Source organism: Globicephala melas, chromosome 1 (assembly GCF_963455315.2).
Source record: "Globicephala melas chromosome 1, mGloMel1.2, whole genome shotgun sequence".
NCBI classification, from domain to species: Eukaryota; Metazoa; Chordata; class Mammalia; order Artiodactyla; family Delphinidae; genus Globicephala; species Globicephala melas.
The window spans coordinates 127,214,734-127,358,912 of NC_083314.1; the positions used below are offsets into that span (position 1 = coordinate 127,214,734).

The 144,179-nt window shown below is 37.2% G+C and overlaps 1 pseudogene; it reads left to right on the forward strand.

Annotated features, from left to right (window-relative positions):
• Positions 1–20,702: 20,702 nt before the first annotated feature.
• Positions 20,703–103,886, forward strand: LOC115858348 (histone H2A.V-like; annotated as a pseudogene).
• The last annotated feature ends 40,293 nt before the right edge of the window (positions 103,887–144,179 follow it).

The following is a 144,179-nucleotide window of genomic DNA, read 5'->3' on the forward strand; positions in this document are numbered from 1 at the left end:
AAGGTAAGGATGAAATTAGCTGTGCTTTGTAGGAGAGATAGGACATTTAATTTCAAGTTCTAACCTTCTTCTACAACTGGTACACCTTGGAGTGTGAAGGCAATTTAGACAAGTTCTTGGCACTGATCCTTCTCCCTGTGTTTGTACAGAGCTATAATGAGTCACAATACCACCCAAGATAATTGGAAAACCCCTTTGGCACCCAAATAACAAAATATAGCTCTTTGTGGTCAGAAACATTGGTAAGTGTCTTCTTCCAAATCTGTCTGGTAATACCCACAAGACAGATTACACAACACCACTATTAAATTTAGAGAACATTAACAAAGAAGGATGAAGGACTGATGAGTAAAGCCCTCTGATTCTATTTGTACAGCAAACTAATCAAAGTCAGATGTAGTTAAGTCTCAATTCACATATAATTTCACAGGCAGAAAATAATGGTGTCTTTCTATAATATCAAGAAAGATATCTTTTCAGCAACTTTCCCATTATGTGCCAACCACGCTTATTATATTAAAAAAAATCAAGAGTTTATATAAAAATATTTTTGCACAAAAAAATCTCATAAACAAGCACTTATCTTTTTCCATTTTCCATCTCTCCCTCTCTTTTACAGTTTGATTCCTTCCTACCAATTCATTGCCATCCCCTCACTCTTCCCTTCCTATGGACACATACCACAAATGAGCACAGTCATCAAGGAGGGTTATTTATTTTTAAACCTAAAATATTTGGTTCCCAGACATCTAATCACCAAAAAATACAAAACTATTTGTTATTAATTACTGCATCTTAAGTGTGATTAAACTATGTACACATTCAGATATATAATCAAGTCGTGAATATATATTCATTAATCAATGTGGCAAATACTAATTACATGTCTAACATATGCCAGACACTAAGAATACAGAAATTAAATATACAACCCTGCCGTTATTGTGCCCAGAGTCTAATAGTTGAGACAAGGAGATAAAGAACCGTTATAATAGAGTATAATATGCAATAAAATAGGGAGAGTATTTCCCAGTGTGTTGTGTCGGCACACAGAAGGATCACTCAACCCAGACTGAGTTAGTAAAATCTCTAAGGGAGATAATCTTTGAGCTACATCTTAAAAAGGTAAGTAGAAGGAAGCCAGATGATGAAACCAACAGGAAAGGAGTGTCTTAGAGAATACAGCACATAAGAAAAAATGTTTCTATTGAACTGCAAATGGTTTTATAAGGTTGGCAAGTATGTTGCATTTGTAGAGCTTCTATAGTAAACCTAAATTCACATTTTTAGTTTATCAGATTCCCAACTTTTCAGTCATGACATGTCTCTTCCCTTCCTACAAGTGTTTTTAAATGAATATGGAATTAGAATTAATTTAATTTGTCTGTTGGATTAAATTTGCACACATACCCTCTCTGCAGGTCCTGGCCTTGCTGCATGGTGACAGTCAGGGAGCTCTCCCCCAGGAGGCCTTCTACAGCAGAGCCTGCCTGTGCTCACCAACACGACTTCTCTCCTCTTCTTCCTAAGCACACAGCTAAATCGCCTTTCCTGGCCTCATTCCTGATAGGCTGGCATCAAGTCTGAGAAACCAAGTCTGAGAAAACAGAATGTGGACAAAATGTATTCTGTTTCCAAATCTGGCCTATAAAAATCTTCCACGCTCACAGCTCTGTTCTCACTCTTCCCATTCTACAGTAATCTGAGATATTGAAGGTAGCAGTACCATGAGATGGAAGGAACCTGTATTCCAGAACAGCTGCTCGTACCAGGGTCCCTTCACCAACCTATACTAGATTGTGACATGAACACAAAATAAACCTGAACTGTGTTAAGCCACTGAGATTTAGGATTGTGTCAATAGAGCAGTTAACCTGAGCTCAAAGTGTTTGTTCCATTCTCTAACCCTATATTCTCCAGTGTATGTATTTTTGACTTGGTTTTTTATCATTATACTGGACATGATTAGTGTGTATCAGTATACTAAGCAACATGACTAATTTTTACAACCTTCTTGGTAGAAGCCTGCCACACCTACAGTTCTCTACTGACTGATCTGAACTGAACTTTTGTCCTGCTGTACATGTACCCTAAACAAGAAAATCTCTTACTTTTAGGGCCTTTCAGAAAGAAAAAAATCTCCAAAGATGAGATTTATTATTTATTCAGACTGCCAGAGACTTCTTCTTGGATATTGTTTATTATTTTCCTTAGTCATTGGGTATTTTTTCATCTTTCTTCTACTTTTTATTTCTCTATGATAATCTTTTTTTTTGGAATTTTTGAATTTTATTTCATCTATTTTTTATACAGCAAGTTCTTAATAGTTATTCATTTTCTACATATTAGTGTATACATGTGAATCCAATCTCCCACTTCATCACAACATCCCCCCCACGCCACTTTCTCACCTTTGTGTCCATACGTTTGTTCTCTACATCTGTGTCTCAAATTATACCTTGCAAAACAGATCAGCTGTACCGTTTTTCTAAGTTCCACATATATGTGTTAATATACGATATTTCTTTTTCTCTTTCTGACTTATTTCATTCTGTGTGACAGTCCCTAGATCCATCCATGTCTCTACAAATGACCCAATTTCATTCCTTTTTATGGCTGAGTAATATTCCATCGTATACATGTACCACATCTTCTTTATCCATTCGTCTGTCAATGGGCATTTAGATTGCTTCCATGACCTGGCTATTGTAAATATGCTGCAATGAACATTGGGGTATATGTGTTTTTTCATATATGGTTTTCTCCAGGTATATGCCCAGTAGTGGGATAGCTGGATTATATGGTAATTCTATTTTTAGATTTTTAAGGAACCTCCATACTGTTCTCCATAGTGGCCATATCAATTTACATTCCCACCAACAGTGCAAGAGGGTTCCCTTTTCTCCACACCCTCTCCAGCATCTGTTGTTTGTAGATTTTCTGATGATGCCAATTCTAACTGGTGTGAGGTAATATCTTATTGTGGCTTAGATTTGCATTTCTCTAATAATTAGTGATGTTGAGCAGCTTGTCATGTGTTTCTTGGTCATCTGTATGTCTTCTTTGGACAAATGTCTATTTAGGTCTTCTGCCAATTTTTGGATTGGGTTGTTTGTTTTTTTAGTACTGAGCTGCATGAGCTGTTTATATATTTTGGAGATTAATCCTTTGTCTGTTGATTCATTTGCAAAAATTTTCTCCCATTGTGAGGGTTGTCTTTTCGTCTTGCTTGTGGTTTCCTTTGCTGTGCAAAAGCTTTTAAGGTACATTAGGTCTTATTGGTTTATTTTTGTTTTTATTTCCATTACTCTAGGAGGTGGATCAAAAAAGATCTTGCTGTGATTTATGTCAAAGAGTGTTCTTCCTATGTTTTCCTCTAAGAGTTTTATAGTGGCTGGGCTTACATTTAGGCTTTTTATCCATTTGGAGTTTATTTTTGTGTATGGTGAAAGGGAATGTTCTAATTACATTCTTTTACATGTAGTGGTCCAGATTTCATAGCACCACTTATTGAAGAGACTGTCTTTTATCCATTGTATATCCTTGCATCCTTTGTCATACCTTAGTTGACCATAGGTACGTGGGTTTATCTCTGGGTTTTCTATCCTGTTCCATTAATCTATATTTCTGTTTTGGTGCCAGTACCATAATGTCTTGGTCACTGCAGCTTTGTAGTATAGTCTGAAGTCAGGGAGTCTGATTCCTCCAGCTCCGTCTTTCTCCCTCAATACTGCTTTGACTATTTGGAGTCTTCTGTGTCTCCATACAAATTTTAGGATGTTTGTTCTAGCTTTGTAAAAAATGCCATTGGTAACTTGATAGGGATTGCATTGTATCTGTAGAATGCTTTGGGTAGTATAGTTATTTTCACAATATTGATTCCTCCAATCCAAGAATTAAGTATGTCTCTCCATCTGCTTGTGTCATCATTAATTTCTTACAACAGTGTCTTATAGTTTCCTGCAGACAGACCTTTTGTCTCCCTACGTCGGTTTATTCTTAGGTAGTTTATTCTTTTTGTTGCAATGGTAAATGGGAGTGTTTCCTTAATTTATCTTTCAGATTTTTCATCATTAGTGTATAGGAATGCAAGAGATTTCTGTGCATAATTTTGTATCCTGCAACTTTACCAAATTCATTGATTACCTCTAGTAGTTTTCTGGTGGCATCTTTAAGATTCTCTATGTATAGTATCATGTCATCTGCAAACAGTGACAGTTTTACTTCTTCTTTTCCAATCTGGATTCAGTTTATTCCTTTTTCTTCTCTGATTGCTGTGGCTAGGACTTCCAAAGCTATGTTGAATAATAGTGGTGAGAGTGGACATCCTTGTCTTGTTGCTGATCTTAGAGGAAATGCTTTCAATTTTTCGTCATTGAGAATAATGTTTGCTGTAGGTCTGTCATATATATGGCCTTTATTATGTTGAAGTAGGTTCTCTCTATGCCCACTTTCTGGAGAGTTTTTATCATAAATGGGTGTTGAATTTTGTGAAAACCTTTTTCTGCATCTATTGAGATGATCATATGGTTTTTCTTCTTCAATTTGTTAATATGGTGTATCACATTGACTGATTTGCATATATTGAAGAATTGTAGCATCTCTGGGATAAAAAACACTTGATAATGGTGTATGATCCTTTTAATGTGTTGTTGGTTTCTGTTTGCTAGTATTTTGTTGAGGATTTTTGCATCTATACTCATCAGTGATATTGATCTGTATTTTTCTTTTATTGTAGCATCTTTGTCTGGTTTTGGTATCAGGGTGACGATGGTCTCATAGAATGAGTTTGGGAGTGTTTCTTCCTCTGCAATTTTTTGGAAGCAGTTGAGAAAGATGGGTGTTAGCTCTTCTCTAAATGTTCGACAGATTTCACATGTGAAGCCATCTGGTCCTGGACTTTTGTTTGTTGGAAGATTTTTAATCACAGCTTCAATTTCTTACTTCTGATTGGTCTTTTCATATTTTCTATTTCTTCCTGGATCAGTCTTGGAAGGCTATACCTTTCTAAGAATTTGTCCATTTCTTCCTGGTTGTCCATTTTATTGCCATAGAGTTGCTAGTAGTCTCTTAGAAAGCTTGGTATTTCTGTGGTGTCTGTTGTAACTTCTCCTTTTCCATTTCTAATTCTATCTATTTGAGTCCTCTCCCTCTTTTTCTTGATGAGTCTGGCTAATGGTTTATCAATTTTGTTTATCTTCTCATCCACTAGAGGGCAGACATCAGAAGCAAGAACTACAATCCTGCAACCTGTGGAACAAACACCACATTCACAGAAAGAGAGACAAGATGAAAAGGTAGAGGGCTATGTACCAGATGAAGGAACAAGATAAAACCCCAGAAAAACAGCTAAATGAAGTGGGGGTAGGCAAATTTCCAGAAAAAGAATTCAGAATAATGATAGTGAAAATCCAGGAAAATCCAGGAACTCAGAAAAAGAATGGAGGCAAAGGTCGAGAAGATGCAAGAAATGTTTATCAAAGACCAAGAAGAATTAAAGAACAAACAAACAGATATGAACAACACAATAACTGAAATGAAAAATAAATGAGAAGGAATCAATAGCAGAATAACTGAGGCACAGTAATAGATAAGTGACCTGGAAGACAGAATGGTGGAATTCACTGCTGCAGAACAGAATAAAGAAAAAAGAATGAAAATAAGTGAAGACTGCCTCAGAGACCTCTGGGACAACATTAAACATAACAATCTTCATAATATAGGGGTCCAAAAAGGAGAAGAGAGAGAGAAAGGACCCGAGAAAATATCTGAAGAGTTTATAGTCAAAAACGTCCCTGACATGGGAAAGGAAACAGCCACCCAAGTCCAAGAAGTGCAGAGAGTCCCATACAGGATAAACCCAAGGAGAAACATGCCAAGACACATAGTAATTAAATTGGCAAAAATTAAAGACAAAAAACAATTATTGAGAGCAGCAAGGGAAAAATGACAAATAACATACAAGGGAACTCCCATAAGGTTAACAGCTGATTTCTCAGCAGAAACTCTACAAGCCAGAAGGGAGTGGCATGACATACTTAAAGTGATGGAAGGGAAGAACCGACAACCAAGATTACTCTATCTGGAAAGGATCTCATTCAGATTCGATGGAGAAATCAAAAGCTTTACAGACAAGCAAAAGCTAAGAGAATTCAGCACCACCGCCCCAGCTCTACAACAAATGCTAAACAAACTTCTCTAAGTGGAAAACACAAGAGAAGAAAAGGACCTACAAAAACACACCCAAAACAATTAAGAAAATAGTAATAGGAACATACATATTGATAATTACCTTAAACGTGAATGGATTAAATGCTCCGACCAAAAGACACAGGCTCGTTGAATAGATACAAAAACAAGACCCATATGCACACTGTCTACAAGAGACCCACTTCAGACATAAGGACACATTCAGACTGAAAGTGAGGGGATGGAAAAAGATATTCCATGCAAATGGAAATCAAAAGAAAGCTGGAGTGGCAATACTCATATCAGATAAAACAGACTTTAAATAAAGAATGTTACAAGAGACAAGGAAGGACACTACATAATGATAAAAGGATCCATCCAAGAAAAAGATATAACAACTATAAATATATATGCACCAAAGACAGGAGCACCTCAATACATAAGGCAACTGCTAACAGCTCTAAAAGAGAAAATCGACAGTAACACAAAAAGAGTGGTGGACTTTGACAACTCACATACACCAATGGACAGATCATCCAAATAGAAAATTAATAAGGAAAAATAAGGTTTAAATGACACAATAGACCAGATAGATTTAATTGATATTTGTAGGACACTCCATCCAAGAAAAGCAGATTACACTTTCTCCTCAAGTGCGCATGGGACATCTCCAGGACAGATCACATTTTGGGTTACAAATCAAGCCTCTGTAAATTTAAGAAAATTGAAATCATATCAAGCATCTTTTCTGACCACAATGTTATGAGATTAGAAATCAATTTCAGGGAAAAAAGGTAAAAGTTACAAACACATGGAGACTAAACAATACATTAATAAATAACGAAGAGATCACTGAAGAAATCAAAGAGGAAATAAAAAAATACCTACAGACAAATGACAATGAAAACACGACAATTCAAAACCTATGCTATGCAACAAAAGTAGTTCTCAGAGGGAAGTTTAGAGCTATACAAGCCTACCTCAAGAAACAAGAAAAATCTCAAATAAACAATCTAACATTACACCTAAAGGAACTAGAGAAAGAAGAACAAACAAAACCCAAAGTTAGCAGAAGGAAAGAAATCATAAAGATCAGAGCAGAGATAAATGAAAAAGAAACAAAGAAAACAATAGCAAAGATCAATAAACTAAAAGCTGGTTCTTTGAGAAGATAAACAAAATTGATAGACCATTAGTCAGACTCATCAAGAAAAAGAGGGAGAGGACTCAACTCAATAAAATTAGAAATGAAAAAGGAGAAATCACAACTGATATTGCAGAAATACAAGGATTATAAGAGATTACTACAAACAACTCTATGCTAATAAAATGGACAACCTCGAAGAAATGGATAAATTCTTAGAAAGGTATAGCTGTCCAAGACAAACCAGGAAAAAATAGAAAATATGAACAGACCAATCACAAGTAATGAAATTGAAACTGTGATTAAAAATCTTCCAACAAACAGAAGTTCAGGACCAGATGGCTTCACAGGTGAATTCTATCTAACATTTAGAGAAGAGCTAAAACCCATCCTTCTCAAACTCTTCCAAAAATTGCAGAGGAAGAAAAACTCTCAAACTCATTCTATGAGGCCACCATAACCCTGATACCAAAACCAAAGATACTACAAAAAAAGAAAATTACAGACCAACATCACTGATAAATACTTATGTGAAAATCCTCAACAAAATACTAGCAAACAGAATCCAACAACACATTAAAAGAATCATACACCATTATCAAGTGGGTTTTATCCCAGAGATGCTACAGTTCTTCAATATATGCAAATCAATCAATGTGATACACCATATTAACAAATTGAAGAAGAAAAAACATATGATCATCTCAGTAGATGCAGAAAAAGGTTTTCACAAAATTCAACACCGATTTATGATAAAAAACTCTCCAGAAAGTGGGCATAGAGGGAACCTACCTCAGCTTAATAAAGGCCATACACCTCAAACACAAACATTATTCTCAATGTTGAAAAACTTAAAGCATTTCTTCTAAAATCAGGAACAAGACAAGGATGTCCATTCTCACCACTATTATTCAACATAGTTTTGGAAATTCTAGCCACGGCAATCAGAGAAGAAAAAATAAAATAAAATGAATCCAAATTGGAAAAGAAGAAGTAAAACTGTCACTGTTTGCAGACAACATGATACTATACATAGAGAATCCTAAAGATGCCACTAGAAAACTACTAGAGGTAATCAATGAATTTGGTAAAGTTGCAAGATACAAAATTAATGCACAGAAATCTCTTGCAATCCTATACGCTAATGATGAAAAATCTGAAAGATAAATTAAGGAAACACTCCCATGTACCATTGCAACATAAAGAGTAAAATATCTAGGAATAAACCTACCTAGGGATACAAAAGACCTGTATGTAGAAAATTATAAGACACTGCTGAAAGAAATTAAAGATGATACCAACAGATGGAGAGATATACCATGTTCTTGGATTGGAAGAATCAATATTGTGAAAATGACTGTACTACCCAAAGCAATCTACAGATGCAATGCTATCCCTATCAAATGACCAATGGCACTTTTTATGGAAGTAGAATAAAAAATCTTAAAATTTGTATGGAGACACAAAAGACCCCGAATAGCCAAAGCAGTCTTGAGGGAAAAAAACAGAGCTGGAGGAATCAGACTCCCTGACTTCAGAATATACTACAAATCTACAGTAATCAAGACAATATGGTACTGGCACAAAAACAGAAATACAGATCAATGGAACAAGACAGAAAGCCCAGAGATAAACCCACGCACCTATGGTCAACTAATCTATGACAAAGGAGACAAGGATATACAATGGATATACAGAGTGAAGTAAGTCAGAAAGAGAAAAACAAATATCGTATAGTAACGCATATATGTGGAACCTAGACAAATGGTACAGGTGAACCGGTTTGCAGGGCCGAAATAGAGATACAGATGTATAGAACAAATGATTGGGACACCAAGGGGGTAAAGCAGAAGGGGGTGGGGTTGGGGGTGTGCTGAATTGGATGATTGGGTGACACGTATACACTGATGTGTATATAATGGATGACTAATAAGAACCTGCTGTATAAAAAAAATAAATAAAATTCAAAAAAAGTAACTAAACAGGGAGATCTGATGAACTTCAGAATTGGCAAACACATCCACGTGCTGGGAGTGTGGCACACCCAACTCTATGAGGACAGAAGCTCCTGTGGTTGGGACTCTTCCAGATCTCACCCTATGTACCTCTTCATCAGATGTTCATTTTTATCATTTATAATAAACCAGTAAGCCTAAGTAGAGTGAAAAAAATGAATAAATAAAAAACTAATAGTGACCAGATCTATAGAGTTTAGAAAATGCAACCTTCTCAAAGCTCCATTTACAAGTTAGAGCATTGACTCCATGACTGGAAAAGCATTAAAAGTCCTTGTAGTCTCTCATAGGTGGTGCTGTATATAGATTTGAAAACAAGAGTTTTCTCACTACCTTGCTGCTGTTGTTTAGTTAGTTTCTCAACAGTCTCTGACCTATCCTCCCAATCAATCTTTTCTATGCTCTTGTTCCTTCCTCTTTGAACAAAGGAAGAAAAGATTAACGGCAAGTCCATTTTACTTTCTAGAAATTTGTTAAGACCTGCTAAATCTAATCACTATTCAAGTAGCCAATTATTACGAGAATGTGAATAAAAAAGAAATGGATTCTTTCATAATTCTGATTGTGCACTTAAAAAATTGCTGCTCTAAGGTTAACTAAACATTCTAGGCATAGTCAAAGAATATTCCATTGCAGTTTAACATGTCTCATAATACTATGGACTTTTAGAGCTGTGTAACTCTAGGAGGAGCTGAAGCTAAAGCCTTGGGGAAATTCTGAGCTTACTCTATTTTTAAAGTCCATCATGTGCTAGTATTACCAACAGTTCAAAGAGAATATCATATGTACTATTCAAATATTTGTGAATCATTAAGTTTTGTATAAAGATGTCTATTAAGCAAAAAAAAAAAACTTTTTGTTTATCTTCTCAAAGATTAAGATTTTAGTTTTATTGATCTTTGCTATTGTTTTCTTTCTTTCTATTTATTTCTGCTCTGATCTTTATGATTTCTTTCCTTCTGCTAACTTTGGATTTTGTTTGTTCTTCTTTCTCTAGTTCCTTTAGGTGTAACATTAGATTATTTATTTGAGATTTTTCTTGTTTCTTGAGGTAGGCTTGTATAGCTCTAAACTTCCCTCTTAGAACTGCTTTTGCTGCATCGCATAGGTTTTGGATCATCGTGTTTTCACTGTCATTTGTCTCTAGGTATTTTTTTATTTCCTCTTTGATTTCTTCAGTGATCTCTTGGTTATTTAGTAATGTAGTGTTTAGCCTCCATGTGTTTGTGTTTTTTACGTTTTTTTCCCTATAATTGATTTCTAATCTCATAGCATTGTGGTCAAAAAAGATGCTTGATATGATTTCAATTTTCTTAAATTTATTGAGGCTTGATTTGTGACCCAAGATGTGACGTATCCTGGAGAATGTTCTGTGCGCACTTGAGAAGAAAGTGTAATCTGCTGTTTTTGGAAGGAATGTCTTATAAATATCAATTAAATCTATCTGGTCTATTGTGTCATTTAAAGCTTCTGTTTCCTTATTAATTTTCTTTTTGGATGATCTGTCCATTGGTGTAAGTGAGGTGTTAAAGTCCCCCACTATTATTGTGTTACTGTTGAGTTCCTCTTTTAGAGCTGTTAGCAGTTGCCTTATGTATTGAGGTGCTCCTATGTTGGGTGCATATATATTTATAATTGTTATATCTTCTTCTTGGATTGATCACTTTGTAGTATCCTTCCTTGTCTCTTGTAACATTCTTTATTTAAAGTCTATTTTATCTGATATGAGTATTGCCACTCCAGCTTTCTTTTGATTTCCATTTGCATGGAATATCTTTTTCCATCCCCTCACTTTCAGTCTCTATGTGTCCCTAGGTCTGAAGTGGGTGTCTTGTAGACAGCATATATATGGGTCCTGTTTTTGTACTCATTCAGCGAGCCTGTGTCTTTTGGTCGGAGCATTTAATCCATTCGCGTTTAAGGTAATTATCAATATGTATGTTCCTATTACTATTTTCTTAATTGTTTTGGGTTTGTTTTTATAGGTCCTTTTCTTCTCTTGTGTTTCCCACTTAGAGAAGTTCCTTTAGCATTTGTTATAGAGCAGGTTTGGTGGTGCTGAATTCTCTTAGCTTTTGCTTATCTGTAAAGCTTTTGATTTCTCCATTGAATCTGAATGAGATCCTTTCCAGATAGAGTAATCTTGGTTGTCGGTTCTTCCCTTCCATCACTTTAAGTATGTCATGCCACTCCCTTCTGGCTTGTAGAGTTTCTGCTGAGAAATCAGCTGTTAACCTTATGGGAGTTCCCTTGTGTGTTATTTGTCATTTTTCCCTTGTTGCTTTCAATAATTTTTCTTTGTCTTTAATTTTTGTCAGTTTGATTACTATGTGTCTCAGCGTGTTTCTCCTTGGGTTTATCCTGTATGGGACTCTCTGCACTTCCTGGACTTGTGTGGCTTTTTCTTGTCCCATGTTAGGGACGTTTTTGACTATAATCTCTTCAAATATTTTCTTGGGTCCTTTCTCTCTCTCTCTTCTTTCTCTCTCTCTTCTCCTTCTCAGACCCTTATAATGCGAATGTTGTTGCATTTAATGTTGTCCCAGAGGTCTCTTAGGCTGTCTTCATTTCTTTTCATTCTTTTTTCTTTATTCTGTTCTGCAGCTGTGAATTCCACCATTCTGTCTTCCAGGTCACTTATCTGTTCTTCTGCCTCAGTTATTCTGCTATTGATTCCTTCTAGTGTATTTTTCATTTCAGTTGTTGTATTGTTCATCTCTGTTTGTTTGTTCTTTAATTCTTCTAGGTCTTTGTTAAACATTTCTTGCATCTTCTTGATCTTTGCCTCCAATCTTTTTCTGAAGTCCTGGATCATCTTCACTATCATTATTCTGAATTTATTTTTCTGGAAGTTTGCCTATCTCCACTTCATTTTGTTGTTTTTCTGGGGTTTTATCTTGTTCCTTCACCTGGTACATAGCCCTCTGCCTTTTCATTTTGTCTATCTTTCTGTGAATGTGTTTTTTTGTTCCACAGGCTGCAGGATTGTAGTTCTTCTTGCTTCTGCTGTCTGCCCTCTGGTGGATGAGGCTAAGAGGCTTCAGCAAGTTTCCTGATCAGAGGGACTGGTTGTGGGTAGAGCTGGCTGTTGCTCTGGTGAGCAGAGCTCAGTAAAACTTTAATCTGCTTGTGTGCTGATGGGTAGGGCTGGGTTCCCTCCCTGTTGGTTGTTTGGCCTGAGGAATCCCAGCACTGGAACCTACCCGGTCTCTTTGGTGGGGCTAATGGCAGACTCTTGGAGGGCTCACACCAAGCAGTACTTCCCAGAACTTCTGCTGCTAGTTTCCTTGCCCTCACGGTGAGACAGAGCCACCTCCCACCTCTGCAGGAGACCTTCCAACCCTAGCAGGTAGGTCTGGTTTAGTCTCCTATGGGGTCACTGCTTCTTCCCCTGGGTCCTGGTGCACACACTACTTTGTGTGTGCCATCCAAGAGTGGAGTCTCTATTTCCCCTAGTCCTGTTGAAGTCCTGAAATCAAATCCTGCTAGCCTTCAAAGTCTGATTCTCTAGGAATTCCTCCTCCCGTTGTCAGAACCCCAGGTTGGGAAGCCTGACGTGGGGCTCAGAACCTTCACTCCAGTGGGTGGACTTCTGTGGTGCAAGTGTTCTCCAGTTTGAGGGTCACCCACCCAGCAGTTACGGGATTTGATTTTATTGTAATTGTGCCCCTCCTACCATCTCATTGTGGCTTCTCCTTTGTCTTTGGATGTGGGGTATCTTTTTTGTGAGTTCCAGTGTCTTCCTGTCAATGATTGTTCAGCAGTTAGTTGTGATTCAGGTGCTCTTGCAAGAGGGAGTGAGAGCACATCCTTCTACTCCACCATCTTGAACCAGGGCTCTATGATAATCTTATATTGTGGTTTCCTTCTATCAGAAAGCAACTTTTCATTGGGCATTTAGCATAACAACCAGTCACAATTTATCAGTCTATGGTTTGAAATAGGTTAGTCATTTTTAATAAAAAAAAATCATCTTAAGTTTTTATATTCAACTTGTTTTTATAAGAATATAATTAATAATAAAAGTACCAAAGCTCGTTGTAAACGATGAAACAAATACATTTTAAAATTAAATAAATCATCTCTTTCCTACTCTCCTTAATTCTACCCAGGCAACAATCAACTTGAATTTATTGCTTTTTACCTTGAGAATTAACTTTATTAGGTTTTTTATTACAAAAGCCTTGCCAAAACAATGCAACAATATATAAAGATATTAATCTTCCTTTTATCCTTCTTCCAATCTTACCTCCTGGGATTAACCATGTTACCAGTGTAGTGTATATCCTCCCAAACTTCTCCATGTTCAAACAGTAGAATACAAACATATACATATATATATATATATATATATATATATATATATATATCATGGTCCATATTTTCATCTATAATTTACTTTTCTTACTTAACACTGGATCCTGGATATCTCTCAAGGACAATAGCTATAGATCTAATTCATTCATTTAAATAGTGATCTGATATTCCAGAGTATGAATGAAACAAATGTTTTTAGTCATTCCCCTATCAATATTCACCTTTTTTTCCCCTCTCTCTCTCTCTCTCTCTCTGTGTGTGTGTGTGTGTGTGTGTGTGTGTGTGTGTGTGTAGCAGGGAGTGTAGGGAAAAGGGTCACCACTACAAACAACACTGCCATAAACTTACTATATGTAGGAAATATACTCAAAATATTCAATGGCCAGCACGGCAAAGAAACTGAATAATCAGAACTGATATCCAATCAATCTGCTGCTACACCATGCCCATACATAATTCGATTATCAGCTCTAATTTTGCTTTCTTTCTTTTATATTGCCACTTGTATTTCTAGAGCATAAGTTTTCCCATAGATTATTGTCTAGGTTCCAGTTGTCTACTGTTGCATAATAAATCACCCCAAAACTTAGTTGCTTAACATTACAGCAATTATCTTACTGCCTCTCACTGTGTTCTGGAATTCAGGAAGGGTTGAGCTGGCAAAGCCTGACTCATGATTACTCATGCAGTTGTAGGTAGATGGTGAATGGTGCCAGAACGACAAGGGGCCAGAAATGCTGAAGCCTGGTCAGCCTCTTCTCCCTCTTCATGTAGTCTCAGAGCCTCTCCATGTGGTCTCTAGCATGGACTAGTTTAGGCTTACTCACAGTATGATGGTCTTAAAACAGTTGGGTGTTTTATGTGGGCAGCTGAAGGCTTCAAGAGAAAGTATCTTAGCAAACAAAGAAAAAGATGCATGGCCCTCTATGACCAAGACATGAAAGTCACACAGCCTCTGCCATATTCTGTTCAATATAGGTGAGTCATAAGCCAGCCTAGTTCAAAGGGAAATGCCATGTCTTCATGAGGGAGTGGCAAGGTTCTAAAAAGACTATTTTGGATTAGAAAATATTTCACAGCCATCTCTGGAAAATAAAATGTGCCACAGTTTGCCTTCTGGCACAACTTATATCCCTCCCACTTGCAAAATATGCTCACTCTCTCCAAAAACTCTTCAAAAGTTTCATCCCATTATGTGTCAGGCTCAAAATCTAAGATCTTACCATCTAAATTAAACCCAGGTCCAAATGAGGTTACTTGTGTGTGGTTCTTCAGATACAGATGGCTGAGTATTCTTCTTCTTTATCTGAAGACCTATGACCTAAAAAGACAAGCTACCTGCACCACATGCACCCAACATAAAAAGGTGGGACAGTAATAGGATAACCACTATACATGGCTCATTCAAAAAGGAAAAAATGAGAAGCACACAGCAGGCACTGGTGTACTCAACTTGGAAAAGCTTTACAGGCACTCTGTTGCCAGTTTACTGATTAAGGCCCAGTACTCTTCCCTGAGACTAATTTTCCGGAGCTCTGGGCTGTATCCTCTGGGGTCTTAGTTCTGCCCTCTGAGTTATCTTTTTGGTTTTCTTCTCATAAAATGTAGTCTATATTTTTAGCTAAGTTGAGTAGTTTTCCTAGCCTGTATAAGTTCTTGCCTATAGAAGATCAAGGAGTCCAAAGCTCTCTTCACTTTGTACTGCTTCTACCATTTCAGTTCAAGCTGAAGCTAATACAATTCTTTTAAAATTTTGTGGAGTTTTTGTATGCCAATTTATAATCTAGTGTATTATATGAAAATCATATCCAAAATCTCTTTAAGATAATTCCTCTCCACCTTGAGTTCCCTGTGAAGTTCCTGTAAAACACCCTTAAAATTCTTGAAAGCCCTGTTTTTGAATAGGGAGGATCTGTGAGGCAGTTCCTTAGGTCCTTAGAAAGCTTTTGTCTGTTTAAAAGGGTCTATGGGGGTTTCCCTGGTGGCGCAGTGGTTGAGAGTCCGCCTGCCGATGCAGGGGACACGGGTTCGTGCCCCGGTCCGGGAAGATCCCATATGCTGCAGAGCAGCTGGGCCTGTGAGCCATGGCCACTGAGCCTGCGCGTCCGGAGCCTGTGCTCCACAACAGGAGAGGCCACAGCAGTGAGAGGCCCGCGTATTGCCAAAAAAAAAGGGTCTATGAAGCACCTTTATCATAGTAGTGGCCCCAGATGCTCACTTAGAGCCTTTATACTTAAACTTGTTACAAATCTAATAAACATGGCTGTCCAATTTGCCAGATTCCTGAAGATCTAATCGGAAAAGTAGAAGAGGTAAGTAAGAGTGGCACAGCTACAGTCAGGCAAAGTGACAGTAATGAGATATTACAGATGAAGTCAGACACAGATGAGGATGCAGAGAAAGAGATAAAGAGGAAAAAGAAAAACTCAAACTGTGCAGTAATCTGAGTTATTTAATTTTGTTGTAAATAATACTATACTCCTCGGTAGTAATGAGATCAGGAAAGCTTCAAGAGATCACAGAGACGTTAGTTGACAATCATTCTGGCACTGTGGTTTAGAGCACAGTTCTGGAGCTAGACCCTGGGTTTTAATCCCAGCTCCAATACTGCCCTGATGGTACAATCTTAGGTAAATTATTTTATGACTGTGCCTCAATTTTTTTATATTTGAAATGGGCATGATACTCAGACCTATCTTGTGGGGTGATTGTTAGGGTTAAGTGATATAATACATATAAAATGCTTAAAAAGTGTCTGGGACACAGTAAGTATTCAATAAATGTTAACCATTGTTACCATTATTATAATTTTGTTTAGTTGGCTTTAGAAGATAAAATATTTAGAAAGAATTTCATCACAAGTGGGTAAAATATACATCATCTGGTGCTGAAAGAACTATGCTCCAGTTATCTGAAAAAAATCTCCTTATGTGGAATTTCTCATTCTAGTGAAGCCAGACTGATTATACATGAGTATCCCAATTTCACAGATAAGAGAACAAACAGCTGAAATGAGGAGCTAAACATCCCTCACAAGATCAATCCTGAGCTCCAGAACTCCTACTCAGTAGTTCAGGGAAGGATTTTACTGTTTCATTTTGTTGTCCCCCCACCGCCGCCTCCACCCCGGCACCATTCTTTCTTGAACGGTGTCTTTGAGTACTGCTTACCAATCTGGTCTTCCTAGTGCCGTTTTCTTACATACCAGGGACAGGCAAAATTTCCCTAAATTTGTGATTCAAGATGTTCTAACATTTCTTCCAGTTACATTTGGAGGATATTAAAATCAAAGAGCATCCCTTACAATCCAAAGATCAGAACAACTTTCCAAATAATCATTTGGAGGAGCTTCTTGAATTTTGAAGGATCATAAAACTCTTTAACGATCTACCAAAACTATTGATCTTTTCTCCATTAAAAAAATGCATAAGTACATTTGAGTATAATTTCGGGGCATTCATGTGGGTTTCCCCTAAACTACTGATATATCAGTTAGAGCATCCATGAACAACAGTTTCAGAACCTTTGATTTAAAGGCATTAGTAAGGTATGACTTCCTAGAGGAGCAGAGTATATTTTTTCTGATAGGGTTATTTGTCTTCTTTATAAAAATCATAAGCAGAAACAATTGCTAATACAACATATTGAAATTATCTCCTCCAGAGCTGAGCCAGAATCCTTTTAATTTGTGTCTATTTTTCCCTAATCTATCTGTTTCTATAACTATTCTTGAATTGTCAAGGCATTCTTAAATTTGACCCTCATGTAATAGCAGAATCTGTCTTCCAGGATTATTTCCCAAAATTTAGTTTCTGTTTGGGATTTTGTTTTAAGCCAACAATTCAAATATTCAAAATATAATATTCTGAAGAAATATTCTCAAATTATTTCAGTCCTGCTGTTAGCTTTTCCTTCTCCGCAATGTTCCTAAGGAATGAAATGCCCTTGGCTTAAATCTAATTCTTCTTTTTTGTCTGCTTAGTAGTCTATGGTTGTTTACCATATATCAGAAAAGGAAATGCAAGATGTCTTATAAATTGTTAGATTTTGATTTATTCTTTAAAAAAAATGTCAGTTATACATTTGCACATAAATTGAATTTATATTCCCCGTCCTTCAGTTTTCAGAATTTGCCAAGAAATATCTTCAAATTATTTATTTAATATATTCTATTTTATTTATTTGTTTTACTTTCTATTTAAAAATTGAAGAAATGCCCTAGGAGATGGAAATGGAGAAAAATATTATCTAAGGAGGGCACATAAAAGTTAGAGCTGGGCTTCCCTGGTGGCGCAGTGGTTGAGAGTCCGCCTGCCGATGCAGGGGACACAGGTTCGTGCCCCGGTCCGGGAAGATCCCATGTGCCGCGGAGCGGCTGGGCCCGTGAGCCATGGCCGCTGAGCCTGCGCGTCCGGAGCCTGTGCTCCGCAACGGGAGAGGCCACAACAGTGAGAGGCCCGCGTAACGCAAAAAAAAAAAAAAAAAAAAAAGTTAGAGCTAAAAGAGATATTACAGGTTGTCAGTCAAACACCCTCATTTTAAGGATAAGGAAACTGCACCTAAGGACTTTCAACACCTTACTTAAGGTAAAGACCTGGTGGGGAAATGGTGATGGACCGAATTGGTGCAAAGAAGGATGCAGTGAAATGCTTGGTTTACAGTTCTTTTGCAAAAATGAATACAAAATAAGTTTTTCACATCTAAACGTTTAGAGTGGCAAAGAGTTACTTCCTAAATTCAATGTCTCAAAATCCACTTAGTTATTCTACCTTTGGGAGAGGGTGGGGAAAATGTGATTAAAATTTCCCCACCTATACAAGCATTATTGCGTTCTTTATTAACATCTCTAAGTCTCTTACTATGTTAGTACTACAACCTTAAAATAGAAATAAGTACAGTCACTCACTGGGGAAAACCAAAAAGCTTTTTTTTCTCTGTGTAGTCTACAAAAATTCAGTTTTCCCAAGTGATCTGCAAACAGAGATAGAGATGGGAGTTTTGCACTCCAGTAGGACAAAAATTTCTCCTGATTTAAGCCTTAACCCTTATTTTTTACCTCCTCTCTTTTCAATCATCCCGTGAATTCCTGAAGAAGTCAATGAAATGCTTCCCTCTTGCCTAAGCTTGTATCAACTGCTGCTTTGATAATGATGCAGCATGCTAAGTAATGAGTACGACTTGGCAAAAGTTGTTTTAGTAGGAAGTTGTTTTATTGGAACATAAAGTTGTTTTACTAGAAAGTTGTTTTTGTCCAGCACAATAAACTACCCCAGTGTCTAGAACAGCTAGGTCCCTAACACTTTAAATTACTACAAACATCCAGACCTCCCATCCCATGCCTTTAATATACAGCCATATAGAAATATATTTATTTTCTTGAAAGTAGACATAGAGTAGTAAATTTTTATCAGAATTGTTTTTATTTTTTTCCATTATTTGAAGATTTATTTTATTTTTTTAACATCTTTATTGGAGTATAATTGTACAATGTTGTGTTACTTTCTGCTGTATGACAAAGTGAATCAGCTATATGTATACATATATCCCCATATCCCCTCCCTCTTGCATCTCCCTCTCACCTTCCCTATCCCACCCCTCTAGGTGGTCACAAAGCACTGAGCTGATCTCCCTGTGCTATGCGGCTGCTTCCCACTAGCTATCTATTTTACATTTGGTAGTGTATATATGTCAATGCTACTCTCTCACTTCATCCCAGCTTACCTTCCCCCTCCCTGTGTCCTCAAGTCCATTCTCTATGTCTGCATCTTTATTCCTGTCCTGCCTCCTCTAGGTTCATTAGAACCTTTTTTTTTTTTTTTTTTAGATTCCATATATATGTGTTAGCATACGGTATTTTGGTTTTCTTCTTCTGACTTACTTCACTCTGCATGACAGACTCTAGGTCCATCCACCTCACTACAAATAACTCAATTTTGTTTCTTTTTATGGCTGAGTAATATTCCATTGTATACATGTGGCACATCTTTATCCATTCATCTGTTGATGGACACTTAGGTTGCTTCTATGTCCTGGTTATTGTAAATAGTGCTGCAGTGAACATTGGGGTGTATGTATCTTTTTGAATTATGGTTTTCTCAGGGTTTATGCCCAGTAGTGGGATTGCTGGGTCATATGGTAGTTCTATTTTTTAGTTTTTTAAGGAACCTCCATACTGTTCTCCATAGTGGCAGTATCAATTCACATTCCCACCAACAGTGCAAGAGGGTTCCCTTTTCTCCACACCCTCTCTAGCATTTATTGTTTGTAGATTTTTTGATGATGGCCATTCTGACCGGTGTGAGGTGATACCTCATTCAGAATTGTTTTTAATTCAAATTGTGCACGTTGCAGGTTAAACAGCTTAGATGCAAATAGGGCTAGCGTTAGACTTTACACTGTGGTGTTAAGTGTTATTCAGCAGTTTCTCACCCAGGAAGATAGGAATGGTGCTGCTTCTGTTCTAATGTTGACAACCTCTAAGTGTCATTATTGCTTTCTCCTAGAGTATCTATGTTTTTACCTTTCCTACAGCACCAAGGACAAATGAATAGCCTTCTCTAATGACAGCAGCTTGTTAACACTGAGTTGCTGTGAACTTGAAGGTCCACTATCCAAAGGTTGCACTCCTATTATAGCCTACCATCAGCCTCCAAAAAAAATCCATAATATTGATAATAACTTTAATGCATATCATCTATCTCCCTATAATAATTTCCAAGAAACCCTGCTAAGATACTTCATAATTAGCACATTTATCACCTTTTCTTAGGACACACACAAAAAAAACCCATGTAGTATTTGCCTCCATCCATACATGATAATCTTAGATAAGGCCATTTAACACCTGGTTGATGGTGGAGGCTGAAATATACTGCCTGGCATCAGGTTGTAATGAAAAACCATTACAAGTTATCAGGCATATGATTAACTGGAGAACAGCTATCAGACCTTAGGTAAATGACAGGGAGCCTTCAATTGCACAGCAACAAATTAGGGTTAGCAAGGCAGGGACCAGAAATGAGGAATATTGAGGCGCAATGGCAGCCTCCCTTGGCTTGGAACTTAGCCAGATGAAAAATCAATCCTCCAAGGATCATTTGTCACATGCCAGGAGTGCAAATTACCGACTCTTATCAACAGCAAAAGAGGACATTTTTGAAGGTCAGCCATCATGGCAGCTCTAAAAATCTTAGACTACAGAAGGGTTGCACATGAAGCATGGCTCTCCCTGAGGCTGCAGAGTGTTTTCAGCTTTTTTTTTTTTTTTTTTTTTTAACTTTGGTGGGAAACTGGTCATTTGAATGTCTTCAGCAAGATATGTGCCCTACCTCAGGACAAAGAAGATATTTACTTATTTTCCAACTGGTAATGTGGTTGTTTTAAGAAAATGATTCAATAACTTAAAAAAAAAAAGGGAGAATAAGAATAAGAATTTGGTTCAAGAAAGTCTTTCCATGTCATAATTTATACATAAATACAATGAATGAATAGACTAAGGCATCAGTTTGTTGGATCTGTAAATCCCAACCATTGATCATGGATGGTCCAGAAGATAGCTGTGCAAACCTCAGGCAATAAATACTGTGCAACTAGGAACAAGCCTAGATTCATTTAAGGAGGAGGCACAATACTTGCCTTGCCTTTCTGAGCGCTGTTGGCATTGCATCTGAATGCCTGTTGCTGCCCCCTGGTGGCCCAGAGATTCCCACACCAAAGCCCCTTTTCTTCCCCCAATAAACACTCACCTGACCCTTGTCCCCAAGGCCTTGCTTTCTTCTTTACAAAGTTACAAGAGAAGATTTTTAAGTTTTAAAAATAATTTTTATATGACACTCCTTTTCAGGCCAAAAAAACAATTACAACAAATGTTTACAGAACAGAATGTGATCATTTTAAGTAACAAAATCATATTTACAGACTATATTCATATTTCATTTCATTTTGGGAGTATGTATGTGTATAAGTGTGTGTATATATGTGTGTGTGTGTGTGTGTGTGTGTGTGTATATATATAAAATATCATAATAGGAGCTGCTATTTGTTGAGCACTTACTAGGTGCTAGGTGTACCTTCTGCATCATTTAATCGCGAGGATTCCATAAGGTTATTTTACAGATGAAGATACAGGCTAAAGGACATGCTTCTGGTTCTGGAGCCCTACAAACAAGAATATATGGGGTACAGAAAGATGAAAGAAGGAAGAGAATGCAAAGAAATAAGAGGAGTGCAAGAATGAAGGATGATTTTCTCTACAAGATCTAGACAACCTTCTTAAATAGAAATTTTCTTTATCTACTTAACTTCCAGAGAGGTCAAGTTCAAGGTCACACAATAAGTGCAAAACCCAGCGTTGAATCCAGATTTGCCTAAATGCAAAGCTTCTCAATTGTTACAATGGTGATTATAATGGAATTTGGCCAGAGGACTCAAGAACCTACAAATCCTGTCCTCAATAAGCCACCTCCTCTCCCATGGGATCCCTTAGGGAATATTATACATAGACAAAAATGGCTGTCAAAAGAACTACTGAACGCAAACTGAAGTTTACTAGTTTCCTAAGCAAGTCTAGATGACAGGGAGGATTTTTGTGCTTAGGCTGAAGGTAACCTAAGTTTAGACACAAAAGACTACAGAATATCCTAGATCCTAAGGAAAAGGGAAATGTGAGGTGCAGGAGGAGCAAAGATGGAAAAGATGGCAAAGAAATAAGAGTTGCTACAGGAAAAAGAGCAATTCTCTACAACGTGGATGCAAGATCTAAACAACTTTTAAAATAGTTTCTTTGCCTACTTCTGCCTCTTCTTTTTTCCTTCATTTGGCACCTCTGTTCTTGGGTCCTCAAGGTTCCTATCTACTGTTTCTAAGACCTTGATTATACATCTGATTCAAATTTTAATCCCCACACTTCCTCCCATCTGAGGGTCGATGCTCCAAAATTACCTAACTCCTTCCCACTCTCTAATTAGAACCTAAGACTTTGGTTTTGCCTGTTTGTTCAAAGCTGGAGGAAAGCATCCTGATTGAGAGAGGCTGTGCAGTGTGGTGATTGAGAGTGTGTCCTCTGAGCTGAAGTCAAAGCTCTGTAACTTACTAGACATCTAAATTTGGACAAAGTCTCAAACATCTCTGGGCTTCAGGTTCAATACCTGTGGGGATGATAATTATAGCATCAATCTCATTTATTTATTACAAGGATTAAATGAGTTCATATGTAAAATGGATTTACAACAGTAGTTGGCACAAAGCAAATCTATATAAGTATTTGATATAATTTACTTCTAAGGAGGTTAAAACAAATATCTTCTTTAACAGTCCAAGAGTCATCTAAATTTATGTTCAAAGAGGATACATAATAACTCCAATTAATGTTATTATATATATATAATAACATAATAACATTATATACATAATAACATAACTCCAATTAATCATAAGTAGTAACAAATTTTAGTTGCTGTAATAAATGAAGCAGAAAAAGTCAGGTCCTGTGTAGGGGAAATATTCCTTGTGTAAGTGATGGTGGAAGGGGGGATATGGAAGCAGACACTTTAAAGATGAAAGATAACATATGATAGGCAATGTAAGGTAAATGCTTAATCTGTGAAATGCAGAAACACCTCTAAATATTTTTTTTCATTTTTCAGACAATATTTATTTTCTACTTCTTATTTTTTCTAAAAATTCCTTAGTATTTTTTCCCAACAGCTTCCAAGGAAACTGAGGACTATGTTGCCAGTTGCAGCAGGATGGAGAATCTGTGGAGGCTTTTTACACCCTCTATCTTGTAAAAGTGGAGCCCAAGAGAAGAGAGGTCAAGGGATTTACACTACTCAGCTACTTCAGTTTTTGTTCAGTGGTAAGTAAAGCAATTCTAATACCAACAAAGGAAACCAAAATGATGGTTTCTGTAAATAATGACCACCCACGAGAGAACGGGAAGAGAGGGGTCATACACAGAGAGAAGGGCAACCAGGAGCGAATGTCTAGAGCAGGGATCATACAGCCAGCCTGAAATGACATTTTATAGCAATGCAGTGAAGAATACTCAGTAAGTTAACAATAACCTAAATAAAATAACAAGCTTCAACAATGAACATAACTTGCCACATTTCACTTAAATTAGGTTTAGCCATTTATCTTCACCTTGAAAAGAAAATCTCTACAATTCCTGTGATGTTTCCTGAGAAGGAAGCAAATGAAAAGAATCTTACATACTCTTAAACTAGGTTAAGATTATAATCATCACTTCCCTCATGCACAAGAAACACAAATGATTTTTCCTCTCCACAATCATGGGTCTCTCCTTTACAAAGGATTCTGTGTGTCCCTCCATTTCTGAATAATTTTTATTTAATTTGACTCAATAAGGAGCCAAATCAATTTGAGCCATTTTTACTACACAAAAGATTCTAGATCTCTCACTCAAACATTTTCTTCATTTTCTTGAAAATGTAGGCCATCTATAACACTAGTCTGAATTACTTTAGGAGAAATAGTATGAGATTTTCTATTAAAGTCCAGAAAAAAATAGATTTAATGGGACCAAAAGATAAATTTTAGCATTAAATTAATATTTTATCAATCCCAATGTAAGTATAATCAAAATATCTACCTTCATTGTATGTTCATCTTAGTTTCTGTCCTTGGATTTTGCATACCAATTAGTAAGTGATGAATAATGGTGGTGGTGATATTTACAATAGCATTAAAATTCCATCAAAAGGAAGAGGAACACAATTCAATTATAACTATAATTATACTTATAACAGCATTTATAAGTATAAAAGCAGTTCGTCTCACAACTCTAAGTGTTACCAAATCTAGCAAAAATCTTAAGTCTGTAGCTAATTAGCACAAAGCAAACTGAGATCTGGTACTAGATACTTACATAAATTAAAAAGTCAAATCCAAATAAAATTTCCAAAATCTATCTTGACTTTGGCTTCAGTTATCCTGTTGTCTGTCTATATTGATCAAATTAACAGGACCCATGCTAAATTTCCACTTGACTTAGCGCTATGTACACATAGCCTATGAGTCTGGAAACATAGCTTTATTGTAGATAAAGTCATCTTTTGGTGAAAGTTGCCCTGGTCAGCAATGCTGGAGACATGGCCAGGAAATCAAAAGGCCCCCATTGTGAATCCAGAGAGCTTACTCTCATCACTGATGATTCAAGTTCTAGAAACTGGAACTGTGATTGGATCAGGACTCAGAAGAATCCCAAAGTTCCATTAATCATTTCAAGGACACTCAGAAGACCCTCGGAAAATTCCTCTTCCGGTGCTTCTATAAGTTTGGCTACAAAATTTTCTCTGTTGGGAAAGAGGTGGGATTGCTTATAAAACTTGTTTTAAGAGCATGATTCCGTAAGATTCTTGTGGAAATAGATGAAGACCAACCAAATGAAAATAACCAATAGCTATTTGTTCAGAGCTTGCTATAGCAAAGGAGTCAGCCACTGTCATCTGGGTTTTGGTAGATGCTTAAAGGCAGGCAGAGTTGGATAGCTTTATAGTAGAAGAAAAGGGAAGTCTTCAGGTATGTCCTGATTGTATAATAGTTCTGTTGGCTTGGGAAGCTGTAGGTGGGCTAACTAGAAGCATGGCATCCCTATGTGATTGGCTAGGGGAGCATATTTAGCTTTCTCTGGTTGATTCCAAGTTGGAAGTGGGGACAAAAATCAGAGAAGCTGTCAGTTATTAATCAAGTCCTGGCCAATTTGGGCTGATTGTTAAAGAATTTATTGTGTAGCTTCCTGGATTATTACTAGAGATAGAAGTCTGACTTCCTACAAGTCTGACTTACAGCAGGCTGACTCCCTAGGCTGTTTATTGTAGATAAGGGGCATAACCTGGGAAGTTTGCTGCAGGTTGTGGGTCATTTTATAAATGGTCTGGCCATCGTTCTCTTTGTACACTCATTCTCTCATTCCAAACATTATTTCCCCAAAAGGAATATAACTAGACATATTGCAACAAAGTAAAAGAAGGTAAGGAAACATGTAATACAACAAAATTTAATGAAAGTTCCTTGTCCAAAATTTTACTTGCTTGTCATTTTAATGTTTTTTATTAGAGAATAAGGAAGGGCATGGGAAAGAATCTGTTCCCTGGAATCTCAAGTGATGTAAAGAAATTTCAATGATGTTTGTATTAGTTGTATTACTGCTAAACTGCAGCAAAGAGACCCAAAAATACAATAGCTCAAACAAAATAAAGTATCTCATAACAATCCAGATATGTACACATGATCCAAGATAGAACATCACCATCATCATCATCATCATTATCATGTTTATCATCATCATCTATCTTTCTGTGGGTCTATCTATAATGGGAATTCTGCTTTCAAAGCCATTCATGACTCAGGTTCATTCATTCTCATTGTCTTTCACTTATTGTTCTTATACATTCTTGTGTGTTGTTTCCCTCACCTGCATGGTCATGACTGGCTCACCATCCCATATGTGTTCCAGCCCACAGAATCAGGGAAAGAGAAGTAGAGGGAAAGCAACTTTCTTTAAAAATATGGTGCGGGGAATTCCCTGGTGGGCCAGTGGTTAGGACTCTGTGTTCTCACTGCTGAGGGTCCAGGTTCAATCCCTTGTTGGGGAACTAAGATCCCAAAAGCCGCATGGCATGGCCAAAACATTTTAAAAATTAAAAAAATAAAAATATGGTGTGGCTACAATGGAATACAACTCAGCCATAAAAAAGAATGAAATTTCGCCATTTGCAGTAACAATGGATGGACTTGGAAGGCATTATGCTAAGTGAAATAAGTCAGAGAATGATAAATACTGTATGGTATCACTTAGATGTGGAATCTAAAAAATACAACACACTAGTGAATATAACATAAAAGGAAGCAGACTCACAGATATAGAGAACACACTAGTGGTTACTGGGGGGGAGGAGCAAAACAAAGGTGGGGGAGTGAGAGGTACAAACTACTGGGTGTAAGATAGGCTCAAGAATGTATTGTACAACACAGGTAATATAGCCAATATTTTGTAATAACCATAAATGGAAAGTACCCTTTAAAATTGTATGACATTTTAGGGCTTCCCTGGTGGCGCAGTGGTTGAGAGTCTGCCTGCCGATGCAGGGGATGTGGGTTCATGCCCCTTTCCGGGAAGATCCCACATGCTATGGAGCGGCTGGGCCCGTGAGCCATGGCCGCTGAGCCCGCGCGTCCAGAGCCTGTGCTCCGCAATGGGAGAGGCCACAGCAGTGAGAGGCCCGCATACCTCAAAAAAAATAAATTTAAAAAAAATTGTATGACATTTTAATTTTAATAAAATTTTTAAAATATGGTGTGGAAGTTCTACTCGTACTCATATACCACTGGACACGGCCTGGTCACGTGGTCAAATGTAGGTAAAGGAAAGCTTGAGAAATGTAGTGTCTAGCTGTACTGTCAAACTGACTAAGAAGAATTCATCACCAAAAGGAAGAAGAAAATAAAAACGAGGAAAATGAGTGTTCTCTGCCAGAGATATCATAATGGCTATGCATTCAAACAATGAGAAAGTTATGAAAGAGCACAGAACACCTCACTCTCTTTGGAGCATTGTCCTGTCAAGCCCATGAGGCTTGGTGATGGGTTGCAGGCAAATCCACAGCTATCTGCTTCTTCGTCTTAGGGATTCCAAAGTTTCTCAGGCATTGATATAAAAAGCTTGCTCCCAGAGGGCTGAGAAGTGTAGATGATATCTAAATATTATTTAATGCTTTATTGGGTTGTAGAAAGAAAACAGTAGAAAAATCTTTACTTGTTGTCTGTCCCTTGGTGTCCTGAAAATTATTTCAGACCTAGCAAAGAGAAGGGAGGAATGCCAGATTTGACTTTTCTTAGGTATTTTATTTTTTCTTTCTTTTTAAAGATTTTTTTGATGTGGACCACTTGTAAAGTCGTTATTGAATTTGTCACAATATTGCTTCTGCTTTATGTTTCGGTTTTTTGGCCATGAGGCATCTGGGATCTTAGCTCCCTGACCAGGGATCGAACCCACACCCCCTGCATTAGAAGGCGAAATCTTAACCACTGGACCACCAGGGAAGTCCCTCTTAAGTATTTTAGCTTCTTTTCTCCTTGATAGCTAGAAATCAAATAATAATAATATGTCTAATAAATTTTGGAGTACTCTGAAAAATGCAAATATAAAAGATACAAAGCACTATTTATAATTATGTCAAAGAAATTGAATAGTTTCAATCTGACTAATAAATCAAGTACCAGACCTCTGTAATTATGGCTGTTCCAGGATTAAGAATGTTATACCTATCAAGTGTAACCTGCCCCACATGTATTGTCCTAGAATGGTTTTCACCTGTTAGGCGACAGAGTATGTCTCATTTTAGTGTGCATGTGGACACAGGTGAGAGATCCAAGTGCCAATGTATAGAGTAAAACACTGATTCCTCATGCTTTAGAAAAGAATCTGTTATGGGGTGACAGCTACAAGAGGGTCAGCACTCTGGGCCTCATATGTATAAAAGGCCTCAAATTTAGACTTTTAAAATTATCTCCAAATGAAGTCATGCATAAGGATGTTTTATCTGTATATGTCTTCCAGGCATGTAAATTTTTTCAAGTAAAATAAAATTTGTACAATTTTGACTTTTTAAAGATTTTTCAACACACTGGGAGCCACAAATGTTTATGGGTGGAAGATCATAAGATCCTATCAGGATAATGAAACCCCTCAGAACAGAGTGAAGTTTACAGTGGCAGTGCGATTTACCCTGTCTCTTCTAAAATGTTCTCTAAACCACGGCCAAAAAATATAGGTAACAATTGTATTGTTTTCAGAGAAAGTTAAAGATAGGAAAATATCTTGTCATGCTATACATGGAAGGGAAGAGGTTTATTTGAAAATTTTTAAATTTTTTTTATATGTATGCCTTTGACACAGGTTTAAAACATCACATTGTCCTTATCCTATGCAGCTCTTGCAAAATACATTAATTTTTGTCTTCTTTCAAATTACTCTGGAAATTGAGATGGCCATAAATATTGGCATCAATAAGAATATTCTGAACTAAGGCCAGAGATTTAAAATCTTTGAAAAGAAGATTTGTTGACCTGGAGGATGCCAGATGGGAGAATCCATCATCTACCACATACAGTGAGCAAATTCCAAGGGCAAATGTGTTTCAGGAACATATCATTTTCCTGATCTAACTCTTTCTTCTCTGTTTATACTCAGACATGTCAACCTTGTTTTGGGAACCAAAACCTCACTCTTTTTTTTTGTACACTTTATTTTTTTAACTTTTTATTTTATATGGGAGTATAGCCGATTAACAATGTTGTGATAGTTTCAGGTGCACAGCAAAGCAACTCAGCCATACATATACATGTATCCATTCTCCCCCAAACTCCCCTCCCAGCCAGGCTGCCACATAACATTGAGCAGAGTTCCCTGTACTATATAGTAGCAAAATCTCACTCTTACATCCCTTTTCTCAAGAATAGAGTATTTCCTATTCCAATTTAAGACTATGGATTCCTAAGGTAGTCATTCCTACAAGAATAAACAATATAATCAAGGAAATCTGAAATCAGGACTGCTATTTCAAGCTCTTGTGTAGCTAACAGGACTTCTGACTAATCCACAGGAATAAGCTCAGGGTAACTACATAACAGAGGGAAGGAAAGATTTTATGTTTAAGATTAGAAGTTCTGGAAACCAGATCAGGAGCATGACAAAATACGTGGTACACATGAGAGATAGATACAGGATTTTTAAAAGTAAAAAGAAAGAATTAAAGAAAGCAACGAGGAAGGCAGGGAGGGAAGAACAAAAGCAAGGAAGCAAAGAAAAGGAAGGAAGGTGCATAAAGTAACAACACTTTCAAATAATACTGGAAGCATATACACTCTGGATCAACAGCTTTCATATTTTCAGGGCTTCATGTGTATTTACAGGTAGATTAAAAACTCTGTTTTCTAGGCACAATTTTTGTTTATTCTGAAAGTGACAAATAGAAATCATCCACCTCTACCTGAGTTGTTATGTTGAATAATATTTTAAAGTTGTATTTCAGTTTAGTACAAAACAGTGAGGGTGGAGGAAGAGCTGGTGATGATACGCATGCCATGTGTATTCTACCACCTTTTGGTTCGTCTTGTGATGGGCACATATGCAAGATGGCTGACCTAGGTGAGAAATGCAGTCTATGATCATTCATGATTGGGAGATTCTGTGTGAAGATAAATGATCCCTATAGGTATCTGTCCCTTTGTCCTCATATTCTGACACTGAACTGGTGGTTTTCTTCCTATAATAAAAGTAATGATTGATGAGGTAGGTTTAGAGAAATACTAAGCCACCATTTCAGAAACAAACTCCTCTTTCTTATGTGCACCAGGACAATGATTCCCAACTTGGGGTGACACAGGGGAGAGAGGTCTAGGAGAATTACCTGGAGAGCTATTTAAAATTGTACATTATCTCCATCACCTACAGTTGAGAAATTGCTTCTAATCCCCTAAACTCTTAGACATCAAAGCTCTTCCGTGTGCAGGACTGCATTAAGGCAGAGTGCACTAAAGAAAACTGCAAAACAAAAGACTCAAAGCAAGAATTCTTCCTCTTTTTGTTTTAAAAATACCAAAAAAAAAGGAAGAATATGCATTAGCTCTACTAGCTATTATACAAAATCCTGTAATTTAGTCAAGGGGCTGTCTACCCAGCCACACATTAGAATCTCCTAGGGAGCTATTAAAATACACTCATGCCCTGACCCATCCCAAACCAATTTAATCAAATCTTTGGGGATGAGTTCAGCCCTCTATAGTTTTTTTAAAGTCCCGGGTTATTATAATAACCTGTCAATAATAGGCAATACTGAGAACCACTGAATTAGACCAATTAAATAGCATAAGGATCATAAATTGGATATAAATTCTAGTCCCAGCTCTGCTATGGATTTGATTTGCAGTCGTTAGTAAGTTACCTAAACTCTTGGATTCTTACTTTTCTCAAAGTTAAAGCAAGAGAATTGAATTAGATCATTTAACAAACACTTTTTTTCCAAAGGTACATCAGATACATCTTTAACATGCCTTAAAGACTCCCTATCCCCTTCACTGATTTGGGCCAAGTCTGCTACTCTCGGCTTCCTCTTCAGCCCTAGTGAACCTATTTTAGCTCCTGAACACCTGTAAGCTCTCCTTTGCTCCCCAGTCTTCACACATTGTAGCCTAACTAGGAAACACTCTGGGCCCGCTCCCTCCTCACTCAATGCAGTCAGTAGTATCTGTCTAATCACATACACTTTTGACTTAAGGCTGTTCTTGTGATCATAGGGTCCTTAAAAAGGCAGAAGATGAACATTGATGGACCCCGGTGCAATAAAGTAATACAATTATGTAATAAATAAAACTCTGAGCTAGACATTCCAAAATGTGGGTCTTACCATCACATTCTGCTCTAATTAGAAAGCTGACCAAACATAATCCAGTAACTTCAACAACTTAACCTAAGTCTCAGTTACCCCCTTATGTGACTTGTAAAGTCATTTCCAGTATAAGCATATCACAGATGAGAAAGCACTTTAAAATATTTTTTAAATATGAACTAAAATATCATTAACACATACTGGAGGAGATGAAATAGAATGCAGCCATGAATTTCCCTAGGGGGATGAACCTGTCATAAATAGAGTCTCTTGAGCAATGACCATGAGGTCACTTTTGAAACAGAATATGGTAAAAAGTTTGACTTGTCCACATTATTTCTCATTCCCAACAACTACTGCTTCTAAAAGATCATTTTTGGAAACGTCAGGAAATGGAAATATATGCATCAGAAGAGACTGAAAAAGAGGATCTTCTTTCCCATAAACTCTACAAATGAGTACTCAAGGTCCCAGTGAGGAAAGACCTTTAAACTCTCCCCATCTTCTACATCAGGATAATAACTGTGGGAAGGAGTGGAAGTACAGATCATATTTTAAGAAACAATGGGGGCCATAGGAGCAAGGAGAAGAATTTTGTAATACTTTCCCAGAAATGCTAGACAATTATATTAGGGAAAGCATGTTGTATAATCATAATTTAGATGCAGGGCCGGTTCTCAGAACATTTAAGAAGTAGAGTGTATTCTTATTCCCCTTCTATCCTTTACCATCTATTTTTCACTTTCTGGAGCCTCAATAGGCACAGAATGATATTGGGTTACTCCTAGCAGCTCAAGGCAACATATTGTGATGCCCCCCCTCATAAGCCCCAACCCCAGCTTTCCCAATTTACTCATTCCTTTATGCTATTACAGGAAGCATGAAGAACAACAACAAAAAGCCCCAAATCAAAAGCAAAATAAGCAGTATCTGTCCCAGCTAGAATATTATAATCTGTTTGTGACTTAAAAAAAAACAAAGAAATGAAAGGCAAGTATGGGGAATTCACAGGGGATACAACAGGTGGCAAGTGGGAGGTTCGGTTTTAGGTAACAGTGGGAGCAGTCTATTGTCACAGGAGAAAAAAAAGAGCATGTGGGTAAGAATGAAAGGGTGGTGGAAATTTGATAGTGGACAGATGACCTAGCTGTATTATGATGCTTCTTATTTGCTTGGGAAAGAGGGATACTGAAGGTTAATGGAGAGAGAAGCTGTGAAGACACCTCAGAGTTGGAAAGCAGATTTATTAAGGAACTCCAGAAAGATGGCTGGATAATTCTAAAGCCTCACTTGAGATTTGTGATCATAAATGCAAAGTGAGACCAGTTCACAGAAGTTTGTCTCCAAAACTGCACCCACATTCCAGGCTTATCACATACAGTATGCAGTCAGCAGATAAATAGTTTTGCCAGTTGAGTGAGATGGAAGGAAAGCCGTGACAAGGGAACTGAGGCTGATTATAATGAATGTGATGGACCATGGAGTCTAACCTGAGCAAGGAGAAAAGTGAGAAGGAGGAAACACTGCAGAGTAAAAAAGTGTTGGAGTCAATGAATTGGGAGCCTGGCTGGGATAATAAAATGTTCAGGTGGACCTACTGGAGTAAAGGAGCTAGGAAGGAAAGCAGTAGTGAACAAAAAGTAGGCTGCTTAAAACTGAGGTTTCAGAGGCACTGCAATTACTGATGATGATGATGCCTAGGGCAGTATTTTACAAATTTTTTTGAGCACAATCCTTAGAAAGAAAGGAATTTTACATGATAGTATACATATACAAATTTTTACAAAACAATGCCAATCCTTAAACATACTCAGTTTTCAATTCTATTCCATTCCTTTTAAAAATTCTACTTAGTAAATTATTTTCCAGCCCTACTGAGGCATCAGAATCTATAGTGTGAAAAGAAGTGGTCTAGGGTAAGTTCCACAGGGGTAACTAAGGTGGGATAGAATAGGACAATAGAATTAAGGAAATCATGGACCTCAGGGGCCAGAGTGTTGAACTCAGCATTGTCATTTCTGTTGTAGTCGCCAAGAATAATGACAGAAGTAGTAGTAAAAGAGAAAACAATTAGCCAGATGTAAAAACTTTATATTAATTAACATTTCCAATAAAAATAAAACCATAATAAATGAGTAAATGAATGGATAATACATTACCCTTTACACATTTCAAATCCCTTTTGTAAGCTGACATGAGTAAATAGATTATAATTAATTAATTCACTAATTAATTAGACGTGTATTCATCTAACAAATATTTGAGAGCCTTCTGTGAGCCAAGGACTGTGCTAGTCTCTGGGAGGTTATATATTATGGGGAGGAAAATACCTGGTTTCTACCCTCAGGTAGTTTGTAATCTAGTGTGGAACAAAGACATTGAATAAATAATCACGTAAATAATTAAATAGAGTTACAACTTGTGATAAGAACAATAGAGTGCTGGGGGGGAGAACGTGGATTAGAAGAAGTGCTATCTGAGGAGTCCTCTTTGAAGTAATGATGTCTTAGCTGAATCCCAAAAGATGAGTAAGAGATGGCCATATGGTAAATTTTTTATCCTTCTGTACTTTACCTTCATTATCTTTGAAATAAAAGAGATAAAATAATACAATCTCATTTTAAGGACGGAGACTTAAAATCCGTATAGTTCAACAACTCTTCTGAGTCTTTGATCCTTTCTAAAATGTCTCTGCCCAAATGTCAATATCGTGGCAAACTTGCTCTCTTTCAAGGGCAATTAGTGAAAACTTTCTAATTATTATTTTAGATACTTTCTCACACATTAATGCATTCAATCCTCACAACTACCCTATAAGAAGTAATGTTCTCTAATTTACAGAGGAGAAAACAGATGGAGTTGACCTTGATACAATGGTGATAGTAACCACCATTTCTAGGACTCATTCTCTGTTAATAGTGGCAAGATTTTTCTCTAATGCACCAATATATGCAAAGCAGCTGCCTAGATTTAAGGGACAGTTACAAGGTCATGGGACAATTTCTTTGAGTAACCATCTGGCCCTGATCCAGCATTAAACCCACATCTGTGACCTCATTTGCAACATGCTCTTGCTAAATCTAGACAAACGATTTAGCAAGAGCTAAATCATTCCTTATTGGCTCTCACTCTTTCTAATCAATCAACCAACACCTATAGACTGTAAATAGGCACTAAATCTGGGAAATCTGGGAATAAAGAGATAGATTTATAATCCTGCTTCCCTTCAAACACTTACAAATTAAGGGGGGGAATAGAAAACTAAGCAGAAGTTTCCAAACCAAGCATACTGAGAAGTGCAGATAAAAGATAAGTAGAAACTGCGACAGGAGCACAAAGGAGCACATACATATTTACTCTAACTCTAGGGGCAAAGACAAAGTTTTATAATCTTTTAAACATTGTTGTCTTTTGATAAACATTCACATTTCAAGTCTCTTCCACACACACAAAAAAAACAGTTCTAAGAAACCCCAAAGGAGCATGCCTCTACTGAGAACTGCAGTATTTTGTTTTTTTACCAGCATTTAATTTTCATAAGTTAAATTACACAAACAATAATTTTTTTTCTTTTTCAAAATTAAAAAAGTTGAGCATATTGAATTTTTTTTAATTGAAGTATGGTTGATTTACAATGTTGTGTTAGTGTCAGGTGTACAGCAAAGTGATTCACTGATATTTTTTCAGATTCTTTTCCCTTATAGGTTATTACAAAATATTGAGTATAGTTCCTGGTGCTACACAGTAGGTCCTTGTTGGTCACCTATTTTATATATAGTAGTGGGTATATGTTAACCCCAAACTCCTCATTTATCCCTCCCCATCTTCCCCCTTTGGTAACCATAAGTTTGTTTTCTATGTCCGTGAGTATATTTCTGTTTTGTATATAAGTTCATTTGTATCATTTTTTAAATTCCATATATAAGTGACATCATATGATATTTGTCTTTCTCTCTGTGGCTTACTTCATTTGCTATGATAATCTCTAGGTCCATCTGTGTTGCTGCAAATGGCATTCATTCCTTTTTATGGCTGAGTAATATTCTTTATCTATTCATCTGCTGACGGACATTTAGGTTACTTCCATGTCTTGACTATTGTAAATAGTGCTGCAGTGAACACTGGAGTGCATGTATCTTTTCAAATTATGGTTTTCTCTGGATATATGCCCAGGAGTGGGATTGCAGGATCATATGGTAGCTCTATTTTTAGTTTTTTAAGGAAACTCCATACTGTTCATCATAGTAGCTGTACCAATTTACATTCCTACCAACAGAGTAGGAGGATTCCTTTTTCTCCACACCTTCTCCAGCATTTATTATCTGTAGACTTTTTGATGATGGCCATTCTGACCAGTGTGAGGTGATAACCCACTGTAGTTCTGATTTGCATTTCTCTAGTAATTAGCAATGTTGAATATCTTTTCATGTGCCTTTTCGCCATCTGTATGTCTTCTTTGGAGAAATGTTTATTTAGATCTTCTGCCCATTTTTTGATTGGGTTGTTTGTTTTTTTGATGTTGAACTATATAAGCTGTTTGTATATTTTGGAGATTAATCCCTTGCTGGTCACATCATTTGCAAATATTTTTTCCCATTCTGTAGGCTGTCTTTTCATTTTGTTTATGGTTTCCTTTACTGTGCCAAAGCTTTTAAGTTTAATTAGGCTCCATTTGTTTATTTTTGTTTTTATTTCATTACTCTAGGAGACAGATCCCAAAACATATTGCTGCCATTTATGTCAAACAGTGTTCTGCCTATGTTTTCCTCTAAAAGTTTTAAGGTATCCAGGCTTACGTTTAGGTCTTTAATCCATTTTGGGTTTATTTTTGTGAGTGGTGTTAGAGAATGTTCTAATTTGATTCTTTTACATGTAGCTGTCCAGTTTTCCCAGCACCACTTATTGAAGAGACTGTCTTTTCTCCATTGTATATTCTTGCCTCCTCTGTCATAGATTAAGCGAGAGGAATCAGGCTCCCTGACTTCATGCTATACTACAAAGCTACAATAATCAAAACAGTATGGTACTGGCACAGAAACAAATATATATCAATGGAACAGGATAGAAAGCCCAGAAATAAACCCACAAACTTATGAACATATTTTTTAAACTACCAAACCATCACTCCATGTCTTCCTCACAAAATTCTGCTAAGCTTCTCTGGCAGAAGGATCTCACCTGTCCTCTTACTAACTACACCTCCTGGAGAATCACTGGGCTTAGAGTATGTCAAAGAAATAAAAATAAATAGCAATACTGAGCATTTAGACCAATGCTTCCCAACTTTAACTGCTTCTTAGAGGCTTCAGTATCATATTTAAAATATTCTAATGTCCTGCCTCATGACAGACCAAATTAAATCAGAGTGGTGGGGTGACAGTAGCACTCAGGAGAAGGCACTGGATTTTTTTTAAAAAATACTTGCTTATTTCAATATACAGCCAGGGTTGAAAACCACTTAAAGAAATATGACTGCTTTTTCTCTTCAATTGGTCCTTGGAATTTTCCCAATGGTACTTGGACTTTCCTAATTTGATTCATCTTGGGAGGGGCTACTCACTTCTATTCACCAGTACTCATTACCTCATTAATAAACTTGCAGTCACCTTTTTGCTGATCTCCTTATGGTAAGTCTCTCTACCTGCACTTGGTAGAGTGCAGCTCCTCATTTATTCATTCATTCAGTACAGCAGTCAGTAAGTCAACATCACTGAGCACCCACTCTATGTTTAAGGCAGCGTTAAGAGCATACAATGATAAAGTCATGGTGACTGCCCTTAGGGACTCCCAGTCTAACAGCAGGATTGCACTCTGACAGAGTATGGAAGTATGTATAAGGAGGTAAGGGGCACAAGAGGGGAGCACTAACTGTTCCTGGGCAAGGAACTAAAGAGGACATCTCAAACTTACCAAGGCAAATGATGCTTCAGCGGATTATTATAAAAAGTAGGCATGAAATGTCAATTGTCAGGTCCCTGAAAGTCCATCAGAAAAACCTGAAGATCAAACAAAGCTACACTTATTAGACAGTTCAGTAAGGGATAACACCACCTTGACAAAAGTTTACTAGTATCTTAGAAGAGTGAAGGCAGGGAAAGATAAAGGATTTTGAGACCTGGGCTCAGTGCCTTTAAGGTGGGTCTAGGAAGGCAGGGAACTAGATGGGAATAGGCAGAGTTTATGACATAATTGTGGATTGGCTTTGAAGCCAGTCTAGATGATGAAGCTGTTTGTCTTGGTAAATAAATTAATTAGCTAGTTCATCATCTTACCTTCCAGGAGCATGTATTTCATGGAACAAGTAGCCGTTATTTTTGCTTGTCCTCAGTATTATTTAATATAGAGACAAGAAAATATGTCCAGTCCCAGAAATGTTTACCACAGGAATATGAAATGTTAGTTTCAGTACTCAATAAAGGAGATGAAGAAGTAGGCAGAAGGGAACTGGGCAATGAGTCAGTATGTGCAAATCAAAGCAATAAAAGCAGAGCATGCTCTAAAAATCTCTTTTGCTTTCTGAATCAAGTCCAAACTCTTCAATTTGGTGTTTAAGACCTTCTAGTATGTGAAACAACTTACATTTTAAGCATTTATTTCCTATTTGTCACTTATAACACAACCAAAAAGAATTAGTCACCATTTCTAACCTTTTGCACCTTTGCAGCACTATTTATGCATCTTCACATAACAGGGATCAAATCTCCACTCTAACATTTTACCAGCCATGTGACTTTGAACTAATAATTTAAATACTTTGTGCCTATTTTTCAATTGTAAAAAGGCAAAAGTAAAAATAACTACCTCATAGATAGATACCGGTAAAATCATCTATCAACAAACAGGTATCTATTGAGTACCATCTAGTGCCAGGCACTGTTCTAGGGGAAAAGACTGCCCACATTCAAGGAACTTATATATTTTCAGATATGTTATGAAGAGAAATACTGAGTAATGTGATAGAGGGCAAATGTGTTGAGGAGGCAGTCTACTCCAGTGTGGAGATTTAAAAAGATCTCCATGTTCCTTGAGAAAAGAAACCATAATTATGCACTTTTCTGTGACACTTGCAACATTCTTCCACATTGTTGACACCAAAAATCAGTGAGTGAATAAATGAACAAATAAGATACTCATATTGTTACTGTAGAGAATGTACCTTGAGTGGTTTTTATACAAAAGCTTTTACATGACTTTTAAAAGTCATCTTGGTAGAAATTTTACAAGGGTAAGTTAGAATCAGAATAAATTGTTAAATTATAAATATAATTGTTAATATAATTATGTAATTAATATAGTTAGTATAATTATATATTATATAATTGAATACAATTGTTAATAAAAATACACATAACTTTTTAGTCAAAATTTAGATGCAAGAGTGATGTTTTGTGTCTGAAATGTCATTGTTAGGGCCTTTTAGAGGAGGCTTATCCTGCTGATAGAGAAGCAAGATAAATTGTTCCTAAAATCAATTATAATTATACAATACTTAATATATTCCCCCCAAATTGATGCAACTTATATCCTTTCTCTCAGGCTTACAGTAAGAATTAATAATCTCTTCTTCACAGAGCAATAAGCTCATTACTCCAGCCGCTTTTTCTAGCCAAAGGGAAGAATAATAGAAAAATCACATTTTCCCAACAAATAATACACAGTGAAAAATATGTCCTTGGGTTCACATGCAGAAGTAACAGAACCTAGCTTCAATTATCTGAATGCTAACAATTTTCCAACCGTTGCAAAAAAAAATTAACTTAACTCTGCTGATTCTTTAACTCCATCCTTATACAGGCTTTTAAAGAAAAAAATATATATATATATGTATAATTACTGAATAATAACTATGTACCAGGTACTACACTAAACATTTTATGTTCATTATCTCATTTCATTCCCAAAATACCCATAAGGAGTAGGTACTATTTTATTTCCCTATTACATGTAAGACAACTATAGCTCAATGAAATTACCACATATGCCTGCCTGAATATAATTCAACCCAGAATATCAGAAGATAAGATAATCTTTCATTATCCAAATTAGAATACAAACACAATAAAAAGGAGAATAAAAGCCTGATTGAATATATGTATACTAATAAGAATATAAACTTTAAAAGTAAATATGTGCATATTTGATTTATTTGGTTACATATTTATTTTAAATCACATGCCCTGTAAATTAACACATTATATTTAAAATATTACTTTTTTCCACCTTCAGATTTCATGAAATAAGTTTATTTAACCTCTTCACATGCCTCTTAACATCAAATTCTTATTGACCACTGGAACCACTTTTCTGAGACAGATAACATTTTTCCAAGAATAGCATTTGTATTAAAGTTCTCCAGAGAACCAACAGGAGATTGATAAATAGATGATAACTAGATAGACAGACAGACAGACAGATAGAGATTTACTATAAGGAATTGGCTCATATGATTATGAAGGCTGATAAATCCAAAATCTTCAGGGCAGGTCTATGGTATGGGAGACCTAGTGAGAGCAGATGATCCAGTTGCAAGGCCATCAGGCAGGAAGAGGCGATGTCGCAGATGAAGTCAGGGCAGTTGGCTGTAGAATTCTCTCTTACCTAGAGAAAGATCAGCCTTTTTGTTCTAGTCAGCCTTTCAACTGATTGGATGAGGCCACCCACATTATGAGGGGTAATCTGCCTTACTCTACTGATTAAAATGTTAATGTAATAGAATGTTAAAGTCTACTAAATTAAATGTTCATCTCACCCAAAAACACCCTTGCAGAAACACCCAAAAAATTGTTTAACCAAATATCTGGGAAGCCTATGGCCCAGTCAAGTTGGCAGACAAAATTAACCATCCCACCATTTTAACGTCTAATTTTTCTCTTTCTGACTGGTTTTAAGCAACTTGATTATGATTATCCATGGAGTACTTTTCTTCATGTTCTTTGTGATTTAGTTTCGTTGAGCTTCTTGGACCAGTAGGAATTTGGAAATAATTACAACCATTATTTTTTAAAATACTTTTTGTGCTACACCCCCCACTGCCTATCAGTTCTAAGATTCCAAATATTACATGCATGTCAGATGGTTTAGTATTATCCTCTAGGCAGCAAAAGCTAAATAATTTGCAGGGCCCAGTGCAAAATTAAAATGAGGGATCCCTCATTCAAAAATTGTTTAAAAATTTCAAGAGGCAACAGCAGAACATTAAACCAAGTGATAACCCCTTCTTAATGTAGAATCTATGTGTCAGGAAAGGTTGCACACCTGTGAAGCCTGCCCCGCTCATTGGTAATTGAGATGTTTTTCATGTTATTTCAGTCTTTTTTGTCATCCTTCATCTTTGATAATTTCTGTTGCTATGTTTTTTAAAAATCACATATCTTTTCTTCTGCAATGTCTAATCTGCTCTTAATCCCATCCAATGAATTTTTCATTTGGGGTATTGTATTCTTAGCTCTGTGAGTACCATTCAGTTCTTTGGTATTTCTAGCATTTTTCATTATGTTCATGTAGTCCTTAGTCAGGGATTTATAAGAATACATGAACATAATAAGGAAATATATATATATATATATGTGTGTATACATATATACTGTTTTTAAATCCTTGTCTAATAATTTTATTACCTCTATCATTTCTTGCCCTGTTTTTATTAAGCGATTTTTCTATTTGTCACAGGTCACATTTCCCTGCTTCTTTACATGTTAATGATTATTTTAGTGGATGCTGGACACTGTGAATGTTATGTTGTTCAGTGACTGGATTATATTGTCTTCCTATAAAGGATGTTGAGTTTTGCTTTGGAAACCAGTCAATTTACTGCCAAGTTCACTTGACCCTGTTGGGCTTTGTTAGAGCAGATCTAGATTAACCCTCATTCTAGGTTACAGTAAACCTACTCCTAAAGTATGGCCATTCTGAAGTTTCAACTAAATGTTTAGGGTATTCTAGCTGGTCAGAAAAACAATATCTCTCAACACTGTGCAAGCTCCAGAATCTCTGTTCATCTCAGAAAGCCTTGCATATGTTCTTTGTAAGACCTCATAGTCATCCTGCACATGTATAGCTTAGCATTCAGCCAAAACTCAAGGAAACCCTATGAAGATTCTCAGAGCTCCTTCTCTGTACAGAGAAACACCCTTCCCTGGGACACTTCTCTACAAATTCTAAACACATCAGCCTTCCCATACTGGGATCTCTGTTTCCTGTGCCCAACAAGATCTTTGCTTTTTAGGCTCCACTCCTTTGTTCCATGCCTTGGAAAGGCAAAAAGGCAGAAAACCTGGATGAATGCCAAGTTCACCTCCAGTGTTTCCCTTCTCTCAAGGACGGCTACTCTGCTCTGCAGGTTGCTCAACACCTGAAAACAATCACTTTGTATGTTTTGTCAATTTTATAGTTATTTGTTATAGGACAGTAAATCCCCTCCCATTACTCCCCCTAAGTCAGACTATTCCATCTTTTATGTGCCGTCCTCCAGCCTGAGATCACCTTCCCAGTCCTTTCCTCTTCAACTGCATAGCCCAACTCTACTCCTTTCTGTTCCTTGACATAAATGTGTCCTTGCTCCCCAGCTCATTTTGCTCTCTCCATGAACACCTGTAGATTTATTATCCCACTGACATTTATTATATGTGCTGGAGACAGGAATCTGGGAGAAGGTACAATGGTTTATAGTACTACAGTTTTTTAGAATAGCTTTCTCCAAAACTTTTCCTCAAATTATCTGCATCTTATTTATAATAAATATCATTTCCTGGCAAAGAAAACACATGCTATAATACTTATGAAAATTGTCATTCAAATAAGATGCAATGTATATAATAATTTCCATCTTCAGAGAGTATATAAATGTTTGATTAGATTTAATTTTTCATATACAGTATATGCATGTATTTTTAAGCTATATTACGCACTAAAATAAACTCCAACATACTTACTCAAACGTGTTTTGCAACAAATTTCCAACATATTGGAGGATACCACTTAATAAGGGCTGCCAAACTAACGTGCCTTTGTTTAGTGTCAGAATACAGATCTTCTTGCCAATGCTAAGCACATACTTAACCTTCTTTTAAGTGTGCAATTGATTAGTCTTTGTCCTGTTCTTTTTACGAATTGCATATGTTTGCTTCTATAAAGCTTTACAAGCATGTCACTTTTTCACTGGGATCAGTCAGAAGTTTCTTCATATACTACAGCCAAAATAAAGCTAAAGAAATAAAATGGAAGCTGAGACTAACAAAAGATGGCAACTGTCATCCATAAAACCCAATGTCAGGTTGTTGAATCCATCAAAACTGTCTCAATGATCTCATTAACTGACTTATTTTAAGTACAATAAGTGCTAAAAATTTGAATTTTTCAAATCAAATCATTATTAATAAAATATTGATTTCATATATTTATAAGTTTTATATATTGTATGTCCACAGACAATACCATTTTTATTAAAGATATTTCCCTTCCAAAAATTATTTTTGAAAACCACTATTTAAGATGAGCAAAAAGCTTCAATGTTCAGGAAAACCTTAGACTGATTCTGGCTTAAATACTTTGCTTTTTCCTGGGTCTTCTTGTCTTTTTCTTGCCCCTCTGTAGTCTCCTCCCCCCATTTCTACCTCCTGTGACAGGCAGAAAGGTTACTCTTCATGCCATTTTCATAACCATTATTTCTAATAATAGCATAAGTATAACCAAATCTAACTAACATTTCCTCTATTAGTAAATATTTACTTTGTCTTCAATATTTCATTACAGTGAACACTATACTAAAGATATTCAAGACTATAAATTATTTTTCTTTTTTTAGACTCATTTTTTAAATTAATTTATTTATTTTTGTCTGCATTGGGTCTTTGTTGCTGCACGTGGGCTTTCTTTAGTTGTGGCGAGCAGGGGCTACTCTTCGTTGCAGTGTGCGGGCTTCTATGGTTGTGGAAGCATGGGCACACGGGCTTTAGTAGTTGTGGCACACAGGCTCAGTAGTTGTGACTCGCAGGCTCTAGAGCGCAGGCTCAGTAGTTGTGGCGCACAGCCTTAGCTGCTCCGCGGCGTGTGGGATCTTCCCGGACCAGAGCTCGAACCCGTGTCCCCGGCATTGGCAGGCGGATTCTTTTTTTTTTTTTTTTCTTCCAGTACGCAGGCCTCTCACTGTTGTGGCCTCTCCCGTTGCGGAGCACAGGCTCCAGACGCGCAGGCTCAGCGGCCACGGCTCACGGGCCCAGCCGCTCCACGGCATGTGGGATCCTCCCGGACCGGGGCACGAACCTGTGTCCCCTGCATCAGCAGGCGGACTCTCAACCACTGCGCCACCAGGGAAGCCCGGCAGGCGGATTCTTAACCACTGCACCGACCAGGGAAGCCCTTTAGATTATTTTCTTATGACAGACTCAAAGTAGTGGAGTATTAGATTAAAACTACTATTTTCCATTTCTTAAAAGACTTTTAGCAAATCATTTCAGTAGACAGTGAGAACCACTTCAAACTGGAAAGCAAATACTATCCTATGTCATCTGCTCAAATTTAATTTCACAGAAAAACCTCTGCCTTTTAAGACATAGATATTAACCTGTTAGACATTTGTTTTGCATTCCTTGCTCCAGGGAACTTCCCTTACCTCCCCACCACTCCAAAGCTGGGGTTATGTTCCTTTTGGGGGGCCCTCAGGGGCCTCTTTGCTTTATCCTTTTACAGCACTAACTGTTTCATAATTGCTCATTCATTTTTGCTTCATCCCCAGATTTTATGTACCTGCCACCAGAGGCTTTACCTTGTTCACAGGTATATTCCCCAGAACCTAGAACAGTGTCTGGCACACAGCAAGGATGCTATAATTTTTGCTGAATTAATTAGTTATCTTTATTAAGGAAGTGACTACATATCCTTTTCCATGCCCTTAAAATTCACAGTTTGGGGGTTTGTTTTGATTTTGTCCTACCAAGTACAGCAATGCTTAGCATACCTCATGGCACACAGACATACAAAAAAATAAGTTTTGAATGCATCAATAAACTAGTTCATTTACTTAAAAAAAGGACATGATATTCCAGAACAAACCAAATCTGATAGGTATACTGTTTTAGGATTTGGGGATTACAAAGAGATCTAGCAGTCAGAGTAAATATTTGCTTACTTGATGTGTCATTCACATTTCAGACCTGAACCTACCATTGTCTGTGTGACCTTAAGTAAGTCCTTTATGCTTCTTAGCTTCAGTTTCTTCATGTATAAAATTATGTGGTTAGACCAGATCATCAGTATGTGTTCTTCCAGTTCATTTTAACTTTACTTTGGAAGGGAATTTATTGAGTTATAATAAGACAATGTGACACACAGAGCTCAGTAACCCTGTCTTTTTGGTTTTTAAATTTGTTTTGTTTTACTGTAATTTCTTAATTACAAAATTTCTTTGAAAAACCATAAAGTACTTGTGAAAGCCTGATAAAGTTAGATGATTGTCCACTGGTAAGAGAGTAAATTTGTATGCCTCTAATGGTCATCAGAGGAGTTATTTGGGGCCATGAATATTTCTTTGTTCGGTTGGGCAGGTTGTTACTGTGGTTGTATAATAACTGATACTAAAGCTCAGTGTAGCTCTTTCAAGACTCTGGTATCCTTTTCAGAGATACGGCACATAGTATTGTATGTTAACTAACTTTAACAAAAGAATAAAGTAGGGTAATCCCCATACCCATCTCCTTTTGAAAGGCCTATGTCTAAATACCTTTTAAGACTCCAGGGGTAAACCAAATTATCTAGGAATCTAATAGTTTTGTTCCTACATTTTAGTTCCCATTTGAAATGGCACTAGTCCCTCAGTAGACCGATAATCATATATTCACACCATTGAATATGCTAGTTTTGGGAGTGGTAAAGGAATAACTGTATTCCTCCATCTGCCCCTGATTTCTCATAAAGATAAAGCACAAATATATCACTTGGAGTGCAAGTCAGTGATCAGTGGTGCAAGAAGGAAGCCCACAGCAAAGTCAGAAGTGATGGCACAAGCTTATGTGCTATAGGAATGTTCTGGAGAGGGCACAGGGAGGAAAGGAAGACTAGACATTGTGCCTAACATAGGTTAGAGGACATCGCCCTCTGAAAGGGGAAAAGAGGGTGATCTAACAAACTACATAATTGCACATTTTTATTGTTATCATTGTATTACTACAATTATGTGCTTCTGGTTCAATGGCTTGAGGCTATATATATTTTATGAGGCTATATATATTTTATGACTAAAATATATATAGTCTGATTATCCAACAAGATATCTCTGCCTTCTTCCTTTTCTCTCCTCCTTTACCTCCTCTGTATCATCATGTTTTTTTTTTCTTTGCCTCCCTGGTACCGTCAGATTTATGAAGCTCAGTCTATTGATTCATTTATGACTTTTGGACATTTAGTATTCAGATTAATAGCGTTGTTCAGTGTGTTCTGTCTTACTTTCTTGTATGTAATTGTTTTTATAATTGTAGAAAATTTTTAAATATTTTAACTTATTTTTATTTCAAGTAGTTTGTTTAAAGTTGTAATCAGGAATTGCTATAATAAAGGGAAAATTGTTTAAACTTGCTCATGTTTCAAATATGTAATAAATCTTAAATGTTTTATTTCCTCCAAGGTAACTCTTCAGAGACATATCTAGCATCTCAAATCATCTCTAAGTCTGGACTTAGATGGCATAAAGAAGAGCCCTCTGGGGGAGGCTGATGACTTCATACTTAAAATCTATTCTCCTGGCAACGTTGGAAACTCAGATATGTTCCAGGCAAAATTTCACCCCTAAGAAGTCATAATTCCAATCTTAAATTCTCAGAATTTCTAAAGCAGAATAATTTTATACAAATCTCCTCTCTGCAGAATCTCTGTTTTTGGTTTCTTCACCATACTGACTTCTTAATCAAAGCCTTTCTCCTGTCATACAAATTTGCCTAGGAAGTGCTCAGTTCTAAAGGAAACCTTTTCAGTATATATTGGTCAGGATGAGCTAGTCTATGCTACAGCAACAAATTACCCCTCAATCTCATTTTATAACACACTGAAAGTTTGTTTATAGCTTACATCAGTGTGGGTTGGTCAACTCTCTTCTAAAAGGTAGTTCAGGGACTCTCATTAGGTACTCCATTAGGAAGATATGAACCCTGTAGTTGCCATGAGGAGAGAGTTAGAATTAATTGAATAAAAGGTCAGATCTACAAGTGATATAAATCATTTCTGCCTATATTCCATAGCCGCAGCTTAACTGCAGGGGAGACTAAAAAATATAGCTCTCAAGTGAGTCCAGAAAGAGAAAATTATGTGGTATTGTCACTGCTACACACTATAATCCTTAGTCCCAAGAAGCAAACATGGAATTTCATAACCACAAACTCTATGAGACATATAATTGAATTTTTTCTAACTCTGAAAAGGTTTGGAAATTGATTTCCCAATGATTTTCCTGTAGCCTAGCAAGATAGGAAAAGCAATGTATTGATTCATACATATATACCTACCTACCCTTATTCATCCACCCATATATTCATTCAACAATATTTCTTTTATACAAGCAAAAAACATATCTGATTTTTTCCATGTAATAGTGCATCTTAAAGATTGTTCCATATCTATATTTATATAGATAGATACATACATAGTACAGAACTATCTCAATCATTTTAATAGTTATAGCTATTCACTATACTTCCCTATTAAAAGACAGGTTGTTTCCAGAGAACACACTTAATACATCTTTGAATATATATGCAATTATGTATAGATAATTCAGATTCCTAGAGGCAAAGAGAACTGTTGGGTTCACAAGCCAAAAATTAATGTTAGTACATAGTTGTGACCATTAACTCAGCCAAGATGACTGGTATATATTTTCTAACTGGTTTTGTTCTGTCCTAATTGTTTAACTTTAATCATCTTTTTGTATATGTGTTTTATTATTATATTAAGAACCTATTATGTAGCTTAGCAGCTCATAGCAATTGTCAGGTTTAGAAGTAGAAATAAAAACAAAAGCTGTAAGGAAAAAGAGAATGATAGAGAAGGGAAAAAAATCAGTTTAAAAAGTGAAAAAGAAAGGAAGGGAAGGATGAAATAAGGGGAGGAAAAGAAAAAAAATACAGATGGATGGGCAGACATTCAGAGAGGAAGGCAGGAAGGAGCCTTTGGAAAATTAAATGATGCTTTCAAATTATGTTTCCAAAGCCAGATTAACATTGAAACGAAGAGCCAAGAAAACACAAAAATAGAAAACTATGGACCACTCTCATTTGGGAAATTACCCCTAAAGTCCTAAATGAAACACTGGCAAATAAAATACAGAAATATATTAAAGTATAATATTTCATAACCTAGTGGGATTCATGCCACAATAAATCCAATATCTAGATTTTCTAAATACCTCAGTCTCCCCAATACCTAGAACAGAGCTTTGCACTTTGAGTAAATATGTACTAAGTTGATGAATAAATGTATGAATAGTGAAAATCTTTTAATATAATTCATCATATTAATAGATTCAAGGAGAAAAATTATGTGATCATCTCTAGAGATGCCAAAGAGGCACTAATAAAATTCAGCATATATTCCTGATTAAAAAAATATCGATAAAATAAGATTGAGATCCTGCCTTAATATTGTTTTAGAGAGACAGATTGAGAAGCAACTAAAAATTCGTAAGTAGCAATAACAAAATTCATCAAGGTGGTCCTGCCACATTACTGTATAAATCAATGGTTTTGAAATATACAAATAATAACTACTTGAAAATATAATAGAAGAGAATATCCAATTTATAATAGTAATAAAAAGATACGATAGTTAAGAATACCCTTAACAGATAATGTGAAAGATTTATAAAATTGAAAATTTTTAATTTTACTAAAGGACATTTTAAAATGTTTACAAATAGAAATATATATCCTGTTTTTCAATAGAAAAGCCTTCAATAATATTCTATCATTTTTAAGCCACCTAAAAAATTATATATATTATATTTATATACTTATATATATCAATACTTAGTGGCAATGGTGGTAGAAAAGGGGCTTTGTGGGAGACTACAGTGTTTCTAACATGCATTGAAAAGGTAACAAGACTAACCCAAGATACTGAAAAAGAATAACAAGTAAATTATAGCTGTATCAGATATTGAAACATACTATCCAATTCCTACTGCATCATAACAACTCCAATACTTAGCAGTGTAAGACAACCATTTCATGATATTCCTGAAATCCGTGGGTCAGGAATGCAGGGCACAATGATGGTGTGTTGCTTCTAGAAACATTAGAATAACTGGGAGTGACTCAGCATTTGGGGGTTGGAATCATAACAGCTTTACTCACATGTCTGCTGCCTGGGCTAAGATAACTTGTAGATACAGCTCGGCTAGAGCACCTACACATGTTCTCTTCATGAAGCCAGGCCAGAACATTCCTAGAAAAAGCCACCTAAAACACTGGTTTGATGATTTGCCTCTGAGAGGAGCAAGTTAGTTGGCAGAGGTGGGAACAGTAGGAGAAAAGGGAGGAAATGAAGAAAGGGAGAGTCCAAAGTACGAAGGAGACTCACCATGTTTATATATTAACTTTTATTTTTTTTAACTAGTTAATATATCAAAAAAAAAATTAGCCTAAGTAAAATTATACATCTATTTATGATATACTTGATAAATTAACTGAAACTTCAAATTTCTTTATGTTCTGCTAGAATTTTTTCAGGATACAATGGTAAAAAAAATATTTTTTCAAGATTAGAAGCTCTGTTGTTTTTTTAATGGGAAAATAATTATTTGGTTTTTTGAAGGATGAATGTAAGTTCTAACGCACAGAGCAAAAAGTTGTATGCATATTATTTGGGTGAAGTCAAAGGAAGTTCGTACCATCACTTCAAAATATTCATGCTTATAACAAAATACACGCCATGCTTTTTTCTTAATTTAATAAAAATGAAAGCAGGGGCTTCCCTGGTGGCGCAGTGGTTGAGTCCGCCTGCCAATGCAAGGGACACGGGTTTGTGCCCCGGTCCGGGAAGATCCCACATGCCGCGGAGCAGCTGGGCCCATGAGCCATGGCCGCTGAGCCTGCGCGTCCAGAGCCTGTGCTCCGCAACAGGAGAGGCCACAGCAGTGAGACGCCCGCGTACAGCAAAAAAAAAAAAAAAATGAAAGCAGTATTTCCCTCATATTTGTTTCATGTTTGACACTACTGCTTCTTGTTTGGCCCAAGTCAGGACCTGAGCTTTGCGATAACCCCAATTACTGGCAACCTACTGACAGTAGGTATAAGTAGAATGCCCCGGGGAAGACTGCTATATGAGCCTCAGGAAGGCAGCCTGTGAGATCAAAAAAAATCTAAACAGAAAATGTGTCACCACAAATTCAGCTTTGGAGTCAAACTCATAAGATCAAGAATTTCGTGCCTTGGAGTTCCCTAGTTTTCTATATGAATGGCATAGTCTTATTAAATATTAATTAAATTTATTAATATCATTCTATACTAAGGTTCAGTCTGTATTTCAAATTTCCATAGTGATCCAAAGGAGACTATCACCGTAGTGTCAACTTGCTACAAATGATTACCTAGAAATTCTAAGTAAGCCCTGATACATTAACTATACAAGCTGGGAAATAAATTTCATAACATTGAGTTAGATATCAAAGCATGATGGAATTTCAATAATAACTTTGTTACAAGGATATCAAACCCAACCTTAGTCTGGGCATATACAATTACTTCAGCCATGAGGTCAATAAAGCCATTTCTATGAAGCTCTTCTCGAAATGAGGAAGAGAGTGAGCCCTTCAGGAATTGTCAGAATTAGGACACCTCTCATAGCAGCCTTCCTTAAGTCTTTACCATTGTTGCCTTATGGTCCAAGAGCTCTCTTCTCTATATTGTCCCTGTTGTATCTTGAGGCTGAATACAGTGCTGGCACTTAATAGGCAAAACAACAAATATTTGTCCATTGAAACTAGTTGGAATATATTGATAAAACTTAGTTTCCTCAAGGGCAAGTCCAGTAAATCCATGATTTGCTATTACCAGAAGTTATGCTAAGCACTTTATATTTATTATTCACATATTATTCTCAAAACAACACTGAAAGGTAGTTACTATTATTTCAATTAGACAACTAAAAAAAAAAAAAAAATGAGGCTTAAAGAGGTTGAGTAACTTGCCCAAACATATACAATGAAAGAGACAAAATTTGAATTCCTGCTCAAACCCCTAGGCTGCCTCTCAACTCAGGTCTGTACAGGACTAATTGCTATCTATAATCTCACAGCTAGCCTTCCCCACTCCAAGTACATACATTAAAGAGAACAGGTAAGGTGACAAACAAAAACTACTAGGTAAACAAATTCATATAAAATAACTATTTTGAATATATATCAGCCCATTTAGAAATGCTGACTTTCCCATCCTAAGAATGCCTCTGTTAATTCTCTGGCACCATTGCATTAATGATTAACTTTTGCTCTTTAATTCCTACAGCAAGAAAATAAACATGATGTCTCTACAGCACTAGCATGAATATCATTCTCTGAAATTGTGCCGTAGAGGAAGAGGTTGGCAAGGGAAAATTGTCTTCCAAAGGCTTATATGCTTGCTAGTCACTTCTTACTTTATGGTTGCTATCATGTCCTAAATGAGGTTATGTAAGTAAAACAAAGATAGACTTAAAAAAATTATTATTAAGTAACTCTAATATTCCATTTTGCATCATTGAAGGTCAAGGGCTAAATAGCTACCTCTGGCTTGTAAATTTATTTTACTTCTTTAAAGAAGAAAGTCACAGAAAGAGATTTCTATGTCATTTCCTGGAGAGAATGCTAATAAAGTCCAGGGAGGACCATGGTCAAAAAGATATGCTCTCAGGTCTCACTGAAAGACAACTTCCAATGGTTAGATCCATTCTTCTGCTAAGTTGTAATTTCACTTGTGTACTGTCTTCAAGTATGTGGAAGAGAGACAAGGACAACAGAAAAATGAGAATCTAGGGGTTGGTGCTTGACAAGTTTTCTGTAATTTGATTTAGTCTGTAACACCAATTAATCTTTTGCAAAAGACCTTTTTGATGCCTTCAATTCATTTCCAGTGACAATATATTTGCACGCACAGGTCTTTTCGTGCAACATTTACTAATGTTGTGGTAATGGGGCTTTAGAAAGGAAATGCTTATTGTTTCATTGTATCTTTTTAAAAAATTTATTTATTTTTGGCTGTGTTGGGTCTTCGTTGCTGTGCACAGGCTTTCTCTAGTTGCAGTGAGTGGGTGCTACTCTTCGTTGCGGTGGCTTCTCTTGCTGCAGAGCATGGGCTCTAGGCACACAGGCTTCAGTAGTTGTGGCACATGGGCTCAGTAGTTGTGGCTTACAGGCTCTAGAGCACAGGCTCAGTAGTTGTGGCGCACAGGCTTAGTTCTCTGCAGCATGTGGGATCTTCCCGGGCCAGGGCTCGAACCCGTGTCCCTTGCATTGACAGACAGATTCTTAACCACTGTGCCACCAGGGAAGCTCTCACTGTATCTTAATAAAGGTTAATGCATATCTCAACTTTTTCTGACTTTTAGGACTAAAAGTGAACTTAAGTAGCAGTAAAGTTAAATCATCTGCTGCCTTCAAGGGACATAAACATCAATTTTCTGGCACCTCATATTTACCAATGAAATTACATTAAACAGTGAAATAGTAGCTCTTTTAGCTTTCACTTGCTTCCTATAATGTAATGAGGAAGCACTGTATCACTTAGTGTGCTCCTTCCTTCTGTCAAATCCATCTCTGAGTTTCTGGCAGGACTAAAAGAATGTACCTGAGGTAATTACCAATATGTTAGATTATTAAAAATTAAGTACCCCAGCATTCTCTTTTACATTCATTTTCCAGGACAATTGTCCAGAATACCTGAATTAAAGGCTACTCCTTCACCGCCTTAACCTTGAATTGCTTCATTCTGAAGACAGAAGGCCTATCTCACAATCTGGGCATTTTAATGGTGATGTAAATTACTGACTCTAAAGAAATAACCAACTTTTAACAAGAGGCAGCCAACTACATCGTGGAAAAACTTAGGCTCAGTGTTAATCAGATAGGATACAACCAATATGACTCAGAATTCACTCTCTGCATCACATATATCATCAACAAAGGTGGTTTTTATCATGGTAATTGGCCTGGGCTGGGTGAACCGATTTTAGAACAGATGGACAAAAACCTTAACAAAAATAACCACAAATGGCAAAGTCACCTGAAACATAAACATCTGATATTTAACCTTTTTGTTATGCCTTAGGAAAGGAAGGAGATCCCAAGATACATATACAAAGATGTTTAGTTTCTTCTCCTATGTTCATGGCAAGAACTGATGATCAGATGATGTAGTAGAAATCATCAAACAACTTTTAGTTCCTGTTCTGACATTAATTGAGTGGCCTTGTGGGAAGTTACTTAAGCTCTCTGGCATAAGTCTATTCGGTTGTAAAATTATTATATTTTGCTATACCTTCTACATCCCCTTACAGCTATAAAACTTCAAAATTCTATCAATACAATAATTTATTATGAAGCATGTAATACAAGTATCTTTGTTTTGTTCACTGCTGAATTTGAGCACTTAGAATTGTGCCCAACACATAGTAAATTCTCCATAACTATTTCTTGAATGAATATAGCATACTTAAGTGTTTGTTGAATGAATTCATATATAAAGTATGTAACCTTTCAGTTTATTACTGGCTATATTATTATTTACATACAGAGAATATGTTGTGAAGAATTTTTCTGAAAACTCCCAAAGTACCACGAGTTAAAGTTCATGGTATAAAAAAAGAAGTTAAAAAATAAGGACAGTATTTTCTAATTTTTTCACTCCATAAAATACCCAGAGATTAATAAATGAGCAGCCACATGCAGTATAACAGATCAAGATCAATTATACTGTAAGACCAGATACCATAAAACTCCTAGAGGAAAACATAAGCACAACACTTTTTGACATAAATCACAGCAATATTTTTTTGTTTCTGTCTCCTAAAGCAAAGCAAATAAAAGCAAAAATAAACAAATGGGACCTGACTAAAAAAAACTTTTGCACAGCAAAGGAAACCATCAACAAAATGAAAAGACAACGTACTGAATGGGAGAAAATATATGCAAAGGATATGACTGATAAAGGATTAATAACCAACATATATAAGCAGCTCATACAACTCAACATCAAAAAAAAAAAAACCTGATTAAAAAATGGACAGAATAGACATTTTTCCAAAGAGGAAATGCAGATAGCTGACAGGTACATGAAAAGACGCTCAACATTGCTAATCATCAGGGAAATGCAAATCAAAGCCACAATGAGATATCATCTCACACCTGCCAGAGTGGCTATCATCAAAAAGAACACAAATGACAAATGTTGGCAAGGATGTGGAGAGAAAGAAAGCCTTGTACACCGTTGGTCGGAATGTAAGTTGGTGCAGCCACTGTGGAAAACAGTATGGAGGTTTCTCAAAAAGCTAAAAATAGAACTACCATATGACCCAGCAATTCCACTCCTGGGTATATATCCAAAACAAACAAGAACACTAATTCGAAAAGACACATGTACCCCAATGTTCATAGCAGTATTATTTACAATTGTCAAGATATGGAAGCAACCTAAGTGTCCACAGACAGATGAATGGATAAAGAAGATGTGGTAAATATATATATATACACACATATATACATACAATGGAATACTACTCAGCCATAAAAAGGGATGAAATTTTGCCACTAGCAGCAACAATGGAGAGAATTGGAGGGCATTATGATAAGTGAAATAAGTTAGACAGAGAAAGACAAATACTGTACGATATCACTTACATATGGAATCTTAAAAATACAACAAATTAGTATATATAACAGAAACATGCAGATTCACAGATGCAGAGAACAATCAGTTGTTACCAGTAGGGAGAGGGAAGAGGGAGAGGCATTATAGGGGCAGGAGAGTAAGAGGTACAAACTATTAGGTATAAAGCAAGCTACAAGGATATATTGTACAACACGGGGAATATAGCCAATATTTTATAATAACTATAAGTGGAGTATGACCTTTAAAAATTGTGATTCACTATGTTGTACACCTATAACATAATATTGTACGCAACTATACTTCATTTTTTTTAAAAATCAGTGAAAATTGACGAGTACTTGGGGAAAAGAAAAAAGTAAAGACTTTTTAAAAAATCTTTGGACAAATATTTCCTGGACTTCTGAGTTACAAAACATGAAATTCTAAAATTTTAAGACTAGATATTCAGACACCTAAACTGCAAAAGAATCTGACCATGGTCTTGGGCATGTCTGTTTGACTCCTATTATCCACATGCCTCAAATATGTATTTCAGTTTGAAACTAGGAATATATGGTGACTGTAAGAGAAATACACCTTGTTCAAGCTGAATGAGTTAGTTGCTGGCTAAATGAGCTGATCTTTTGAGTAAAATCATTTATATTTGTCTACTTAAATGCTGGAATATATACCCCAAAGGTTGGTTTAAGTAGAATTAATGCCAAGCTTTTGTTGTTGGCAATATATAATCATACGTTCATTTTCTATTTAGAGCCATTTCTTGTTTATGATTACAAAATTATTTCATCTGTATAAAAGAGAGACTATAAGCAAGAGAATGATAGAAATAATGCAAGGAAAAACAAAAGAGGGGAAAATTTGTATGTGAATACCTCATAGAGATTAGAAAGGCAAATGAGGAGATAGAAAATAATAATTGCTATTATTTGTTGAGCATCCACTCTATGCTTTAATAACGCATACTTTAATAAATTAAATAATCTTCATAACAATCATAACAAATATATATTATCATCATCTTCTTTTTCAGGTTAACATGTAAATATGCATTAGAATGCCTGGTGGTGGCAAGTTCTCTGGAGAAAAAATAAGCCGGGGCAGGGGCAGGGGTGGGTGTGGGGGGTTAGAGAATACAGCATCATCTTATAGATGAGAAAGTTGAGGCTCAGAGCAATAAAGTAACTTGTCAAAGGGCAGACAGAAAGTCAAAATCTAAACTAAGTTCTATCTGACTCCATTATCCACACTATTGACATCAAACTTCCAAAAGAGAATTTTTGAGATATCAGTGATAAATTCACAGTGCCTGATGCTGAGAAACACTAAATTTGATTTACACTTTGGTTGTCAAGGCTGATCATATGGCTATTTTATTACGTATACTACATTATGAAGCCTCAGGTTGAAATGTGTTTATATTTCCATATATTTCAGTATATCAGGGCAGGTAAAACTTTAAAGAATGAATTCCACTTTTTAGAGCTGAGTTAAAAAGAGTTCCTTCCTCTGCCTTTTTAATTGCATTAATCATAATACTAAATCCATTTTCTGTATCCCACATTCCAGAAATAAAAATTAGCTACATTCTTTTTTTTTTTCTTAATTGATTTATTTCTGTTTTTGGCTGCATTGGGTGTTTGTTGCTGCATGCGGGCTTCTCTCTAGTTGTAGCAAGCAGGGGCTACTCCTCGCCGCCGGGCGCGGGCTTCTCACTGCAGTGGCCTCCCCCGCTGCAGAGCACGGGCTCTAGGCATGTGGGCCTCAGTAGTTGTAGCTTGCTGGTTCTACAGCACAGGCTCAGTAGTTGTGGCTCACGGGCTTAGTTGCTCCGCGGCATGTGGGATCTTCCTGGACCAGAGCTTGAACCCTCTGCATTGGCAGGAGGATTCTCAACCACTGCGTCACCAGAGAAACCCAAAATTAGCTACATTCTTTTGACAACCTATAGTTTTTATTTCTAATTCGTCTTCTTTAATCTTATTTCCTTCCTTCCAACCAAGTTGAGGCCTGTGGACTTTTCAAATGGTTTTCTCGGTGTGTCTTGCACCTCCCATCTCTTCACTGTGGCTGCTCTCCTTCTCTCTGCATTCCCCACACCCCTTCACCTTCCTCAATCAACTGCAGCACCCTGCCCTCCATGCTGTTCCTCAAACATGCCAGGGTGCTCGTGCCTGACAGTTTTTCAATTTTGTTTGGCTTCTGCTTTTTCCTGGAATATTCTTCTCGCTCTAACCAGATATCCGCATGACTAACTTCCTTACCACCTTTAAAACTTTCCTCCAATGAAAACTGCTCAATGGGACTTTGCTAAAAACTATTTATTTTTGCAAACTGCTCCCTATACCCCACACTTACCCTGCTCTACTTTTTTAAAGCATCACCTTCTAACAAACTAAATACTTTATTTTTTATTTTGTTTGCTGTTTATTTTCTTTCTGCTCCTCTACAATGAAAGCTCCATGAGGGCAGGGAACTTTGTCTTATTTTCTGATACATCCCCAAAGCCTAAAACAGTGCCAGACACATAGTAGACTCTCAATAAATGTTAGCTAAATAAATAAGCATCTCATTAATATAAATTCTTAGAGTGAAACTTCTTAGTCAAACAGTGGGCAGATTTCAAAATTCAGAGGCTTATTAGTAAATTAATAAGTAAATTAAAACACTGATTACAAAGTTTACCTAAAGCAACAAAAATGTATGGTCTGAAAATAGAAGTGCCTCGCACTCTGCAGAGGACTCACCTCCTCACTTCCTCTCAACTGTTACTCCTCTTATGACCACAAGCCACAATAATGTACAAAACCCTATCTCTGAGGAGCAGCAAACACCTTCCAACTTTGATCTACTCACCCAACAAAGGTGCTTAAAGCTAAATTTAAGGACAGACCACCACTGATCTAGATGCAAAAGTCATACTCCAGGTGCTATATTCACTGGACCTTCTCATATGTGTAAAACCCAGGGATACTGTCCTGACTTGCCCTTTCCAGACTGTATTCTTTGCCAGTTTAAACATACCTGGTTCCAACCTAGGATCCTAGTTCTTATCCGTCCTGGAGCCACCCCTCTGTTAAGCCATCTGCCTGGTCTGACTTGGAGTCCTCTTCTTGCCTATTTCCTACATTTTGCTCCAATACCCAGGAGGCGGGCTTCTAAATTCATAACACCCATGCTCTCCCTTTCTGTAGAATCCATGCTCCATAATCCACCACCTTAGCTGACCTGCCCTCAACAATTCTACCCCATAGTCAAACAACTGTAAATAAAATATAAATGGAAAAATTTTTATATATGTAACATATAATTTATATGTACCCCCTAAACTGTTTGTGTTCCTACTGTTCTTCCCAATCAGGGTTATTAATGCATATATCTACATCTCCTTCTCCCTGTTCTTCCTAAGCCTGGTTCCCATTTGACATTCATTGCGTATTGCAGAGGGTACTTCCTCTCCTTTAGCATCTGTCTTATTACTGAGAAAAGTTAAGCCTGTTCTAAATTGTTGTTCATTTGTTTTGACCCTTTGAATCAATGAAGCAATGAAACTAAAACTCTGCTCTCTTTTTTATTTGCCCCATGGCTTTCTACTGTACACTACTGAGTGGTATTCCAGCTCTGCAAGCCGCCATATATTTTGTGTTCCATTGTACAAGGGTGAGCTCAAAGTGAAATGAATATTCTTCTCTCAAACTTTCTAGTGACTCCATCAGCATAACTGATAATTACGTCAGCATAATTGATAATTTATCCAACCAGATGCAAATACATTCAGGTTTACCATTAACTCCACTGTGTGCTACAATCCAGAACCCACATTATTCTTCTCAAGGCATATCTGCACATTAAGTATTCCCCCTTCACGGTCTTATACTAACTCCATCACTGCAAATTCCATCCCAGTTTCCCTTTTCTCCAACAGGAGGCACAGATTGACACTGATTTAGTGGATCCTTTTAGATTTCCTTGCTGTTTTCATTTCTAAGTCTCCCTGAACTTAAATTCACTTGTTTTTGTCTTATACATGTGGTGTCTCCGTTTCCTGTTAATTCCTGATCACCTTTTCACAAAGGACCTACAGCCAGACCTAAAGGGTGATAGAGTTGGTTTTTATTGTTCCCCTTTCGCTTATCTCCCCTGGCTTCCAGCTGGACCCAGCTGCCTCTGGCAGCCCACCATTCCAGATCCCCACTTACCCCTCCCACATCCATTTTAGGTGGCACTATTTTCTACCTTAAAACATAATGCAGCTACAATAAAAGCCTTAGGTCAAAGACCTCTGTCTACTACCACCATCAATCTGTGACCTATATCTCTTTTAGTTAACTAAAGATTAGGAAACTCAGACCAGGAAAAAAGTAAAGATCACACATTACCAAAGAAGCAGAGACCCATTTGGAATAGGTAGATAAGGCTGTGGTCTGTAAATCATATTAGAAACAGACCCTCTGACTTGATAATATTCAAATTTGGCTGGGTTTTTTTTTCTTTTTAGATATATCCCAAGTCTCCCCACTCTCATCATTATATCTGAAACCTGAGATTTTGAATGCCAATAAGTTATGTTTTCAAACTTTTCTCCTGGCTAACAATATGTGTTGCAGTAATCATGATTTGATATCATCTACTTAGCACTGGCTTGGAGTCACCAGATACAGGTCCTAGTTCCACAATTACTTAGTTCCACAGCTCACTAGCTGTGAGAACTTATGCAAGTTACCTAGGCTTTCTTAGACTTAGTTGCCTAAAGTAAAATGGAAATAATAATTGTAGCCTTTGGAGGTCCAGCAAAGTTTAATAAAAGAACTATTTATAAATGTGTAGGCAGAGTTTAGAGAACACAACAAGGAAATATGCAGTGCCCAGGGCTATTAATATCCCTGGGCCTGAGAGGCGAAAGACAGAGCAGCTACCAGAACCAGGGAACTCAGGGAGACCTTGGTTAGAGGGAAGCAGCCAACCCAGTATAATGCAGCAGGCAGAGAGCTGGGCAGTAAATACACTAACACGACCTTATCCCTTTTCCCAGATCCCACCAGTATCTCTCATTGGCTGACACCCACCTGGAAGCCAGAGGGCAAAGGAACCTAGTAGGAACTGTCCATAAAAGTCAGCCTCCTGGAACACCTGAGCAAGAGGTAAAGGGTGAGGATGGATCTGGAGGGGCAGCAGAAGATATCCATCGCAGTCTACACAGTTGGCTCCTCAGTAGACATTCTGACCAGTTAATCTGGGTGAAAAAAATCCAAATCCCTAACACAGATGACAAACAAACCATTAGCTACTGCATTATTGCAGAATGATGCCATACTCCTACCCATAAAACATGAGCTATCACCGGCACTCTAAATATAAAGGAGCAGAGGGAGGCAGGAAAAGCAAAAATTAACTTGAAATTTAGGCGCAATGTTCACTGCCTTTATAAATAGCCATGAAGCTGATTATCACCACTTCCTTTTCCACCGCCACCAATTCTGTTTAACTTACCTTCTGCAACACCCGGGGATGGAAGGTGTGACTCAACCTTCATTTATGAGTCCTTATTGGTCCACACTTTATTGAGTTGCCAGAGTTTTCCACTGACCATGAAGAATAGCACTAAAGGATGTCCTAGCAAACCCCCTAGGTTACAGAAACAGCCCTCTTTGCCCTGATCGTGGAGGAGCAGCCCACTTCTTCCTTGATATTTGGGCTTATTCACTCTGGCAGATACAGTGATCCCTTTCTCTGCCTGTCGCTTTAATCCCAGAGTATCCAGGGAGCAGTCTGAGCTTTCAGTTCTTCAAAACTACGACTGGGCTCTCTGATGGAAGCACTTCTCTCCGAGGCATTTCTCTCCTGAGCCTCCAAATCCACCAAGCCCAAGAATACTGGTACAGGAAGCAAAAACAACTTTAGCATGTTATTTTAGCATGTTATTTTTAACTTTAGCATGTTATTTTAATTTGTTATTAAAAGTGAGCAGTGCCACTCTAGCCTCCAACTCTTGCATTCCAGAGCCCCATATTCTGACTAATGGGAAGACTAACATACGTGGACTGATGGTTTAAGTCATACACCACTATCTGTATGACAGCACCAAATCTTACTGGGTGTTGTATCAGGGCTGTACTGTGACCGCTCCTGCGTCATGGGAGTAAGTGGTAAAATTGGTGAATACTCTGGGCACAAACCCACTGCAGCCCTTTCTTTGCTGTAATGTATGCCCCAACAGTGGAGGAAATGTTTTGTGGAACAGCGTGGTCATGGATACAGCACTCTAAGTCTATAACTGGTGGTGCAGGCAGAAGCACTGTGTTTAAGGAGGCAAATCTGTCCTAGAATACATGTCTACTCTGATGAAATCAAAACACTGCCTCTTCAATGTTGAAAGAGGATTGACATAATCGATGTATCACCACATGGCTGTAAAGTACACCTGGGGAGTAATACCAAGTCACGGATCAGACCTGGTGAGGGACAGGCCATATTTTTGAGCTCATGCAGAGCTTCCCACACTGCTGCCATTGCCGTAGTTGTGCACAGATCTAACACAAGCTGGAGAAAGAGGCGGATGGACAGCCATCTTGCCAAGCTTGTTATTGAGGGCCTCCTCCACTGTGGATGCCGTCTGATGACACAGAGGTGGGGCACAAATGTCTCGCCACTCAGTGCCCACTGTGAGAGAAGCATCACATACCTCTGTCCCACACCTCCTATCAGACTCCAGCCCTGACCCAGAACCATATCTGCCCCATGACTACAGGAGAGGAGGAACTCTTCAAAGAGGCCACTGAATCTTTCTGATTTTCCACTCTTTTCAAAGTTAAACATTCAAGTACTTCATTTTTCCCTTTTCTCATTCTCTTGACAAAAAGTTTATCTGTGAATATCCAATCTCAGAATCTCACTTTATTTTTTTTTAATTTTATTTATTTATTTTTGGCTGTGTTGGGTCTTCCTTGCCCAGGCAAGGAAACACTGACACCTCAATTCTAATCCTTTCTGCTAGTATTCTGCTTTGGCCTAGGTTTTGAAGAACACACAGAAAATAAGGTCTCAGATGGAGGCTTTGCTCATGAACATCTAAAAATCTTACTAATACAACATTTAACTGTTACATTAAAGGCCACACACACACATACGCACATGCACACATATTTACTTTGTCATTCATTGAACCAATATTTCTCTTTTTTTAAGATTTATTTTTATTTACTTATTTTGGCTGCACCGTGTCTTAGTTGCAGCACGTGGGATATTCGTTGAGGCATGCGGGCTTCTTAGTTGCAGCATGTGGACTCTTAGTTGTGGCATGTGAACTCTCAGTTGCAACATGCGTGAGGGATCTAGCTCCCCGACCAGGGATTGAACCCAGGCCCCCTGCACTGGGAGCACAGGGTCCTACCCACTGGACCACCAGGGAAGTCCCTGAACCAATGTTTCTTGAGGTCATATTTTTGCCATGTATGTTTTGGGTAAAGGAGGATAAATTAGTGAATAAAATATATTAAAGTCCCTGCCCTTCTAGAGTTTATATTCTTTTAGGTGAAAAAGATGTTAAAGAGGAAGCAGACAATAAATAAAATAAACACAAATAAATACACAGTGTGTTAGATGGTGATAAGAGGGAAAGGCAATGGGTGGGGGGTGAGGAGAGGGACAGTTGTGACTTCAAATAGAATGGTCAGGGGAGACCTCATTGAGGTGACGTTTCAACAAAGACTGGAAGGAAAGAGGGAGTCTTTATATGTTTAGGTGGGAAGAGCATTTCAAGTAGATGGAATAGCAAGTGCAAAAGCCCTGTGTGGGGGAGCACACCAGGCATCTATGAGAAACAGCAAGGAAGCCAGTGTGGCTAGAGAAGAGTGACTCAAGAAAGGGTCTTGTGAGATAAAATCAAAGAGGCCAGATTGTGCAATGTTTTATAGCTTTATGAGTTTGGCTTTCACTTTGAGTGTGATGGGCAGCCATAAAGGGTTGAAAGCAAAGACGAAGATGATCTGACTTCTTTTTAAGAGAATCACTCTGGCTGCTTATTTAGAATGGATTGTAAGGGATTAAAGGCCAGTTAAGAAGCCACTGAAAATACACACACACGCACACACACACACACTCCAATCTACTCTTCGAAGTTTCATCATTTGTTCCTTTTCTCATTTAATAAACATTCATTGGGATGTGCAAAAAACTACAGCTGATATTATATAAACCCTCTAGCCCACTGCCTACCCCTAACCAAGAACTTGAAAAGGAGACGGCTATAGACTGAATGCTTGCATTCTCCCAAATTCATATGTTGGAACCTAATCCCCAACATGATGGTATTTGGATGGGGCCTTTGGGAGATGATTGGGTCATGAGGACAAAGCTCTCATGAATAGGATTAGTGCCCTCATAAAAGAGGTGGCAAAGAGGTCCCTTGTCTCTTCCACCATGTGAAGACACAGCAAAAAAACAGCTCACCAGGAAGCAAGCCCTCACCAGACACCAAATCTGCCAGAGTCTTGATCTTGGACTTCCCAGCCTTCTGAACTGTGAGAAATAAATTTCTGTTGTTTATAAGCCACCCAGTCTTTGGTGTCTGTTACGGTAGCACAAAGGAACTACTCTTTACAAGTATTATACTGCTGTGCATCTTGCCTGCTAGGAAGACCTGACAAAGCCCTGAAATAATTTTTGCATCCTTAATGCTTGTCAAAGTAAAGAAACACAACAAAAGAGACCAAGTTTCTGGATTGCCACACAATCAGCTTATGACATTTGATATTGTTAAGACTGCTGCATATTTTCAAAGAAAAACTGTAGTGTTCATAGAAATATGACTGCAGCCCTTAAAAAAGACACAGATAATAATAGCAATTACTTTTACCGAAAGAGGAGATTTCCATGGAATTCAAGAGAGAACTGCAATCATTTCTGCTATTAGAAAACATACATAAACATTATTCAAACTTTTTATATCCTAAGATTCCAGGAAAGGATTTTGTTTTTAAATACCACTAAGATGATCTGAAGGCCCAAAACTCCACAGTAATCCTGATGCTGCCCAAGATGGAGGGTATGTAACAAGAATTTCTAATCAGAAAGCAAGCCGATCAGACAAGCATGAGGCAGAGTCACCGGGTTTTTAGCTTTAGCAGGTTTCTTGTATTGAAGCATCATCCTAGAAAAGCGTTGACTTTAGAAATTGCATATATGCTCACTGCTCCTGGGATCCTAAGAAAATGAAACAGATCATCATTTCTATCGTGGTATCCTCTGGCTTAAGGTAAGAGGCTGGTTTTGGAAAGAAGTGTGATATTGTAGGTTGAACACCATCTGTTTCATACCTTGATGAATGTTTAACGCAGTTTCTTTTCCCATCGTTCAATTGGCTCACACTTATTTATATACCTCAAGACTCCTCTTGTGCTCAGCAGCAGAAGTCTTCAGTGAACACTGAACTGCCTGAACCTCTCCAGCATCTGGTTCATGTCTATCTTATCACTTAGCATAAATTGTATTTATCTTTTCCATTAGAGTATAAGCCCCTTGATGAAAGGCATCCTGTCTTACTCATCTTTGTACTTACAGAACACAGTATGGTACTTAACAAATAATGTGTTCAATAAATGTTTTGAATAGGATTAAAGACAAACATAAGGCCTGATACCATAAAACTCCTAGAAGAAAACATAGGGAAGAATCTCCTTGACACTGATGTTGGCAATGATTTTTTTTAGATGTGACACTGAAAGCACAAGCAATAAATGAAAAATCAACAAATGGAACTACATCAAACTAAAAAGCTTTTGCACAGCAAAAGAAACAGTCAGGGGACTTCCCTGGTGGCGCAGTGCTTAAGAATCTGCCTGCCGACATTCACAGAAAGATAGACAAGATGAAAAGGCAGAGGGCTATGTACCTACCAGATGAAGGAACAAGATAAAACCCCAGAAAAACAACTAAATGAAATGGAGATAGGCAATCTTCCAGAAAAAGATTTCAGAATAATGACAGTGAAGATGATCCAGGACCTCAGAAAAAGAATGGAGGCAAAGATCAAGAAGATTCAAGAAATGTTTAACAAAGATCTAGAAGAATTAGAGAGCAAACAAACAGAGATGAACAATACAATAACTGAAATAAAAAATACACTAGAAGGAATCAATAGCAGAATAACGGAGGCAGAAGAACAGATTAGTGACCCAGAAGAGAGAATGGTGGAATTCGCTGCTGCGGAACAGAATAAAGAAAAAACAATGAAAAGAAATGAAGACAGCCTAAGAGACCTCTGGGACAACATTAAATGCAACAACATTCGCATTATAGGGGTAACAGAAGGAGAAGAAAGAGACAAAGGACTAGAGAAAATATTTGAAGAGATTATATTAAAAAACTTCCCTAACATGGGAAAGGAAATAGACACCCAAGTCCAGGAAGTGCAGAGAGTCCCATACAGGATAAACCCAAGGAGAAAGATGCAGAGACACATAATAATTAAATTGGCCAAAATTAAACACAAAGTAAAATTACTGAAAGCAGCAACAGAAAAACGCCAAATAACATACAAGGGAATTTCCATAAGATTAACAGCTGATTTCTCAGCAGAAACTCTACAAGCCAGAAGGGAGTGGCATGATATACTTAAAGTGATGAAAAGGAAGAACCTACAACCAAGATTACTCTACCCAGCAAGAATCTCATTCAGATTTGATGGAGAAATCAAAAGCTTTACAGACAAGCAAAAGCTAAGAGAATTAAGCACCACCAAACCAGCTCTACAACAAAACGCTAAACGAACTTCTCTAAGTGGGAAACAAAAGAGAAGAGAAGGACCTACAAAAACAAACCCAAAACAAATAAGAAAAAGGTAATAGGAACATACATATCGATAATTATCTTAAACGTGAATGGATTAAATGCTCCAACCAAAAGACACAGGCTTGCTGAATGGATACAAAAATAAGACCCATATATATGCTGTCTACAAGAAATGCACTTCAGACCTAAGGACACATACAGACTGAAAGTGAGGGGATGGAAAAAGTTATTCCACACAAATGAAAATCAAAAGAAAGCGAGAGGGGCTACCCTGGTGGCGCAGTGGTTGAGAGTCTGCCTGCCGATGCAGGGGACACGGGTTCGTGCCCCAGTGCGGGAAGATCCCACATGCCGTGGAATGGCTAGGCCCGTGAGCCATGGCCGCTGAGCCTGCGCGTCAGGAGCCTGTGCTCCGCAACGGGAGAGGCCACAACAGTGAGAGGACCGTGTAATGCAAAAAAAAAAAAAAGGGGGGGAGTAGCATATTCATATCAAATAAAATAGACTTTAAAATAAAGAGTGTAACAAGAGACAAGGAAGGACACTACGTAATGATCAAAGGATCAATCAGGAAGAGGATATAATAATTATAAACATATATGTACCCAACATAGTGGCACGTCAATTAATAAGGCAACTGCTAACAGCTCTAAAAGAGGAATTTGACAATAATTGTGGGGGACTTTAACAACTCACTTACACCAATGGACAGATAATCCAAACAGAAAATTAATAAGGAAACAGAAGCTTTAAATGACACAATGGATCAGGTAGATTTAACTGATATTTACAGGACATTCCATCCAAAAACAGCAGATTACACTTTCTTGTCAAGTGTGCACAGGACATTCTCCAGGATAGATCACGTCTTGGGTCACAAATCAAGCCTCAATAAATTTAAGAAAATTGAAATCATATCAAGCATCTTTTCAGACCACAACACTATGAGATTAGAGATCAATTACAGGGAAAAAAACATAAAAAACACAAAAACATGGAGGCTAAACAATACGTTACTAAATAACCAAGAGATCACTGAAGAGATCAAAGAGGAAATCAAAAAATACCTAGGGACAAATGACAATGAAAACACGATGATCCAAAACCTATGGGATACAACAAAATCAGTTCTAAGAGGGAAGTTTATAACTATACAAGCCTACCTAAAAAAACAAGAAAAATCTCAAATAAAAAATCTAACGTTACACCTAAAGGAACTAGAGAAAGAAGAACAAACAAAACCCAAAGTTAGCAGAAGGAAAGAAACCATAAATATCAGAGCAGAAATAAACGAAATAGAAACAAAGAAAACAGTAGCAAAGATCAATAAAACTAAAAGACGGTTCTTTGAGAAGATAAACAAAATTGATAAACCATTAGCCAGACTCATCAAGAAAAAGGGGGAGAGGACTCAAATCAATAAAATAAGAAATGAAAAAGGAGAAGTTACAACAGACACCGCAGAAATACAAAGCATTCTAAGAGACTACTACAAGCAACTCTATGCCAAAGAAATGGACAACCAGGAAGAAATGGGCAAATTTTTAGAAAAGTATAACTCTCTAAGACTGAACCAGGAAGAAATAGAAAATATGAACAGACCAATCACAAGTAATGAAATTGAAACTGTGATTAAAAATATTCCAACAAACAAAAGTACAGGACCAGATGGCTTCACAGGTGAATTCTGTCAAACATTTAGAGAAGAGCTAACACCCATCCTTCTCAAACTCTACCAAAAAATTGCAGAGGAAGGAATACTCCCAAACTCATTCTACGAGACCACCATTACCCTGATACCAAAACCAGACAAAGATGCTGCAATAAAAGAAAAATACAGATCAATATCACTGATGAGTATAGATGCAAAACTCCTCAACAAAATACTAGCAAACAGAATCCAACAACACATTAAAAGGATCATACACCATTATCAAGTGGGTTTTATCCCAGAGATGCTACAGTTCTTCAATATATGAAAATCAATCAATGTGATACACCATATTAACAAATTGAAGAAGGAAAACCATATGATCATCTCAGTAGATGCAGAAAAAGGTTTTCACAAAATTCAACACCCATTTATGATAAAAACTCTCCAAAAAGTGGGCATAGAGGGAACCTACTTCAACATAATAAAGGCCATATACGACAAACCCACAGCAAACATCGTCAATGGTGAAAAACTGAAAGCATTTCCTCTAAGTTCAGCAACAAGACAAGGATGTCCACTCTCACTACTATCATTCAACATAGTTTTGGAATTCCTAGCCACGACAATCAGAGAAGAAAAAGAAATAAAAGGAATACAAATTGGGAAAGAAGTAAAACTGTGACTGTTTGCAGATGACATGAGACTATACAGAGAGAATCCTAAAGATGCCACCAGAAAACTACTAGAGGTAATCAATGAATTTGGTAAAGTTGCAGGATACAAAGTTAATGCACAGAAATCTCTTGTATTCCTATACACTAGTGATGAAAAATCTGAAAGAGAAATTAAGGAAACACTCCCATTTACCATTGCAACAAAAAGAATAAAATATCTAGGAATAAACCTACCTAAGGAGACAAAAGACCTGTATGCAGAAAATTATAAGACACTGATGAATGAAATTAAAGGTGATACCAACAGATGGAGAGATATGCCATGTTCTTGGATCGGAAGAATCAATAATGTGCAAATGACTATACTATCCAAAGCAATGTACAGATTCAATGCAATCCCTATGAAATTACCAATGGCATGTTTTTCAGAACTAGAACAAAAAAATCTTAAAATTTGTATAGAGACACAAAAGACCCCGAATAGCCTAAGCAGTCTTGAGGGGAAAAAATGGAGCTGGAGCAATCAGACTCCCTGACTTCAGACTATACTACAAAGCTACAGTAATCAAGACAATATGGTACTGCCACAAAAACAGTAATATAGATCAATGGAACAGGATAGAAAGCCTAGAGATAAACCCACGCACCTATGGTCAACTAATCTATGACAAAGGTGACAAGGATATACAATGGAGAAAAGACAGTCTCTTCAATAAGTGGTGCTGGGAAAACTGGACAGCTACATGTAAAAGAATGAAATTAGAACACTCCCTAACACCATACACAAAAATAAGCTCAAAATTGATTAGATACCTAAATGTAAGACCAGACACTATAAAACTCTTAGAGGAAAACATAGGAAGAACACTCTTTGACATAAATCACAGCAAGATCTTTTCTGATCCACCTCCTAGAGTAATGGAAATAAAAACAAAAATAAACAAATGGGACCTAATGAAATTTAAAAGCTTTTGCACAGCAAAGGAAACCATAAACAAGAAGAAAAGACAACCCTCAGAATGGGAGAAAATATTTGCAAATGAATCATCAGACAAAGGATTAATCTCCAAAATATATAAACAGCTCATGCAGCTCAATATTAAAAAAAACAACCCAATCCAAATATGGGCAGATGACCTGAATAGGCATTTCTCCAAAGAAGACATACAGATGGCCAAGAAGCACATGAAAAGTTGCTCAACATCACTAATTATTAGAGAAATGCAAATCAAAACTACAATGAGGTATCACCTCACACCATTTAGAATGGGCATTCAGAAAATCTACAAACAAATGTTGGAGAGGGTGTGGAGAAAAGAGAACCCTCTTGTACTGTTGGTGGGAATGTAAATTGATACAGCCACTATGGAGAACAGTATGGAGGTTCCTTAAAGAACTAAAAACAGAATTACCATATGACCCAGCAATCCCACTATTGGGCATATACCCAAAGAAAACCATAATTCAAAAAGACACATGCACCCCAATGTTCATTGCAGCACTATTTACAATAGCCAATTCATGGAAGCAACCTAAATGCCCATCTACAGACGAATGGATAAAGAAGATGTGGTACATATATACAATGGAATATTACTCAGCCATAGAAAGGAACTAAATTGGGTCATTTGTAGAGACGTGGATGCATCTAGAGACTGTCATACAGAGTGAAGTAAGTCAGAAAGAGAAAAACAAATATCGTATATTAACGCATATATGTGGAACCTAGAAAATGGCACAGATGAACCTGTTTTCAGAGCATAAATTGAGACACAGAAGTAGAGAAAAAGCGTATGGAGACCAAGGGGGGAAAGTGGCAAGGGGTGGGGGTGGGTGTGTGATGATTTGGGAGATTGGGATTGACATGTATACACTGATGTGTATAAAATGGATGACTAATAAGAAAATAAATAAATAAAAGAATCTGCCTGGCAATGCAGGGGACACGGGTTCGATACCTGGTCCAGGAAGATCCCACATGCCGTGGAACAACTAAGCCCATGCTCCGTAACTACTGAGCCTGCACTCTAGAGCTTGCAAAAACAGAACCTGTAAAAACAGAGAGTAGCATGGTGGATGGGGGAATTAGGAGTGGGGGTTGGGGGAATTGGGAAGATGTTGTTTAAGGATACAAACTTACAACCACTAGATACTTAAGTCCTGGAGATCTAATGAACTGCATAGTGATTTTAGATGACAATACTGTATTATAAGTTTCAAAGTTGCTAAGAAACTAGATCTCAATTGTTCCTGTCACACATACACACACACACACAAATGATAGAGGTGTTATCTAGAGCTACAGTTATAACCATATTGCAGTATATAAATGTATGTAATCAACATGTTGTATACTTAAGCTTATGCAATGATATATGTCAATTATATCTCCAAAAAATTAAATAAAATAAATGCATTGATTAAAATAACCAAACTGATATGACACTGGATTCCCCAAGCAATACCCAGAGATGTTCTAGGATCTCCTCATATGTATCTTAAAGATATTTATAATATTTTGCTCTTGGACTCTCTTTCCAATTATCCTCTCATTCGTCTTAGCAATAAACAAAATGTTTACCTCAATTTACCTTCCAAGCTGGCTGAATTATGTTGTTTGCATTGTGCTTTCCATCAACTTCATTTTCTACTACCAACGCAGTTGTAGAAAAGTAACAGAAACTGCAAATTCTGTCAGTCTCAGGAAAGAACATTCAAACTCTCTTTTTTTTGGTGTCTCTTTACTTTTATTTTAATATATGGTCATCAAATAAAAAATTTTAAAGCAATGAGAAAAGAGAAAGCTACGATTACATTCAACATTGTTGTTTTATTGTGACTTCTTATGTGCCGTATTTCATAATAATACCTTTCTCTTTCCTCGACTCCTCCTCAAGATTTCCAGTTTGTTACACTTTCTAGTCCCCCAAGTCCTAAATCTAGAAGCTGCCATTGACTTTTCCCTCCTCTTTACCCTACCCACAGAATATTCAATAAGCCTCCATATCCTCCAATCCTCCCTTCACAGACTCCCTCATTACTGTCCTTTCCTTTCCACTATAACTACTGAACTCAGCTGTTACAGTAGCCTCCTAAAAGGTCTTCCTGATTCTGGCCTATTCCCCTTCTGGGTAACAACAAGCTCAACCTTCCTAAATCATCATCAAGATCATGTCACATCCACATCTAAAAGACATTTTTAGTTCCTTTATCTGATATCCAAGGCCATATATTATCTGTGTTGGTTCGCAAACTGGGGAGTTCCCCAGATGAAATCTGAAACTGGTCCCTGCACACACGGAGGGCAAGAGAGACAGAAGAAAGAAGTACTCTACTCTAGATTGGTAGATGGCTAATTTAATAAGCAAGGGAACTTACATACAATACTTCTCTTGGGTGGCCACAATATGAATAGATCTCTGCGCCCATGTACCAGAATCTGCAAAGTTTACAGAGATGCCTTAACTGGATTCAGCCATATGTACCATCCAGATGAGCTCAACAGTACACTGCTTTCTCAAGTCTTTGCCCTTGAAAACGTCTCCCACAATAGGAAGAGTGGGCAGGATATACATTCCAAGGACGAGGGAGGGGATAAATAGCCTCTGATTGCCCAGGTCCAGCTTGTAGGTCAACCGGTGGTCACACCCCTCAACGACCTCCTCCAACCTGCCTACTTCCCCAACTTCTCCTCACTCACTGTCTGCCTTACTCATGGCCCTCCAGCAAATTAGGTCCTTTTAAGTTCCTCACACTCACCCATCTCTTTCCCACAGCAGGACCTGGGTACTTTCTGTTCCTTTCGACTAACATCCTCCCTGGGATCTTCAGGGACCTGGTTCTTTCTCATTCCCCAACTTTTAGATCAGATATCACCTGTTGAGACAAGCCTTCCCTGAACATCCTTTATAAAATGGCTCTCATTCACCAGTCACTCTCCTCCATCCCATTACCCTGCACTTTGTCTTCACAGCAATTATGGCAATCTATAATTTTTTTGCTTGTTTATTTCTTCACTGTTTATTGTCTAGTTTCCTTCACCAGAAGATAATCTCCACAAAAGTAAGAATTTATATCTCTCATTTATTGCTGTATATATATTTCATTGAATAATTCCAGCCACGGAGAATGTGTTCAATAAACATGATTGAATAAATTAATGAATTAATTCATATGTGAATAAGTGAACTATAGAGTCAAGGTCAATCACACTGAGGTCAAATTCCAGATATACCTTTACCAACTGTGTGATCCAATAAAGCTACTTAGCATCTCTGAGCCTTCATTTCCTAACCTGTAGAATAAGTCTAAGAAAACTTCTTCATACGTCAACTATGAATATTCAGTCAGATAATATTTGTAAAATTCCTACACAGAGACTAGCTCATAGTAGTTGCTCAGTAAATGCTGCTTCCTTTCTCCATCTGATATCTGAGTTCCTCTTCTGGTAAGCTGCCTAATACCCCGGGACTCTGCTAGAACTGGAGCCCCCTTCAACCCTTCCACTTTTTCTCTGGATTAGTCATATCCTCTGTTGAATGGATAAAATAGTATTTACCTTACAGGGCTGTTCTGGAAAAGTGATAACAGTGGTTAAAACATTTAATTATTACTCTTACTGCAACTTAGAATTGTCCAGAAGAAAATGCAAGGTATGATAGGCAATACTAGTGACACCGATATCCAGTATTCCTCCCCTTCCCAACTGTTTTAAGAACACACCTCTTGGGACTTCCCTGGTGGTGCAGTGGTTAAGAATCCACCTGCCAGTGCAGAGCACATGGGTTCGAGCCCTGGTCCGGGAAGATCCCACATGCTGTGGAGCAACTAAGCCCGTGCGCCACAACTACTGAGCCTGCACACTAGAGCCAGCAAGCCACAACTACTGAGCCCTCGTGCCACAGCTACTGAAGCCCATGCGCCTAGAGCCTGTTCTCTGCAACAAGAGAAGCCACCGCAATGAGAAGCCCACGCACCACAAGGAAGAGTAGCCCCCGCTCACCACAACTAGAGACAGTCCACACACAGCAACGAAGACCCAACGCAGCCAAAAATAAATAAATAAATTTATTTATAAAAGAAAACTCTAGTTTATATGTCAACTGGATAATATTTTCTTAGTCCATTTCCCAACTTTCCTTTAAAATCCATTTGAGTACTTTAAATTACACAATTTTTATTAAAAACTAAAAATTTTTTAAAAATCTCCTGAGCAAAAAAGCCAGGTGTTGGAAAGGATATGGAGCAACTGGAGTTCTCACACACTGTTAGTAGTCCTGTAAACCAGTACACTTTGTAAAATGATTTGGCAGTATTTACAAAGCTGAATATATGACAGTCCAATGACTCGATAATTACACACATGGATATATAGCAAAAATGTGTGCATATTTATATTTGCAAAAAGACATGTTCTAGAATGCTCATAGCAACACTTCATAAGAGTCAAACACTGGAAACTATCCAAATGCCCATCAAGAACGGATAATGAATAAATTATGGTATATTCACACAAAGGAACACAGACAGCAAGAGAATAAAATCTGTACCCACACACAATATAGATGAAACTCACAAACAATATTGAGCAAGAGAATTCATACACAAAAGAACATACTATAATGTTGCTTTTAGATACAGTACAAAAATGGGGAAATATGCTGATAAAAGTCAACATAGACTTCTAGGATAATGACTAGGAGAAAGCACAACGGAGACTTTTCAGATACCTGTAGAATTCTGTTTCTTGATTTGAATGTTAATTATATGGATGTGTTTGATGTGTGAAAATTCACTGATTATTTATGATTCACTTATTTTCAATTTTCTGTATAAAATTATTTTTAAGTCACACAATTAACAAAAGTTAAAAGAGCTCTAAAGACAAAAATAATGGGCAAAAATATTACAAAAGTCTGGGAGAAATTTCATTTTGGATAACATTGGATTAAGAAGTTAATCCATTAGACCATGTACACTTTAACCTCTGAAACAGAGCTCTACCACCCAGGAAGTAGGTACAAAATCAGCTCTGCTGTTTCCCACTTCCACCAGCTTCCCACCAACTCAGAAACACAGATTCTGTTCTAACCAGAAAACTGGGAATTCAGAAACCTGATAGCTGTGAGTCATAGTCAGCTTTCTCCCTCTCTATCAATAGTCTTTCTGCATCTATTCTGAGACTATTGTCCTGGCAACCTCTTCTCCCAACAAGACGCTTGGGGTATTATAGAATGTGTTTTTCATAAAATGTGATGAGCAGGATTGGATACAGAAGGCCATGTATGCACGGAATCCTAGCTGCCATGGTAGAGATATCCTAAGATTCCTTAGAATATAACCTCTCTCGGGCTGTCCCTTGTGGTCCAGTGGTAAAGAATCCGCCTTCCAATGCAGGGGACGTGGGTTCAATCCCTGGTCGGGGAACTAAGATCCCACATGGCAGGGCAACTAAGCCCACGTGTCTCAACTAGAGAGCCTGCGTGCTGCAAACTACAGAGCCCACATGCTCTGGAGCCTGCACACAACTAGAGAGAAGCCCACATAAAGCAACAAAGAGCCAGAGCACCGCATTGAAAGATCCCACATGCCTCAACGAAGCCTGCGTGCTGCAACTAAGACCTGATGCAGCCAAAAAAAAAAGAAAAGAATATAACCTCTCTCAACTGATGAAAAACCAAGGAGTCAAGACAGAAGATCTCTCCTGTCAGTTCCTTCTATATTTCAATTGAGAGAAACCCAACTCAAGTAAGATTGGTAAAAAGGTGGAGTTTGTTGGAAGAATTCTAGGTTGTCCCATTCAATTGAAATATATTTTGAATAACTTCAGCAAAAATGGGCAGAGATCCTGTTGGGCTCCAGGATCAGTTGGGGAGGCAATATCAGGATGACTTTCTAAGTGCAAATTCTGGATCTAGACTGCTTGAGTTTTGCACCTGACTCTTCTACATAATCCCTGTGCCTTTAGGACCAACCATATAATACGTTATGTAAAATACAATAATGCATGTAACATACATGAAACAGTGCCTAAAGTAGCACAAAGTAAGCATTCCATAAACAAATTTTAGCTGCTATTATTAATACAGGGATTTGTTGGGAATTATGTTTTCCAGAATCCCCTTCCCTATAGTTGGAATTGGCCAAAAAAGGAACTTACATGAGTGAGATTTGGCAGGTGGAAATGAACAGTGACTATTATGCTTAAGAGTTTTTTCAAAATCAGATGGAAAGACACAAAAGCCAACTAGGTACCAGTTCATCTTTTCCTCTGTTCCACGTCCATCCAGCTCTTCTTTGCAACTGATGCACCTGACGACCATCAAAAGCCCCAGAGCTAAGGCCAGACACTTGGCTACTGACACACAGAGGTGAAAGCTACAAAGAGAAGGAGATACAAAGCTTCTCCTAAACATCTCTACTCACTCCATCCTCACAGTCCGACGTCAGCAACTGTGCATGCTGTACATTTCAGATTCCCCTGCAAGCTCTGTCTTCTCCATCTACACCACTACTTCAAGAAGACTGATTAGTGATTTGTTTTCTGATCCACCAACTTCTCATTCTGGAATTTTACTTCCCTAAGGCCTCCCAAAATTGTATAAAGTCTTATTCCTATAATAAATCCCTTATCCCATGACATTCACAGTGGCTTTGCTTCCTTTATTGTACTCCGACTGATATGATTATTGGTACTGGGTGTGGTTCCAGGGAAAGAGAACCTATAATTTATTTTTAAATTAAAATTTCTATTTTGAGATAAAGATACATTCACATGCAGTTGTAAGAAATAATACAGAGAGATCCTATGTACCCTTTACCCAGTTTCCCCCAATGGTAATATCTTACAAAACTATAACTCAATATCGTAACTAGGATATGGGCACTGGTATAGTCAATATACAGAACATTTTCATCACGACAAGGACCCATCACAATGCCCTTCTATAGCCATACCCTTTGTCAAAAATCATGTAGGCATATTTGTATGTTTATTTCTAGGTTTTCTGTTCTGTTACATTTATCTATACCTATTCTGCTGCCATGCAGTCTTGATTACTGTACCTATATAATAAGTTGAAATGGGTGGATTGACTCCTATCATTATATATTTTTAATAAAAATTGTTTTAGCTATTCTAGTTCTTTTACCTTTCAAATAAATTTTAAAGTAGCTTTATCTATAGCTACAAAAAATCTTGCTGGGATTTTAATAATAACTGTGTTAAACCTATATATCAATTAAAGAAGAATTGATATCTTTATTATGTTGATTTTTCCTATCCATGAACATTGTGCACCACTCCATTTAAGTAGATCATGTTTGATTTCTTTCATCAGAATTGTATAATTTTCAGCATATAGTTTCTGTACATACTTTGTTATATTTATCTCTAAATACTTAATTTTTTGAGTGATTGTAAATGGTATTGTATTTTTAATTTTGGTGTCCATTCTTAGTATAAAAGAATACAATTAAATTTTATATATGTTCATCTTGTATCCTGCTACCTTGCTGATCCCACTTTTTAGTTCTTGAAGACTTCTTGTTGATTTGGGGGGCTATTCTATGAAGACAATCATGTCACCCGCAAGCAGGGACAGTTTTATTTCTTCTTTTCCAATCTATTTGCCTTTGATTTCCTTTTCTTGCCTTGCTGCACTGGTTAGAACCAGTGCCATGGGGCTGATTAGGGACATTTTCTCTGATCCTCCAATTCCTTCCAAACTTCCTAAGCTCCTCCCATAAATGTGTAAGGTTTAATCATCAACTTTCTCATTCCAACCAGTCTGGAGTCAGCCTGTAGTCACCATCCTCCACCTGGGTGGGGGCCTTAGTTCCTGCAGAACTCAAAAACTGTATCAGATTGTTATGTATATCCCTTGAGGAGGAACTAGGACTCTGTTTTATTGCTAAACTACTGTTTCTCGACTGCTTTTCCTTTGTTCCTGCATTCCCTTACTTCCCTTAAGATCATTGATTACTGAGACCTGTTCAAGGGCAAGCACTGTGGCCAGGCTTAGATCACAAAATGGCTTAGGCCAAAATGGCTTCTCTTATGTCAAGAAAGCCATTCCTGATTCTCTTTCTCCAGGGACACCCTAACCTATCTGCTTACACTTTTATCTACTTAGAGAATACATAAAGAATCATGAGCAGAAATATGGACAGTAAGGGCCATTCTGGCAAGGTCTCAGATAAAAATAAGTAACGTGTTATTGGAAGCTGGAGGAAAGGCAAACCTTGTTGTAAAGTGGCAAAGAACTTGGCTGAATTGTGTTCTCATTCTAGCGTTTTGTGGAAGGAGAACTTGCAAGTAATGAAACGGGATATCTAGTTGAGGAGATTTCAAAGCAAAGTATTGAAGGAGTGGCTTGGTTCCTCCTGACTGTTTATAGTAAAATGTGAAAGGAGAGAAGATGAATTGAAAAAGAAAATGTTAAGCAAGAAAGAACCAGAACTTAAGGATTTGGAAAATCCTCAGCCTGCCCATATTGCAAAAAATGAGAAAATGTATTCAGAAAAGAGCCACTAAGGGTGTGGCCAAACAGCCATTTGATAAAGAGATTAGTATGAGTATGAGTCACTGCCTTAATCAGGCACCCCAGCAGAAACACTGCCAGTTTGAACTGAAGAAGACAGAGACAGGATGAAATGAAGGAAGGCTATCAGGCTTCTTAGATTCTACAAGACCAGATCATAGAGTTATCCAGCTGCCACTGTGTGGTATACTTCAAAACCACAAGAAAAAATAACCCTGAAGGCAATTCAGAGATCATCAAGGCTGCCTCCTTGGTTTCAAAGGAAAGAGGTTGGTATGGGCAGGGGTGTGGGTGGGGGTGGTGGGGGGAAGGGGGTGAATTGCCTCAGTTTCACCAGGCCAGACAGCAATCTCTCAGAGCCATGAAGGTAAGGTGCCTGGAGCCCTGGGGGCAGGGTCACCTACAGCCTTGTTGACCCTTGTGACCCTCAACTGGCAGAGTCTTAGGGGTGAGACCCATGCCAAAGAGAGACAGATGGAAGAAAGGAAATAAGAAAAGAAAAAGAAAAAAATCTTGGTATCCATATAAGTCCTAGACCCATCATCCCCCTGCCTCATTCTCAAGTAATTCAAAATTACTCATTTAAGATTCATCATTTAAAGTTCACCTCCTCTACCACTTCTAAGAGGTATTCTCTGACACCCAACTCCACCACGAGACTGAATTAAGTGTTCTTCCTTCATGCTTCTATAACACTTGGTGCATACCTGCTTTAATAAACTTACCACACTGATTTTTCATCATATATTTATATATCTATTATCTCCATTAGATTACAAACATCTTGAAAGCAGACACCATGTTTTATTCATTTTTGTAATCTTAGGGTCTAAAAATATTAGAAATTATTCCAACATATTAAAATGCTATCAATGATTATTAGGGGGTTGTGTAATAGTAAGTGATATTTATTCTCTATATTTGACATATTTGTAAGTGTTTTACAAGAGTTATTATCTTTATTATTAAAAAAAAAACACCTTATGACCCGAATTTGCTGCATTTCCCTCATTGAATATTGTATCACTGAGGATAGAAAGACAATCTTAACTGTGGCAGACCCTTGTCTATGTGAAAATAGTATATCTCATCAATAGTTTTCCTTTTGGTTATCTTCTAAAATAGAAAAGAACTATTGAGATAGTCAATACTCTCTGCTTAATTTTTTTCACTTGATATTCCTTTCTCCCTTTTCAAATAAAGGAAACTTTCTCACCTTAAAGAATGATGCAGGCATAAGAAGGCCTACAACCTTTACCACAGAGAGTAGTCAATAAAATCTCCTAATAAAAATACTATTGAGTGGGGCTTCCCCGGTGGCGCAGTGGTTGAGAGTCTGCCTGCCAATGCATGGGACACGGGTTTGTACCCCAGTCCGGGAAGATCCCACATGCCGCGGAGCGGCTGGGCCCGCGAGCCATGGCCACTGAGCCTGCGCATCTGAAGCCTGTGCTCCGCAACGGGAAAGGCCAAAACAGTGAGAGGCCCGCATACCGCAAATAAATAAATAAATAGATAAAATAATAAAAATAAATCAAATTTTAAAACTCACATGTCATAAAAATAGATACCAAATGTGTATACCTGTGTAAAGATATTATTATTACTCCTTCATTTTATCATGCCATTATATTATTTCCTAGATATATCTGAGATACTGATTTTAGTAATCTTTTTTAAGAAAAAGAAGAAACCGGTGTGGGGAAAAGGGAACCCTCCTGCACTGTTGGTGGGAATGTAAACTGACACAATCACTATGGAGAACAGTATGGAGGTTCCTTAGAAAACTAAAAATAGAGCCACCATATGACCCAGCAATCCCACTCCTGGGCATATATCTGGAGTAAACCTTACTTCGAAAGGATGCATGCACCCTGATGTTCATTGCAGCACTGTTTACAATAGCCAGGACACGGAAGCAACCTAAATGTCTATCAACAGAGGAATGGATAAAGAAGATGTGGTACATATACAATAGAATATTACTCAGCCATAAAAAGGAACGAAATAATGCCATTTGCAGTGACACAGATGGACCTAGAGATTGTCATACACACTGAAGTAAGTCAGAAAGAGAAAGACAAATATCATATAATATCACTTGTACATGGAATTTAGAAAAATGGTACAGATGAACTTATTTGCAAAGCAGAAGTAAGAGTTACAGATGTAGAAAACAAACTTATGGTTACCAAGGGGGGAAAGAGGGATGGGAAGAATCAGGAGGTTGGGATTGACATACATACATTCATATATATAAAATAGATTACTAATGAGAACCTACTGTATAGCACAGGGAACTCTACTCAATGCTCTGTGGTAACCCAAATGAGAAGGAAATATAAAAAAGAGTGGATATATGTATATGTATAACTGATTCACTTTGCTGTACAGCAGAAACTAACATAACATTGTAAAGCTACTAGACTCCAATAAAAAAATAAAATATTTTCAGTAAAAGAATAAGAAGAAAACTTTCAAAATATCTTTATCAGTATCCTCATTTTAGAGCTAAGGTAACTAAGACCCATGGAATTTAAGTAGACTCCTCAATTAGTAGCAGAAGTCAAGTGAGAACCCAAGTCTCTAGTCTGGCAGTCAAAGGTTCTTTCAATATATTAAAATACTTTGCAAACTTTCCTTTATTGTTATATTTTTATAAGCAAATCCATAAATGTATATGTGATAGGGCTGCTTCTAAAATGGTCCCCAGTGATCTCCTGACTCCTGAGAATGACTCCCTTGTGTAATCCTCTCCTCATGTGTGTGGGCTGGAACCCAGTGACTTCCTTCTAGTGAATACAGTGCAGTTAAAGTGATGGGATGTTACCTCCAAGATTAGATTATGAAAGACTGTGCCTTCTGGCTCTGACACACACTCTCTTGCTGGTGCTCTTTTGTTTTCTTTGCTGGCTCACTCTGATGAACCAGGCTGCCATGTGGAAAGGCCCATGTGCCAAGGAACTGAAGACAGCCTCAGTCCAACCTATGAAGAACTTAATCCTACCAATAACCACTGCATAAGCTTGGACACAGATCATTCCCCAGTTAAGTTTCAGATAAGACTGCAATCTCAGCTGACATCTTTACTGTAATCATGTGAGAGTCCCTATGCTAACCTGTGCCCAGATTGCTGACTCACAGACACTGTGAAATAATAAACTCTGTTGTTTTAAGCTATCAAGTTTGGGGGTAAGTTGTTGTAAACAGTAGAAATCTAATACCAATTTTGTACCTGTAAATGTAAGGTTACCATACAAATACCTAGAAATGTAGTAGTTGCTTTGGAACTGGGCTGAAAGGATTTTGAGGAGGATTACTGAGAAAGTCTAAGATGCCTTGAATAGGTTGTTAATACAAATCTGTATTTTGAGAATGTTGCCAGTAAGAGAGCTCAAAATGAAGTGCAAAAACTGGAAGGAGAAAAAAAAAAAAAACTATAAGGAGAATCCCTATTATGGAGAATCAGAAAACTTAGTGACATTGTCACCTGCAATTATGTGAAAAACAGAATGTATACCACCAGCCACCATGCTATGAGGAACCCCAAGCAGCCACACAAGAGGATATTTAGAAGTGTTGTCTGACAGCCCCAATTGAAGTCCCAGCAAGAACTATTTTATTCCAGGCATGAAAGTGAATGAGAAAGGCTTCTTATGATTACAGACCCATTTTCAAGTTACTCCCAAACAGAGTCTTCCCATAGATCTCTGACATCATGGAGCAGAGATAATTCATTCCTATCATGTCCTTTCCAAATTCTTGATTCATGGAATTTGTGAGTATAATAATATTTTGTCATTTTATTCCACTAAGTTGGCGGTGGCAAGTTATGCAGCAATAGTAACTGGAACAGAGCACATCAACAAAAGTTGCAATGGAATCAGAAGGTGATACTCAAGGACCAAGGAGAACAAGACATGTCAGTGAAGGTCAGCCAGGAAATAGGACAGCATATGGACCAGACACTTCTCCCCTGGTGCTGTGATGTCATTTGCATAAGCTATAACCAGATGACATCCCTAGGAAATAAAAGGAAAAGTTCTTGAAAGGTGAAAACAGTCTTGATATAAATGTGAATTTTGAACTGAGTATAAATCTTTAAATTAACTAAATATTTATTTAAAATACTCTATGTTCTAGACTGGGAGTGACTGTGTTACCTGCAAGTGGCAAGACTGGGAATTTCCCACTGTTCGTAAAAATGGGGATTCCAGAGCAAAATTGCTTTCAGTTTTAAAAAAGTAAAATTACATTTATGAATTCTTGAGTTGTGCCTGTAAATTTTAAACACCTCACACTTACAATTATTTATTTGTTTTAGTATCTGTATTCTTTATTGACAGTAAGCTTTCAGAGAACTGAGATCATGATTGTACTGCCCACTGTTATATTCCTAGCTCCTAGCACATGATTTGTCACATAATAGAAGCTCAATAAATATTTGTTGAATGAATGAATAAACAGAAATACATGCTAATTGACAATCACAGGGATCATCATGGTAAAATGCTATCATTGACCAATAAGTAATTTTAGCAAGCATAAATCTTCTGTTCACAATCATAAGCACTTTATTTTCTCCAAATTAATCTCAGTTCTGAACTCCCTAGCTATTGGACTTCAAGAATATTATCCCTGGTCATAACCAGGGCTCTCCCTCTCTTCCAGTGTCACACTAGTATTCAGGAGGCTTATTTTGTGCCCTGAAAGCAGGAGCAGGGCCTCTAGTCCTTAACTATCATGATGGCCACTGCCTTCTTCAGAGTCCAAGCTCTTGAAATCTAACAGCTCTTTGCTGCTTCTGTACCTCATTGTAGGCATGAGAATCTTAAGTAAAGCTGGATTGTGATTCCATTTCCCTGGATGCATTGTGCAAACATTCCTGTCTGGATGCTGTTATTGTGATGAAACTAAATAAACTATTGGTCCTTTGGAAAGGATCCTCAAGGGTCTCCTCAGAGGCATGAGTTATAGAGGATGAAATGTAAGTAGCAGAAAGCATTCATGCTGGTACCTTGGAGGGATTTACAATGAGGGTCCAGACTACTTTTCCAAGATGCCTCAGTACTAATTACCACAATACTTCTCAGTTGAGGACAAAATATCCAGCACTTTTGCAATAAAGACAAAATTATCCTAATGACTACATAAATCCTCCCACAGCAGCCACATTACCTCTTAGGTCAATTTTCTAGAGATAATAAGTACACTCTGCAAAAACACTGTACTATCTCCACACAGGAAAGATCACTCATCCTTTATAAGCTGCCCTGGTATGCAAAGGGATACACTACCAAGCATGCGTGCCACAGTGGCTAGGATGGCTTGTCTGAGGTCCTCATTTTTAGTGCTGCTGCATCAAGTACGGTCTACAGTTTAGCAGGTGTCAGGGAACACAGACTTCATGTCCTGCTGATTAGGAAGAAAGCTATCAGGTATATCATTTAGCTGAGTTCACTCCAGATGCCATACACTGAGACCTAATTTAATTAGTTGAAAAATATAATCTTTATCACTCTAATGGTAAGCAGTTTAAATGGAATGGCTATCACTTTTATTATGAAAAATATTATAAATGTAAAACAATATTACCAGCTTCCATAAATATTTCATATAGATTCTCCTTTGTGGTTGTTTAACTATAGTAAATATAATTAGCACACTTTAATTTGCTCCATCATCACCAGTAACTAAATAGTACAGATACCAGAAACTAATTTTTTTGATAAAAATCAAAGAGGAATCAAAAGAATTTCCTTCCAGAAAGCAGAACTGTCCCCAGGTTTATTATCCTGGATTTATCTGCATAAGAATAAACATCCCTAGGGAAAGAGGAAAATTCAGTTGCTTTTACATATAAAATTGACTACATTTTTTTTCACTGTTATCCATTTATTTGCCTCATGCATTTACTCTAGAAGCTGTCCTTTGAATACATAAAAACTGGATTTAAACAAAAAATTCATTTTAGTTTAAGGAAGAGTTAACATATCTTCCCTCTAACATCTTCCTATTCTCAGTAGGTCTCAGTAGGGTGTTTTAAATGTATTTCAAAACAGATCACATTCATCCTAGTAAAAATCCTTAAAACTGATTTTTTAAGTTGACTAATAAATAAATGAATAAATGAGGGTGCCCAATAGCCAATATCCATTAGAATGAACAAGTATGGGGCAGTGTTAAGGACCTGGGACCCGAGGGGGAGGTGGAATATCTCATTAAATAAACATTAATTACTACTCAACACTACTACTATTGTCACGTGTGTCAGGGTACTCGGTCTTTGCCTTATCACTTTATGATAAGGTTAAAATCATAATCTAAGGGGGCAATGGACAACTAAGAGACTTCAAACTTTTGCTTGGTGATCCAAGGGTTTTTGTTATTAAAGCAAATTTCTCTGAATGCTAACGGGAATAAGGAGACACATTCATGATTCTTTTGCATTCCTGTATATCTTGCAAGTAAGGCACTAACAGACCTTAGCTACATACTATCTTTCCAAAAATATCTGCAAACAGCTATACAGATAATGTCTCTCTGAAGCAAAAGGCAGGTATGCTTACCGCCTATTATAAAATGCTCAAATTCCCTAAGCTGAAAGTTCCTCTCCTGTAACATAACCCGCTGCATACACAGGCGGCATCTGTCACTCTTGTCATCATCATGTGGGAATTGGGGCTCCAAAACTGCTGATTGGTACTCTGGCTACTGCTATTTATATTAGTAATAAATTGTCCTTTGTCTCTGACTCATGAGTCTCATGTCTTCTACCATCATCCATGAGACTGTGTAGCAGGCTAACTTGTTAGCTATAAGTAGGGTAAAACCAGACTCTTTGCAGTTCCTGAAAATAAGATGTTCAAGAATAAAAGGAAATGTTCTTTGTACATCTCCATAAAGTATGGCTAAAAACACAAGTGTGGCAGTATATGGCTTAATATATTAACTCTATTACTAAGACAGCATAATGATGCCTTGTATCAGGGAGGGTGATAAATTAGTAGAAAGGCAGTTAAAGGCAGTTACAGCTTTTGAGTTTCAAAACCTGACACTTCATTTTCAGGGTGTGAGTTTCTGAGGTCCCAAAATCTGAGCCCTTAAAAACATAAAATGTATGCTTTAAATAACAGATTGGAAAGAATGAAGGAAGTCACATCACATCACCTGCAGGCTAGATGAAGACTCCCTTTTACAGTGGGGATGTGTGGCAAGGGGAGGAAAAAGAAGGGACAGGGAAAACAAGAAGGCTGTATGCTGTTGGTTCCCTAAGAAAGCGCCCTTAGAGGCTGGGGATTGGGAGGCAGAGAAACCCTGGAATCTGAGAGGAGTGAGGATCTGTGTCCTTCATTTGCACATAAAACAGAGAGGAACTTGACAGCTGCAGCATAGTAGGAGAAATAGTAGATAGAATGCCTCTGGGGCTTGTCTACATGGAGAGATTTCCTCTTCTTCATTGGGGTCCAGGAGCAGAGCCAAAGGTGTTTCATACACAAAGTGGGGTACAGAAGCCATGTGATTGAGACAGCAGAATACAGTAGTAACACACATAGACCAATTACTGAAAGTGGAAAGAATAATATACATCTCAGCTGGTGCCATAGCAGATAGATGACAACAGCCAAGAATGAGTCCCAGAGCTTCCATAAGTCCTCTGGAACTTACATACAATATGGGGGAAATGTGTAGGAGGACAGGTACCCCTGAAGTGATTGAACTGACTAATATTTAATCTTTACCAGCAGGCAGAATAAGGGTTTAAAATAAAAATTGCTAGGAAAAAAATGAGTGTTTTTTATTTGTGTGTTTGTTTTGTACATTGTTTGTGGCCTAAAATCTGCACTTGCTAGACCTGTATTCCTAAAACAATCCATTTTAAAAACACATTTACTGTGTTCATCATTTTTTTAAAAAAAGGAAAACTATGTCTTCTTTTATGTTCTTGGCCAGAGTCTCCTGAATTGTCCATCTCTTGTTATTTGTGGATTCCCAGAACTGCAGTGAGACTGAAACCATGATGCAGTCCACCTGACATTATTTCTACAGAAAGGGATTTTTTAAATCTTCCTCTAGTTAAACAACTAGGAGTCTTATAAATAATGGAAACTATTCCCAACCTCAACCTACCCTCCTCTATTACTGCTTTGCAGACACAGAGAACTGGCAATTTCAACTCAATACACATTTCCTCTGTATAAGTAAGAAGGTAAATGAAATTTTATTTACAAGAGTCTCAATTCCACATGTAAAATTTATACCTATATAGTATTCCTCAGAGCCTGGACAACCTTAAGATCATATATTTTCTGAATCTCTCTGCATTCTTTCAAAATTATACCTTAAGGGGTCCATTTTTATCTCAATATATTTTGAAAACAGGAATGTTAAATGAAATTGGAAAACTAGATAAATTTGCAATCTTCTGTGAAGCTTTTTATCCTAGAAAATTTTAATCAGTTTTTATAACAATAAAGCAGCAATTCCAAAGGTTAAATTATTTTCAAAGTTTCTACCAAGCCAAGCCATGCTAAAGGGGCTACCTATTTAGCTATGTCCATAAAGGAACTCAAGGTGACAAGAGCAAAGGAGAGAAAAGTTATATGATTTAACAAGGGCAATTGATAGAAAGAAGTCACCAATCCCAGGTAGAGGTTATGTTTGAGAGACAAAAATAGAGAATAAAATTGTACCTCCCCAAAATAAATCTTCCAAAAACCTGCCTTGTACATGAACTTCTTAACCCAGTGTCTATGATATTCCTGCATCATATTGATGTTATAACTCTCTATGAAATGTTCCCTAACTTGTGACCCCCCCCCACCCTAGCCTTCTTTTCATGCACATATAAGTCTTAAAAACCTCTTAAGGTCTAACCCAAATCTCTCCCTCCCTCCCTCTCTCCCTCTCTCTCTTTCTCTCTCTCTCTCTCTCTCTCTCTCTCTCTCTCTCATATACACACACACATACACACTTAAGCCTTAATTTATATCTCCCCACTGATAAACCCAAAAGACCTCTATAGCTCTCATTGCCAGACCAGTAACACCTTTTTGATCTTTCAATCTGTTACTTATGTCTGACCTATCCAATGGACCTTGATGTTATTTGAGGGTTGGAAATGTGACTAATATAAATTTCTTATTCCCAAAAGAGCCTAGACCTCTGCTGGTACTCAATAAACCATTGGTTGAATCGAAGCAACTCTGAAAAAGCTTCTTTGACTCTGCCAGGAAAGTATCTTGCAATATTCCACAAAGAGGAATGTACCAGAAGAATGACCCTAGTTTAAGTTGTTGACTATGGGAACTTTATATAGCAGCTAACTTGAAGAAATATCCATAGATACCAATTACAACTTTCTGTTTAGGGCTTTTGTACTCTGATCTCCATGTTTTTCATTATGAGAGATAATGGAAAACTAAATTTAGCTTTTCCCAAAGCCCTCTGTTTCAGAGATTTATGTTACAAATAAATGAGTAAAGGGGAAATGAACCAGAAACAAATGGATGCTATTTCCCTCAAATCAGACATGATTTTAAAAATTTAAGACAAAGATGATTGGATAAAAAAGAAAAAAAGCATCACCCTGAGTATAACACTTTTCAGAAACTTGTACCAGATATCTTGATAGCACAAAATCATTTAGATTCATCCATCCATCCCTGACAAACAATACATAAATGTAGCCTGTAATATCTTCTTTATTAGGCTTCAAGATATGTTCCTCCTTCACTAAATACACATCCCTCCCTTCTAATCTAATCTCACCAACTTTTTTCCCAATTGTACATTTCTTGTACTTAGCATCATGACATCTTGGTAAGCAGTATTACAGAGAAAATAAAAGATTTTTAAAAGCCAGAGATTTTTTTCTTGCTTCATAATTTTATTTCAACAGGAGTTCTGCACAAAAAACTATGCATGAAGGTTAAATCAATATACCTAACCTTATTCTGACTCCAGCTTTCAGGTAAGAAAATGTATTTGTTACCTAACATTTTTAAAAATAACAATTAAAATAAAAACAACTATTTATATTCACTGAAAATTACGTTAAAAATTATTCTCATCTTGGGAAAACACTTTTAGTGCAAACATGTTAATGAAACAAAAAAATGCTAACCCTACAATGATGGTGATGATTACATAGGATGTCAAAGACCAAGTTTCATATCCAAGTTCCTCTATACACTAGCTGTGTAACCCTACACTAGTTACTTAAATTCTGAGTCTCAGTGTCTTCATCTTTAAAATGCTGCTAGGAGGATTAAATAAGAATAGTATATGTGGGGCTTCCCTGGTGGCACAGTGGTTCGGAGTCCGCCTGCCGATGCAGGGGACACGGGTTCGTGCCCTGGTCCGGGGGGATCCCACGTGCCGCAGAGCGGCTGGGCCCGTGAGCCATGGCCGCTGGGCCTGCGCGTCCGGAGCCTGTGCTCCGCGGCGGGAGAGGCCACAGCAGTGAGAGGCCCACATACCGCAAAAAAAAAAAAAAAAAAATATATATATATATATATATATATATATATATATATATAGTATATGTGGAGCTCCTAATACAGAATCATCAATAAATGCTAGTCTCCTTTAGTATCATTTAGAGATTTCTTGCAGTCATATGTAACAATTATCATGGTTTACCCAAGTAGGGGTTTATTTTTATCACACAACAAGAAGACTGGAGGCATAAAGTCCAGGGCTGGTGCAGCGCTTAAGAAAAGCATCCAAGACCCAGGCTCCCTGTGGATCTACCCACTTTAGCAAATGGCTTAATCCTTATGGACACAAGATGGCTGCTCTACTTCCAGACAACAGTTTGGATTCATGTTAGCATAATATATCTTTTCCCATCCCTTTGCTTTTAATCTTTCTGTGTCATAATATTTAAAGTGGGTTTCTTGTAGCCAGTATGGTTGGATTGATTCTTTTGAATTTATACCCAGAGGTAGGATGGTTGGATCCTATGATAATTCTATTTTTAGTTCTTTAAGAAACCTTCATACTGTTTTCCATACTGGCTGCACCAACTTATATTCACATCAATTGTGTACAAGCATTCCAATTTCTTCAAGTCCTTGCCAGCATTTATCTTTGTTTTTTTGGTTTTTATCTTTGTTTTTTTGGTTTTTTTTCAGGCAGGTGTGAGGAGACATTCCAGTGTGGTTTTGTTTTGCATTTCCCTCATGATTAGTGATGTTGACCACCATTTCATATACCTGTTGGCCAGTTCTATATCTTCTTTGGAAAAATGGCTATTCAATTCCCTTGCCCATTTTTTAATCAGGTTATTTGTGGGGGTTTTGTTTTGGGTTTGTTTGGTTTTTTTTGCTATTAAGTTGTAGGAGTTCCTTGTATATTTGGGTATTAACTTATCAGATACTTTCTCCCCTTCCATAGTTTGCCTTTTTACTTTGTTGATTGTTCCCTTTGCTATGAAGAAGCATTTTAGTTTGATGTAGTCTCACTTTATTTTTGCTTTTGTTTCCTGTGGTTTTGATGTCTATCCAAGAAATCTTTGCCAAGATCAATGTTCCAAACTTGTCTCATATGTTTTCTTCTAAGAACTTTATAATTTCAGGTCTTACATTTAAATCTTTAATCAATTCTGAGTTGATTTTTGTGTATAGTGTAAGAGAAGGGTCCAACTTTATTCTTTTAGATGTGGATATACAGTTCTCTCAGCACCATTTGTTAATGATACTATCATTGTATATTCTTGACAATCTTGTCGAAGGTCAGTTGACCATAAATGCATGGATTTATTTCTGGGTTCTCTATTCTGTTCCTTTGGTCTATATGTTGTCTTTATGCCAGTACCATATATTTTAGTTACTGTAGCTTTGTGATATATTTTGAAATGAGGACTGTGATGTCTCCAGCTTTGATCTTCTTAAGATTGCTTTGGCTATTTGAAGTTATTTGTGATTCCATATGAGTTTTAGGATTGTTTTTTCTATTTCTATAAAAAAATACCATTGGGATTTTGATAGGAATTACACTGAATCTGTAGATCACTTTGGGTAGTACAGACATTTTAACAATATTAAGCCTTTCAATTTGTGAACACAGAATGCCTTTCCATTTATTTGTCTTTAATTTTACTCAGCAGTGTTTTGTAGTTTTCAGTGTACAAGTCTTTCACCTCCTTGGTTAAGTTAATTTCTAAGTATTTTATTCTTTTTGATGTTATTATAAATGGATTGTTTCCTAATTTTCTTTTTTGATAGTTTGTTGCTGGTGTATAAAAATTAAACTTCTTTTTAATTGAAATATATAGTTGATTTACAATATTGTGTTAGTTTCAGGTGTACAGCAAAGTGATTCAGTTATACATATATATGTATATATCTATATTCTTTTTTTTAATTTTCCATTATATAGTTCATTGCAAGATATTGAATATAGTTCCCTGTGCTATACAGTAAATCCTTGTTGTTTATCTATTTTAGAAACAAAACATTTTGTTATGTTGATTTTTTACCCCACACCTTTACTGAATTCATTTATTTGTTAGCATCTTTTATTGTGGAGTCTTCAGGGTTTTCTACATATAAGATCATGTTATCTGCAAACAAAGATAATTTTACTTCTTCCCTTCTGATTTGGGTGCTTTTCATATCTTTTTCTGCCGAATAGCTCTGGCTAGTACTTCCAGTACTATACTGAATAGAAGTGGTGAGAGTGGACATCCTTGTCTCTTTCTGATTTTAGAGGAAAAGCTTTCAGTTCTGCACTGTTGCATATGATGTGGGCTTTCCATATATGAGCTTTACTAAATTGAAGTAAAATCCTTCCATGACAAGATTTTTGAGAGTTTTTATAATGAAAGGGTGTTGAATTATGTCAAATGATTTTTCTGCATCTATTGAGATGACCATGAGATATTTATCCTTCATTCTGTTAATATGGTGTACGAAATTAATTCATTTTCCTATTTTTTAAAATTTATTTATTTGGCTGCACCGGGTCTTAGTTGTGGCATGCAGGATCTTCGTTGCTACATTTGGGATCTTTTTTTTTTTTTTTTGATTTTGGTCTTATTTATTTATGATTAATTCACATGCACTATTTTTCATTTTATTTATTTTTTTTAACATCTTTATTGGAGTATAATTGCTTTACAATGGTGTGTTAGTTTCTGCTTATGTGGGATCTTTGTTGCAGCACGCAGGTTCTTTAGTTGTGGCATGTGGAATCTTTTGTTGTGGCATGCAAACTCTTAATTGAAGCATGTGAGATTTAGTTCCCTGACCAGGGATCAAACCCAGGCCCCCTGCATTGGAAGTATGGAGTCTTAGACACTGGACCACCAGGGAAGTCTCTCATTTTCCTTTGTTGAACCATTCTTTTATCCCAGGAATAAATCCCACTTGAGCATGGCATATGATCCTTTTAATGTGTTGCTGAATTCATTTTTCTAGTGTTTTGTTGAGAATTTTTGCATCTATGTTCATCAGGGATATTGGCCCATAGTTTCCTTTTCTTGTGGTGTCCTTATCTGGCTTGGTATCAGGATAACGATAGCCTCATAAAATGAGTTTGGAAGTATATTCTTTTCTTCCATTTTTTTGGAAGAGTAAGAAGAAGTGGTGTTTATTCTTTAAATGTTTAGTGTAATTCAACAGTTAAGACATCTGGCCCTGGACTTTTCTCTGTAGGATGTTTTTGATTACTGATTTCTATAAACCTCCTTATTTGTTATAACTCTGTTCAGGTTTTCTATCTCTTCACAATTCAGTCTTAGTAGGTCGTCTACCTAGGTTGACAACTTCTAGGTTGGTTGTCTGCTTCTAGGAATTTACTCATTTCTTCTAGGTTATTCAATTTGTTGGTATATAATTGTGCATAATAGCCTCTTATGATCCTTTTTATATCTGTGACGTCAATCGTAATGTCTTCTCTTTCTTTTCTGACTTTACTTATTTGAATCTTCTCTTTTTTTTCTTAATTAGTGTGGCTAAGGGTTTGCCAATTTTGTTTATCTTTTCCAAAAATCAACTCCTAGTTTCATCAATTTTTTATTTTTCCATTCTCTACTTCATTTATTTCTACTCTAATCTCTATTATTTCCTTCCTTCTGATAACTTTAGGCTTAGTTTATTACTTTTCTACTTCTTTGAAGTGTAAGGTTGTATTGTTTATTTGAGATATTTCTTCACATTAATGTAAGAATTTATCACTATAAACCTCCCTCAGTACTGCTTTTGCTGCATCCCATAAGTTTTGGTATATTTTGTTTTCATTTTCATTTGCCTTAAGCTATTTTCCAATATCTAATTTCCTTTTTGATTTCTTCTTTGATCCAATGGATATTCAAGAGTGTATTATTTAATTTCAACCTATTTGTGAATTTTCCAATTTTCATTCTTAGTTGATTTTTATTTTCATTCAATTGTAGCCAGAAAAGATACTTGGTAAAATTTCAATCTTCTTGAATTTGTTAAGACTTGTTTTGTGACCCAACATGTGATCTATCCTGGAATAAGTTCTGTGTGTGCTGGAAAAGAATGATTCTGCTATTGGTTGGAATGTTCTATATATGTCTGTTAGGTTTACTTGGTCTATAGTGTTGTTCAAGTCTACTGTTTCCTTATTGATTTTCTGTCTGGATGTTTTACCCACTATTGAAAGTAGAATATTGGCATCTCCTACTATTATTGTACTGCTGTCTTTTCTCCCTTCAGATCTGTCAATGTTTGTTTTGTATATTTAGGTGATCTGATGTTGGGTCCATATAAGTTTATAATTGTCATATCTTCCTGATGAATTGACCCTATCAGTCTATAATAACTTTTTCTGTGATAGCTTTTTACTTAAAGTCTATTTTCTCTAATATAATTATAGCCACCTCTGCTTTATTTTGGTTACCATTTGCATGGTATATCTTTGTCCGTCTTTTTACTTTCAGCCTATATGTGTCCTTAAATCTAAAGTGAGTCTCTTATAGACAGCATATAATTGGATCGTGGGTTTTTTAATCCATTTTTTTAATCCACTCTATGCCTTTTGAATGAGGAGCATTTGCATCCCCTCAAAAAAAGTGTGTATGTTGAAATCCTAACCTCTAAAGGTATCAGTAACTGGGGATTAGGGGAGGTTGTCAGGCCATGAGGGTGGAACCCTCATGAATAGAATTAGTCCTCTTATAAAAGAGATTCCACAGAGCTCCCTAGCCTCTTGCATTATGTCATGACACAGTGAGAAGTCTGCACTCCAGAAAAAAGCTCTCACTCAAACATGCACCATGATCTTGGACTTCCAGCATGTAAAACTGTAAAAAACAAATTTCTGTTGTAAGCTACCCAGTCTGTGTTATTTTGTTATAGCAGCCCAGAAAGTCTAAGCTTCTTTACAATGATTCTTTTGAATTCTGGTCAGGTAATTCATATATTTCCATTTCTTTAGGGTTAGTAACTGGAAATTTATTTTATTCCTTTGGTTGTGTCATGTTTTCCTGATTCTTCATGTTCTGTAGTTTTGTGTTAAGGTCTATGCATTTAAAGAAACAGCCACTTCTTCCAGACGTTATGGATTGGCTTTGACTGCAAAGATCTGCAACCTGGCTAGATTCTGGAGCTTTGTAACTACGTGCCCCAACCTCTCTCTCAGGATCCTGTAGTCTCTTACTCCCTTTGGTGTCCAATTGTACTGGGTTCTTTGGCATTCGATGTGAGGTGGGATGGACTGGTCTCTCAGGGAGTGCACTGAAAACTTATGATGTTGGAGACATGTTCCACTCCTCTGTCTCCTTATTAGGCGAGAGGTGTCAGTGCTGTTTTCTCAATCTTGCAGATCTGTGCTGGCTTCAGGGACCCTCCTTCCTCTTTTCCTTTGCTCTTGTCTGTTCAAGGCTTCCAAACAATGCTGATTCCTTCAGCACTTGGTGTGAGGCAGGACGGAAACCAGCCCTGTGGGATGCCCAGTGAAAGACAGGGAGGCCAGGCATGTGCTCCATCCCCCTGACCCACCACACACAACTGTAGAAGTCACAGGCTCAGCTGATCTCCCTTGGCACTAAAATTGTGCCAGTCTGGGGGAGGAGTTGAGGCAGATCAAGTTAAATCCCTCTTTTTACCCATTTCAATGCAGCTGGGTTCAGTTCTGTGTCTGGTGTGCTGCAACTTCTTAATTGGATTCTGGATTTCTCATAAAGATAAGATGGGACTGCCTATTCCACCATTTTTCTGACATAGCTCGGAATACTCAGGTGAAATTCATTTTAATGATACATTTATTCTTAACCCAATATATCCAAAATCTTATTTCAACTTATAATGCATACATATAAGTTGAATGCATACATCCTAAACCTGAGTACAGAAGCATAACTAAATAGAGGAATATCCTTCTCAATAACTAGAAGTATGAAAGTAGATCGCCCAAGTCTGGTATGGTAACTCCATAAAAGCATAAAGAACTCAGGTTCCATCTAACGTTCTTCTACCCAAATTGAGCATTTGGCTTTTGTCCTTATGGTCACAAAATGACTTCCATCTTCAGGAACTGCATATGCATTTTAGGCAGGAAAAAAGTTTAGGGTAAAGTACACAAAAAAAAAGTATGCCAACTGAGGCTGTAATCAATATTAACAAAAAAACTGGCTTTCTCATTAGCTCCATCCAGTAGAATTCCACATACATCTCACTGTCTGGGTCATATAGCTACTCCAAGTTGCAAAGGAGTCTAGAAGATGAGTGTTTTTCATGGTTTCACTGATGCCTCAAAAGCATAAGGCTTCAGGACTTCCCTGGTGGTGCAGTGGTTAAGAATCCGCCTGCCAATGCAGTGGACACAGGTTCAATCCCTGGTCTGGGAAGAGCCCGCATGCCGCGGAGCACCTAAGCCCATGTGCCACAACTACGGAGGCTGTGCTCTAGAGCCCACGAGCTGCAACTACTGAGCTTGTGTGCTGAAACTACTGAAGCCCACGTGCCTAGAGCCCGTGCTCTGTAACAAGAGAAGCCACCGTGATGAGAAGCCTGCCCACTGCAATGAAGAGTAGCCCCCGGGGCCACCACTAGAAAAAGCCCACGTGCAGCAACAAAGACCCAACACAGCCAAAAAAGAAAAAAAATCCATAAAAAAAATAAATAAGGCTTCTGTTAGTAAAGGAGAAGGGAGGGAGGGATATTGATTAGGTAATTAACTAATTTATAACTGAATGCTACGTAACACAGGTAAAATTTCTTTCATTGAATTTAATTATATATAAACATTTTACAAATAAAGTAACAATGGAAGGACCTACTTTTACACATAGTTCTTCACAAATGAATTTACTCAGTGATTCAATTAAATTTATGACTTATACAGTTAAACTTCAAAGAAATGTCAGTGACCCTAAAGGAATTAGACTGAATCAAAGAGAATTTTGGTAACTCTAGTCCTTGTTCCTTTTTGTTAATTCTTCAGTGTCTGTAACTATTTACCAGATAAACAGTATCTTGTTCTAAATCCAAAGTCATAAACCCTGTCACTTGAGAGATAACATAAATTAGTAAAAAAAAAACGGGTAAAAATATTTTGATTACATATTAAGGATTACTGAATATTCTTCAAATCTAGAGAGAAATATGCTTTTTTCCATTTTTCTTGAACTACACTAACCTTTGGATATATTTTTCATTTTCCCACTTTTAAGACATGGTATAGAGAAATAGTTCTCTACTGTGAGAAAACTAACAGTGCAAGCACAATTGATAAATTGATAATGCCGACGCTATTGGCATTGGCAATTAGAATTGGAAAGCCAACTGTGAGTGCTTGTGTCTGTGGTATATAGGAGAAAACCACCCTATGTAAAAGGGCTCTTACTACCCAGAGCTAAGCATTTATTACCATGTAGAAGCTCAGATCCAGTGTTGCCAGATTATGTTTAGGATCCAGATATTTTATATGAAATTTCCTGAGTTTTAACTGTTGGCTCAAAAAAAACCTTAAGAACAATGTATGAAATAGACATATCAGATTTGGATTATGACCTATGAATTGGATGCTTCTGCTCTAGAGAAAAACCCAGAAATTTTGCAAAATGCCAGGTCATTGAAAAGCAGTTCAAGAACATCAGATTTTGGACCTGGTGCAGAGAGAAAATAAAACCAGTAGGCCAGATTTGAGGGAGAAGGAAAATAGAGATCACGCACGATATGCCTTGAGTCATAAAGGTATAATAGGTGCTTTAATTATATTTTGCAAAGACTCTTTGTATAGACTTCGGACCCATTTTAAATACTTTTCAAATAATGATAGTAACCAATGCATTTCAATAAAAACAGGACTGGATAGAGTGGTTGTTACCAGTAAATGCTAATGAGGGTCAATAACTGTTTGGCAGACAAGGTACTAGGTCTTAACTTTTGATCTACAAAAGTCCCCAAGGCTATATATTAAATAGGAGCAAAAATCTTTGGAGGGATAAAAAAAGAAAACTACAAGTTGGATAAATAAAATTTTAAACCAAATAGCAGAATGGTTTAAAAGATAGTCTTTGGAATTAAGCAGATCTGGTTTAAAAGCCAGGACTTGCCACTTAATAGTTCCGTGAAATTTAATAAGATTTAAATTTTTTTTAATTTACTTCTTTAAGCATCAATTTTCTCATCTGCAAAATCTCGCTAATGATAGTTCCTATTGTAAGGATTACTGTAATGCTTAGACTATATATGTAAAGCACTTAGCAAAGTACCTGGCACATATTAAAATCTTCAATACCTGATATATAGATTCTCTGAGGATATGCATATATTTTTATGTATATTTAAATATACAGTATTCAAGAAAGCCACTACATGCAAGGCAATTCCACCAGTTTTACCAGTTCAAATTATTTCCTTGAAGATTTGAAATATTTATACTATACTCATTCTGTAGCACTTAGGTTAACCGCAGGGTATTAGTTTAAGTTTTCCCTGCTTACATCAGCATTTTTTTAACTTAAAAAGAAAAACATGTGCCCTAAAGAACAGCTTAAGTTTTACTGTATTTTAACCACAATCTCATTTTTGCATGGATTTAGCAAATCAGGGGTGTTTTTCTTTCAAGGAAAAGGTGAGAATTTGAGTGGCTGCATTTGACAAATGTGTTGTCAAATGCCCCCTGAAGCTTGGAAATCAATCGACCATGTTTCTCTCATGGAGCAATAGGAACAAGACAGAACATGCCTGTGATCACAGGTCTCCCCTTAGGGTTCTTTTGAGCATGGGAGAAGAGTACCACATTTGTCATCACTTTTTGAAATCCCAGAAATTGCCTTTCAGTAGAAGACTCTGTTCCTTATAAAACTATTTTCTACATTTTTCCCAGCATCATGCAGGCAGGGACTACCTCTGTGTTGTACGCAATTATTGTATTCTATCTTATACAGTAAGTGCTCACCAAGTGTTTGTTGCGTGAATGAAGCAGAGTCCCATCTTTTTATGTTGATAGTTCCCCTGGTAGACAAAATTTGAAATGTTCAAAACAGCACTTAAAGTTTGCTCCATTCGTTTGAACAATTAATTACTCATATTAGTTTTGAGTGAAATAAGCAAGTCATTTCTTATGGTTTTTTTTTCCCCAAAACAATGAGCATATAATAGATGTTCAATAAATATCTATTAAACTAAGCTTAACTTCTAATCTTTTCCATTTCCTTTTACAACAACCTAGCAAAGCCAAAGGATACACAGGTTGTTCCTGAAAATAAAATGGCAATGTAATGAATTCATAAGACTGGAAATCCACAAATCATGACAGGAGAGCTAATTTTAATAAAAGAGGCAGCATATGTGTTTTGAGTTGAGAAAGAATAAAACATTCTTATTCTAGATTAACACTAATTTTTCCTTAACTATGAGGCATGTTGAAGAGAGAAGATAATGAGCCTATCTGGTTTAAAGTCCAAAATGATTGCATTAAATAAGGGCATCAGGATATTCTGTGACTGCAAAACTCATCGGGTTACCTATTACAGCATTCAGTGGTGACCTAGTTTGAGCAATTTGAACAAGGGAATTAAGGTTTCATAGAGGAGAAATAACAGCAATTCCAGTTACATAAATGTAACTAATTCAATAAAATACCATTTTTCCCCTAGAATTTACTAGCAATCAACTAGATTAAATAAGTCTATATACAGACAGTTCCCATTAGTAACCTCTCTAATAATAAAACAGATGGTATCATTCTGGATAATGTAAAAGGCTTTACTCTAAAAAGAACAGATGTGACTACAAAATTAAAGTACAACAAAACAAAACCTGAACACTGAAATTTTAGGAAAAACATTTTGTTAATTTATTAAGTACATCTCACCAATTCTTGTATATATGTCTGAAACATTCCATATATGTTTCAACTCACACTGAGTAGGAATTTAGTTTTTGCCACATATATTTTCTACTTCACTTCTCTGTGAGGAATGTGTAACTATATTTGCCTTAAATATGTAAATTTAAATTTGTATTTAAATTGTCTTAAATATTTTGCTTTGAATTTGTAGTGGGACTAACACACTTGAGAAAATGCATTAGGAAATTTATTCACTTCCTAAACCAGGTGAATTCCAAAGGGAAAGTATTTTCTTATTTCTCAGAAGGTAAAGTAACATTAGAAACTAAAGAAAGGGGGCTTCCCTGGTGGCACAGTGGTTAAGAATCTGCCTGACAAATGCAGGTAACACGGGTTCAAGCCCTGGTCCGGGAAGATCCCACATGCCATGGAGCAACTAAGCCCGTGCGCCACAACTGCTGAGCCTGAGCTCTAGAGCCCACGAGCCACAACTACTGAGCCCACTTGCCACAACTACTGAAGCCCGCACACCTAGAGCCCATGCTCCACAACAAGAGAAGCCACCGCAATCAGAAGCCTTCACACCACAGTGAAGAGTAGTCCCCGCTCTTCACAACTAGAGAAAGCCTGCACGTAGCAATGAAGACCCAAAGCATCACAAATAAATAAATAAATAAATTTATTTTTTAAAAAAGGAAGGAAGACGTCTGTGTGATTAGAAAACATGATAACAGAGACCAAAAGTTCACTGCAAAATTCTGAAATCCTCCTCTCTCCCTTCCTTGTCTCTATGCACATCTCTCCTTTTCCTGTCTCTATGACAGAGCAATCATGAGACAATATTTCACGTATACCAAATGTTATAAATACTGCCTAAATCCTAATAAAGAAACAGCTTTTGCTTCTGTTGATCTATGTTTCTGTTTCCTAGTTCATTCATTTCTCTTTTTTTGCTTCCTTTCATCAATTTTTTTTCAACTTTTTGCGCAGATACTTCAATAATTTGAACTATTTTCAAACTGAGCTATAAAAGAAACTCCATGTACTTTTTCTTTTTTTAGCAACTTCAATGAGCAGAAATTTCAATGACACTCAATTCTAAAAATTTATTGTAATTTTCATTGTGATTTCGCCTTTGTCTCATGTAGTAGTCCTTTTTTAGTTTACAAATCTATGGAGCCTTCCTAAATAATTGTCTATTCTTCACAGATGTAGAGAACAAACGTATGAACACCAAGGCGGGGAAGTGGTGGGGGTGTGGGTGGTGTGGGATGAATTGGGAGATTGGGATTTAATATATATACTAATATGTATAAAAAAGATAACTAAATAAGAACCTGCTGTATAAAAAATTAAATAAAATTCAAAATAATAGTAATTGTTTATTCTTGACTTCTAATTTAATGTACTGTGTTCAGAGGACTTGCTCTGACCTTCACTGAGACTTCTTTTGAGAACTACTACCTGTACCTAATGCCACTGTTTATAACTGTTTTATGTACCCTTAAAAAGAATGTATATTTTCTACTTTAGGGTACAGATCAAGCTATTATTTTTTTTCAAGATCATTACATTTTTATCTACTTGATCAATTTCTGATAATGGTTTGCTAAAAATCTCCCAGTATCTTTGTGAATTTATCAAATTTACCTTATAATTGTGTCAGTTTTATATTTTGAGACAATGCTGGGTACACAGAAGTTCATAATTTTTATATCTTCTTAGTTAATTCTTCCTTTATTATTATGTAATAATCTTTATCTCTGCTTATGCTTTTTGCCTTAGTTTCTACTTTGTATAATTTTGTTTTGCCAACTATTTTAAATTATAATTTTCCTGATATATATTTTAATTATCTCTTTATTTTCTATCTTTCTATGCGGTTTTGTTTCAGATTTGGCTCTTGGATACATCATATATTAATAAATGGATTTTGTAATGTTTATCCAATCTAATTATGTCCTCAGTAGTGAAGATTAATCAATACACACTTATTGAATCTTCATATGTACTATCACACTGGTCATATTTCTAACATTTTCTTTTTTGTTTTCATTTTTTCTCTTTTGCTGCATTCTGTTGGATTGTTTTACATATAACAACAATAATGATGATGATGATGATAATAAATAAAATTTAGCATTTAGTGTAGGGTATATATTATAAGGGCTTTACATCTACAAATTCATTAAACCTTCACAACAACTCTATAAGAGAAAGACTATTAAGATCCCCATCTTGCATTTGAGGAACTTGAGGCACTGAGAGGCTAAGTAACTTGCTCTAGGTCACACAGCCAGTAAGAGATGGAGCTAGATCTGAACTTAACAAGTCAAGTTCCAAAAATTACACTCTTAACCACCACACTGTCCTCTTCTTAAGGTACCTTTTACAATGATTTTTAAATGACTTTGGCTTCAGAAAAAGATTTACACTTACATCTATAAGAACTTCCAAACTATGAACAATTTTAGAGAGTCTGACATCAACAATGGAAAATAGGCACAAACTTTCTGAAAAACTACTATAATCTTACTCTTCTATTCATTGCCTAAAATTGAGAAAGAGTGGAGGAGAATCACCACATGGCCTCATGATTCTTTTAAGTTGCATTTTCGAAGTCCAAACCATTTACAAATTAAATTCATTCTAAGAAAAACTATTTTGACTTGTAGAATATAGAGCAAATGATGATCCAGGACTCTTTAGCCTAGGTTTTAAGAAGGTCTGGCAGCTTCTGCTTTATGCTCTTTGGACCCTAAGCTGGTATGAAAGAAGTTAAGTAACTAGAGAGAGAGGACCTGTGGAGTGGCCCTGAAGGATGCAATGCAATGTGGAACACAGGCCACATGAAGAAGCACAAGTGCCAGAGATGTGAGTGAAGAAGCCCTTCTCAATCTTCCAGTCCCCAGCCAGTCTAGGCATTGCAGCTGAGGGACTTCATGGAGCTGAAACAAACCATCCCCATTCTGCCCTCTCCAACATGAGAAATATTTAAATGGTTGCTGTTTTGAAGCTACTCCACCTCTTTCACTTCCACATCAAAGTCTCACACTGGTACATATAATTGCTGAAGCCTATGTCACATGCCTGTGGTACCTGTAGGGATGTCCACTGATCTCCATCCTGACTCCTCCATTAGGGGGCTGGGAAATAACATGAAAGTTTCTCTCGTATATGAAAAGATAATGGCACCCATGAATAAGACAGATGGATACTACACATACCTAACAGTCATGATGTGGAAATGTGACCAACTAACCCTGGATCATGGAGAGCAGGGACTTTAACTGCTGAATTAAGAAAGAACTGCAAAGAATCTAGCAGATGCATAGCAGTCACAATGTGTTAAATAAATGACAGAATTATGAAATGCTGATCACATTTTGCATATCTCTCATTTCAACAGATATTAATATCTGTTTCATGGTGGGAAAAGAGTTTCGTATATAGTTTTTCTTTTTGATGACTATCATAATGTGGGGATGGGGGAAGCAGAAGTAGTAACAGCTTCTGAGGACTAGTAATGAAATTGTTTAAGTGTAAATGGACATAGAATAGTTAAAATAGCCTAATTAAAGACTCACAGACATAAAGAACAGACTTGTGGCTGCCAAGGGGGAAGGGGGTTTGGGAAGGAATAGACTGGGAGTTTGGGATTAGCAGACGCAAACTATTATATAGAGAATGGATAAACAACAAGGTCCTACTGTATAGCAGAGGGAACTATATTCAATATCCTGTAACAAACCACAATGGAAAAGAATATGAAAAAGAATATATACATATATATACACATATATGTCACTTTGTTGTACACCAGAAAGTAACACAACATTGTAAATCAACTATACTTCAATAAAAAATAAATTAAAATATATATATAACCTAGTTAAGTTATTGAATTTCAAGGACAAAGAAATAATACTTCAGTCACTCAAGAAGAAAACATGTGATAGTTAATTTTATATGTCATATTGACTGGGCTACAAGGTACCCAGCCATTTGGTCAAATATTATTCTGGGTGTGGCTGTGAGAGTATTTCTGCGTGAGATTAACATTTGAATTGGTAGACTGAGTAAAGCAGACTGTCCTCTCTAATGTCGCTTAGACCTCATCTAATCAACTGAAGACTTGAACAGAACAAAAAAACTGAGTAAAAAGGAAATTTACCTGCCTAACTGATTGAGCTGGGACATCAATCTTTCACCCTCAGACTAGAACTTGCACCAATTGGCTCTCCTGGTTTTCAGGCCTTTGGACTCAGACTGAAACTACACTGCCAGCTCTCTTGGGTTGCCAGTTTGCCAACTGCAGACCTTGGGACCTCTCAGCCTCCATAAGCACTATATATATATATATATATATATATATATATATATATATATATCCTATTGGTTGTTTCTCTGGAGATCCCTGGCTAATACAAGTCACCTACAAGGAAAAATAAATCAAGCTAACCTCAGACAGCTCCACGATATTCAGTGCTAAAAAATAATAGAGCAAGTTTCTGAAGGAAAGAAACCCAATGTCTACAGAATCTTGACGAAGGTAACTCAAGAAGTTCATACATTGCCAAATTGTACTTCAAACATAAAAGTAATAAATATCTTCACATATGCAAGATCTCAGGAACACATATCTATAAGCCTTTTTCAGACAGAAAAATCTACTTGACAGTGAAATCCAACCAATCAAGAGATGAATCAACATAAAGATTTTCTTAAATAGAGAAGCTGTGGTGAAACAAGTGATAGCAAGACTTGTGGTTACAGAACAGCGCTTAAATGTCATAAACTTGAAAACATGAAAATGACAACTTACCTAAAAAATTAGCAGGAGGAAGAAGGGATGGGAGTAAACATAAAAGCACAAACTATTTTCATTTATCATAATAGCAAAATAATAGATAACATTAAAAAAATACATCATGAAAAAAATGGCTCCAAAGACTTCACTTTTTTCATAATCTTTTGTTGTTAACCTTAAAAGGATACTTTACAAAGTAATATCTCTTTTCATGGATAAACAGTCACTTAAATTTAGCAGTTCTTTCCATTTCACCCATTTCTTTTTCTTCCTTTAAAATTATGTGAATTTAATGTCAACTTAAATTTAAAATGTTTAATATAAAAAGCAGTAGATGTAATCTTATTATTAAAAATTATTTCTCTCTAATGTCTATATGGAAATGTACATTGGAAAATACTAGAAAACTTTTTTTATATTTCTGAGAAAAACTAAGAACATTACATTCCACCAAAATGTTTTTCACATTTAAATAGCAACAAACATTCTCAAGCATGAAAGAACCCAGGGAATATAACAAACTTGAGACTTTTCTGGGGAAAAAATGTATGCTTTAAATTGTGCCAATAAAATTAAACCAATAAAGAAATGAATGGATAATTCAAATTATTTGTATTTTTTTATTTTATTTTATTTTATTTTTTTGCAGTACGTAGGCCTCTCACTGTTGTGGCCTCTCCCATTGCAGAGCATAGGCTCAGCAAGCCCGCTCCGCGGCATGTGGGATCTTCCCTGACTGGGGCACAAACCCATGTCCCCTGCATCGGCAGGCAGACTCTCAACCACCGCGCCACCAGGGAAGCCCAATTATTTGTATTTTAATATAGTGAGAGCTGAAACCATCTTCATCCACACAGCTTACTGTCTATGTTCACACGACTTTATTATTCCACTGTCCTCATCAATATAACTTTACTATTCCAGGAAACTCTTGCCCAGGAAGATAAAAATAACATTTTTGTTCATTCCAAGAATTCTACAAAAGATTTATAAACTCTTCAATAAAAAACAGAAATAACAGTTTACGCCCCCAGACTCTTGACCCATCACCTCAAAATCCACAAATTTTAAACTATTAGACTATGATTCTTACCCAATTCTAATCAAGCCACTACACTGGAAGTCCAGGCTTAAACAGGACTCCAAGACTCTCATAAACATCCCAACTTTGTCCTTCTCCCTCTAAGATGCTAAGACACTGTCAATTCAGTGTTCCTCCTTACTGTGGTAAGAATAAATGCGGCTTTGTCTTCTCAGTGAGTTGTTTGGGTGGTATTCTAGGGTAGCCAGCGTTCAACAAAAATCATGACTAGAAAAGAAAAAACAACACAAATCAAGGCAAGAAAGTAACGATAAGAAAATCCAAGCATACCTTAGAAACTAAGGATAGGAAGGAGGAGAGATGGGGTGCATAAAAGCTGGAGACGAATAAGACCAAAATTCCTTAACAAAGGTCTGAGGTGGGTTCCACTTCCTTAAAAACAGGGTCTTGAAGAGAGCTGTTGCATTCCTTCCTGGGAGGCCGAGTGAACAAAGCCCAATCTAACACCTTTGCTTCCGTCTTAAGCAGTGTTCGTCAAGTGTGGCTCACGGACTGCCCACCTCAGAATCATCTGGAGTGTGTAACAGCAATGCTTTCCCCCAGACCCTACTAGCATCTCTACAAGGAGGCCTTGGAACTGGCATATTTAGTACGCTCTGCGCGTTAATAAACCTCACACCGAATTAGAGAATCCCTGAGCTAAAGGGTGCAACTCTCATATCTAAATTACCCTTTCCAGGGGCCCCAGTGGCGGCTGCGGTCTGTGCAGCGGCGGCAGGGAGGGGTGTGGGGAGGGGCGGTGGCGTTGGGATCGAGGTCGGGAGCGGCGGAGACGAAGCTGGGCAGGACAGCGGGAAGGCCAAGGCTAAGGCAGTGTCTACTCACAGAGAGCTGGGCTACAGTTTCCCGTGGGCTGCATCCACAGACATTTTAAGACTCGCACCACGAGCCACAAGGAAGAGCGGCTGCCACTGTGGTAGTGCCCGGGCCGTACTTCTCCAGTAGCTGGAGCCAGCAGGGGACGCTTCCGAGGATCTCGAAGTTACGCGGATCACTCTGTGCCACGTGCAGCGTGCGATCCGCGGTGACGAGAGGTTGGACTCCCTTATCAAGGCTACCATAGCTGGGGATGGTGTGATCCCTCACATCCGCAACTCTCTGATTAAGGGACAGCAGAGAACTGCTTAGATAGTTATTTTAACTGACATTCTTCCTCCACCGTCATTGTACTGTAACTGGGGCAGAAGAAAAATAATGGGGCTATGTGGAATTTTTAAAACAGTTAAGTGGAAAAGCATAGAAAGTTGCTTCAGACTTGCTAAAAGAAGCATTTGTAGGTTCCTAGACTCGAAGTTTGATAAAAGTAGCTTTTGGGGGACTTCCCTGGTGGTCCAGTGGTTGAGACTTGGCCTTCAAGGCAGGGAGTGCAGGTTCCATCCCTGTTGGGGGAGCTAAGATCCCACACGCCTTGTGGCCAAAAAAAAAAAAAAAAAAAAAAAGACATAAAACAGAAGCAATATTATAACAAATTCAATAAAGATTTTAAAAATGTCCACATCCAAAAAATCTTTTTTAAAAAAGTACCTTTTCATGTGACAACAGTTGTGTGTTCCTTGGCTAGGTTTCTCCCATGTTGCTTTATACAAAAATGGAATTGATAAACCATATTTTTAAAATTACCCTTTCCAACTTTATCTTTTATTAAAAGAGCTTTGTTTAATTAAAACAGCTGAGGGCTTCCCTGGTGGCACAGTGGTTAAGAATCCGCCTGCCAATGCAGGGGACACGGGTTCGAGCCCTGGCCCGTGAAGATCCCACAAGCCGCGGAGCAACTAAGCCCGTCCGCCACAACTACTGAGCCTGTGCTCTAGAGCCCGCGAGCCACAACTACTGAAGCCTGAACGCCTAGAGCCCATGCTCCGCAACAAGGGAAGCCACCGCAATGAGAAGCTCGCACACTGCAACGAAGAGTAGCCCCTGCTCGCCGCAACTAGAGAAAGCACGTGCACAGCAACAAAGACCTAACGCAGCCAAAAATTAATTAATTAATTTTAAAAAACAGCTGAGAACTTTTGGATAGTATAGATAGTGGTAAGGTAACCTTCAGCAAATCACCTGGCCAAACTCTATCTCCCTTGATCCAGCTCCTTCTCAACTCCATATACTACAACTCTCTTCCCCACCCCAGCTAAGTGTTGACTGATTGATAAAAGCCATTTATGAGTAACTTTACAGCAACCTGACTTCTTTGCCGTTCCTTTCATTTTTCAATTATTTGTTTAAAGTTTGTTTCTGGATAGTAATTTCTGTGAGCACAAGAAAAATTTGTCTTATACCCTGGCATTTTAAAGATAAAATTATTCATGACACTCATTAAAGAACAGTAAGGTAGAATTTATTCAGGAGAGCTATCATGATAGGGCTAGGGACCACAGCAATGGGGTGTTGTAGGGGAGGAGAGAGCTTGAACACAACTCTGAATACGACAAGGAAAAAATGGAAATTTATAGCAAAGGAGTGCGGTGCATGGGGGCAAGGGAATCAGTAAATGAAAAATTACTAAAAGGAAATATCAGGGGTAAGGAGGGTTCTGGCTAAACTGATCTAACAGCATTCTTGCTGAAGGCAGACCAGAGGGATCAGACATCACCTGGAGGATGATGGAGTATGAGGGACCCAATCGGGTATGGAGAATGATCCGATGTTGAAGATGGTGTATTCTGGTTAAACTGATTTAGCAGTGTTTTTGCTAAAATGTGATAATACAGAGACCAACACAGAAGTTCAAAGTCAAGGCCTAGTTGAAAAAGGGCTCAGAAGAGCCTGCTTAGAATTTGGTCAAGGAAAGAATCTTTGCCACCGTATCTCCAGATCCTAGCACAGTGCTTTGTACATGGTAGATGTTTAATAAATATTTGTTAAATTAATTAGTACCATATTGGAAAATGTTGGTCAAATGCAATGATTTCAGTTTTAGTGGAATTAATGGTTAGATAGTCTTTCTAACAGTAATTGGTCAACAAGTTACATTGTTATTTAATATCATTCCTCATTTGTGATAATAAAATAAAGTTGTCCACATAAAAGATCAGGTCTTAGAAGGAACTAGTACAGTGTTAAAGGTTAAAGTTAAAGTGTTTAGAATCTTACAAGAACTTTTAAAAATCCAAGGTAGTACACTGGACCTCAGGCAGGTTATTAAACCTTTCTGAGATTCCAGTTATCTGTAAACTGGGGGTTATATTAGCTGCTTCACTTACCTGTGGGCTAGAAGGGTTGACAAACTACGATCCATGGGCCAGATCTGGCCTTACAGTCTATTTTTGTACAGCCTGGGAGCAAAGAATTGTTTTCACAGTTTTACATAGTTGAAAAGAAGAAGGGCATGGGTGACTATGTGTGGCACATGAAGTCTAAAATATTTACTATCTGGCCCTTTACAGAAACAATCTGCTAATCCTTGTGTGATGGTTAAATTTATGTGTCAACTTGACTAGGCCAAGGAGCACCCAGATTAAACATTATTTGTGGGTGTGTCTGTGGGCGTGTTTCCAGATGAGGCTAGCATTTTGAATCTGGACTCAATAAGATAGATTGCCCTCCCCAATATGAATGGGACTCATCCAATCTTTCACAGCCTTCCAAAAGAACAATATAGGACAAAAAGTTGAAGGAAGGAGGAATTTGCTCCTTTTTGCTTCCTGCCCATCAGAGCTAGGACCTTAGTCTTCCTCTGCCCTTGGACTGGAACTTACACCATCAGCTACGTTGGTTCTCTATCCTTGAGACTCAGACTAGGATTTTATCACCAGCTTTCCTCCATCCAGCTTGCAAACAGCATATTGTGGGATTTTTCAGCCTTCATAATTATGTATGCCAATTCCTCATAATAAATATATACATATATAGAGAGACATATATACACTAATATGTATAAAATGGATAACTAATAAGAACCTGATATATTAAAAAATAAATAAAATAAAATTCAAAAAAAAAAGTTGTGGGGGAAAATAATTAATTTGCATGTCCTAAAGAAAAAAACTCACAGTATAACAAAAATTAAAGCTCCCTTTTCTTATACAACTAAGTCACATCTCATAATGGTAATTTGATATTCAAACACTGTGAGAAATCAAATTCTCAAATTTTGTTAAAGAGCTAAGCATTTAAAATATAACCGAACCATTTTGATTCAATTAAGGTAGAAAGTTCTACTGCTTTATTTTGTTTATCAAATATATCATATATTAAACCTTATTTGGGAATTACTTCCCAAGTTAAGCAAACACAAAACTTCTAACACAAACACAGAAGAACTCTCACGAAAAAGATTCCAGCAGAGGCAGGCAGACATTGGTACCGTTACTTAACTGAAATGAAGAAAAAACTGCAAGGTTTAAAACAACCAAATAATGTTTGTGGCGCTGAATGTTTGAAGTTAATGTAAACTATTTCTTCTTTGTCTACCAGAGTTAACCATTCACCTCACTCCCAAAGACTCAAGTGAATCAGAGCACAGATGTCTCAGCGACACCCTTCAGGGAGATAAAAGGAATAAAAGAAAGCAAGTACTAAACTTATATCACTGTTTTCAAAGGAAAAATGTTTAAAGAATCTTTTCCAACTGTTTTTCTGTTTTGTTGATAAGTTTTGTTTTAGGGAGTGGAAATGCAATCTCACCTTTGGGATCTAGTTTTCTTCAAGTGCACAGCAATGTATCTTGTGTTCTGAATTTGCAAAATTCTTATAGAAAAATGAAGAATCTTAGAGATAGGAATTCATCTGAAATATCCAATGATTTTTGTTATTTGCATTTTGTATAATCAGAAAAAAATAGTAAAGTTTATCATTCCATAAAACTACTAGATTAGAGATAATCAGTCACAGAATATCACAAAATTAACTTTCTCTGAAGTGGATCATTAATTTTTATATCAATCAGTTAAAAAGTGGTGGTGAAATTTATACGACATTTGGGAGGATTCAGATCAAGCCTGAAACAGCCATTCAGGACCCAAGAACTCAGAAGTTTGCAAACCTGAAATGAGAGTGAGCAACAAATTTCACAATTATGTTGTCCTGAATCTTTGTGCTATTCTGGTCATCTGTATTCCCCACACTTGAAATTTAACTCATTAAAGGTCCCGAGCATAAGAACCTGAAAAATGTAATTGTGTGCTTTTATCAATATTCAATAAATACTCATTTCATCATTTTGAGATTTTTGTGACCAAATAAGGATGCTTATCCTGCAACAAGTCTGTTTGGTCTACCCTTTTCTTTCTGAAGAGCACAGTACCATAATTTACTCTAAAAAAAAAAAAAAAAAAAGGCAACATCACAGAGTGGAAACACGAAAAGGAAATACTTTTGGAGGATATGGTGTAACAGAAGAGAAATTCTCTAAATAGGTAGTCTCAATTTACTATTTTTCTCTTCTTATTCACTGGAAAAGATCCTTACTCTCCCAAGAATCAGTTTTTGTTTATCAAGCAGACAAATAAAAGAATCCACAATTTATAATATAAGAATGATAATAAATTAAAGGGCCTTCGTGTATATTCCCTGTCGCGCTTTTTAACAAGCAGCTGGCTCCTTTGTCTCTGCTAACACTCAAAAGCAAAACTAAATCTAGACAGTCCTTTTATAAATTATGATATATTTCTAGAAACATGGGAAAATCTTCAGTTATACTGCAATTGGTGTCCCACTATATAGAGTGAGAAAATTACTGTATTTTTGTTAACTTTCTGGTAACTGCAAGAATTAAGTCAAGTCTTTATGGAAATTGCCCCCCCAAAAAATGTAATTATAAAATTACTAATTGAGTAACTGATTGTAAATTCTAATTTTTTCTAGTATTCTACGAATTAAAAAAATTTTTAATACTATGTTGCTGGGCATCAAAAGAGGCATTTTGTAGTGCTTGATTAACTATCTGATACACAGTAGACATTCAATAAATGTATTTTTTTAAATGAAAGATAAAGAAGATATTCCTGACTTTTCTTTATTATCTACCTCCATGTAAGACAAAGTTGTGTTTTCCCCTGTTACCATAATATAATACCTGAAATTTAAAATATTCTATCTGATTTTAACCACTAACCCCACCTTAAAATAATCTGAATCTTTAAATTTAAATCAGTACAATTTAAATGAGTACAATTTACCCAGATCCACTATATTTTTATTGAACACCGAACATGCAGAAAATACCGCAGGTCTGTAACAGTGAGCCACTGGCCCCAGAGAGCTTATAAAATAAAAGGGACAGCACATACATTAATAGTTATAAGACAAGGGAAAACATAAGCATCGGAAGACAGGGGAATATACAATTGTGAACCAGGGTGTCAAGGAAGAGGTAACGTTTGAGATAAACTGTGGAAAAAAAAGTAACAAGTCTTTGACAGATGACATTAGAGAAATAGGGTATCCCAAGCAAAGTAAACACGGTGTACTTTTTTAGGTCTTTCAGGGAGTTACCACTAACCCAGTTTTACTGGATCAACGGGTCAATGTAAAAATAAAGTACAAGAGCAGCCTGAAAGTTTATGCTCAGCGTGGAGTGGAGGCGCTATACTTATTTTAATAGGTAATGGAATGGCATTTAAGGTTTGTACCTGTCAGTGTCTGAAGCAAATAGCACATTCAAATAGGATCAGTGGGTGGATGAAGACACGATTTACAAAAGGTGTGGGCTGTGTAAGGGACACCAATAAGAGATGGTGGACCACATCCTGCCAGCAACAGTGGGAAGGGTTGCCACCACCAGTCCTAAAAGTCGAAGTAGAAGGAGATTTTATTGGAACCTGCAGAAAGAAGCAACAAATTGTAAGAGCGCATCTCCTGACATGAGGCAAGACCTTTTGTGGAGGAGGACAGGCAACCTACGGCTGAGCAAGGAGAACCAGGGGAATAAGTACCCAAACTAACTCTCTGCTTGCTCCTTCCAGCCTCCTGCAAGCGCCGCCTGTTGGCTAAACTCAGTTGGAAGCCGGAAGGCAAGGGAGACCATTGATACAGTCCATATAGACCTTCTTCCCAGGGCACAGAACAGGACAGAGAAAGGAATGGAATAGATTTGGAGGGGCAAAAGGAAAATATAAAACACAAGGCTTTTGAGCAAAAGAGAGATACCTCCTAGAAAAATTGATCCAACGGGTATAGAGAGAATCAAGAGACGTATAGACGAAGAAACTAAGAATACAGTAGAGAAGACTGTAAAGGTCAGAAACAGGGCCATGGCAGTGGAAAAAGAAGTAAAAATTTGCCTGTGAGAGCTTTTGAGGGTACAAGTCGGTTCTTGGAATAGTGCCAGGCATGAATGCAATGTGGCTTTTGATGGCTTCTGTTGGACAGTTGTGTAACAAAGGGATGAGAACTGCTGCTGGGGTCCTAAAGCACAAACTTAACGCTGTATCCATGGGCAAGTAGGCGCTAAGCAGAATTAGCTGGAAGTTGAAGGGATCCCAGGTATGTTTTTTTCCATGGATGGCTTGCTTGAGGTACAAATTCTGGAGACTTTTTATATAAAGTTGTGAAGAGAGGTGTTGGCTACAAGGCAATGAACAAGGAGTTTTAAGCAAAGGCAGATGTTCTGTTATCCTGAAGATTTCAAGGACATTTATGACAGCAGTCATGCATCTTAACAGTTGACAGACAGCTGGATGGATCCTCATGGAATAGAAAACCAAACAACTTTCAATTTTATTAAATATTTATAAACCAAAAAAAATTTTTTTTTGCCTGTGAGAAACATGACAGTGATAAATCGTGGGGCTTCTAACAGATTAGAAGGAGGGGAAAAGGAAAATTAGAAGTCCAAAATTTTGAACCTTGGTTCCTGGGAGAACAAGGCCGTTATTAGAAACATAAAAATTAAGTGCTGGATTTTAGAGTAAAATGCATAAAGTTCCTAATTGCTGCTCACAGGAATGGGGAGGCCTGGAGAATGTGAGCTATGAGGGGTGTCCTAGAGGTCAGCACAATCCAGAACAGGGTTCTACCCTAGGTCACAGCAAAAAGCACAGCAAGAGAAAGAGTCCAGATCAATTTGGGGCCCCAAACTGATCTGGACTTTATTTAATGCACCCTATACCCTTCCTGAAAAATCTGCTTTAAAAAATAATACTGCTGAACCATCTCCCCACAAAATATCATCCAAAATAATATGCAAATGGGTAAGTCATAGGGGAGGACAGATGGGAAGTGTTGAGCATAGACTGCAAACCAAACAACTGTAGTAACTGTGGTTCCAAAACAGACTGCAGAGTCGTAATTCTTGAAAGAAAGACTGCATGAAGTAAAAATAGTCATTTGGCAATAAAACATATAAAAATCCAACCAAAGCATGGGGTAGGAGAAGGAAGTGGGAAGAAGTGTCAGTGTCAGCAATTGAAACAGTGTGGTAGTGTGGTAGCACTAAAGGACAGATGAAGAGAAAAGAATGATGCACCTGGACCAGATACAGGTGCATATAGGAATTAATACGCGATACACATGTATTTAAAACTAGAGGAGAAGTAAAATTAGGAATTAGCATGTGATACGCACATATTTAAAATTAAAGGGGGATAAATATGTATTTTAAATTCCCAATTTAATTTGCTTGGGGACAATTAACTAATCTTTTGGAAAATATTAACACGATTTGGTATCATTTAGGAATGACTTCATCTGCAAATAGCAGAAGCCCCAACTTACAGCTGCTTAAATAAATTCTGGCTTGCCCTAAAGAACTCTGGGGATAACAGTTCAGGACTGACGACAGCTCAGTGGTGTCATTAAAGACCCAGGTTGTTTCTCTTTTCATGCCACCATCATTACACAGCAGGCTATTGTTCTCATCCTTATCACCTCAGGATAAAGATGGCTGGGCACCCCATGACCTCGAGCCTGTGTTCTAGGCATGAAGAAAGGAAAAAGGCAGAGGGCATAATGGGCAAACCAGTCACACATTCACCAAACTATAACAGTGGTGGCATCTGTAACCAGATTATTTTTATCTCTAGCTTTTTGTGTGATCTGAATTTTTCCAAAGATTGTATATTGAATTTTGTCAGAAATAAAATTATGAACCTATTTCCATTTTGCAGAAAGACTAGTCAAGGAAATCATAAGTCTCTTTCAAAATCAGTAAGCCTCCATTTCTCTGTGATTCTCAGTATCATCTTAAGTTTTATTTTTAGCACAGACCACTTACTAGATTTCTTCTTCTGGAAAATGAGCTGTTCAGAAAACTAACGTTTATGTTCCAAACCCCTGGGAACACAAAAATTATGGGTTATCTTAGTAATAATGCTGAGTCTCTAAGAACTTTATTTAATGCATTTAGGTAAGCTGTGTATTTTCAAGCATCTAATTACAACTACTAAAGATAATTCCCAGCATGATCTTCACAGAAGGAGAATACGGGGGGCCAGAAGAGAAAAATCAACCTACAATAAAAAAAATCAACCTACTATTTTCAGATTTTGCTTAAATATTCTGTTCTACCCTAGAATATTTTCATTTTTTACCATACAGATGAATATAATTTTTAAGAATTCAGTACAATTATAGAGTACCAAAAAGGTTACAGGATTCTGGGAAAAAAAGAAATGTCTGTGCTTGAGTTAGAAATAAATCTTCACTCTCCCCTAAACTTTAAAATAGTTCTTATGATTAAATTATACGATATACTGAAGATATTAAGCAAGTTAATTATTTCGTAATGTGTAGGCTAGACATACTAACATTGGTGGTAGAAAAGCACTTAAAGTGCAAAACAAGAAAATGTTATTTAATTTTGGGTGACAGATTTTTTTTCATTCCTGGTTTTCAAAGAACCCAGAAAAGCAATTTTCCACATGCCATTTTCCAAAGAGGTAATACATAGTCCTTTAATAACCATTCTGGACATCCTCTCAGTTCCTAGGAATGATGAAGAGAACAGGCATTCAACCAGGACAACCTCCAGCCCCTAGTGTGCAGCTCAAAGTCATTCCTTGTAATAGAAAGGGATTGAAAACTGCCATTTTGTTTTCCCTTCATTCTTTTCTCCACTGTGGGATTGTGTCTGATTCATGAAAAAGTGCAATTTGCTACATTAACCAAAGCCAGTTCTGTTATCACTCTAATAATAGTCTGAATCCTAGCCCTCTACTCAAGAGGTCTGTGATATTTAAAAAATTATTTAGCATACTTGGCCCTCAGTTTCCTCACCAGTAAAATAGGTGTCGTTGTGAAAATTAAGGAAGATCATGTTTCATTAGCTCTCTGCATATAATAACCAGTTAATATATTATAGCTGTAATGTATATTATATAATATGTTATATAATTAAAATCCTATCCATTTTTCAAGATTCCTACATTCTTGTTCAGCTTTCACAATGAAATCCTCACCCCCATAATGTAGTCTAAGCAATCTGTCCTTGCTATAAGACATTACCTGTATTATTTGAGAATTTAATTAGATCCTGTTTTACAAGTCACTCCCTAGTTTTCCCATGTTCTCTCAGGAGGAGACCTTGTCCTACAGGGTCTGATGGCTTGCCTTGATCCTGACCAAAGTAGAATAAGTAAATGCTGCAATCCAACACCCCCTGTGGTCTGGAGTCATTCTGTGCTCTATACTTTGTATAAATGGATGAGCTGCATCCATACAGCTTGCTTCTCCACTAAGCAGGTTTCCTTCTGGTTTAGGCCTCAGTTTCTTTGCATGTAAACCCAAGTGTCCAGATACCAGCATCTTTCCCGGAACCCAGCCTCCTTGGTTTGCATCTCTCATGATCTCCTGCCAGTATTGTCCACCAAAAGGGATGAAGTTATTCCTGCTTCCTATCACCACCCCTCTGTCAGAGGTAAGGATTATGTCAAAAATGTGCTGATCGGGCTTCCCTGGGGGTGCAGTGGTTGAGAGTCTGCCTGCAGATGCAGGGGACACGGGTTCGTGCCCCGGTCCGGGAAGATCCCACATGCCGCGGAGCGGCTAGGCCCGTGAGCTATGGCCACTGAACCTGTGCGTCCGGAGCCTGTGCTCCGCAACGGGAGAGGCCACAACAGTGAGAGGTCCGCGTACTGCAAAAAAAAAAAAAAAAGTACTGATCACTTATGATCGCAATATATATCCAGCAATACCTATTCAAACTTTCCTTGGTTTCTAAATTCTCTTTGTCATATTCCATCCTCCAAATTGGACCTCCCTTGCTATAGATGCCCTGCGATTTCATCATCATAACCTTTGGGTACTACCTATTTAACTTGCCCGCAAGCACACGTGAGGCCAAGCCCCCAGCCTGACAAGAGATTGTGACCAAAAGTTTTGAGGTTATACAGACCCTTAAGGAGAAGTAACACAGTTTATACTTTATCATAATAAGAAGGCTTTGAGAGTTTTTAAAAGGGAAGTAATGTGATAAGATTTACCTTTTAGGAAGATCGCTCTGAGTGCAGTGTGAAGACATCTGGATGATATCTTTTTATTATAAACATCAAACCAGTTATGAAAGGAAGGAAAAACCTTAAGGGCAGGAAATGTTACAGAGGTAGAATCAACAGAATTTGATTATTTGAATATGTTATAGGGTAAGAAAAACAGAAAAAGTTAAATAAGTTGCTAAGGTCAAACATCACAGGCATGTTTCTTGCCTCATCAACTTGATTGTATATTTTTTGATGGAAGGAACTAGTTCAAATGTTTTTATGCACATTTTGGTGCCTAGTAAATATGTGTTCAATTAACCAGCAAAGGATCAATAAATCTGAATGTTATCTGTCATAAGCCTTGTCTATAAGGAATTCTCTTATCAAAATCTAGAACCTAGGGGCTTCCCTGGTGGTGCAGTGGTTAAGAATCCGCCTGCCAATGCAGGGGACACGGGTTCAAGCCCTGGTCTCGGAAGATCACACATGCCGCAGAGCAATTAATCCCATGAGCCACAACTACTGAGCCTGCTCTCTAGAGCCCGTGAGCCACAACTACTGAGCCCGTGTGCTACAACTACTGAAACCCACGTGCCTACAGCCCGTTCTCTGCAACAAGAGAAGCCACCGCAATGAAAAGCCTGTGCACCGCAATGAAAGAGTAGCCCCGCTCGCCAAAACTAGAGCACAACAACAAAGACCCAAAGCAGCCAAAAATAAATAAATAAATAAATTTAAAAAAAAATCTAGAACCTAAGCTATTTTAGCCAGTTTTTCCAAGTTTGCATGTAAAGAAACACTGACAAGAATTGCACAGATGCCTAGAAACTAGAATACCAATTCACTCATAGTTTGGAAGGTAAGATGCTGACTTGATCCTTCTCTATGTTATTAATAATCATTAGTTAATTTGGATAGGTACTAATTAATCTTATCTAATTTAAACCAAACAAATTATCTAAGACATCACAGTCCTCAAAATTTAGTGAGTATCCAAATCACTTGGAAGATTTTTTTAAAATAAGATTGCTAGGCTCAGAGTTTCTGATTCAGTTGGTTAGAGTGGAATCCAAGAAGTCACTTTGAGAAACACTGCCTTACAATATTTCCAAAACTTTGATTATAAAAATCACCTACAGTACTTATTAAAAATAAAGATTCCCAAGCCCCACCTCCAATCACCTCTGAATCAGAGGGTTCAGGGAAGGTGTGCAGGGATCTATTTTTTTTTTTTAAGTGCTTCATGGGATTCTTATAATCAGCCAAGTTTGGGAAACGCTGCCTGAGAGCATCCTATGAGGTAGGTACTATTATTATTCTTATTTTACAGAGGGAACAACAGGATTAGCAAGATTTAGTACTAATAAATGACAAAGCTATTAACCCTTCCACTAGAATACTTAAACCATCGTTCATGCTGAAATGTAAAACATTGCTTAAACGGGGGTACTATGAGTACCTTGGTGACAGGGACTTTAATCTTATTTATCTCAGTATCTAAAACCTGGCAAGAAGCACACTGAATGGATGGTGAGAAGCAAACCCTGTAAAATAATTCTATGCCTACATAAAATTTAAAAAACAGAGCAGCTAACAACAAACAGGCAAAAACCCAATCAGTCAAACAACCAATGAAATGAAGGAAGGAAGAATCATATGACCATTTAAATGAATTGACTGGTTGGACGGAGAAAGACAAATACCATATGATAGCACTTATATGTGGAATCTGAAATATGATACAAATGAACTTATTTACAAAACAGAAACAGACTCACAGACACAGAAAACAAACTTATGTTTACCAAAGAGGGAAGGGGGTAGAGCAGGGATAAATTAGGAGTTTGGGATTAGCAGATACAAACTATATAAAATAGATAAACAACAAGGTCCTACTGTATAGCACAGGGAACTATATTCAATATCCTATAATAAACCATAATGGAAAAGAATATTAAAAAGAATATATATATGTTCATATATATTCATATATATATTCATATATATATTCACATATATTCATATATATATATATCACTGAACCACTTTGCTGGACACCAGAAACTAACACAACATTGTAAATCAACTATACTTCAATTTTAAAAATTGTAAAAATAAAATAAATAAACCAACTAGAAGATTAAATCAAAGTTCTCAACCCAGTAACTCTTGGTAGCAGGAAAAAGAAAAAAAGATATTGACTTTGATGCCAGAAAAGATATTTTACTAAATATTCTATAACTGGTTTGATATTTACAATAAAAAATATTATCCCAATGTTAAAAGCTTAAAAGTGTCTTATAAATCGTTTTACTAGATTATTCCAGGATTTTCAGAAAATGAAATATCATTGTTTGCAGAAGAGTTATTACACATGCAAACTGTTCTTAAAAATGTTTTCTCTAAATGTTCCACAATTAGATTGAATGACTTTTTAAGTATACAGTATTTAAAATTTATGATTGTAAACATATGTATATAATAATAGCTAACATTTACAAGTGCTCTGTACCTTTTAACACATTTGATCCTCACAACAAACGTTTGAGGTAGGTACTATTATTTTCATCATTTACAGATAAGGAATTTAGGCCCAGCGTTCCCTTAGCCAGCAGGTGGAGGAGCTAGGCAATCAACCCAGGTGTCTTAACCACAATGTTACGCCGTCTCCCATATTTTGAATAAAAAAGAGACATCCTCATTTCACTTACTTATTTGAATCAGCTTCTGCAGTTGTTATTATTTGCAATAACAGAAGCAAATTCTAGATGGAATGGGGACAATAAGGAAGAAATAATAAATTGAAGAATGATCTCCCAAAGGAAGAGGTGCTTAATTGGGGCCATGCCTAAGCAGACAAAGAAGGTATAGGTAGTCATTACAGTTACAGGGGAGAGAAAAACGGCTGCTCATTACTTTTCAAAGAGCAATTCTACAGGAACAAACAAATTCTGCCAAACCATTTTGAAAATTTTCTTAATACAAAGCTTGCTACACTGCTTTCCTTGAGGATCTACTCCAAGGATCATATTACAGGTAGCCCGATGGATTCTGTTTTGTGGTATTCTGTCCCACATTCACCCTTTGGGTTACAGAATTGCAATGTATCAATAAGTTGAAATCACTGCCTCTCAGAATTGGAGTGGAAATTTGAATGATTCAGATGAATCTGAGAAACTTAAATCTCCAAAACCACTATGCTTCTCTTGCCCATGAAAGCAGACCTTCCTCCCATCTCCCTTCTCCTGCTTGAAGATCCTGAAATGACCCCATTCAGAGGATGTCAGTTCTCCTCAGTTTCTGATTTCCCGACTGAAAACACATGACATAGGCAGAATAACACTTTAATAATAACAACAGTAGTAATAAATTCTGTTAGTTTTACAAGGCTAGGTACACAACACATTCATAATCAATATTTGTTGGATGAAGAATTAGAAGAAGTCTTAGATGAGCCCACTTTGTATCAAACTCCAGATTCTGGTGATGCTTATCATAGCGAGAATCTAATAGGCTCCAAGATTATCTTCCTAAACTTATTTTTCTAAGTCTAATCTGATTAAAGAGAAGATAAACTAAATTTGTAAATGTAAAATGTCCTTCTTTCTGAACAAAAGTATTCTCCACTTCCTATTAATAAAAATAAGAATGAAAGACAGATTTTCCTAACACAAGAAAAGCCCTAAAGTAAAATTTATTAATTCTACCCCCAAGAGCTTTTTATTTTTTCAAAAAATTTTTTTATTTTTGTCTAAGTAATACATAAATATAATTCAAAAATAAAATGGGATGAAAAGACTCATAAAGAAAAGCAATAATCTTCTGTCTTATCTCTCCTCACATATCCATCTCATTCTCTAAGGGGAAACACTTGCCAAGTCCTTGCACTATTTATTTTGGCGGTTCACATCAAATCTGGAAATAATATCTGCAGGCTGCTATTATTTAATTAGCTATTTTTAATTTTATTTATTCACTACTATAATGTACGGGTATTTAGCTCTCTTGCCATCTCTTCTTCATCTTTCCATCTTTTCTTCACCTTTCTTCCAACACAGTTGTATAAAGTCTCATTTAAATCGTTAACATCTGTTTACACGTTTAGGAATTTGCGAAGCCAAGAAGTTTACAGTGATTATATTTCCTTTCCTGTACAGATTTCCTGAGTTTTTCTTTCCTTCATAAAATTTATTTTTAATAATAATTTTCCTTTTTGTAAGATTCAATAGAGCAGATCCTCTATGAAATTTTTCCAGAGACCTCCTCTTGGAGTCTTCTGTTTTCCTAGTGCAAACCAAGCTGTTTCTCAGACTTATTTCATGATTATCATCCTAAGAATTTTCTCAGACTGTACTTCTGGATTCCATTCTTCCTCCTATTAGTTTATTTCTTCATTTTACTAGAGTATATCAAATTTCATTGAGAAATAAAAATTTTGTGGGCAAATAACACTTTTGCATACATAAAAATGCTTTTGATCCACACCTCCGCTTGAATTACAGGATGACTGACCATAGAATACTTAGTTGAAAGTCATCTTTTTCTCAAACTTCTGAAGATTATATCACTGCTATGTCCCTACCATCTCTTAGAACAATTCCTGGCATCTACTTGGCATTCAATAGATATTTGTTGAAAACACGAATGGATGAATGTAATGCTTTTTCAAAACTTTTTAATTCTCTTCTGTTTCCCGCCATATTTCTGTCTTTACTTTTCTCTTTCATTGCTGAAGTCCCCCCACCCCAAATATATAACAATCCTCTTTTGCTTATTCACATGTAAGAAAGAGGCTCTGAAAAGCTGATTGAGGTACTATCCACATGAGTAGTTCTCAAAATATGGTTCTCAGCATCATCTGGGAACCTGTTAAAAAGGCAAGTTACCTGGCTTCATCCCAAACTTAGTGAATCAGAAATTCAAAACATGAGACCTCTGTGTTTTAAGGAAACCTCCAAGTGATCCTACAAGTTTGAGAATCACATAGGTAGGGCCAAGGCTGGCAGCCACTGCTTTTGAGTTACTTGGAGGGGAGCGAGCATTTACGTAGGGAGATCATTTCTATGGGACTGTTTAATTTCTTCAGGGAAGAAATCTTGGGTCTCCTGCCCAGAGGATAAATATCTAACAGCTAGTGTTCTGCTGGATAGTTGAGAGTGGGACAAGATGACCAAAACTTCTCATATGATAAGATGAAAAAAGTGATTCTTAGATCACTAGAACTGCTGTAATTTTTGAACAAAGAGCCCTGGTTCCAATTCTCAAAGAGATCTGGCTGTTTTGACCACTAATTAAGTTTTCTGTATCTCCTTTCTTAGACATGTGTACTTACCATAAACTCTCATCACCTGAGGTCACCTGAGTGTGTCTCTGCTCTAGCCAATCTGCAAGAAGCGGACACAGTTTGAAATTACCAATACTTTGCATGATATGCACTCTTTGAATTACTTGCAACTCAAAAAACCAAGCAAGTGTGGTGCAAAAGCTTGGAAAACAGCAAAATTATTCCAGCTCTTCACTTTATAAAGTACATTTCCTATATTTCCCTCCAAGACCACTAGGTGGCACTTTCTGCTCTGTATATAATAACTATTGACGCCTTTCCTTTGGGACACCATTAATGGAGTTCCTTTTGGCATCTCCTCAAGATCTTGCCAGAGAAAGGTTGAACTTTGGTGATTCAGTTAGCTTTTGGGGCACTTAGTTTTGCTGTATTAGTAAAGAGTTGAATAACGCCTTGTAATTGTCCACCACTCAAGTTGCATTTATTTTCACTTTGCCCAGAGGGAAATCTGAATACTAAATTCCAAATTCAACAAAATACAACACAATTTTCTAATCTAGAGTTACAGTAAAATATTACTAACCCGATCACTCTGAGGATATTTTCCCCCTTGCAGTAGGGTCCAATAAAATGAAGTTTAAAAGTTACAGATGGTTCGTGCAAATAAATACTTCAAGACCCCTACAGAGAGCAGTAACAATGATCCTCTGGGTTTTATAGAAATTTTATTCGTACAAGTTTAAATAATATGCACATCAATACCTCATTGATCATCAGAAGATTTCTTATTTGAGAGGATCTCCTAAAGATTTGTCTTCAAATTTTTCCTATGTGTCGAAATTTTACTCATTCTTTAAGAACATCTCCTGGTTCATTGCCTCTGATAAACCTTTACCACAACCTCTCTCTATCCTAAGCTGAATCAGGAGCCCCTCCTCAGTGCTCTGCATTCCACTCACATGGCACTTACCACACTGTCTTAGAATTATCTTTCTGTGAGTTATATCCTCCTTAAAGAGTGAAGCTGTGTCATAATCATTTCTATATCCTATTTTTATGCAGCACATTTCCATAGTGCACAATGGAGGTCTAGTTAGATTTTCATTTGGAAAACAATACAGGTTCTTAATTATTTAATCAGAATCTTTTAAAGTTACTCTTTTTTTTTTTTTTGCGGTACGTGGCCTCTCACTGTTGTGGCCTCTCCCGTTGCGGAGCACAGGCTCCGGACGCGCAGGCTCAGTGGCCATGGCTCACGGGCCTAGCCGCTCCGCGGCATGTGGGATCCTCCCAGACCGGGGCACGAACCCGTGTTCCCTGCATCGGCAGGCGGACTCTCAACCACTAGCGCCACCAGGGAAGCCCAATCAGAATCTTTTAATGTTCATTCTTTTTCTTAAGAAGTCAGCAATCCAATTAATTTATGAAGTATATTACAAAGTAACACTAGTTAATATAAGGTGGGACTGGGCAAGAAAAGACAAACTTCCTGGAATGGTGGCGATGGCCAGAAACCGACTTGGATTTGCATAAGTGGTGGTTATTTTGTTGCTTCCTGTCCTCTAAGATGTCATGGGGTCTCTTAAAATATATGAGTTTGGTCACTTGAGCTTTTTCCTTAAAACCTCACCTTATGTCACTAATTCATATTTCACTTAAATGACATGTATTTTCATAAGATGAAGCAGGGCAAAACTGTCATGCAGTTGCTACAGTTTTCCAAAAAATTCAACAACAGTTGAAATGTCAGGTGTACAAATTATAGTCACTGGCATACAAATTATCACACAATGGCAGCTTCACAAGGTAAATATTAATGTGCTTCCTTTGAATTTCAGCAGGTTGTCTATGATTGGATTTGAGTATTTTCGGTATTTTTATGGAAATGTATAGAGACATTCTAAGCAGAGGTAATAAAACCTGATCTCAATAGAAAAGAGAAATTTTACAATGAATGATTTTTTTAACATCTCAGAGAATGAACTGTAAACAAAACTGACCAGGTGGTCAAATATGAAGAGAAAATATGATTAATGACCCTATCTATGTCTTGTCAGATGAAAAATGCTGGGCCTGTCTGAAGAGATACTAAAGGAACACAAGACAGTAAACAGCGTTCTTGCTCGGCCAGAAAAATCCCAGCTTTCAGTGTATAAAAATGTGTGAAAGTGACCCAGAAAAGATTCTCTCGCTGGAAAGTAGCCCAGCTTTCTGCTTCTTGCGCCAGCTTCCAGGCGGTCTGACAGCAAGACTAGACAAGAACCAGAACCGAACTGGGGAGGAAAGAGAATGAAGAATGTGAGTGATCAGGACTTTACTTCTGTTTATATGAAACCTCCCTTCATCAAGTGCTTCTCAGAAAAAGTAAAACTGCATAAAATAAACTCCTTATTTGGTTTCAATCATATCTTCACTAAGAGGCATAAACAGGCAGATTTAAATGTCATTTTATTTCATTTCCCTGCCTTGTGTTGTTTGGAGGGGATGCAATGGACCATATAATCCTCATTCTGGGATGGATCTCGGTCTCCTAAATGACAGGGACCTCTGTGTCTTTCCATTGTAAGAGTCAGAAAGCCCATAAGCCATAGGTTCAAGTTCAGGTGCTGACATGATTTTGAGACTTGGGCAAGTCATTCTATGAGCTTTGATATCTCCTAAAATAGTAATAATGGGGGAAACTATTCACAGGACTACCACATGAGTCAGAAAAAGTAATACTAATAACAGCCAAAATTTGTAATCTTAGAATAAATATCCAAAGAGTCATTGTTCACTGAGAGTTGGAATTACAGGCTGCACCAACTGCCTTAGTCCAAGAAACTCTTTGACAACAACTTTTCAGAGAACTGGAAAAAATAGGAGAAAAGAAATAAGTTTAATTGGATTCAGTTCTAAGTCTAATTAATGTGCCCAAGAAAAGATAGGCATATTCTGGCAACAAAAGTCACAGAGATCCAGGGTCTTGTCAGGGGGGAATAAGATAAACTGAAGATCTGGACTTTATATTCAAATTGTATGCCATCAGGTGTGCATTCCTAAAACCTGGCTCATAAATTTTCTTCAAAATACCTTAAGCCTCTCCCTCTAGTCACATCCATCTCTCAGGGTGGAAAAAAATTTGTCTTTTGCTTTGGATGTGTCAAAAATAGAACATGTATACCTATTCCTTCAAACTGCAGTGCACTAACACATGTATTGTAATCATGTGGAAAGGCATTTAAATTGTTTTGCTGTTTGTAACATTTTATTTAGTAAACATTTTATTTTGGAAATGTATGTATGTAGACTTTCTCACGTATACCGTTTTGACAATGACAGGAAACATCCCTTCCAGGTTCTCTGTTTTGGAACTAAGCCAATGAAGCAGACAGGAGTAAATCTATTTTCTCCCTCAATATCATCTCACATTTTAATGTAAATAAACAAGTCTGACACTTCAACAGCCAATACAATAAATTCAGACAGTGTGTGTTATTGGTGTGAAAATTCGAGAACTAAAGGGTTAAGCTCTGAAAACTGTCTCTTACCTATTCAGTTTATTTAACCTCTTGCAATGAGCAGAAATAATTCAGTTATTCCTAGTGTCATCTGTCTAAGGATTAATTCAGAGTAGAGCTAAGGACCTTTGCGGCTTGAGCAATTTCTCTCCTCAGTGTGACCTGAGGATACCTCTTTTCCACCATAAGAAATTTCAGGGCTTCCCTGGTGGTGCAGTGGTTGAGAGTCTGCCTGCTGATTCAGGGGACACAGGTTCGTGCCTCTGTCCGGGAAGATCCCACATGCCGCGGAGCGGCTGGTCCCGTGAACCATGGCCGCTGAGCCTGCGCATCCAGAGCCTGTGCTCCGCAACGGGAGAAGTCACAACAATGAGAGGCCCGCGTACCGCAAAAAAGAAGAAAAAAAGAAATTGCAATGCGAGCCACATGAAATATACTAATAACTCCCATCATTTTCAAATGTTCCAAATTTATACCAGCATTCAAAGAACAATTTTATTTTATTTATTTTTTTAAAAATATTTATTTATTTAGGCTGCACCAGGTCTTAGTTGAAGCATGCAGATTCTTAGTCGTGGCATGTATGTGGGATCTAGTTCCCTGACCAGGGATCTAACCAGGGCCCCCTGCATTGGGAGCGCAGAGTCTTACCCACTGGACCACCAGGGACGTCCTGAAAGAGCAATTTTAAATAACAGTTATCCCTTTGCAGAAGGCTATCCTCAAGCACTAGTTCAATTTACTATTGATAGACTTTATGGAAATAGAAATGTCACAAGAAACCTCCTTTCTAACATTAATTTTCATTATTGATGAAAAGTGAGGCATAAAGTACACAATGTTCATTAAAAAACAGCTTGAGTCACACAGAACAGTGCATCACATATTCAGGAAAAATATATTCTTTAACAGATTCCATTAGATGCAATGATCCGAGTTACGTACTGCAATTCTGATAAAGTTATTTGACATTTCAGAATAGAGAATTTCTATAATAGCATGATATTATAGAAATATATTTGGTCTTTGTCCCTGGTTCTTGTCACACAGCCCCTAAAACCCTTGGAACTTTCTAAGTGATAAGAGTGATAGGTATGGCTCTTGTTCTAATGAAGTGACTCTTGGCCCCTAAATAGCTGCAGAAGGGAGGCTGATTGCCAGAAAGACCAAGCCTTGCTTAGAAGCTGAGAACTTTCAGCCTTACCTCCCAACTTCCTGGAAAAGGGGAGGGACTGGAAATTGAGTTATCAGTCTCCAGTGATTTAATCGTGCCTGTGTAATGAAATCTCCATAAAAATCCCGAGACAACAGGGTTTAGAGAGCATCCAGGTTGATGAACACATGGAGGTGCTGAGAGAGGGGCCTGTCCAGAGCGGGCAGCCATCCACCCTCTCCACACCCTGCCCTGTGCATCTCTTCCATTTGACTGTTCTGTGTTGTATCCTTTTATAATAAACTCGTAATAGTATGTGCCCTCCTGAGTTCTACGAGCACTTCTAGAAAATTATCAAATCTGAGGAGAGGGTCATGGGAACCCACAATTGATAGCTCGTCAAGTCAGAAGTACAGGTAGCTCAGGACTAGTAAATGGTGTCTAAAGTGGGAACAGTCTTGTGAGATTGAGCCCTTACCTTGTGGGATCTGATATTAACTCCAGTTAGACAGTGTCAGAATTGAATTGTTGGACACCCAGTTGGTGTCCAGAGAGTTGGAGAATTGATTGGTGTGAGAAGAAATACCCCCACACATTTGGTGTCAGAAATGTTATGAGTAAAAATAACAAGTGGTTAAAAAAATAAATAAGTAAAAGGGAAAATAAATTTTTAATATTTTATAACTTAAAAATAAAGTTAGAAATGAAAATTTATGTTCACATGAAACCTATACCCAAATGTTCATAAGAACTTTATTTGTAGTAACAAAATACTAGAAACCCCAATATCCTTCAAAGGACAAATGGTTGAGTAGACTTTGGTACATCCATACAATGGAATACTACTCAGCAATAAAAAAGAATGAACTACATATAGATACATGTGACAACCTAGAAAGTCCTCAAGGGTATTGTGCTGGAAAAAAAAAATATTCAACTTAAAAGTTGTATTCTGGGACTTCCATGGTGGTCCAGTGGCTAAGACTCCATGCTCCCAATGCCAGGGGCCCGGGTTGGATCCCTGCAGGGAACTAGATCCCACACGCTGTGTGGCATGGCCAAAAAAAAAAAAAAGTTGTATTCTGTATGACAGCATTTATCTACATTCTCAAAGTAACAAAACTACAGCAATGGAGAGCAGATTAGCAGTTTCTCCGGGGCAGGCATGTGGATAGGGGCTGCAAATCCAAAGATGTAGCATGATTGAGTTCTTTTGTGGTGATGGAACAGTTCTGTATCTTAACTGTGGGGTGGTTTCATGAATCTATACTTGGGATTAAATTGCACAGAACTGCACACACACACAAGAATGCAGGTTAAAAATTGGTGATAGCTAAATAAAGTCTGTACTCTGGTTAACAGAAATGTACCAGTGTCCTGTTTTTGATATTGTACCATAGCAATATATGATGACATCACCGGGGTAAGCTAAGGGGAGGGTACATGAGGCTCTGTACCATTTTGTAACGTCCCATGAGTCTACAATTATATCAAAATACAAAGTTGAAAAAAGTTTTTAAAATAGTTAAAATATTAATATTATTCACATCAACAGAGATTTAAATTTTTATCTTTAGTTTCTTGCTAACATTCTCTTTTAATTTTATTATTTTTTAAGAAAAGAGAGTATTTTTTCCCATGTTACCCCAAGATAGCATATGTAGTTATCTTTCCATGAACTATCTCCAATTTCACTTCATTCTGACATGAAAATAGGATTCAGCATTTCACTGACTCCCCCATTTAAAAAAAATAGTCCGTTTCACAAGGCACTGGTGAGCCATACAGATTTTACTAACATTTTCATATGTGAAACATTGCATAATACACAGCAGTTTTACTAATACACATACACACACATCTCCTCTCAAATCAGTGTTCTCTGCTGTCCTTACTTGCTTACAGCCTCTTTTGTACCATGTGTCTCTTATTACTCTTGCACCCATGGCTGTGGCCTAGGCTTGGTTCAGTATTAAGTCAATACATACAGATAATTTTTGGGGTTTTTTTTCCACAAGAAGTCCAATCATGTGAAATTTATAATTTTGCTAATGCTTAAAAGTTTGTTCAATTTTATTAAAAATTGAACTGCTGGAAGGATAATTTTACATGTTACACAATTTTTAGCCAAATCACTAGTTCTGCTACTTACATTTTTCTGCCTTCCAAAAGCCAGGATTCCCAACACGTGCCTTTGCTTGTAATTTGTGATAACCTGAGAAATGTAAGCCAATCATCTCTCTTGACCAAGTTCTACTTACTTCTCTTTTGCGGAACAGCTGTGCCATATTATGTGCTATCTCAGCCACTTCTGGAATTAAGGTAACCACATTTCCTCTGTCTTATTTCACACATAAAGCAGTTATAACTTGTTGATTTATCCATTTAATTTGACAGGAAATATCAAAGTCATAATCATCACACTTAGCATTATATATCTTGCTGAATGTGTATATTCAGAAAGCTAAAATGATAGAATGTTATTTGTTATGTTACTACCTTAACTTTAAAAAGTGAGTAAAAAGAAATCATGTATTGGAGAAAATAACAACAGTATTTGCTGTACAATGTGGGCTGTGTTAGACACATTGATTTGTTTGTCAAAAATCTCCTGCTTTCTTGAGAAATGTTCTCTCACCTAGGCGGTTACTATAGGAACAGTCATTTTCAGAGCTACTTCATGTTATCTTGTGAAAGCTGATTGTTAGCATCTCTTCCAAATTCACATTCCGTGCTATCACATTGGGAAAATGGCCGTGGTGAGAGTATTTATACCTCAGAGATGGCAATCACTACAGATTGGTCCCTCCAGCCCCCCAAAATCCTCCTTTCGCACCCCTCTGCCCACCTCCCTCACCCCTGCCCTGCTCCAAATCAACACACCACTACATTTGGTACACTGCGGCTCTGGTTTGGGCTATAGTTTATACAGAGGTGGATACCTGACTCCAGCTGAAATCAATCAGTTCTTTTCCTATAACTTGTGAAACTGGAATTGAAAATAAAAGCCAATTTCTCTTCAGTGGCTGAAATAGTAATAAGCAAATCAGGAGATATTGGAGAGAAAGGAAGAATGCTTATTACTATTTAGATCAGAAAACCAAAGACAAAGGGCCTACAAAGAGAGAGAGAATTATAAAATAGATGTACAGAGGTGAGGAGAAATGAGAGATGGTGAGATGATTTAGGGATATATAAGCCCTTCTACTTATTCCTTGAAAACATCTGCATTTCTATCCACAGGTTCCATTAAATACTTCATTTTCATTATAACAAATTATTCTTTGTGCTAATTTAATTTAGATAAGATTTCTGACCTTGGCAATCTAGAAGCTTCCTAATATGTGGAACCTCAAATATTTGCTGATTTAATCTGAAGACTTCTCAAATCCTCTCATTTAGTATGTATATATTTCAAAAGCATAATTTTCACAATAAGAGTTAAACCTCAAAGTACCTTTTGAAATTAACTTAAAACATACACACACATAACTTGACAGGAAGAGAACAAATGAATTAAATGCTCAGCAGAATTAAATTTGTGTGCCTGCCTTATACCAGGTGATCAATAAATATGAGAATTTCTTCAATTAAGTCCATGTGTAGTGTTAAATGGTGTCATATGGACCAAGCTCTTCACTTAAAAACCAAGGAACAAAAATGTTAGAAAACAAAATAAGAATTTGGGTAGCTGGCTTGGTCATTACAACTTGCACAAATATTCTACTAGCCCATTGAAAATGAATCTGATTAAAGAAATTCAGTAAATAAAAGAAAAGTTCATGTTTTGTCCCAGGATCACCATGCTTGTTTGGATCCTGAAGAGCAAGGGGACGAGCTGAGAGCTGAGTTCTGGTCCCAGCCCTACCTTTTGTCAATTGTATAATCATGAAAAATTGCCTCACCTTTCTAAGCTTCCACTTCCTCATCTGTAAAATGAAGATAATAACAGCATTTATCCACTGGGCTATAAGGAAACGTCAGACAGTTCATGGAAAGCTCTTGGCACAGATTGTAAACAGGCAATAAATACAATCTATCATAATAATGATATCATTACATTATTGTTTCTATTATTATTATTATCATAATGGAGGTTATTATTATTATAATAATAAGGTTTCTTGTAAGAACCTTTAACTAGTCTCCTTAGATCCAGCCTCACCCACTTCAACTACCCAAACCCTCTTAAACACCATTTCCAAGTTAATATTCTCATGATTTTCCTTCAGCCTTTCCTTCACTGTCCAATTCTGAAATCAGTAATGAGTCAAAATTATTCATTGAATAAACTATAATCCCCTAGCCTGGCATCCAACGTCTTCAATGTGTAGTCTTAAACTGCCATTCCGGAATTGTTACTATCAGTCTGTGTACCTTATGTATAGTCCTTCTCTATTTGCCCTTAGTGTCTGTCTGCCTCCATATTTTGCTCATTCTCACCTTTTCATCAGACATGCAACCATCCTCACAACCCCTGATTTACCTGTTGAAATGTTGCCTGTATTAGTTTTCTATTGCTGCCGAAACAAACTATCACAAATGTCATGGTTTAAACACAAATTTATTATCTTATAGTTCTGTAGGTTCGAAGTCTGATACAGTCTCAACTGGGCTAAAATCACAGTGTCGACACAACTGTGTTCTCTTTTGGAGGCTCTAAAGGAAAGTCCACTTTCTTGCCTATTCCATTGTCTAGAAACCTCCTGCATTCCTTGGCTTGTGGTCCACTTTTTCTGTCTTCAAAGGCAGCAATGTTATATCTCTCTGACTACTTCTATCTCCCATTGTTACATCACTTTCTGACTACACACAGCCTCTTCCCATCTCAAGGTCCCTTAACATTAATCACAACGTCAAATTCCCTTTTGCCAGGTAAGGTAACATATTCACAAGTTCAGGGCATTAAGAAATGGACATCTTTTAGGTGTGTGAAAGTGGGCGCAGCTGGGTGGAGGGGAGCAGAATTATTCTGCCTACCATACTTCCCATTCATTTTTAACCTTGGCATTCTAACATACAGGTAGTGGAATGGTAATTGGCAATTAGGTTTAGAGGGTAATTTCAAACATATTAAATTTATGCATTGGGAGGGTGTGAGGGAGATGCAAGAGGGAGGAGATATGGGGATATATGAATATGTATAGCTGATTCACTTTGTTATAAAGCAGAAACTAACACATCATTGTAAAGCAATTATACTGCAATAAAGAATGACCACTCCTAACAAGTATAAAAAAAAAAAAATTTATGCATTTTCTTTGATTCCATGTAACTCCACATCTATGAAATCTATGCCACAGAAATACTTACACATTTATTCATTCAGAAATCCTTATCAAAAGTATATGATACCCCAGGTATTTTTCTAGTTTCTAGGAATAAAGAGAAAGCACTTGGTCTCAAGCCACTAGTGGAAGAAAGCAAAAAAATAAATAAATATGCATTATGCTAAATGGTGATAGATGCTGGTTTTGGTTGATCAGACCAAAATCTTTAGAGTTTTTCTTAATTCCTCTCTTTTCCATACATACATATCTAATTCATCAGCAAATCTTACTGACTCTATCTTCAAAATATGTAAGAATTCAACCACTTTATTGTGCACAAATATGCATCTACAAAAATGTTTCCCAAGATACATCAGGACATTATTACTAGATGAAGAGAGATCAAGTAATGAGTAGGAAACAAAGAAACAAATATCTACTCTGATATCCTATATATCTAACATGTATCTAACACAAACTCTAGCCAAGTAATCAGCAGTTATAACAACACACTGACATATCATGAAGTCTTCACAGCTATCTACCAAATTTTTATTATTGCATAAATATTTTTAAACCCTACCTGAAGATACATTCTACTATGGTGATATCTATTGGATAGAACATTAAGTGGGTAATAAAAAGCAGTATATGGCCATGTACAAACCAATATAAGTAAAAGCTAGAATGATAATGTAGCATTAAGATGGCACCAAAGTAAAATCTCAGATTTCCTGGAACATAGTTGGTGGGCCAGGGGCTATTGTACGCAGATCTATGTCATAACCTCTTCTGTTCAAACAACATAATATTGAAAGTCATAAGAGTGCATAGTCCAGTAAATATGAATTAAATGCAAGTTAATCATATCAAGTGTGCCGTTAAACATATCTGTGTTTGGACTTCCTTGGTGGCACAGTGGTTAAGAATCCGCCTGCCAATGGAGGGGACACGGGTTCGAGCCCTGGTCTAGGAAGATCCCACATGCTGCGGAGCAACTAAGCCCGTGTGCCACAACTACTGAGCCTGTGCTCTAGAGCCCGAGAGCCACAACTACTCCAGCCCGCGTGCCTAGAGCCCGCGCTCCGCAACAACAGAAGCCACCGCAATGAGAAGCTCGTGCACTGCACGAAGAGTAGCCCCAGCTCGCCACAACTAGAGAAAGCACAGCAACAAAGACCCAACACAGCCAAAAATAAATTTATTTTAAAAAAATCATTTCTGTGTTTAAAATTGTGCTGTGAATACAGGTCAGAACCACAAGCCACCATTTAGCCTCTGCTAATATGATTTTCTGCCTAAGTGCTTGCTGCTATGATTCAAAACAGTATGTGTCATGAGGTAAAAGCAGGCTCTAATCTTTGGTCTATATTCCAAACAAAAGTGTGTTGACTTTCCTCAGAAGAACATCTTACTTGAAGACTAATGAGAAGAGTAAAAAAAAAAGAAGCTCTAAAAAAATTTTTTAAAGTCCTTGAATTTGTTTAATGACTAAACTATTATTATTCGGTCTTATTTGACTGTTTTCCTTTGCTTCTGTACTTTCTCACTTCTCTGATTAAACTTATCCTTTGGCTAAAGTTTCTCTGCAGACAAAAGTGGGGGAAGGACCATAGGGTCCTGCTGTGTTTCAGTAGGGTACTTTATTTTAGTATAAGAGCCAGGTAATTAATATCCTTAGTTGACAATTCAAATGGGCTTGAGAGTACAAAATATCTGGAATCTGTATTCTTGATCTTCCTTAATACCCGGATATAATAAGGATTAAGTAGTGGCTGCAAAGCACACCCAGGGCTTATAACAATTACTTGGATAGAAGATGAACTTCCTCTTGACTCAGTAGCTGAGAGTTGTTTACTATAATTTACTTATTTTATTCAAACCCTGTTTTGGCTGCCAATTGTTTGGTGTAAAATTATTTTTCTTTAATGACAATATTGCCAAGTGGATGGATTCAGAAATTTTATTGACCAACATAATTTTAGCTTAAGAGCCAGTTTAAAAAATTGCACAAAGCTAAAGTACAGAATTTAAATGATTAAAGTAGTTGGATGAGGGCCAAAATTTCCAAAGGGATTCCATATTGATTTCATTTTACTTAAAGCACATTTCAGAGCAAACAGGCATTGAAAGCAAATATATCTGCTGGATGGTAATTGCAGTTTTCTGCAGAGGTCATTGCTAGGCCCTCAGAGTCAACTGTTTATTTCGTCCTAGAATGAAATCAAGTAGAGTCCAAGGGCACAGGGAGCACCACCTTTGAAAGAGGCCTCTCTTTTATTACCCTCCTTCAAGCATCTTCTGTCTTCTCCTCAGAAACTCCCATGCCCCTTCCTGAGGCTTTTCTTCTGGGCAAAAGAACTCTTACTCCTTGCTTAACAGAATAAAGAATCTGATAAACTATTTCCAACAAAATACTAGTGACAACTATATTAGCTTCATCCTCCTTTTTGACACAGCCAATTCCAATTTTAACCCACATGTCAGCATACCCAACCTCCAACGTAATCCTGGATCCCTCCTCCTAAAATCTGTGCATTCCTACGGTTAACCCTGTCATGTCTCTAATGGGTCTTGAATTTTTGTTCCCAAGAGTTCTTCAATATCACCTCCCATGACTGAGGTGTTCCTCATGTAGAACTTAAGTTTATTTCCTTGTGTTCTGCAAAAAGAAAACTAGTAAAAGAAAAAAACAGACAAATCATTTGTGTCATAGCCTTTTGTGAAGACCTGGAGACAAGGTTGTATAGCAGCAACACACACAACCAATTCAATATAATGTCCCCCAGGAATTCCCTGGTGGTCCAATGGTTAGAACTCCACACTTTCACTGCTGAGGATGCTGGTTCCATCCCTGGTCCTGGAACTAAGATCCCCGCAAGCAGCTCAGGGGGCCAAAAAAACAAAAAATTAGTCCACCAACTTTAAGAGAAGCATCCTCTACTGTTGCTCAGCTCCCTCTTTCCCTCTATTCAAACACCAGCATTTCAAAAATACCACCTCTGGCTTCCTTTTTTACATCCAAAGACTCATCCATATGCTATGATTAAACGTAGGTTATTTTGTCTGAATCTAATTTTTCTCCTCATCTCCCCAGTCTCTAAAGGCAAGGGAGTCAAATGGAGATTTATTTAGCCAATGAAAAGAACTGTGTCACACCCTCTACGTTGTAGAATGGGCTAGGGTTCATTTTTATTTTAAATAACTATTATTTCATTCTGTAACATTATACAGCCTTTCTTACTGGGTTAAGTATTTCTCCACGTAATGCATTAAAACAATCTCTTTGGATCTCTCTTTCCAAGAGACTATGAGCTTTTCAAAGTCAGGAATCAAGTCTAATTGTTTCGTTTTTACTGTTTATTACGAAAAATATTCTCATGAACTCCTGGTACTCATTACCCAGCTTCATCAATTATCAATTTATGGCCAGTCTGGCCATTTATACCTTGCCTCCTTGCTGTCTCCAACATATAATTTTGAAGAAAATCCCAAATACCATAAAATTTTATCTGTAAAAATTTTTGTATGGATCCCTTAAAGATAAAGACTCTTTTAAAAGCACATAACCATAATAGCACTATCACAAAAAAATATTAAAAGCAATTGTTTTATTTTACCATGATTTGTTTTCTAAGCCTCCCTTCTATTACACAACACCTGGCACACGGAATTGCCCAACCACTGTCTCCTGAACTACTAAACTTTCAGGAATCTTCATTTTGAAAAGGCAGTATTCAATCTCTCCTCTCCTTCCAAAAAATTCTTCAAACTGCTCAAAACTCAGTTCAATATTACCTTATTTTTTTCAAAAATTATTTAACCTTTTAAGTAGATAATACATTTATATGATTCAAAATTAAATAAATAAATATATAAATATATATATATAATTACCTTCTCTGTGAAAACTTCCCTAATTCTCCCAAACACAGTTAATGACTTCCTCTTGAAGGCTTTCATAATACACCATCCATCCCTTTAATATGAATCTAAACATTATTTATTATAAATATTCATTTAGTTGTCTGTGTTCCCAAATTTAGTCATCCCTTCAAGGCAGTAATTGAGCCTTGCTTATATCACAGTAACCTCAACGTCCAGAGTACCTGGTCATAAGAGGAATTTTATAAGTATTTGATGAAAAGGAAGAGGAAGAGAGGGAGTACACAAGAAGCTGGGGCTCAGTTATGCTCCCTGTAGTAGGAAGTCTACTGGAGCAATCCCATAGCCCCACATGAGACCCACTCCACTCTGAAGTAAACGTATATGGACAGAGATGCTTGTTTCTTTTAGATATTTTCTATCTCTAGCATCTAGAATAGTGCCTAATAAAAGTTTAATACATATTTGTTGAAATGAATGAAGAAAAGGCCTTTGCCCTACACAAAACACTGATGAGTTGATATGCATTCTTTTTTTTTTTTTTTTTGTGGTATGCAGGCCTCTCACTGCTGTGTCCTTTCTCGTTGCGGAGCACAGGCTCCGGACGCACAGGCTCAGCGGCCATGGCTCACAGGCCCAGCCGCTCCGCGGCATGTGGGATCTTCCCGGACCGGGGCACCAACCCGTGTACCCTGCATCGGCAGGTGGACTCTCAACCACTGCACCACCAGGGAAGCCCTGTTGTGCATTCTTAAGTTAAAATGCTTACTACATCAACATTTTTTAATGACTACCTGCTGTCACAAACGTTTTTGATAAATTAAGCATTTCTACAAGCACGTGTCACTTGTTTTCAAACCAGGATATCTTCCTCTCAGAAGAAGTATATACTATTTATTGCCTTAAAGGAATGCCTAACTAATAACCAGTGGCCTCCTAGGAATTTTATTTCAGTGTAAAAACCACCAATGTAATCAGTGCCTTCAGGTGCCAAATCCAAAGGCATAGATGTTTCTGATCTTTATGCAAATGGCGACTCAACAAACAGATTTTTTTTTTTGGTAGCACCCGGGCTCAGGAGTTGTGTCTCGTGGGCTCCAGAGCGCAGGCTCAGCAGTTGTGGTGCACAGGTCTAGCTGCTCCGTGGCATGTGGAATCTTCCCGGACCAGGGCTCGAACACGTGTCCCCTGCATTGGCAGAGGGATTTTCAACGAGTGCACCACCAGGGAAGTCCCAACAAACAGCATTTTTATTCCCTCCTTCAGGGGAACTGGATCCATTACCCAGATCTGGCAGGGAGGGCAAGCAGGTGGTAGCAAGATCTGGATAATTTAATTTACTGAGAAGGAAATTATATTCTCCTTATCCTTGGTTCAGGAGCTCAGTTTGATTTACTCTGACCTGGAGATATTATTTGTATACTTGTTTGGTTGGCAATGAGCTTCGGACAATTGAGTCAGAAACCTCTAATAAATGCTATGTGTTTCCTTCATCCTGGAATCAGCTTGAACAGACAGTCAAAGGCAAATCACCCCTTTACCATATATATATATATATATATATATATATACATACACATTTATTTATTTATTTTTCGCTGCATTGGGTCTTTGTTGCTGCGCGGGGGCTTTCTCTAGTTGCGGCAAGCGGGAGCTACCCTTCATTGCTGTGCACGGGCTTCTCATTGCGGTGGCTTCTCTTGTTGCGGAGCACGGGCTCTAGGCACGTGAGCTTCAGTAGCTGTGGCCCGTTGGCTCAGTAGTTCTGGCTCACTGGCTCTAGAGCACAGGCTCAGTAGTTGTGGCGCACGGGCTTAGTTGCTTCGTGGCATGTGGGATCTTCCCGGGCCAGGGCTCGAACCTATGTCCCCTGCATTGGCAGGCGGATTCTTCACCACTGTGCCACCAGGGAAGTCCCGAAAGCATTAATTAAAGTTTTATTTATAATAGCCCCAAACTGTAAACAACCCAACAAATAAATAGATAAATTGATGTATTTCTTTACAATTGAATGCTCCTCAGCAATAAAAAAGAATAACCATTGATACACACTAAAATGTGAGTTAGTCTCAAAATAATTATGCCAAGCAAAAGAAGCCCAACAAAAAGTACACCTGTTCACTTATATAAAAGTCTAAAAAATGCAAAGTAAACTGTAGTGACAGAGAACAGACCAGCAGTTATTTGGGGAAGGGGAAAAGAAAAGAGGAAAGGGGAGGAATTACAAAGGAACACAGGAAATTTGAGGGAGTGATAGGCACATTCATTATGTTAATTGCAGTGACAGTTTTATAGGTGTCAAAACAGGTCAAATTATACACTCTAGATATACATGGTTTATTGTTAAGTTCAATTATACCGCAATAGAGCCATTAAAACAATATATCTCTTTAAGGATAGGGGCCAAATATTAATCATATTTGTATCCCTGAGTTCTGGATGCTGTTCTAGTACATCATAAGCACACAACAGCACAACAAGAAGTAGCAGTCAGTAAATGAGATAAGAAGAAGATGGTGTCCAATGACTGCGGTCATGTAGGTTGACTTTGGACAAGTAAATTCATTATATCTTAGTTTCTGCAAGTGATTGCATAATATTTATGCTGAAGCCTGAATCATGGGAATATTTTTGTTTTTTAATAAATGTTTATAAAGGACTTAACATCATAAGTATAAATGTAATTCTTTGGGTGAAACTTTAATACATTATTTTCTGTAGTTAGCTTCAAATATCCACTGCCTTTTGACACACTCTTTATTTAGAGCAAAAGGAAAAAAAAAAAAAAACAATAGTCTGTCATTTGCAAAGTAAGAAAAGAAAGAAGAAAAGTAAAATTATTTTATCTTCAATTAAAGCACAATAGAAAGTAAAGTGTTTAAGCCCCATTAAAAATATTTGGCAATAGATACAATACTGAACAATTCTGTCACTTTACAGCATAAAAAGAAATAACTATGAAATATAATATATCCATTTAATCTGGGTTAAAAATTTATAATAAAAATATAGATTATCAATATGCTGAAATTCACTCTTTGGCACCTCCATCTTAAAAAATCATCTCACTCTATAAGTCTATCTATATCTACGGTTATTGTTGAATCTGAATATAGAATTGGACAGAAAATCTCTGCCAAGGCATTCATCACCCAATAGGAAAACGAAAAAGAGAGAAAGTTGGTAAAAAAAGAAATACAAATGACTCTTAAATATATGAAAGATGTTCACTAAGTGCAAGTTAAAACTATAATGAGATATCATTTTTCATCTATCAGATTGGCAAAGATCAAATATTGATAAATTCCTGTGTTGGCAAGTGTTAGGGAAGGAAGCACTTTTATTCTTTGCTGGTGGGAATGCAAATTGACACACAACATCCATGGAAGACAATTGGGCAATATCTCTCAAAATTAAAAAGTAAATATCATTTAGCCCAGCAAACATATCTCCTGCTGAGTGTAGTACTTCAAAATGGTGTTCACTGGGAATAAATGCCAGTCATGCAAATGTCCTTTTTCTTAATATAATATTTTCTATTAACATAATTATATGAATATAAGAGAGATCATCTAATATAAAATTTGAACTATGGTATAGATTGCTGAGATTACAGTTTCCACATCATATTTTTTCTCATTTAGTCTATAAATTTTCATCAAATGTGTCCAATGCTTTTTTCTTAAATGACCTAGCAGTCCTATCTGAAAAACAGAGACAATACATAGCCATGACTACACGATATTGGACCCAAAATGTCTTATTTATGTTTATTCCTTATCTTATTTATGCACAGGCACAACACATCTGAGGATTTCATTACAGATGTGTTAAATTAATATGGAGGCTAAGAAAGAGTAAAGAACTGATACTAATGGCAAGGAAATTTTAATCTCATGACATCAGTGATTTTACATAGGGGTAAGAGGGGTCTCTTTTTGATTCAGAGTCCAAGCAGTATTTACCAAAGCAAACTTAAAATAACCCCCCCCAAAACACAGCAAATGGAGCAGAAAACTGTAACATCAGGAAGTCATTTTTTATATATAATGCAAATAAATAGTCAGCCAGTGGTTTGCTGAACATCTTAGAAGTAAACATATCCTTTTATAAAATGCTATTAATAAAGGCTTGATACTTAGACTGCACTTTGAGTAGTGCATAATCAAAGAACGGCTTTGTAATGAGAGCCCTAAAAGAGGAAACTGACATATATTATGTGGGACAAGACCCACATGAGACATACAGAACAAAATAAAGATAGGACTGGAATGGAAACTATTTCTCTGCTACAATAGATATGATGTCACTAGATTCTTAGCAAAGGAAATTGGGGATTATTTCTGAAACCATTGGGAATCCTTTAAAATCTGTTATACATAAATACGTGAGGTAAAACATTTCTTATTCCAAAGTTTGGGTTTATTTATTCCCAACAACTCATTTTATTATCCTTATCATGTACCCAGTTGGAGATATCAAAGTAGTGCAAGACTTCTGTCTATGGAGTTGCAGTCTGGGAATAACCTGCCTTGCAGAATTCTCTTGTAATGAAGCCTATTTCAATCTTGAAAGGCAACACGTTATACTAATTTAGATTTTTCCAAAGTGTATTCTTTGAAAAATTAGACATAACTGATGCTCCTTAGTTTGCAGGGTAAAGGGTGAAGGGTGAAAGGAGAAGATGTAGTGTGATTTCCATGGTTCGAAATGCTTACTATTAGACCTCTCTTGGAAATCAATAAAACACATTTACTTATTAAAGATGAAAAATTGTTGCAGTAAAGAACTCTCTTTAGGACTTCCCTGCTGACGCAGTGGTTAAGAATCCACCTGCCAATGCAGGGGACACGGGTTCAATCTCTGGTCCAGGAAGATCCCACATGCCTCGGAGCAGCTAAGCCCGTGCGCCACAACTACTGAGCCTGCACTCTAGAGCCCGCGAGCCACAACTACTGAAGCCCGCGCGCCTAGAGCCCGTGCTCCTCAACAAGAGAAGCCACCGCAATGAGAAGCCTGCGCACCGCAACGAAGAGTAGCCCCTGCTCGCCGCAACTAGAGAAAGCCCACGCGCAGCAATGAAGACCCAATGCAGCCAAAAATAAATAAATAAGTAATAATTTAAAAAAAAAGAAAGAAACCTCTTTAACTTTATTTCTCAAATTAACTTGATCAAGGAAAGCTTTTCAACCATAATATTAAATAACACACTGAAGATGTAATATTTCACAGAACAAGCTTTGGAAGAATACACTACTTGGTGATAGAGATAAGGAGCAAGGTGCCTAGATTGTAACCAGACCCATATACAGAAACTATTTTCTCCCACCCCATATTATAAACCTATTAAAGACATAGACTGATGGTTTAATAACTAAAATCCAAGAACAGGAGTATAATTTGAAACATCTTGGCTAGAATGACTTCTTGGGGAGTCTATCTTCAAAAGTTTAGTCAGGGAGCAACACTGCTGAATTATATTGCTAAACAAATGGAAGGAATATGGAAGAATGTAATGGTCATAAAAAGGGAATGAGTCATGAAACATCTATGTGGTTTAAGAAAACACAATCTCACTAAGAAGGCTTTAGAGGGAAAGAAGTTGTCCAAAACCCCAACAGGAAGTTTCCTGAGATAAGAAAAGGTATAAAAGTCAAGAATTATGGGTAGGGGATCACTGGAGAAATTAATTCCATCTTACCAATATAGATTGAGAAACTGATCTTACGTCCAAATTTACACCTGTTATCTCAGCATAACAGCTGATAGTATCCACTTTTACTCTTAAAAAGTGTTTCAATTTGGATAATAAATTATATGGGACCTCCTATCTATTGAAAACTGCCATGTGCCATGTGTACTAAGCAGTAACCAAAATTTCTTTTGATACGGTATGTGCCTTGCCATCAAAAAGTGAACAATCTCATTATAGAGGCAAGAATAGTATGTCTGAAACAATCTGAAAACAATGAAAGGTTTTCTAGTTTAAGGTTAATATCTAGTATAGCAAATAAATTGCAGAAGAAAGCAGCCAGGGGAGAGGGTAGAATGCAGCAGAAGTGCTGGGGAAGATAGATGGATAAGCTTATACCTAGAACCCAAACTTGAATCACTGTGTCCTTGAGTGGGACAAGGGTGCAGACAGACATGACTGACTGACTCTAGCCGGGGACCTTCAGGCTGCCTCTCCTGCTGCAAGGGAACTAAGACTACATTCCTCGAAGAAGTCTCCATTTTTTAAACCACTTTCTTCAGATTAGAATGTCAGATAGTTCTTCCATATCAAATGTACTACCCCAAGTACAAATCAGGACTCTGTTTCCCATCTTTTTCAGACTGCAAATATACCAAATTTTGAATTTTATTACTTTCCAGAAAAGGGCAGGTTTTTGACATCCAGAAACCAAATTATAGGACCATTTTGCCCCCAGAACCCTTTCCATGACTAGGGGAGCCTCTGGATCTTGGCCTTTGCTTCATTTTTCACCATTTTAGCAGTCACTTGCTGAATATCAGCTCCTATGTTCAATTTGCTCCCAATGTTCTCTGGGGTTAAACTATGCTAGTTTTCTAAAAACTAATTCACTTTACCAAGTCTTTCTTCTGAGCGGAGTCAGTTTTGTGCTCATAAAAGCAATCTTTACTTAACATTCTGTGAAATTTGGTGGCCTAGGAAGATGACACATGCCAAGTATGGCACAGAACCCAACAGTCTGTTTTCACAGGGAAAGGAGATGAATGATGCGATGCAATCGTCCCTCTGCGAGCAGCAGACCTAATAAGAAAACAAGCCTTTCATGTGGAGGCTTCATAATGCTTTTCACTGAGTTCACACAGCAACTTCAAAGCCCTTCTCTGTCAAGAGTAATTATCTCCAATTTGCAAAGCAGCACACAGTCTTTTCACAGATCACACAGTCCCCCTCAGATCTGAAGCTGTCTGGATGTGGACTCTGGATAGCACGTCATTTCTTGTACAGGAAGCAAGAGCCTCCTGATTCAGCCAAGAGGCTGAGAGAAGAAGGGGAACACCTCTAATTAAAGACTTCCCAAAGAGCTATGTCCTTTGTGCTGGCAGGCTGCTCACAGGGGTCCAAGAGCCCAAGTCAGCACAACCTGAAATTAAAAGACAGCCCTAATACTCGGATCACTCAAATAGGATCCTAGTGTATGGGGCATCTCTCATGAGCAAGTCAATCCCAGTGCTATATAAGACAGAGTAAACTAATAAAATGGACAAAACAGTGACTTGTGCAACCTTCGCTTAGTCCCTACAGCACTACTGTGAAACAAACCACATGGCTCTTCACACAATCAACTTCTGGCTGTAAAACAGAATAAAATTCACATTTTATTCAGAGCAGTTGATATTTCTTCAACATAAGATTTTTTTTAAAGAATGAATGATAAAATATAAAAGGATTTCTAGGATCCTGTCTCATTCTAATATGCAATCTTTTACATAAGAATTTTTATCTTTTTGTGCATCTTGCTAAAAGGTATGAAAAGTGTGTGGTGGCTCTTAACAATTGTAAATCGACTTTCCTAGGATTTCTAGCTTTCATTTTTAATTAACTTTACAGCTAAATTCTAGGAATAATTGCTAAATTTCTACCACCATTTCTTTTAGATGGGACTGATTTGAAACCAGCAAGAATTGACTTTACACAGACCCTTTTCCCCAATAGATTGTTTTAATTAATTTTAATTTTTAATCGAAGTATTACATTTACAATTGTTTGGGGGGTGTATACAAGACTAAAAGATTTGTAACAACAAAAGACTCATAATAACAGCAACCAAAAAAAATAAATAAATAACAGTTCCACGTTCTCCTTGCCTGCCACTTTTCTTGTCCTGTTTACAGTTTTAACAGCTTCTTTAATATTTATTTTCAAGACCCTAAAAAGTGGGTATGTACAAATGTCTCTCAACTCATCATAATTTATTTACTAACTTTTCTAATACCATAAGTTATTTCACTCACCCTCTTCTCCTCCTTCTATTTCTGCCAATATAATTATAATATTTTTTCTCTCTCTCCACCATATAAACCCAAATGCACAGTTTTCATTATTATAATTATTTAAATATTCATTACTGCTGTGTTTCCAGGAATTGATAATAGCCTCATTTTTAAAATTTCTTTTATCTCTAACACACTCCAGCAGCTCTACAAAATACCTTACAATACACTTTTCAGTTCAATCAAACCTGCCAGATAAGTTCTCGATAAACTCACTCCAGCTGTCCCCTGACCTCCTGCTCCAATTTGGACTGACTGCTCTTTAGGCCATGCATTATCCTGGAAATTCCCTTTGCTGGCATCTTGAAAATTTTCTTCGCCTTTCTTGTTTTGGACATGACGTTTCCTAAGTCCAAAATATTTTTTTTCTTAGTTTACTCACTTATTTTGTTGAAGATATACTTTTCAGTATCTTTCTGAGGAGAAAAAGGTTTGGGAGTTTACATGTCTGACAATATCACTGCTCCACTATAATACCTGATCAATATGCTGTTATATATAAAATATGTCTTTCAGCTTTTAAATTCCCATTGAGATGTCTGATGTTGTTCCATTTTCTGTTGCTCTTCTTTGTAACTAAATTTTTCTCTCTAGAAAATTTTGGAAGGTTTTTTTTTTTTTTCTGTTATTTTAATGCGTTGGAAAGAGTTTGTCATTTTTTGTGCTGGAAATTTAGTTGGCTTTTTCAATGTAGAATCACAAGTGTTTCAACTCTGGGTAATTTTCCAGTAATATTGAATTGATAATTTTTCCCTTTCTGTTTATTCTCTCCCTGCTGGAATTTATGTTAGTAGGATGTTGGACTTTCAGAAATAAGGTTATCTTTATTTTCTTATCTTTCTCTTCTATTATCTATTTCTTTGTCTTTTCATTTTTCTAGGGATTTTCTTAACTTTATCTGTTGACCCTTCTTTTGAATTTGTTTTTATTTGGCTATCATAGTTTTAATTTCGTGAAGTTCTTTCATAATGTGATTATTCCTTTTAATTGTATCCTGTTCTTGACTGATGGATGTCATACTTTTATTATCTCTGGAAAAATAATGACTTTAATTTCTTTGTTTTCTTCTACTCTCTGAATCATCTCCCCTTCCCCTTCTTTTCTCTGTTTGTTTGTTTGTTTTGATGTCTCATGCTAAAGGCTTTATTCACATATCTAGTGCTCCTTAGCTATCATTTTAGGATCAGCAAACTATGACCCTAGGGCTAAATCCACTCACTACCTGTTTTTGTGAAACCTTGGTTTCACTTTCTCCAGAGGTTAATCTCCAGGCTCCAGTAGGAGTGAAGAGGGGTAGTAACCTAAATAGCCAGAATGGGGGTGGAGACAAGGTAAACTAACGGCTTCTTTTACAGACTGTTAAATAACCCCCCAGTTTGGGGTCCCTTTACATACCATTTTATGCCTTCATTATGGATCACCTGATATCTCCAATTTCTGATATTTTCCAAGGTTCTATCAATACAAGGCAAATTAACTTGCTTGTCCAAAAGGAAATTTCTGTCCACTGTGGAAGTGAGACATTCACCCAATACACAAACTCTTGGTTTTTGGAGAGCCTGAGGAAATGTCACCTATACAACCAAAAGCTGGCTTATGTGCTAAGATCACTATCTTGAGGAACGCAACTCAGGATCAATACATTCCATGATGCAAAGATTTCCTAGAGGCATAATTGTATGCTGCAGAAGAGCCCTATAAAGAGTTAAGGACAGAGAAATAAAAATCGAAAGGTAGGGTTTCCCTGGTGGTGCAGTGGTTGAGAGTCCGCCTGCCGATGCAGGGGACACGTGTTCGTGCCCCGGTCCGGGAAGATACCACATGCCCGCGGAGCGGCTGGGCCCGTGAGCCATGGCCGCTGAGCCTGCGTGTCCGGAGCCTGTGCTCTGCAACGGGAGAGGCCACAGCAGTGAGAGGCCCGCATACCGCAAAAAAAAAAAAAAAAAAAAAAAAAAAAAATTGAAAGGTAACCAGAATGAAGCCATCTGGTAGTGATGTTGTCAAATATAATCTAGAGTCTAATCGGATATCTGCTTAATGACCTTTGAGATTTCAAGGGAACGTTTTTCTGCCACTGACTCAAGGATGTCATTAACCACATTGCAAGTAGCCCAGAGTATGACCAGAGGAATGATTTTCTAGTTAAGCAGAGACCTCTTGAGCTTTCACACTAAATTAGACTGATACTAGAGAGGCTATGGTAATGGAAATCTTTGAAAATAGAACATCTAATCCAATTCTTCAAAGACTGACTTACACTTAAATCTCATGTTCTAATCTGAAAACTACTCTGAGCTCTGAAATGTTGGCTTCACAGCATATAAAGTATTTTGCCGTAATTTCAATTCCAGCTAATCCTGAGATAGAGGATAAAGAGACACAGAGACAGAGAATAATATAATTTAATAAAAGATGCCTCATGAAATGGAGCAATCATAGACCTCCATTCAAAGACGATTTATTTTTTTTAATTTCTAAGTACATAATAAAAGAAAGAGACAAGGCCCTTGTTCACATGCAGCCTACAGCCTGGTATAAAGATATACGATGCTGGGGCTTCCCTGGTGGCACAGTGGTTGAGAGTCCGCCTGCCGATGCAGGGGACACGGGTTCGCGCCCCGGTCCGGGAAGATCCCACGTGCCGCGGAGCGGCTGCGTCCGTGAGCCATGGCCACTGGGCCTGCGCGTCCAGAGCCTGTGCTCCGCAGCGGGAGAGGCCGCAACGGTGAGAGGCCCGTGTACCGCAAAAAAAAAAAAAAAAAAGATATACGATGCCTAGGTCAAAAATATGGGCTCACAGAGGAGAGAAATTATTTCCAGCTAAAAAGAACAGGGATGGCTTTATGGGGAGATGATTTGAGCTGGCTTGTAAAGGATGGGTTAGATTTTGACAGATGGTAGTAAAAACAAGGGACAGAAATTCTGATTCAAAGAAAAGCAATGCTTCTCG